The following is a 138,643-nucleotide window of genomic DNA, read 5'->3' on the forward strand; positions in this document are numbered from 1 at the left end:
TTTAAAGCCGATGAGCAGCGTCTCTATTACCTCTGTGAAGCCAATCTTATGACTACGTTTGCGTGGAGATTGAGCGTCGCAACCCACGAAATGGATTCGATTCTTCATGGAGATGAACAGAGACAGTTACCTTCGCTTTTTGAAGTGACAAACCAGACACAGATGATCGTGGATACCGTGTTGAATAAAGAAGATATCGTTCGAGACATCACCAATTCGATTGTGGATTCAATCGTGTCGGATGTGGTGCGTCAAGTCGAAGAAACGAAATCGATCGTGGATCAAACTGTCGCGACCATGATCGATATTTTCTTGGATAAGACGCAGGAGAACAACGATCACTCTCTAGAGGATGAGATTTTAGTGAATGAAGTGGTGGATGAAATGATCGATGGAATCGTGAATGTGGTTTGTCAGCCTCCTCCCAAGCCGATTTCGATCGACCCTTCCATGGTAGATCGATTGAAGGACGCTGCGCAGGTAAGCGAACTGCTGATTCTCGCGATCGCAATCCTCATAACGGTGAGTTTACTCTGTGGAATTGACGGATAGAAAGGACAACAACTGATGAACGCCCAGATTCTGAAATCCAACAAATATCTCAACCAGCTAATCTCCTTCCCTGACATTTCTTTCATTCTGGAGAATCTCATCGTCCCGACTTCTGTCGTGTTTACCTGGAACCGCATATCGCTGTTGCTGAAAGGCATGGCGTATGAATCGTTCGATTGGCAGAATGTTTCGGGATGCGACGTGGACGGTGAGTTCTTCGTGCAGAAAGAAGACATCAGCAATCTGATGCTATTGACCACAACCGATGGAGAGTTTTCGACTGCCAATCTGATCCATGGCTATTCGTTCAATCCTCTTCCAGAGAACAGCTATTTCTTGCTTTCTACGCTGAGTGAAGACTACGACAATTACGAAGCAGAGAAGAATCGAGAGGAATCGAAGCTGGATTTCTTGCTGAATAGCCATCAGAATTTTGCTGCAGCAGAAATCGGGATTTCGCGAAAGAACCGACCGATTCTTTCGCGAATTCGACAGCCTTCGGTTGTTCAATTAAATTCGGATGATGCGATAATCGAAGAAGAAGAAGAAGAAGAAGGAGAATCAGGAGGAGAAGGCAATGAATCATCCGATGACTATAGCGATGTCTCTAGTATTCCTCCGAATTCTCAAATGAGTACTGGGCATCATTTGAGAAACTTCTCGTCGGTGTCTTTAACTCGAGGGGAAAACGATGTAGATGTGTTTCCCAAGATGGATGTTAGAACTCCCAGCATTGTAGCTCGAGAACAGCGGGGAGAAACTGTGAGTACGCATCGAAGAACTCCAAGTATGGGGATTGTGAGTCGTCATGTGGATGATTATTCAAGTCTGGGAGTACGATCTTCAAAAGGAAGCAGAGTATCAAGTGAAAAATGAAAAGTGTTTGAAATGTTTGTGTGTGATAAATGTGTCAAAAGGGGAGGGAATATGGGAAGTTGGCATGCAAATTGAAGGCAGAGAATAGAATTCGAGGTAGGGAATAGAGTAAACAATTTAGTAGTACCAATGCCAAATCGAATGTGGGATGTGGAATCATCAAAGAATTACTATTGAAGAAGGAGAGTAACTCAGAACAAACTTATTCAATACAGCAGTATTTCAATGCTCATTATATGTTTTTGCCATTCAGTAATATCGATTACACACATATATATGTATATCGAATTACTCTAACAAGCATTATTCAAATTCATTATTCGATTGCCTAGTTCTTAACTGGAAAAAGGTGAATGAGCCTAAATTATTTATAGATCTTTTATATTGAATATCTAATAGATTTATCATTCTTGTGATGAATTAAAAATGAATGATGTTTATTCAGTAATAAGTATTATGACATGACATAATAAAGGGAATATCAAATATCCTAGCCTTCAAAACATCATATTTAGTTAATTAATAACATTACACATTGATTTATTATTGGTACACAACGCAACAACAACATCCTTAATTAATACTATTCATTTTCTCAAATCTACTCATAAAGGAATGATTCAAAAGTAGTTCGTACAACAAATGAGACGTTATTACTACTATTCTTTAGTGAAAACAATATTCCTCACATTATTATTGTCATTCAAATAGCATTCCCACATTTTATTGCTTTTTATAAAGTGGTGTTTAAGAAAACTGAATATAAGAATGTGATCATTTCCCCATAAGATCATATACAAAGAAATAAACAGTGATCTTTGATATTTTGCGGTTCTAAATGTATGATCGCATAGAATAAGCTATAATAAATACATTGCGATAGGAGGTGAAACATAATATACAAAAACTTCAGGTTATCATTATGGTTTATCAATTGACATTCTGATCGAGGAATAATAGACTCTTGTCAAAAGAGGGACAATCCCCTTTAAGTATTGATCTCAATAGTAACCACTTTATAGAGAATTGAAGCTTGAAATAACTACTCAATTCTTATTTCGGAAAATCTACTTTTCCTCATTTGTAGTATAATGTACATTTATCATTTTCCATTCCCTTTTCATAATTCAAGCGTGCTACTATAGTTCCATTTGGATCCTCAATAGTCGCATTCCCATTGAGAAGTCCATCTTTTACTGACGCTTTCAAAGTGTATCCAAGGTGAGGAGAACCAATTTCACACAAGGCTTGCCTTTCAATTATGGTTTTATTCACAATTGGAAATTCACTACAAATACAATTATTCCATATGCTTAAATCTTCTTTATTTCTTTCTACACCTAAACTAGTCACTAAAATAGTATCTACTTCCATAACAATTATTGGGGCAGGTTGAACTTTTCTCTGATCATTCATTTCTTGATAAATATGATATCTTTGATGAACCGAACACAATAATAAAGAGATATAGAAATGTATTTTTGCAATTCCACATATTCGACTTATTTTGATGATTGGATTTGAAATTCTTTAATAGCAGTACAATCATTTACGTTAAATGAAATGATTAATAGTGAATCAAAAATAGTAAAATTGATTAGGGTAAAAACACAAATTGGTAGCGAATAATCGACAATCTATGCTTGTCAAATTTCTAAATTCTATATGGAGTGTGTGGTATGTAGTGTAAGAATTCGTTTATCAGAATTGTTTGAAATACAACTTTAGATCGATATTTCTCTCCAAACTCACGTCTTAATCAATTTATATATTCACTACATGTGAATTCACCCATTGAAGTATCATCATAATCATTCTAACCTTTTTTTAGCAATTCTGTGAATATCAATTGTTAGGAAACTTTAAAAAAGGTTTCGCATGCTTGTACAATAATATGCATAGAATTAATGTGAACAACAAACAAGAATACCAATATCATTGTTAAGAAATACCAACGAATCGTTTATACTCTTGGATTGTAGTATTTGTAATCACTTGTATGAAATTTGTCTCTGTTGTAACTTCAGCACTATCTACAATTTCTGAACCTAGGGCTGATTGCATTCTATTCATTGTTAGTCTAATCTGAGCAGGATAAATGGGCATGAACATTATGCGCACATTTTTAAACAGTAGAATATCCTCATAGATTCTGTACCATACAGTGAAAATGCTTTCTCCATTGATATATTCTCTCACTTTACAACCTGGTGTATCTCCATGATATGCATAGTCTCCAACGACAAGAATCAAATGGTTGTAATTATCAAAAGGTGGTTGTTTCATTTGTTCTAACGCTCGAATCAATCCTCCTTGAATATCTCCACATCCATCTCCGCCACCACTTGTTCTAAATGAATCAAGTTTGTGTTTCAACCATTCAAAATCACTAGTAATACACTCTGCTTGCTCTCCATGTAAACGGTCATGAAAATTCTTATACTGTACTACTTGACCCACAATTCCTCCTTCAGGAAGATGATAATCTTTCTCGATCTTCTTTAACTGATTCAATATTTGTACAATGTTATCTCTAGTTGCATTGATATACGGTCTCATTGATCCTGTTGTATCCATCACAATACTCAAGCAGAAATTCACCTGTTTTTTGCTTGCTACCTTTCGTTTTTGCATCAGCTTCTTATCAGGTAATATAACTCCATCCATCTTGATTCCAGAAGTGAGGCTAGGATCCAAGAATCGTTCTTCTTCAAACTCTTCTGTGTTACACAACCAAACTGCAGCATTGCTGATCCATCGCGCGGTTCCATCTTCTGTGAACTCCAAAAACAGTTTCGATGCAGCTGTATCAATTATCATCCTGCCTTCATCACTTCCTTGGTTCTTCTCCCTCACCATAATCGAAGCATGCCCTTCACTTTCTCTGGCAAATACACGGAATCCAATTTCTTCAAATTGATATTCACTCAGTGTACAAAGTGTTCTTCCCTCAAAAATACTTACTATCCCAAAATCCAGACGAGACAAGTTAGAATAGTTCAATGCATCTCCTCCAATTGTGATGAAATGGCCTGCTTCGGGTGCTTCGTTTTTCACTCGTTTCATCACTTTACCTCCTTCTATGGTTTTTTCTTTGTCTCCCACTGCTTCAAATCCATAGAATTTCTTAAAGTACAAATCAGCTTCATAAGTGAATGGGTAGTTCTCCAAAAACCAGAATACACCGCCTCCTCTCCTATTGAATTCGTGGACACAGCTCACAAAGGCATCTGCATAATGATCTACACTATTATCACATTCTTTTGCCATGATTCCATCTCCAGGAGAACATGTTATGAACGTCATTCGATATTTGCCGCTCATCAACTCATTAATTGCAGATATGTAATCAAATGCATAACGGATGTTAAACCCTTTCCCTATGGGCTTTCCATTAATATTCCTGTCTCCGAGTTTCAATATGGGAGAGAACCTTTCACTCTCCACAACTTTTCCATTTCTCAAGACTTCCTCTGTGATAAACTCATCAATCACGTTTCCTTTCTCATCTTTCTCTCCTCGACACAAATAAAGAATAATGAACAAAATCGAATAGTGACCAAACGCTCCATCCACTCCCAAGTCATATCTGCTGTCGTTAATATCATTAATCTTTTTCATTGCATCTTTTCCATCCGTCTCATCATTGAATCGAACACTACTCAATGTAGTCTCATAAATACTGGGGATATTGCAGATCGTCTTTGTCAATTCTCCATAAGTCTTGTCAAATGTTCCATTCCAAATCATTCCATCTATTTTCTTCTCTGGAACTGCATTCGTATTGGTATTGACTGATGGAGTTGTCAGATTCATCAAGGTTTCGGACAATCGAGCAGGATTTGAATTCCAAATCATTGTGGGGAACAAATCTTCAAATCCACACAAATACAAGCCAATTCCAATTCCAAGATAGGTCATTTCGATTCCACTCACAATCGATTTGATTTCTTCTCTGGATTCATTACATAACACACCATTTGTTAACACCATCATTACAGATTGGAATGATCGAGTGTTACAAGTACTACAAGCATAACGAATACAATCAGGCAAGCAAGTATTTTGACAAGGAGACAGTAATGCATGATACAACGCAGCCACAATATTGCTTTCCCACAAATCCATAGATGATATGCCTGTTGCTACACGAATGATTCTAGATGAAGCCACCCACAAATCAATGCAAGGCAGTTGCATATTACTTAGATTTCGAAGCATTGTGAAGATCGTGATCAATGAATGAACTCGGTTTGTTTCACTGAATGCGATTGAAGAGCAATCAATCACAATACTTGCATTGTAACTTCGAATCTTTTCACTTCCAAGCTTTTTGAAAAACTTGCCATCTCCCGTTTTGCTAACCACATATTTGATGTAGTTTGCCATATGAATCGAAGTTCCTGAAGTGGATGCAACAAAGGCTGTTGATTTATTGGGAACGAACAGAGACATGTTCATTGCATCAAATAGATTTTCACCTTGAATCACTCCATTCAACTTTGTCAATCCAGAGGAATATCGCATCGATTTTGGACAAAATGACAACTCTCCTTCTAACAGATCCACAATGGTTGCTGCCTTGGGACTTGCTATTGTATTCAATAGGATAACAGATTTATTCACTTTAAATACGAATTTAGTTGTGATATCTATTGCAGAACTGAAGTTTATAGCATTATCTACCCTTTTACATTTATTAGGCTTCATCAAATTTTCGTCAAAGAAGATACTGCACAAAGGAGCACAAAATAAATCATGAACTCTAGAAAAATGAATAATAGAAGTAAAATTCAATTTTAGAGCCTTTAATTGCTTTCGTTTATTGCTTTCATTAATGGATTCCTTATTTCTTCCAATTATCCAAATTAAGTGCAATTTTTTGTACTTATTAAAAATAGTTTTGACATCATCGTCCTGAGACATCAGTTGTTCACTGAATCCATCACTCACAATCACGATAGGATCGTTCTCGTCAAATTGATCTTTCACTGTCAATAGATCCAGAGGAGTCGAGGGCATTTTTACAACTTCTTCCATGTCAAATAAGAAGGAGATAATTTCACGAATCGATCGATCTTTCATAGAAACATGCACACCTTTATATCTCCCACAGAACACATACAGATTGAATGAAATGCCAAGTTCCTTCAAGATTGTAATCAGTATGGATGTTATGATTGACCTCATTCTTAATTTTCCTTTTCTCAAGCTGCAATTTGTATCAATAATGATATTTATAGTAGAGTACATACGATGATTTACCATTTTTTTCATAATATAACTGATTAACTGAGAAGACACAGACAACACTGCCTCGAGAACTGAGAAAGGAATTTTAACGTTTTCATTTGTCAAAGTCACTGTTTGGAGACTATTTTTGTTACTTAACGGCTTCACATACTTGGAAGTAAGTCTTCTCTTATATACCAAACTAAACAAGGCGTCCATTTTATAGGAGTTTACCACTTTCAAATATGATTTGTAATCTATCGATTTATACCTTAGATCGATTTCAGTTTTCGGTGTTTCTTCTTTCTGCATGTCTTCAGAATCTACTGCAATAAAAAAGTCTTCTTTATGAAGTATGGCTTGAGCTCGTTGTGATATCAATTCAACCACTTCATTTTTCAAGGTTCCCTTTTTCCAGATTCTTTCAACTTCTTGATCTGTATTCCTTTTTACCTCAATTAATTCCACAGTTACCTCACTTGAAGCACACTTTTCTTCTACCAACTCGGTTCTGTGATTGTCAAAATGGGAGGTTATATCCCATTTTATGTTAAAAGACTGGTGATCTAAGACTTCTAATGCTGCCTTCCTAGGGCGACTGAGTGGAATACATTCGTTAATTACCGGTGAATCGATAATACTCGTTTGGCAAATGATTGATTTCCTAGCAAATAGGGGATTTTGCCAAAACTGTCCACGAAATCAGATATACAATGACTTTTGAGTTTATTAATATATGATTCTACATCCTCGTTACTGATATCACAATTTAGAGTATTACTTGGCTCAGATTCAACAAAGTACTTGAGACAACCATTTCTATCATATTCAAACCAGTTGTAACCGTTAACAATTCTTTTTCTATTAATCTCAATTCCGTTATCCAATTTGCCCCATATTTTAACTTTCTTTCTTCTTCGACTATCTACAAAATACAGGGTCAACGAATCGGCGTCACAGTACAATACTTTCTTGTCTGAATCATCGATTTCGCATGCTTGCTCAGTTTCAATCAGTGATGGTGTTTCAATATGCTGAAATGCGAAATTACAAACCTTATGAGCTTCTTTTGAACCAGATTTAACTGAAATATTAATTGATATCTTGATTTGACCGTTTTCACTATATTCGAAAACATTATCGCTCATAGTCAAACTAATGAACTGATCAGTCACTTGTAAATCGCAACTATCACTAGAAAACGATACTTTCTCATCGCCAAATACAATGTATGGTATTCGAATACAATTTGAATGTCTTCCCTTATAATGCATTGGAAGCTTAAATAAGTCATTCTCTGGAAGTATAATCTTCCAACCATTTCTTGTATCAATTACAATAGTATTCTTTATACCACAATATTCATTTACATTTCTTTTCGACTTTTCTACTGTTTTAGGAAAGAAGTAACATATCACAGAATTTAGTTCATTTTCTATCTGTTGTATTTTAACTTGCAATTTTTGTTCATTCTCTTTGCTCAGAGCCTTTTTAGAATCGAGGTATTTCGTATGTAGCTCATTATAGTTCTGTACATCTTCTTTCGATTCCTCATCTACAGATGCCATTACTTCATCTCCCGTAATGAAATCATTTAGTGTCCATTCTTCCTTTATTACTTTAGTATTGACTTCATTGATTGGTAGGATATCATTTCCTGAAGTAATTTCAGAACACTCGAAAAATTTAGTTGATCCCTTCATTATAAAAGAGATTTGCTTGCTATAAACCGTTAAACATGATGATGATGGTTTTGAAATGCTATGGTTACTAGCATATTCCAGAATATCGTGATCCCTAATATATTTGGCTTCATACTTTAAATCTAGACTCTTCATTAGTGCTATCATACAGGTAAAGCAGCATCTTGTGTTAGCATTTTCAATGATTGCTTTATCTTTATCTTTTATATTTAGCTTTCTCTTACTAAATTCCAAAAAAAACGACTTTATCTTAACGGAATCATCTTTAACAGTTATATTCCATTTATAGGGAGCTAGGGGCAATACAATTCCAATTCTATTTTCCATAGTTATTATATAGGATGTATCATTAACATTGATTTTTAAGGTGGATTTGTTCAAATAGCAATCAATACCATGAGGTGGTGATAATTCGATAGTCACAGGTTCCTCCGTTTTACAGTTTTCAAAGCATAATATCTGAAAAGAGAATATTTTGTATTCATCGGCAGCTTCAGAAAATAAAGTATCATTCTTCATATCGTGTTTAGGGTATAATTCTTTCATGATCATATTAACCGCACTAAAACAACACAACATTTGTATTGTTTTCTTATTTCTCGTTTCATATTCTTGACTCTTACAACATTGCTTAGTTTTTTCCTCAGCTAAGCGTGTATATTTTTCTATAATGGTTTTCTTCATAGTTTCAAGCTCTTCACACATTTTTCTGCATTCTTTTTCTTTTGCATCGTATTTTTGTTTTTCTGCATTTAACTTATCTTCCAATTCTTGTTTCCTCCTTTTCAATTTTTCACTTTTCGTCTTCAGTACTTCATCTACCAACTGATTGATAGACCTGGAATACTTCAAACATTCAATTGCATATTCTCTTAGTTCTTTATTTAATAGCATATCTTGTACAACCTCACCAATCAAATTTCTTTTTCTCGGGCAAAGGATACATAGTTTTTCCTCTTTACTCAATTGACACTCATGCTTTAATACAATATCATCTGGGTCGTCCTTTGCTTTCAGAGAAACAATATCTCTTTCACATTTCAAAATGGATTGACTGATGACAACGCCTTCAGGTACTACTTCAGGAAGATCACAAATCCAAGAATGCTGAACAGCCTTTATCTGGCTTACCGAAAATCGCTCGATATCGCCATTTTCATCAACTGCTCGAAGTAATAAGGGCAAGCATATCGTTATACTTTTTACTGGAGTAAGTATTATGAATTGTTCAGAAAGTGCTGTTTTCAAATAACACAACACATTAGGGTTTTCACCATGCTTTTTTTTGTAAGTTCTATACCAATCTCTTTCAAACAACATTTCAATGGCTGCTTCAAAGTCTTCTTTAGTCACTTCAACAGGAGTTATGAATGGATATTCGCTGTAATCCTCTAACAATTTATTCCAATCCAAGTTTTCCATTTCCTTTTTCAGCAAAACATTCAACATTTTCAATAAGTGGGGAAGGAGAATTGATGAACTACTGAATTCTTTTAGAATATCAGTCACATTCAATTCCAATCGATTCAATACATCTGCATATTCACTCAATATGAATGGATAGTTCTTAAATGTTTTCAGTTTATAAATCAAATGAGATGTTTTTACAATGAATTGATTTGCTGTTGATTTATATTCATACTTGGTATACTTTGACTCACTGACATTGAAATTCAAGGATTTGTATGTTTTGCTATCAATCATCTTATCCTCAAATGCCTGTTCCAAGTAATTCTTTAATTCTTGATTCTTACTACAACTGTATTCTGCTTCTGTAAATCTGAACTTCATTCCTTGCTCATCATCATCATTCTTGTTACAATTTATAACACACATTTTAGCAGCAGATTCGATTGTTTCAAGAGTGCTAATTATTTCCTTCACACAATTTGATTCTTTTATTTCAGATGGGAAGCACTCAATGGATCGATTCACTGACTGAATTGAATTCTGAAGATTCATACAGTCGGTATACTTTGCCTTATTTCTATAATAATTGTCTTTCTTAAGTACATCCAAATAGATTTCTCGAATATTGATGATTGCCTTCATCATTGGTTCTGCCATGACTCTCCATTCACTGTTATCCATAATCGCAAATACTTCAAGTGCCAAATCAATTAATACAGTTTCCTTCATATAATCACATAATTCATTTCTTCTATCACAAATAAACAGCAATTCCAAATATATATATTGTTCGGTTGTAGGAATGTCAAATAACTGCTTGATTGTGATTCCTTGGTCAAACATGCAATCTGACATTTTGTACTTGCTATTCATTTTCGGATCAATCGAGGAAATCAAATACCAACGACGAAGAACACCTGCATTTCCTCCTCTTTGCCTCTTCATCATACAATTCTGATGATTATCCATTTCGAGTACTTTGATGGCACAATCCATTACATAGTAAATGAAATGGTTTTCAAAACACTTTATACAGCTTTGTAGTAGTTCGATAGTGTCGTCGATCACAAATCCACTCTTTGTGCTTGTACAAATCTTCTCCATTATAGCAATCATTCGAGTCATTTTTTCAGTTTCTGACAAACTATTTACACTGTTCAAATAGTCAAATAATTCGTATTCAATAGATTTGGGGATTTCAATCTTTGAAACCAAAGCATTTCTCTTCGGTGTATATCCAAATTCAAACAAGAATGCATCTCTTTCTTTACTGTTTATTACTCGAATACATCGTCGGAAGGTCTCCGATTCTTTAATTCCAAAATTACAAGGATCGCATCTCGATTCATTGATTTGGCAGATTTCTTGAACATTTGCTTGAGTCGATATTGGATCACAATACACAATCACACAACGACTCAAGAATGGTCCAGTGAAGTGTTTCAATGTATTGTCCGATATTGTAAAGAAGATTCGGAATGCTTCGTGAATCCTTCTCTCACCCCTTTTCGGTCGCATTGAATACGTTATTTCTTCATTTCCTGCTAATACCTTCAATGTTGGGTTTTCTTCACACAGAGAATTCAGCGATTCCATCACATCATTGTTTGCCAAATGAATATCTTCGATCACAATCCAATCCCCACTCTCCATTGCTTTCAACAGCGGACCTTCTCGGAATTTGATACATTCATTCCCATTTTCATCAATTCCAAGAGTACTTCGACCAATGAACACATCTGGAGAGCTTTCGTGATTCAAAAACACCGAAGTGCATTGTTTATCCCACATCAATGCCAGATTCGAAATACAATACGATTTGCCAGAGGGAGAAGATCCATAAACCAAAATAGCTCGTTTGGATTGTAAAGCAAGACTCAACTTGAATATCGTCACTTTCTCTGTTGAAGTGAAACAATACTCTTTGAAAGATCCTGAATACATTTGTTGTGTTTCAATGTCCCAATAACCACGAACAACACATTGGTCGTCTTGTTTGATAATATCAACTTTCAATGTATCTTCCAGCTTCAATATCTTCTCGATTTCTTTTCTCTCCGATTCTTCATAACGACAAGCAAACACCAACCATAAAGCAGTTTCCAATGATAGGTTATTTCCATTGTTCACAATCTGATCCACTTTCAATACATCTCGAAGTGAGAATGGAATCGATGTCTTTTGATAGGAGTTGTAGGAATATTCAAACAAATCAAGAATCTGATTCTCTGTTGATTCATCTTCCGATTCCATTACATTACTCAAGATTTGACGAGCTGTGAGGAACAATTCATTCAATGTGTATTTCAAATCACGATGATAAATACAATACTTGTAGAATTGACGAGGCAATGTGCTGCGATTTGCTGACATGGATGCTGGATTCATACAGCAAATGATCAGCATGTTCGATGGAATTTTGATCAAATCGCCTCCTGGAACTTGGAATGGATCGTGATTCACATAACAACGAATCAGAGTGAGTAATACTTCAAGCACATCTGATGGAGCCAAATTCACTTCATCTAATAACAATGCGATTCGTTGATCTGAATGATCTCCTCTTTTCAATAGTTCTGTAATACTTCCATCTCTAAATTGTAATGATCCATTCACAATCGTATAACATCCAAACAAACTGTCAATCGTTATGGTATTCGAAAAATTGATTCGCTTATAGTCAAGATTCTCCTTTACGAAATAATTCTCAGCAGAAACAGTTTTGCCTACTCCAGGATCTCCTTCAAGAATCAGAGGAAGATGACTTCGATCTGCCAATACAATGGATGCCAATAGCTGAATCGTGGTCTTTGTAGGAAGTAATGGATGCTTGGAATGAAGGCTGGATTCTATATCATCAATAACATCATTTGTAAATAGGAATGATAGAGTTTGCTTCACGTTTTCTAGCATTGCATCATCCTTGTTGCTTGATTGAAGGAATTCACTCACTTCCTTCAAATCCTTATTCATCATTCCCATTTGAATCAGATTCTCTCGAGATGCCAAATCAGATTGAAGGAATCGAAAATAGAATGGAATCACTTTCTCAGCATTCACAAATTCATTCCTCAGCATATTTGACTTTCGTAGAATGTGCAAAGGATAGTCATCTCGACTTTCAAACTCATATTTCGCCCTTTCTAATTCAGAATAGGGTTGACAAAACACTTGAATGAATTGGTCTTTCTTTGCAACTCTTCCATAATCTGGATCTTCGCATGTTACAATCGCATTCACAGATTCACCAAGAATCTCTGTTTGAATTTGGGAATAATCTTCGAATAGACTAAACTCTTGCGAATCCAAACTAAACAACAATGAATATAATCGAGGAAGCAATCGGTCATTCAATAGATTGATATTGTTCAACACGATCGAATTGTTACTCATTATCGAACGGAGAATCGGACCAGGACGCATCATGAGCAATGATTCATAATCTGCCACGCTATACAATAACCTCTTCAGGTATTCTCGATATACCTCCATCGGAGTTCCATCAACATTTTGGATCGATGTTTGTCTCAGAATGTATTGAATGTCTTCTTTACGACAAACAGAAATCTCACCAAATGTGTGAGACATTTCCATTGAACGAGACATTTCCATATGAGCAGCATTGGGAAACAGCAAATGAGTGACTTCAGAAGCAATATCTGAATCACCAACCAATAACACAGGAAGGTGAGTTTGCTTGAAATTGGAAATGGAAATAGTAAACAATGCAGTCAATACAGAAGAATCCAAATCCTTGAGCTTTGAATATTCGATTGGCACTGTTGTTTCGAGAGGTCCACGTTGAAGCAATGACCTAGATTCATTCTTTGGGGATTTTCTTGCTGTTACTGTTGGAGTTGACAAAACCACACTTGCCATTTCCAATTCTTCTTTCACTTCCGTATCAGATGTCTTTTTCCATTCTTCTATCACTCTCTCAAGTAGTTCTTTGCGATCCATTCGATTTGCAAACAATGCTGCTACAATCCAAATTGGATGAGGAGAATTGAAGCAAATCTTATCCAGAGTGAATACTTCATTCAATGGAATCTCACCACTATCAATATGATCACATAATCGTTTGCAGATTTCACTATTCATCAACTCTTTCGCTTCATCACTCTGGATTGGACTCATTTCACAAATATCGAAATAAGCAGGAAGAGAAGGCAACGAACTCACTCGACGTGTTGTGAATACGAACAAAGCTCGGAATGAAGGATGAATTGAATGATTGATAGAAGCTGGATAAGTGAACTCATCAGTGAAAGGATCACAAACAGTATCAAGCATTTCCAGTAATTCTGCTGACATGTTTTCAGCATTTTCGAATATCACTAATTCTCCATTTTCTACAGCTTGAATCAATCTTCCAGCTCGGAAATCGCCATTCATATCCACACTTCCCATCAGAGTGGAAAACTCGGTTTCTCCAGATACACTGAACACTTGATAGTTTCTGATAGAGAGCTTATTGATGATTTCGCGAATTGCATAGGACTTTCCACTGCCTCTAGGTCCACACAGTGCCACAGCCTTGTTCCTACAAATACAATAGAACAATCTCGAAGCTTCAGTCCAATGGCTTCGAAGGGATTGCAGTTCAGGAATTGGCTGTTGTCTAGCGAGCATTTCAATCAGAGATTCATCCAATTCATATCCAGCTAACTGAGTGGCAAAATAAGCCATTCGATGGAGTTCTTGCTGCTTGAACCAGTCGATTGTTTGAGAATAATCATGAATCAAATCATCAATCTCATCTTTATCCTCACTATTCTCAAGCTTGGGAGAGTTTTCAAATCGCTTTGCATCTTCATGACTCACAAATACTTCCAAAAATCGATTTCTCAAGGCAGGAGAAAATGCCAGCAATCCCTTCTCAGACGTTGTTGCGATTACACGGAATTCGGGACTCATTTCGAATTCCGGTCTTTCTCGACGTTCATCAAATCGAACTACATGATGATGGCCATCTGCAGGTGATAATTCCAACACAGAGTTCAATCGCTCGATCACATTCGATTTCATCAAATGCATCGACTGAAGAACACAAATACCTCCATTTTCAATCGCTTTAAGCAATGGAGAAGGACAGAAACGAGGAACTGGTTTGCCTTCATCATCATCTTTCTCGAGCGAATAGCTTCCAATCACACTTTCTGTTGAAGAAGTCGAACTGCAATGAATCACTTCACAGGATGTTCCTTCATTCTGCATTATCTCCATTATTGCTCGACAATACTTTCGAGATACATATTCTGTTTCTCCAATCAATAGAACATGACATCCAGATTCCAATCCTAGTCGAACTCGATCATACACATCCTTCCAGCATTCCTTGTCTAATGCAGCTTTGCTGAAAGTAATATCCGCTTTGAATACTGGATTTGTTTTCAAATCTTCATTATATGCGATTTGTAAAGCTCGATTCAATGCTTTGCTTTCACCGATTCTCTCTTTATCCATCAGTGTCTCCATCATCCATTTTGTTCTACTACAATCTCGAAGTGTGTAATCCTTCCCTTTATCAATCTCTCTTCCAGACACATTCTTTCGATTATCAGCTCGATCATGAACATTACACACTCTTTCTCCAATTCTTGTATCTCCTCCAAACATCGCCGTTATGATGTCCAATCTTTCCTCTCTGTCAATCATTGGGAAGTATTTCTGTTTCGTTGAATCGTGAGTGACAAAACGGAAACAATCGCGAATTGCAGAAGACAGATTGTTTCGCTTGTAAGAACTTCCAGCAGGATTCTGAGTGGCAATAATGCGGAAATCTCGATGCATTACACGCTCTTCACTTCCATCCTTGCCTTCATGAAGAATCTTCTTGCCAAACAAATACGATAACACACTCTGAACCACAGAAGGAGGAGCCAGAGACATTTCATCCATCAATAGCAGTTTGCCATGAATGAATGCATCCGTGAAAGCTCCATCCTGGAATTTGATCTTTTCAGTATCATCGTTCGTAATTACCATATCTCCAAGCAATTCCTCAGTTGTGGACGAAGGACTGAAGTTGTATCTCACAAAGGGAACGAGAGAACGTCGACAGTATTGCTCCACCGTGAATGTTTTGCCTGACGAGGTCACTCCCTCAATCACCACTGGAATGTTGTATTGAATCACATCTTCCACGATTTGATTTCGAATTTTGGTTTGATTTGTTTCTCTGATAAACGGAGGATCTTCTTTCATTGTTTTTACATATCGATAGGCTTTCGATTCGATATACTTCCAATCCTCTCTGTCAGAGCGTATTGCCATGATTAATTGAACGTATTCCTCTGTGGAATGGAAAATGAGCACATTGGATCTGCATAATACAGTGATAACCTTATTCTCATCAAGAGGAGACAAAATGCCAATCGTAGCATTCTTCACTCCAGAAATGCAGTGGAAATAGATTGTTTCAGGAATGATATTATGAGTTTGAGCTTCATTAGAATTGATAAGTGGAAGAATGAATGTTGTTTCCTGTTTCTGCAAATGAGGTCTTCCACTGAAACTAATCGTATCTCCCATATGAGCATAATCACATCCATCAGTCAAAGCAGATTGAAGGGAATAATATTTTTCATATTCTTCTATGATCTTTTTCTCTTTTGTTTTCTTTGTTCTAAATGATCCACTTGTTTCATTATAGACAAATTTGGATCTCTTGTAGATTACATTGAGAGAATCAAACATCTCTGATACACCATTATTTGTTGTTGTTGTTGTTTCATACACTAAAATCGATTCATCATTTCCATAACTCCGATTATTGTTCTTCATTATTTCAAACTCATGATTTTCAAAATCAGTGAACTCTAATGTAAAAATAATATATCACAATAATCCTACTAATCTCTTGAATTTTGTGATTTGTAGCTAAGTCCTCATTTTGAATGTTAAGCTTGGATTGATTATTAATATGGTTTCCATTTATCTTCACATCGAATTCTCTTTTCCTATTACTAAAGACTTTAAATGATAACTGGATTGATGACAATCTCTTTCTGGATGAATTGGATTCTTATGATAACGAATTAATGAATATTATTACTTAGAATTATGTTTATTGTACCTTTAAACTTCTGTTTAGTAAGGAGATCACACAAATCGTTACACTGTTTGTCTGACAATAAAGTTACTAATAAGTAAATAAAAACAAAATGACCATACATGGTAGGATAAATTCTGTTAAAAGAAAGCTTGTATAATGTTCGTATATACCAGAAACTTCACTCTCTTGGTCTGTATATCACTGATTTAAAAAAGCATACCGCTAATAGTGATTGTCTTTATGGTACGTAGTCCCCTTGCTATTAACAGCCTCGACAAGCCAATGAAACTGAATTTTGTCGTTTTCCCTGTATTGAGATTATAATGTTAACCCTACAATAAACATAATAACAAAGTGTTGAGTTATCGCAATTAGTAATTATAGTTGGTTCCCAGTTATTAATTTGGAAAATCTCTTTCTAATTATCATTCTTAACATCGAATTGAACCTTATAAATTGTAATGCTGACTGGACTATCTGTTCGTTTAGCCAGATCGTCTACAGATTGAATCCTTTTTTTACCATCTATAAAGAACAACTGACAACAATTGCATTTTGTAAAATTCTATATCTTAACTTGATGATATAGTATCTTACGGCGATTTCTTTGTCTATTTCTTCAGTTCTTTCCTTAACCTCAGGATTCGAGATATCTATTTCTTTCTTGTCCTTGTCAAATTCAAGTAGAATTTTGATTGCCGTAAGCGTGGTCTTCTCAACCGGTTTATGTCCTTCATTATCGGCTTTTAATCCCCCCATTGCATTTGTCTCTTGTTTATTATGTTCAGCATGTGTATCTATCTCGGTCTTTTCCTCCTTATTTTTCTTTTTTATTTCACAACGACCTGCCTTGTTTCCGTTCCTCTTTGTTTTGCTGCTTTCATCTTTACACTCGTTGCTTAACTGAGTATCCTTATTTTTCATTTCATTTCTTTCCTTTTTCTCTGTGGCAAGACTATTTGTTTTGCTATTTCCTTTGTTTATCTGTATCCTTTCCAATTCTTTTCTCTTATATACTATTGATGAATACAATTTGCAAAAGATAATACCATCAAACTCCTGAGAATCTATGTCTTTCATTATTGTAGAATTTTCAATTATGTCAAACTGTTTATGAATTGTAAGGACAGTTTGTTTGAGAATTGTCTTTATTGCCTTCACTTTTTTCAGCTACAGTTCATTCCTTTCCTCAGAAATACAGCCAAATAGCTTTCTATAATATCGGAAACTGTTTTTTCGGGTTCATATTGTAGAGCAATCAGTTTGTCACCTTCATACAAGTGTATTTCCTTTTTAATTTCTGTATCCTTATCTACAAAATAGTAGTAAGCTAGAACGATATACACTCTAATTCCATTTTATTCTCAACTCCTTGTTTCACAAGTGGTACATCTGATTTGAGAGGTTTTTCTACACCTTTAATATATAGCTGACCTGTTGAGGGATAATCTGTTTCACTCAGAATGTCACGTAGCGTTAACTTTTCGGTTAACACAAACTGAATAATGTCGTGGGCGTATTGCACTGTAATAATATTCGTCTCATCTGCGATATACACTATGAATTAGTTACAAAAGTTGCTAGTAGACATATCATATTTTCTCCTGAGAGTCTTTCTGTTTGCAAAAGAATGCGATTATAGCCCTTTTTTACAACAACATACTCATCCAATTCCGTATCATTGCCGCATACATCCTATTGATGAGCATAGCAATATACTTATACCATAATCAATTGCGCAATTGTGTCAGTCTTTTCCATTGTTAATGGAATTTCCTCACTCTCAGCAAAGACACTAAATGATAGCATTGATTGGTTGGACTCCTCTGAATTTTGGACCAAAGAGCTGGTGGAATGCTGTTCTATGAGAGAATCGAATTCTGCATTCCCATTATGGTCCTGTACTCTCTTTTTGTTGTCTTCCTTATGTTTTTTGTTGAGAGATCCAGTATTATCTTCATCACTCTCTTGAATGGCTGCTTTTTGCTTATGGTTTTCGTATTTCGGTCTTTTGCCTGCTTCTGCCTTTGGGACATTAGTCGTAGAATCCAAATGATTTGAAGAAAGAGTACTCGGATGCAGACCTATCATACGTAATTTCTCGTTTGCTGTCTCTTCGTAGTCCAGAGAAGAGTATGATAATTCGGAAGAAATACTTTGTTGTGAGTCGTCTGACTCTGAATTGGAATTACTACTACCATCTGATAACTCGGGTAACTCCATAAAATCAACTGCTTGCCTTGGCTTTTCCTTTACAGAATCTCTCCTTCTTTTCAAAGCAGTTTTGATCACTGTGTATGAAAAGAAATGATTCTGCTTACATGATACCGTATCCGTATTGCGTAAGTTCAACTCTTGTATTGTTACGTAGTCCTCGACACTGCGATTATTCACTACTAAAGTGTATAGGAAATAATCTGTTTTGCATATTTTCTCATACTGAATATTCAAATTGAATTCCTACTTTCACTAAATCTCTCACAGTTGCAAACGGATTCACTTTTACGGACAGTAGAATCTTGTCCTTATTAACCGATATTTCAACGCTCTCCACACAGACCAAACTCAAAGTCATTGAAATTCCACAAAAAGGAAGAGTGGAAGATGATTCTAGCATTCTACCATTTGCAGTTTTCAGAATGTACATCGAAATAGGTTTATTCGAGAGTTTAAATTGAGTTACGCACTCTTGAACAAGCCGGGAAACTCGTATATTTGTATATGAACGAATTCTTTTGACTTTTTCTTTCCACTGAATTGTATATGTATATTTCATTAGTATGCATACAGTCTTTTTGTCTGATATCCAGTCCATTATTGGTTTTGAGGTTTGCACTCTTTTATTATCATGTGTAAATGCTATATCCGCTTTTTCGCACTGTACTCTTGTCTAGGGATGAGGAAAAGTAATATGTCAAACCGTGATTTCCTCTAGATACATCGACAAGCTATCTGATGGTTGAACATAGAGCTTGAACTGCTCAGTTCCTGTATCGAAAGTAATATTCATCAGAATTTTTATGTGTCATTGAAGGAAAGATGTTTCTTTATTTGTGGGTTTTGTATTTTTATACTTTTTGTCTTATTTTGCATAAATTCATTAGGAAATAGACCTCTACGTCTTCTTTATTAAGAAAACGATGAATTCACATCACCCTCTGTAGTCGCTATCTTCAAATTGGGACGCGTCTCGTTCGAGACATTCTTATTGTTTCCCGCAATAAAGATCGAAAATAGAATTCTATCAAGTGAAACACATTTTTTAGTTTGTACAATGTCCTCTTTTGTTTTTAAAGGGAAAATGGTGATTGTTGGTGATATAGCTGTCGGGAAAACGTCACTAGCATCTCGTTTCGTGGAAGATAAGTTCCCAAAGAATCATATAGCCAGTGTGGGAGGTAGTGAATGCAATCTTCGTGTGTTGTATAGTTGCATACTTTACAAAAACTCTTGTTGTGGATGAACACCTTACTGTGAAGTTCGATATTTGGGATACAGCCGGACAGGGTTTAAAGATTTGCCGAGAGGAATAATTGCGTAGAACGATATCGTAGTATTAATAAGCTATATTATCGCGGTGCTGCTGCTGCGGTTATTGTTTTTGATTTAACGCAAAAAGCATTTTTCTCAGCATTGAAATGACTTGTAGTCGACGTTTGATGCTGTAAAATCCGAATGGTTGACGAACATCCGTTCGTGTGCAGACGATAATATAAGTATCATTGGTGTTGTTTTCCGAGATGCTTAGTCATTGTCCTTGCAGGAAACAAGAGTGATATGAAGGAGAATTGTGTTGTTTCTCACGAAGTCGAAATTTGATTTGCGGATGATGGTTAGGAAATAGAGGATTTCTGTTCTAAGGAAAATCTGTTATATGTTGAAACGAGTGCTTTGACGGGAGAAGGTGTGTCAGATCTCTTCGTCAAGATTGCGCTGCGTGTCCAAGAAAGCATGACCTCGGACGTGAAAACTGGATTTCAGCTGCTGGAGATGAAAGCAGAGAACTCGGATCAAGTGTAGAAGGTTTTTGCGGGGACTCATCTTTGTAGAAAGCTGAGCGCTGCTGCCGCTGCTTCCTCTCCGAAAAAAGGATGTTGTAGCAAATAATCTTGTTTAACAAACACACAAGAATACATAGAACAGAACAGTTAGTGTTTGAAGTTTGAAGTTTGAAGTTTTCAGGTTTCAAGTTTTCAAGTTTCAGTTTGAAGTTAGAATACAAGCATTCATTGTTCTTCATAAGCAGAACAGACAACATTCACTGGAGAATCGGATGAAGCCGCTTTCAGTTGGTCGCGGCTGATCGTGTAAGCACGATCCTCATCTTCCAGCAGATTAGAAAAGCAAAGCCCATCTACAGCTCGTTCTCTCCCTCGAACTCTACAGCAATTCGGACAAATACCACTGTCCGCGTGGTGACAGAGCTCAAAAAAGTACATGGCATAATCACTCTGTGAAACGTACAGAGAAAAGCAAATGGCATGTAAAAACTCTGACTCAAGGAGATTGATTTCACGCGTCTGTAATCCTCCGATCTTGGCAAAATAGCTATTCACACAGCAAACGTCTTCAAGATATTTCGTGGCAATTACCAGACTACAAAAGTCAGGTCGAGTGGAGAAGAGATTACCTTGTGACAAGAATACGATGGATAGAAAGCGAATTAACAGCAACAGATTGACTTTGTATTAGGCGATCGATGTAAATTAGAGAAAAAATAAGTGGCTCGCTTCCGCAATGCGAGTAGGTACATAGTCTACGTAAAAGCGGCGATCGGATAGCTACCTCTGCAAGTAGTCATATATCGATATCCCAGGTTTGTGTTGAGAAGTAAAACAAGAAATGGTGGCAAAAGCAATGTTCTACAACTCAGCCAACAGGATTGATTCCACCTTGTCCTGTTCTTCCACAACGTGCTGCAGAATACAGCTAATCACAGATAGCAGATTGTGCGCCTTTGTTTCCATCATACAGAACACAAGCTAACAGGCAGTAAAGAAGGAGGAAAAGATATCAAAAGAATCAAAAGGACTTCTAGATCAGTTAATCTGCAACACAGTCCATACTCGAGAAAACTCAAAAAACAGATATTTGGTACAGTATAGAACAGTCAAAAAAGCTTAGACTGGTTTAATATTACTACAAGAGTACAAGATAGAGTTTTTTTGTTTTGTGGGAGAAGGGTAGTGTGCTTATAGGAATCATAGGGATCACTTTACGTTTGTGAAATAGCGATGAAAGCGAACTGTACTCTTATTTCTCTGGCACCATTTTGTTGTAATGTAAGTAGTATATAATTTTACATGAGAGGAAGAAGTACCTTTGACTTGGCAGATAATAGTTGAGGCTCTTGTGCGCTATTGTAGTACAAATTGTGTTTTACCGGTTCGTTTTTCGCTGAAACGTACTTCACTCTTTTTCTTCGAAATGGCATCTGTACTCCCCTTCCCTGAATTCACTTATTATTAGTGGAATGTAGTCTTGTCTAACACGCGAATAATCGAAAATCGCCTTCAAGTGGGTTCTGCCTACACACTTGTTTCTTTTAGTCAAAACTCCAGCTCTATAGTTCTGCTATTCGGAACTTTGATATTTCCTGCCCAAATATTGGTATTTGAGAGATTATGGGGGTTTTCTGTAGAGAAGCAGTCAGAAGATATTGAGAATATGTGTGAAAGCATACAGACAATGATTCGGAATGTAGTTTATCGTCGATTGTATTCCTTGTAGTATGTGACGAGTCTGGACGAACTAGTGAAGATAGCAGACTATCAAGCCGATCCCAAATATAACTCTATCATTGAAGTATGGGTTCGGTGCCTGTTCTTTTTTTTTAGCGGCAAAAAGCGGTTCTCGTCGACTTTCGTAAAGACTTCAATCGTATTAATGTAACTTTTTTTTATTTCTATAATGGATAGGATATTTTATCGCTGAAACGAGAACGGCAGCAACTACTTCACCCTCAACATGTTCATTCGTTTTCCATCGATTGTTTTTTATTCCTAATTTCTAGCATGTCTTCAGAGGACTCCGATGTAAAAGCTCTTTTGAAGGAGCGAGGCGCTGTTCACGCATCGCTCCAAATGGCAGATTCGTATCTGGAGTAGTTTGCGTGTCTGTTCTCTCACGCATAGTCGCGCTGCCGAATCGCACAGTCTTTTAGTGAATCAGAGAAAGCGTTTGGAGTCCAGCCGTTCCAAAGTTCTCTCTGTCTTTACGCGACTTCCCATGGTGAATGAGCTGATGCGGAAGATCGGCGATAAGAAAACGCGCGATAACTTGATTGTGGCTGTTGTGATGGCTTGCTGTATCTTTTTCTGTATTTGGTATATCTTGCATTCGCTTCTTTTTTACACAAACATGAGGCAAATAGCGTATTACACATCACAAGAACAGATAAACGACGTAGCCTTCCACAGGCTGGACCAGCTTCCCGATTCCCTCCGCAATCACTTCGTACGGTTGGTCCACTTCGGACCGATCGTAGATCAAACAGGGCAAATGGATCTCCACTCCCCTCAATCGCTGAAGGTCCTCTCCTCTCACCGAGACCAGAGGGGAAATCTCCACAACTCGCGACTCGCCCTCGATCAGAGCTTGGTTGTGTTGGAGATATGTCAGATGAGTCGCTTCCATGCTTCGCACCGCTGTCTCGGGACACGCAACATGGCTTCCTAGACATGACCATCGCGACACATTCGCTACCGGGAGGATTTCGAATGGGGTTGTATTCCGCTCGCGGGATCATAATCACATCCAGCTTTCGAACCAGCTGCAGAATATCCGTGAGATAGAACTGCATCTTGTAGGCGTTCGGCGTGACTGGCTTGATCGTTCGACCCAAAATCGAATCATAGTAAGGAGTCGCCTTCTTCACGATATGACAACTACACGTCAGCCAAAAAAGTGAACAGGAAACGAGTCGGGAAGAGCAGACTCCACGCACTTTTCTGAGAGAAACGAAACCGTCATGATGGTATCGAAAACGAACCCGATCCGATACACCATTTCTCCGAACTGATTGCGTTTGCAGATCTTTCGATAGCCCATTTCAGAATCAATCGCCATAAAGGGACGATGCTTGTACTGCACGAGGACCGAGAGTTGCTCTTCAGGACACGACTTCTCCACGCACTTCATGCAAACTTCGCTTCCACACTCATGGCAGTAGCCCAAAAAGAACGGATCCGCAGGCTACACATCAGAACGACTCGATCCATCCATCTACCAGCTCCATCGCGTTGTCCACTCCAAACACATGGATGTACTCGATGCCTTTCTCCTTCCACTGACTCGGAAGATGATGGCGGTGCATTGCAAAATAGAAACCACCGCTTCCATCGGGAGAGAGAGCGATCTAGATGAAAAGCAAAACCTGAACCAACCTGATTCTTCTTCTGCATGATGAAAAGTCCTTCCTGGTCCACACAGGGAAGGGAGCCTTGCGAGAAGAGAACAAACTGACTCTCGGAGAGATTATAGTAGTTGTGCTTCTTGAGAAGAGCGGAGATCGAGTCGTTGTTGAACTCCGAGGTCATGATGTAGATAGGGATGTTCACTTGAATGTGGAAACGTTGCTCCACGATGTTTTGGATCTTTCGAACCGACAGGAAAATCCGTTCGAAAAGCGTTTTATCTACAATAAAAAGGCAAGGAGAGAACGAACGAGAAGGAAAGCCAAAATCACAATCCCCCTTCGGAACTGTCGGATTAAAATGGGTTGACTAAAAGCTAAGGACTGTCAAAAGACCCAAACCTGGCCACCCGATAACAAAACTAGAGCTACCTTTCCGTCAGCTATCAGTTTGCAGCCTGCCGTCTTGTACTTCTCTCTATCTTCCGGATCCACGTCTTCCGAATATATGTAATTCTGAAATAAACAGGACAGATCGAATCGTACCTCTGGATATTCGGATATTTTTTCATACAAACTATTCAATTTTCCGCTTTGGCTTATTGATTTCGAATATAAGTTGCGGGAACGGATTAGGTCAAAACTCCGACACTTTAGTGTGAAGCAATAATAAGGAGTCGTACTTGACGTACAAGCGATGCAATATCCTCCTCAGTGTAATCATCTTCTTCAAAAAAACTCAAGACATGCGTTTGATCAGCCCGATAGATTTCATCCAATACATCCTTCGGTATTTTGCTGCGGATAGATTCCATAACTACCAATTTTGTGTTGAGGGTTAAGGGGAGTTTCATTTTGAGTCGATTCTTTTCAGCAACTGACTCTTGCAACTGTAGTTTTTTTTTCCAAATTTGAATGAAAGCAACAGACACTTGCAAATTACACACGAAATTGAGGTTTTAGCAAATCAATTGTCGACTCGCCGTCTCTTTGGTAGGCCCTTATAACCATTCCTTTCTGTCCACAATTGGGCTTCGAACAAGTCCCGCATTGCATTATTTCGCTCGCGATGAAACGCCTTTTCTCCTTTATTAGTTCGATTTGTCGCAACTTTTCATGAGTTCGGAAATAGCATCCATTCCAAAACTGCGCGAAGTACTTGCTGCACGCTTCGTTTTATGAAATAGTTCCTAGAGAATGAGGAAAACGTTTTGACCATTGCCAATACTCTCCTCAGCGGAAGAGGTCCGTCAAAGTATGATGTTACGGAGATCTTTCAGACTGAAGAGAGTACTTTGAGGTGATTTGGTCATTGATGCAATAGATGAATATAGAAAGCACTCCAGATGCACGAAGGGGAAGCATATCGACGAATGGTTCCGAGATGAGGCGCATCGCAGAGAAGCAAAGCTTCCGCAGGTTGCTGAGGAGGATGTGACAATGCTGATCAAGCTTGTGATGGAAGCGCTTCTTGACAGAAAGCTTTTGCATACCGCGCAGAAACCCGATAATCTCCGTCGCATCATTCGCGTAAACGGCGACATGTGGGATAAGAAATATGTTTATTCTTGGGATTACGACGGTCCTGCTGTGCGTCTAGCTTGGTTTCGTAAAGTGTAGGGAATGCGATACTTGAAGACGGCATTCACCCTTCTCGCCATTGTCGCTGTGTTCACCTACAGAATTTGGCCCCGCCCGCTCCAGAATATCGTCTTTTATCTGTTGCTCTTCCTGACCCTGGGTTTGATTGGCCTCGAAGTGATTCGTTTTGCCATCTTCCTCGTCTGCTACCTCTTCGGCTACCGAATCTGGATCTTCCCAGACCTGGATCGTGACGATAAGGGCATTTTCGGTGTGTTCACTCCGCTCATTTCGGTGGAAGTAGGAAGAAATGGAGCTGGCATTTGATTATTTCAGAAAATCGAGGATGGACACACCACAGCTCGGATTGTCGTTCTGGGCATTTTGGGAGCGACTCTCGCGATGTACTTGGCGAATCCTCGTGGATTCACGCGCGGATGCATGACTGTGTACAACACGGGCGTGCAGACAGGTGCGAGTTGTAGTGCCTTCTCCTATGTGTAGTGCAGTGGACGCGAGGTGAATGGCTGTCGTTCAAGATCGCGGTGGCGGAGCGAATGAAGGGACTCGTCAAGACGCAACCAGGAGCGCAAGCGAAGCCCAGTGCAGAGAATGTGAAGCCGCGAGTCCCTGTGTACAACCCAGACGAGGATGCATTGTATGACTTTACGGAGGAGGAGGCGGTGAACGAGGACGATTTGTACGATCTGGACGAATTAGATGCGATTGAGTTGGATATTGAGGCCTAAGTGGCGATTGAGTTGGATATCGAGGCCTAAGTGGCGATTGAGTTGTGGCGTGTTTGAGTGAACAAACAAGGGAGTGAAGAGCATGCAATTCTTGGAGAAAATAGGGCGTTTCCTCGTTGTTGTTGTTGTTGTTGGGAAGAACTGCATTATTTAAAACGTCCTACGTGGAGAAAGAAGGACCAACAGCGTACAAGAGCATTTAAAAGAGACACAAGTATGATACAAACGACGAGCGTACATCGCCAATAAGAAGAAATTAGTATGAGAATCAGGGGTTCGCAGAGGAGCAGCAAACAACTGTAGAGAATGAGCTGGCGTCTACAGGGGAGTGGGAATTGATACTGCAACAATACTCTTGCTTATATACAAACTGAAGTCCAACCAAGGCTGCGACATTGAGCAAAAACACCAGTGTGCTGAATGAAAGAGGAAGCAAAGAACGAAATAAAGTGAACTATTAGTAAATGTGGAGCAAAAAGAAGCATACAGAGTTCCCGAAAGCCATGTACGTACACAGTCCATAGAATCCCGAAAAGTGAATATCGCGAGCATCACTAGTATTGGAGCCTTCATGAAGAGATTACCTGTTAGAGTCTAATACATACATTATGCAAAGGTACACGACATTCACCAAGTAACCAAAGAATAGGACATCGACAAACGATGTCTGGAACGAACTGTTTTCTTGACAGTCTATAGGATTTAGGCAACAGCAATCAAATTTGTACAATCATTGCAAAAGAAAGCAGCAATGTCGCAAAGAAGCTGCTCAACCGAACGGTGCTCAAAGAGAGAAACCATAACGAGATATATCCTTCTCTCTTTAATCACCTACATCAAAATCGCAGCGAAAGACGACTTTATTATAAGAGAAGCCAATCTGGTCCTTATCGAGATTGCGCTGATAATAAAACAACTATCATTCGAATAGTTCAGCTATTCGTACCACCGTTGAAGAGACTGCATAGACAATTAAAAAAAGAGAAATCATCACTGCAATAGGTAATTGTTTGAAAGAACTGGAATACAATGGAGGGAAAGGCCTATTTCTGGAATTCCCGAAATTGACAGCACATCCGTTTAAAAACCATGTTTCTCTCCTGAGATCTCTAATGGATGATTTTGTTTGGTATGAATGCATCTATCCTGGAAATAGCTCCAGTTTTTACACCAATATTAAAACTGGAGCTGTCGTAAAGAATGTTCCGCAAGATGATCCGGATGTTGCTAGAATCAGGAATTTTAGTTGTGATGATAACTTTTCGAAAGATTGCTACCGATATATATCCTATTTTATGGAATTGTTATAAATCTTAATTATCACATTAGTACAGCCCGCGAATCGTTTGCGAAGGAGAGACCGGAGGAGGTTAGCGTTGAAAAGGGATCCATGGTGTTCTGCTTTAGTGAAGAGATCGACGGATGGGTGTATGTGCGAACGATGAAAGGGGAAAGCGGTTATGCCCCTGCCAGTTATCTGAATCCATTAGTTTTGAAATTCCTCGAACGAGATACTATTCACAGCAGATCGAGTGACATCATTAGCTCAAACACAATGGGCCATGACATTCACGGAGTTGTCGTGGCAAGTTTACGTCCAACGAGAAATGGTACTTATTCAACGTCTTTTTCTGTGAATTCAACTGATTTTTAGGTATGATCTAGATCGCTCTTCCAAAAGAGTCATGAGCAACGCCACCCAAATCAGTCAGCGCAGGTCGATTCAACGAACAAAAACCGAAATCATTTGTACATCTTTCCTCTCTTTTCCAACATACAGCGAACCATTTGCTATGTTCTATGCTTCCCTTCTTCATTCGGACCGTTTTTTCTCATCCCTTTGTTATTCCGTATGACATCGTAGTGCTTTGTGCTGCGAGTAATCTTTTTAGTGGATCATCGAGACGTTAAAATCGAGGTTGAACTTGCAACCAGCACAATTCAACGAGATTCTGACCAAGTGCAACGTTTCCGTGGATATCTACAACTCCTACACTTCTCTCATGTGTGTGAGCACGATGTCTCCCGATTTTATCCTATTCCGAGGATTGTTTGGCAGCTACAGCAGTCCGTACTCCTCGAACCAGTCGTTCAGTCGGTCTCGACCTATGCAGCGCAGCAGTTATTCTTCCCACAGTAGTGCGTCTGACCTACCTGCAGAGAGTACTGGCGGTGCGCTTCCGAAGGAGAGCAAGAGCGACAAGAAGAAGCCTTCGAGAAAGTCGCTGCCGAGCGCGCTGGAGGCACGGAGAATCACGGAGTTGGAGGAGGTCAACACGGAAGTGATGAGCACATCCTCGAAGGTGTCCATCCCGCAGTCGGCAGCCAGCTCGATCAACGAGTCTGCGGACAAGCCGGTCTCTCAAAAAGTGGAGAAGGCGGCTGCTGCCGCTGTGGGCAAGTCAGACGGCGACGTTTTGAAAGAGGGAACGGCCAAACCCGACGAAGTGGTGTCTGACAGTCAAGCAAAGAGCTCTTCACAGCCACTTCCTACTCCTCCAGAAGCAGCGGAAGCGACAGAACTGGTCGAAGCGACAGAGAAGACAGTAGTGCCAGGCGCTGCAGAAGCAATAGAGAAGACAGTAGTGCCAGGCGCTGCAGAACCAGCAGAAGCGCCGAAAGAGACCGTAGTACCAGAAGTTCCGAAGGAGACAAAAGTTCCAGAAGCGACGAAAACACCAGCGGCGAATGAAAAGATAGAACAGTCCGTAAAGGGAGGCTATCGAACCATCGTTGTCCCCCCGATTTGCACCGATTCCGCCGCCTTCAAGACGAGCGAGGTAGGACTTTTTCGCTCTCGTTCATCAAGCAGATAAGCGGGGAGACTCCGAAACAAGAGCAAGAGGCTACGCCAACCCAATCGGTTCCAGCGTATCCCTGCACACAACCTCGCAATACATCTCCTGCCACGACTTCAGCCCCGTCCGCTCCGATTCTTTATTCGGATCTGAACGAATACGACTTCATGCACTACGCATCGATCTATTTCCAGCGAAAGAAGCCCCGCCTATTCCACTCGTTCTCGCTGGAGGAGCTCATATCGTACACCACGGAAGTGCCTCTGCGTCCGCTGCACTTCATTCATCAGCTGATCACGTCGACGGTTCTGGAGATCGAGCGGGACATCATGATCTTCATGGACATCACGGTTGGATATATGTCCTCCGAGTCCACTTCCACCGTGAACAAGAAGCTGCTGGATAACATTGTCTACCAGAGCTTCTGGAGTCAAAGCATCTTTGACGAAGTGGTGTGCTTCACGATGAAAGAGATCAACAACAACCCGCAAGAGACGAGTTGCTATCTGGGATTCAAGCTGCTCTATATCTTGCTGATGATGCGTCGTCCGTCTCTGCCTCTTTTGAAGTATGTGCTCTCCTTCGTGTATCGGCAGATTGTCGATTCGAACGTGGGAGGCTTTGCCCGCGAGATCATGAAGGAATACTTGGAGAATCCCAGCCCAGCGATCGGCAACTTCGACATGAATTGGTTCGCGAAGATCTGCGACCTGGCCGACCAAGGCTTCAAGCCCTTCCCTCTGTCCCTGGCGCATCTTTCCTTGAAGGAGATCATTGAGACGGAGAACTTCGCGGGCATGCTGCTGAGCCACGGCATCATGCCGCCAAAGAACTTCTCCTATGCGTGGTACCCCCTTTCATGTAGTTCCGCATCGCTGACTCCACTGGTAGGCACTTCGATCTGTCGCGACCCCTACGTGCACCAAATGTTTTCCTCGTTCCTCCAAGGAGTGATTCTGTACATCCGAATCACGCACGACCGCGAGTTCAAAGAGCGGCTCGTCATTCTGGACGAGTCCCTTCTGAAGATCCGCTGGATGTCGCTCCACTCCACCAAGCCGAAGCTGCGCGAGTTCCACGTGAAGGACTTCGAGGTGAGTGTGGCCGTTGGTGCCGATTCGTAGAGCGTGAGTTGGATCAAGGGTTCCATTGAGGGACTGAACCACCAGGAACTTTTCGCGATCAAGCTGACGCTCTACAACACCGACGAGACCATCAACATTGCAGTGTCCTCCCATATCGAGCGCGACCGCGTCTTGCGGTTCCTGAACCAGTGGATCAACTGGTATCAGCTCTACGCGCAGGATCTTGACTCGATGGACCCGAATACCCTGACCCAGGAGAAGAAATCGCTCTCGGAAGAAGACACGCCAGGGAAGAAGTATCGCCGCTCCCTCGAGCAGTATTTGGACACGGTGGAGCCGTTCGCTGCCTCTCTGACCAACCCGTACAATAGTCTTTCCGACTCGTGCAGCACTCCGCACTCCACCACAATATCGCCCAGCAACTCCATGTCGGGTTCGTTCCCTCAAACCAAGTCGGGCAAGCGCGGATTTGACTTCAGTGCGGTGAACGCGGACGCGGTCGACCAGCTCAAACGCAACCAAGTGCTGTCGAAATCGACCGCCACGCCGCCCAATTCGCTCACTCCGGTTTTGAACTACTCGACTCCCCAGGACAACATCATCCAGCTACAGTCGCTGATTCCCTATCCCTATCACGACCACATTCCGAAGATTTTGCAGGTGCTGGTGTACTACCTGTACAAGCTGGACGCCTACTCCAGCGAGGGTATTTTCCGCATTTCCTCGCTGGAAAGCACCACGCAGCAGCTGAAGAACGACCTCACCGACGGCTGCTATGCGGCGATCCTGGACGTCAATTCGGGATTTCTGATCGCAAGTGGGAGCATGCAGAATGTATGAGCTGTAGACATGATCAAGACGGTTCTCCGAGGGCTGCGACCCATGCTGATCGTCGATTCTGTCGAAGCGAAGATCCTTCAGCTCGGAAAGCAAAAGGTCATTCCTCCGGAAGAGGCGTGGCGCATAATCCAAGAACTGCCGCCAGAGAACTATAAGACGTTCATGTATATTATGACGATGATTCTGTACACGTCACGCGTGGAGGTGAATCGAATGAAGGTTAATGCGCTTCTCCTAGTTTTTATTATGAACTTTATGCGTTGTGGGTAGGAGGTGATGGAGGTGTGTGACCTGCAGATCCGATGATGATGATGAAATGTGCTTTAATGCGATGAATATGGTGAATTGGGCGTTACACTTTTTCGAGGTCATAGCTGACACGTTAGAACAACACTTTGATATATCAGAATTTGATGATGATTTCCCCAAAATTAATTGAGCTGTTTGTTCGAAAAGGGCAGATAAGGAAATTAACACGACGATTGCACGCAGACTAAGAACAATCCAGTATAATAGAATTTTATTCGCAACCATTGAACTCTCAAGGTTAGAAATTCCACAATTTTCTTTAGTTCGTCCGTGTGGAGTGGTAAGTGGCATTGAGCAATGTGTGGCCAAAGAATTGATGAAAAACTTCGCCCCTATCAGAAGCATTCATGTTGATAGGAATTGATCGTTTCTGATCTTAGTTTTCTGGAGTTGTATTCAGGTTCTGGATAGGACCATTTCTATCTGGCTTGCAAATCCAGAATAGGAATAATGCACTCGCTAGTGTTTTAGTCTGCTTGTGATTATTTACATTAGTAGTGTTATTAACATTTCTGTAGATTGTAAGTCGTGTTTTATTTTTTGAGTTTGGTCGGGAATGTTTGGATCCGGCGGCGACGATGTGTGACTCGGACCTTCGGGTCCAGGCATACGTGACTCCCGCTCTTGCACGCCATGGAAGGTAGTCCGACTACCGCTCAGTGAAGTCTCAGGCAGCAAGCAGATCCTAGATTTATGGACGGTTGAGCTTGCGCAAGCTTGCTCCTGCCCTGCCACTATATTCCTGATCCGGATGAGTTGCTCTGCAGCCTTGATCTATTTGGAAAAACCATAGTGGACACAGGTCTAATCTCTTTTAGATCCAACAGAACATTTTGTTTTTGGTATTGCGCTCGTGTTCAGGTAAGTGTGTGTTTTGTGTGTGCTGGTGAACTGTCGTTTTAAGGTACCCGCAAGTCTTTTTCTAGACTCGTGGGACTAACCGACGACAAAATGGATAGTCGTTTGACTCTGAGTGCGATCATGGATGCTTTCTGTGAGAGCAAAGTTGGGTGTCTAACATGGTTTAGAGTTGGTAGTCACGTTCACAGCGGTTTTCGCGTTGATTTAGGTATGTAGTGTGTTTTGAATTGAGTATATGATCGTGCACAATGAATGCGAAATTTGAATGCTTTCTTGATTTTGATTGTTGAGTTGAGTTGAGTTGAGTTGAGGAAACACGGCATTGCGATGAAGATGGAAATAGATGACGAGTCTGACAATCCATTCTCATGATGTCATTTGAGGCATTTGTCTGAGCGTGACTGTGTGATGGCAACTTCACTAATTCATATGGACTGATCCAAATGAGTTCGTTCCCGTTGCCCAAATTGATTTCCGGGGACGCAAGCCCCATTGTTCGCATTCGAGTGCCGATCGTTTTGTGATTGTTGCTGACGTGGACAAAAACATCTAACGTTTTGTAGGTGAGGTAGGTAGGTAGTGCGAGAGTGAAGCGAGTGGGATGATTACAATTTCTTTCCCCATATGATCGACTCTGATTCTATGGAAAGATCCATGTCATTGCACATTAAGCCAGGATGCAGTGATGCATGACCACTTTTTTGTTTGTGTGCGAGCTTTTCTAACTGTAATATAGTATTCGTGTTTTTTGTTTATTTCTACAAAGCAATTCTGAACGATGGAGAGTGGTAACGGTCGATTGGCGAATCCTTACCAATAGGAACATCTCGCTTGGAGAAATTACTGGAATCGATCCAAAATGGCGATGACGAATCGGAAGAACTGCAAATCCCACAAGGACTTCGAAATCGTCTGTACGTGCTTTTTCTTCGTTTTCTGATTCAGGTATCCGCACCAACTTAGTGGGGTGCAATGGTTATGGAAAATGCACAACAGTCCCTACAAGGGTGCCCTTTTGGCGGATGATATGGGTCTTGGCAAGACGGTCCAAGTGTGCGCCTATCTGCAGTCCATTGCAGACCGCGGGCTTCTCGACTCTTGCCTAATCGTCGTTCCCAACAGTGTTGTTCCCGTTTGGCAGAATGCATTTCGCGAGTGGACAAGTATGACAATATTCGGTTGTTGTTTTGCAGGGTTGCCCGTCATTCTCTTCCATTCAGTGAGTCCCAAGGGCAAGAAAGACATTCAAGACAAAGTACACAACGCGTTCTCGGTAGTCCTCACCACCTACGGCACTCTGGATCGGAACGTCGAGTATTTCTCCGCTTTCTGGACAGACACAGACCAAGCGTCGTGGGACTATGTAGTGCTAGACGAGGGCCACAAGGTAATCCCCTGCTCCTCCTGGACTGAATCGCAGATCAAAAACAGCAAGTCCGAAAACTCGCAATGCTTGAAAGACATCCCATCCAAGCATCGAATCATGCTGACGGGCACTCCGCTCCAAAACAATCTCCTCGAGATGTGGAACATCATGGACTGGCTCTGCAACCACCAGCTGCTCGGCGAGCGATCGGCATTTGATCATGTCTTCCGAAAGCCCATCGAACGCGGCAACGACAAGCGAGCGACGCAGGATATCCGCGATTACGGAGACATGATGGCGAAGCAGCTGCACGACGAGATTTTTAAGGTGACTTTGCGGCGCGAGAAAAGCGCGGTTTTTCGAGATTCGTCGATCCCCGCGATTAGCAAAAAGACGGAAATCGTGTTGTGGTGGTAGGAGCAAGGCGATGCGTCAAGAAAAGCCGCATGAACGCGCGGCAAATCGCGATGTACGAGTGCTTCCTGCAGTCCAACCGCGTGAAAACCGCGCTGAAAACCGCGAAACAGGCGCTGCCGAGCTTGATCGTGCTGCAGAAAATGCGAGGAATGGAGGGCGGATTGACGCGTAGAACGAACCACGTGATGCTGCTGAATCAGAAGGAGCGACGCACGGTGAACGAGGTCGCGGTGAGGGAGGCGGGCGTGTCGCAGGGCGTTTTGTTTGATGGGATTTTTGGCGATGGAGCGTCGGATTTGGATTCCACCGAAGCGACCGAAGACGAAGAAGAAACAGACGAAGAAAAAACAGAAGAAGAAGAAACAGAAGAAGAAGAAGAAGAAAACGAGGAAACAGACATAACCAAAAAAGATGAAGCGAATCTTTCGGCGATGGAATACGCTTTACTGATTCAAAAGCAGCGACAAGCCAAACTCGAAGCGTCCAAACCCGATCCCAAGCCCGACCCAGCGAGCAGCGCGGCCCCGAAAGAGCCGAAAGGCCTGTCGATCCGCAAGCTGCAGTCGCTGCTTCGCCAGCTCTCCGAGGAGGCTTTGTACGCGTACGGGAACAAGCTGAGCGTCGTGGTTCCGCTGGTGGCGCGTCTCCGAAGCGAAGGAAACCGCGTGATCGTCTTCGCGCGGTATTTGAAGATGCTGCTGATCCTGGACGAGTGTTTCCAGCGCCGAGGCATCCGCACGATCCATTACAACGGCATGCTGGGGCTGGAGCAGCGCGCTGCGGCGCTGGCTGCGTTCAAACAGAGCGGATCGGGCGTGCTGCTGATCACGGTGGGCGCTGGAGGCGAAGGAATCACGGTGACGGAGGCGGACCGGATCGTGCTGCTCGATCCGAACTGGAACCCGACGGTGGACGAGCAGGCGATCGACCGAGCGTAGGGATGAACGGACGGAGCGAGGAGTAGCTATCGGATCGGGCAGACGAAGAACGTGATCGTGTATCGCTGCGTGACGTGCGGGACGATCGAAGAGAAGATGTACGCGCGACAAGTGTGGAAGCAGTGTCTCAATAAGAAGGTGATCGAGAACAAGCACACGCTGCGGCATTTCTCCAAAGACGAACTCAAGGATCTCTTCCAGCTGAACGACCCTCAGCACTCCGCCATGCGCGCCAATATCGCGGTAGGCCGTGGAGAAGAGCGATCGCTGACGTCAAGGAGCTCCGATTGCAGGTCGATCTCCCGGAAAATCCCAGTCACATGCGCTTTCTCCAGTCGCTCGACATCGACGGAATCAGCGAGCACTCCCAGCTCTTCACGCTCGACCACGAGCAAATCCGAAAGATCGTCCAGAGCTCCCTGCAGAACCAGATCCAGAGCAGCGATCTCCGCAAACTCCTCCAGGGAAACTTCGCTCAGCACCCCGTTTCCCCGCGGAAACCCGCCAACCCGCGGAAAATCCTCTCGAAAAACCTCAATAAGGGGCAGTACTACTTCTCCTCCTCCGATTTCCCGCGGTTCGAAGAGCCCGCGCGATCGGGGTTTGATCGTCATCGCGAAGCGAGTCGTCGCTCGCAGTACAGCCGGCCGTTTCACTCGCGTCCGCACGCGGAGAACACGGTGAGTCCGGATTGGATGTTCGCGAAGAAGCGACGCGCGGCGCTGACGGCGAATTCGCGGTCGAATCAGGCGGAGAACGAAGCGGGGAGGGGAAACGGGGAAACGGGAGAAACGCAGAGCGTGCAGAGAAGGAAACGGTTTGTTCCGGATCGAACGAAGGCGTCGAAACGAATCCAATTGAATGAATTGAATGGATCGAATGGATTGAATGGAGGAATGGAAGCGAGGAGGAGCGAAGAAGGAAAGAATGCGTCGAGGGAAGCGTTGATTGGGAGTCAAAACCCGATCAATGAGCGGAGAGATGAGATTTTGGAGTTGGGAAGCAGCTCGGATAGCGATGTGGAAGTTGTGTCGGTGCGACGTCCGAGGAAGAGAGTGGTGGTGGATTTGGCGAATGGATCGGAAAGTGACGGGGAGAATGCGTTGTGAATGAATGAATGAAGTCGGGGAGCTTCGGTTCGTTCTCTGTCTCATGGATCGATTGAGGAGTGATTGACTGTGTTTTAATCGTTTTTTTTTTCTAAACTCTTTTTGTTTCATTGGTTTCGTCAAATGGATTCATTCAAAGGGAAAGTTGGGTAGAACACAATGTTTGTTGCATCAAATCCATCCAAACCAAAACGACATCAAACTCAGTTACTTCCCACCTCGATTTCCACCTCGGTTTCCACCGTTTCCTCGGTTTCCACCGCGTCCACGTCCTCTAAATCCTCCTCTTCCGCGGTTTTCGCTGCCTCCACGTCCTCGACCACCTCTAAAACCACCCCGGTTTCCCCGGTTTCCCCGGTTTCCCTGTCCTCGTTCGCTTCTTTCGCTTTGCCTTTCTTTCTTTTCACCGCGGTTTTCACCTCGGCCTCGTCCTCGTCCTCGTCCACCTCGGTTTCCACCTCTGTTTCCACCGCGGTTTCCACCTCTGTTTCCCCTTTTTCTCTCTTTTATTTCCTCCTCCTCTTCATCATCGTCATCATCATCATCATCTTCATCTTCATCTTTTTCTTTTTCTTTTTCTTTTTCTTTTCGCTTCTTTTCGTTTCTCTCGTTTCGCTTTTTCTCTCGAACTCCCTCCAAAAACTTCTCTCGCTTCAGTTTTCGCTTCGCTGTTCGATCCAACTCCTCTGCGTTCTCCAACACCGAGATCGTCGTTTCACGGCCCAAGTACTCCACTTTCCCAGCGGCGATCGCTTTTTTGGCGGCTTCTGCGTCTTCGAATTCGACGGCTCTGCGATTCATTCGATTTTCTTTCGGCTACCCATAGCCTTGAAGACGACCGCGAGGGGAGCGTACCATGAAGACCGTTTGGATCGCTCCAAAGGCTTCAAAGACTTTGCGGAAGGAGGATTCTTCGAAATCGAAAGAGACGCTGCGAACCAGACTAATGAGAAAGGAGTGAACGAACATACACAGTTCTAGAGAGGTCCAAGGCGTTAATAATCTTCAGATCTTGCTCGTGAACCATCTCCGATTGCTTTTTGGCGTCTGATGGAGAAGGAGTGTTCTTAATTGAAAAAAGGAAATGCCACTTACCTTCTTTCCCTTTGGCTTGGCCATTTCTTTCTTTGTCTTATTCTTTTCTTTCAGTTCATCGAGATCAGCCTCTTCTTCCATTTCTTCGTCATCATCATCATCACTATCATCCTCTTCATCACTGTCATCGTTTTCACTGTCTTCCTCTTCCTCTGAGCTGCTTTCGTCACTGTCACTTTGTTCTACCTCGTTTTCCTCTTCTATAGCATCAACAATTCGGTTATTCTGCTACCACTACTTTCTTCCTCTATTAGTCACATCCCATCCCAAACATCGCACGCTGACTCGTTTCCTCCTCTTCTTCCATCTCGCTAGTGATATCCTCCTTCTTTTCAATCTCTTCGCTCGACATTCCCCACAACTCAGCGATCAAATCTGCTGCTTTTCCTTCTTTCTTTCCACAAACACGTCAAACAAATCAATTCTTCTGCTCCTCCTCCTTGGTTCCCACCACCTCCTCCACGATTCTCCTCAACATCGCGAACGACTCGATCATCTCGGTCGTCATCATCACCAGCTTCTCCCCTTCCACCATCGTCCTCAGCAGCCTCATCGCCGCCACCTCCATATACGTCAATCCTCCGACCACCACCACCACATCCACGCCGCCCGCTCGCTCCCTTCCCTTTCCTTCTTCTCGGAAATACTCAAATCCCACGGCTTTTCCCACGTCCTCCATCCGCGCCGTGCTCTGCAGCAGCGCCTGCACGATCCGAGCCAGCAGCGGCGCGTACCCCGACGTCACATAGCTAGAGAGAAGGATGGAGACGAGGCGACTTGAGATCGGAGCGCTGCGAGCCGTCGACGTCGTCGCGGATCAGCCGCATTTTCGAGCGCACCGACGCGAAGTTCGAGGAAGAACCGCGGGGAGAGAGAAGCCCGCAGCGGTCCAAGAGGGTGAGCAGAGGGAGCGTTTCGAGGCCGAAGTTCTGTGCGTCAGAAAAGGGGAAACGGGGAAACCAGGATGAACTCGCGACGAATGGAATCGAGCTCTTTGGGCTTGAGACCTCGGTTCACCGCGGAGAAGAGAAGAAGGTAGTGCAGGACTTCTTCAATGGGGTGCTACGATCGAGGAGTGATCGGGTTTTGACCTCACGGTTGAGCAGACCCGTAATGAAGTCCGATGCGTTGCCACCCTCCAGAATTTCTCGCTCGCGCTGCCATCGCTCGCCGAAGGAGGGAGCATTCGTCCGGGCCGTGATTTGACTGGCGATCTGAAGAAAATGAGTTTGGAGGGAAAAAAACGAACTTCCAAATGAATCTGCAAACTTTCTTTTAATTCCGAAATCGTGCCGACCTTCCCGGCGTATGCTGCGATTTCACTGACACTGCTGTCGCTGCTGATGGGGCGATTTTTGCTGAACGCTGGATGGTAATGATGATGATGGAAGAAGATGTACCTTCGATCTCTCTGCATTTCTCTTTCAGCAACTGAGGAACGGTGCTGATGTTCGAATCTGCGATTTCGGAGAAGAGAGCGTCGTTCGTGTTCAACGAAATCGACACGACATTCTCCTTCTTTCCAATTCGACTCCCCTCCAATGAAACGCCTCCACAATCCATTCCCAGAACCTACGAAGTGAGCTGAGCCGAGATCGCAAGGCACTTCATGGATAAGTGACTCGTAAGTTAATGATGTCGTAAACGGGCTGACCCAGTCCACAGAGCGATCTATCAGAATCAAACGATTTAACGAAGAAGGAATGGACTATGTAACAACCGAACTCCACATCAACGGAGAGAGAGTCGTCGTCTGGCTGCAGCTCTTTCATCAAGTTCAAGACAGATCGAGACAACGGACCGATCGCATGGAAGGATCGGAAGGCTCCGAAGAGAACTTCGAGTTTGAGCACGGCTCGTGCGATATCCTTCAATGGAGTGTAGTCGTGCTTCAGATAGATCGAGGAAAGCGAGTTCGTGATCTCCATGCTGATGAGGTCGTTATCGGTGGGGATTAGGTTGATTTCGAGATCGTACAGCGTAACAAACTCATAGAGCTTGCTATCACGAAGGAACTGAACAGCGAATTGGGTTCGGTGGGGAACCAGCAAAATATAGAACGAATAGGAGACCTACATAACACACACGCCACACCCAACCACATTTTCCTCGCGAAGCTGATTAATCACACTCACCACCAACTTCATGGATTTTGCATTGCTCTTGCAGATGAACACAATGTTGAGCGCTTCTGTGAACACCTTTTCGCCTGTGAGTCTAGAAAACGTGATAACATTGTTTTCCTATCGTTTATATTGGATATGGAACCAAAACTTTAAAGATTGACGCTCCCTCGAGGGCAATGTTGATGCTTTTACTTAGGTCCATATCTAGAACGACACATTTGGGTCCTTCGATCTAGATAAGTCAAATGCAGTACGGAAAATACATTGCCAAAAATGTCGCAAAGATCACTTTTGTTAATAGTTCGAATAAGTTTAAAATCGATCGATTCTCCATTAACAAAAGAAGGTTTAGACATTGGATCTCCACTATGCTACAAAATAGAGTGTTTCCAGAACGGGAGTTTCATTTTGGAAAAGATAAGAACATGCCGAATTATATGTGTCACCAACTACTCAAAACAATCTATGTGACATAAAGAATCGACTGGTAATTTTTGAACTTGCTTTAACGGACAATGGATAAGTGGGGGTTTCAAAATGTAGAAACCACGAACTCCATTTCCACTTTCAAACTTATTTACACTAATTTCTATTTACTCCATTTGGAGTTTTAGATACAATGTCTCTTGCTATTAGTTCTGCTTTAGCTCGATTTAAGCCCACTCTCAAAACTCTGTTCACTGTTGGAACGTATATGGGGTGTGGTGACCTTCTCACTCAGAAGATCGCGCTGAAGAGAGAGAAGCTGTAAGAAATTTATAATCTGACTGATTCGTAGGGAAGCTCGCCGTGCTTTCGCTTTCTTTACAGCTGGTTTCACTTTCTCCGGGTTAGGCAATCATCTTGCCAATACTGCTGCTGGAAAGCTTTTCCCAACGACCCGTTTCAATGACGTTCTTCGTCGTACTTTGGTTCTCAACCTGCTGTTCCCTATCACCCAGTCCATCACCTTCCTGTCTGTGATGTTCTGGCGCGATGGAACTATCCGAAAGAATTGGAAGACCAAGGTCGTGAAGGATCTTCCTCAGGCCTATATGATCTCTCTCTTCTGTCTGACCCCTCTGTCTTTCCTTCAGGGTCGTTATGTAGCCGGTAACTATCGTAAGTGGACTGCTTGGATTCAGGGAAGTACGTTTTTTTCTGCTGGGACTAATCGATAGCTTATTGGAATATGTGGCTGTCCGGACTCAATCTGCCCAACCGCGAGTACCGCACGTTCGATGATTACTTCCGCTCTGGCATGGCTCAGCTGTCTGGTTCCTATGCTTACTTCTTCCTGTCGGACAAGAAGAAGAAGAAGAGCCGTAAGGAAAAGGGTTCGAAGAAGAGCGATAAGGAGGAGGAATAAGAGGAATGAATTGTTATATGCTAGTTGGCTTTGAAGTTTTATTATTGCTTGTGGTACCGCAACAGTCCTTTCCGTTGTTTGTTTCACACACTTTTGGCTGTGAAGTTGTGGTGCGGCTGGTGAGACCTCGACTGGTCTGGTCTTGCTTTGTTTGCTCCTCACTTTTTTCACCACGAATGCTCGACGCGTACCATATCGGATTCATTGGAGGAGGAGTTATGGCAACCAGTGGGAATGGTGCTGGGTCGTGATGTCTAGCCATGATCTCGGGGTTTCTGCAAACGGAGACCTTCGCGAAAGACCACATCCACGTGTTTGATATTAGTGAGGACAGAACCAATTACTTCAAGTCCGTTGGGATTATCGTGAATGACGGTATTACCCCGCTGGTCGATGCGTGCGACATTATTGTCTTCGCAGTGAAAGTTGGTCCGTGTCACTTTCCTAAGCTTTAGCCCGATGTTTTGCTCACTCTCCTCCATAGTCCGTTGAGCATGGGAGAATACTATGACCGCAAGAAGCTCTTTATTTCTATTGCTTGCGGAATTAAAATCGCTCAGATCCGAGATAGAGTACTTTCGAAGAATGTTCTTTCCGATAGATCCATCCCAAAACGTGTGGAATCGTGCGTCTCTTGCCGAACACCCCGTGCGGTGTTCTCAAGGGAATCTGCTGTTACACGCTGGGTCCCAACACAGACGAGGAAACCGACAAACTGATGAAGAACATGTTCGGAAAGCTCGGCGAAACGCTCAAAATCCCCGAGTGCTACATGGATGGTGAGCCCCTTCGCGATTCATGACCAATAGCTGTCGTGGCACTTGCAGGAAGCGGTCCTGCGATTATTTACATGCTTATCGAGGCACTCGCCGATGGCGGAGTGAAATCGGGTCTTCCGCGTGACTTAGCGATGAATCTGGCTGCGTATACCGTACGAGGCGCAGCAGAGATGGTGATTCAGACGAATCGGCATCCAGGTAGGGGAGAAGGCGGGGAATGAAGGGCAGCGGAGTTGAAGGATCAGGTCTGCTCGCCTGGAGGAACGTCGATCGCTGGAGTTGAGTATTTAGAGAAGAAGGGATTCAGAGGAAACGTTTTGGGAGCGGTGTATGCAGCCTTTTGCCGCGGGAAGGACATTGGAAACACGGAGTAAAAGAGGATGCGTAGAGTGGTTGTGTGTTTGTTGGAAAAAAGAATTGAAGGGTGTGGTGTGTTTTTTTGATGGAGATTGGAATAGGATAGAGAGATTCTGTGTTGGTGCTGTTCCCTGATGAGATAGAATAGGTTGCATAACAAGAATATCAAAAAAGCGGGCAAAAAAGAAGCATTCTTTGAAGCAAAGGACTATGAAATAGAGTCACTGATTCTTTGCGACAGACTGGTTCTGGGTTCTAGAACAAAAAAGAGTCCACGAAAAGCAAGATAAAACACAGAGTTTGACAGTATGACTTTTGACCAATCAGTTAGCGATTCTATTTTCCCGTAATCTATTGCTTGTAAATAAAAATAATGTTGTTTTTTATTGCTGGGTTTGTTCTTGCTGCATGCTCCGGTTTAGTGTTTGTAGATAGGAACAATACTCATCAGTTGTTTGAGTACACATTTTCGCAGACTGAGTGTGAAAATGGGTATTTCATTCCGCATACATTTAATAATGGCTCATCATTTGGAAATCTACAAAAGATGGCATCTGCAGAGTGTCTTGAACGAAGTGGATATCGCAATATTCGTGCAAAGAACGGTATTGCAGCAAAAAGCGCGGGTACTTTTGAAAGAATCTTGGAGAGGATCAATGAAACGAAAGAGTTAACTGTGGAAATGTGGATAAACTATCTTGCTCCTTCTAGAAATCCTGAGAATATGTTTTTGATAACCGGAGGAAATGAAATGGATGAAAACCATTATGAGGATATATCTTTCTCCTTGCTGATTGGTGGTACATATTTGTTATTGCACATTATTGATAATCAATATGCTTCGTTTATAACAAGTCATAACAATGACGCACAGTTGCTTCATATTGTATATACTGTTCAACTATCTGAGAATGCAACCTATGCCACAGCCTACATTAACGGAACTACGATCGGATTGAATCCACAAAATCCTATTGACTTAAACAATTGGAATGCAAGTGCTCGTCTGATATTGTCTCGAACAGATGCTGGCTCAGAATCAATTATGTACTACAATGAAGTTTACTATTTCGGATTCTATGATCACGCTCTCACCTATGACCAAGTAATCTACAATTACAATTGCTTTCTCCCTCCATCTCTTGCTTCAATCAAACAGCGAGAAGTGCATGGGACAATGAACAGCGTGTTTCCCGTTGAACTTTTAATCCAAGACTATAATTTGGATACGAATACAAATCTTGTAGATAACTACACGGTTCAGATAATTCTTCGCTCCATTCCTCCTATAGGGCAACTCTTTTATGCAACCATGCAACCCATTAATTCGTGTCCTCCTGAAGGAATCGTTTTGAACTCCACAACACTCTTTTATCAACCCGAATACAACGAATATAGCGCTACTGAGTATTCCAACTTCACTGTACAAGTTGAGAATCCTTATGGCATTTCGAATCCGATTCCAATTTCGATTTTTGTGGCCTGGGTCAACCAGCCTCCAATCACTTGGGATTGTTGGTTCAATATCACGACCGATACTTCCTCTATAGTGGATATTGAAATGATAGATAGTGATGGGGACGCTGCTTATACTCGTTTTTTGTCTATTTCGCCGATTTGCTCTATTTCTGATTTATCAAATGATATGATATTGAATAACACGCGGTTTGAAGTGTGGTTCATCGGAAACTCACTCCAGTCAGACAATTGTAGCATTCAATTTGTAGTTGGAGACATACATGGCTTAGAATCCAACATCACAACGTATTGGTTTACTGGTGTCAATACTTTATCTCCCCAACTTTCAATGATGTCGGTCAATCAATACGAGAAAACAAATTTGTCTCTACCGATTGTCTCAACGAATGGAACTGATTTGACTTCCGAAGTGGAGTTGCAAATCGTGGCAATGCCTCGCTATGGAACCATTGAGAACGTAAATAATAAAATCCTGCAATATTGTAGCCACGAATTCTATTTTTCGTCTCCATCCCAAACTATTTATGGGAAAGATATTGGGAACTCAATGGATTCGATAGAGTATGTCATTATCCACAAGGGAGTTTCTTCTCCGTCCTACACACTTCTTATTGATATTGTTCATAACAACACGATCCCTATTCTCAAAGTACCTTCTGAACTCTATTTCAAAGTTTATGATTCTGTTCCAGTTCAAAATATCACTTTAATCGATTACGATAATGATACACAACTCTGTGAACTGAAAATCTCGACTGTTTCAGGTCTCTTCTATATCAATTCCACCACGAACGATCCAATGAACCCGCTCAAATGGGTCTCAGGAAACTATGGAGAAGGGAGAGATAACAGTAAAGTGACCGTGGAAGGAAGTCTAAGCGCGATCAGCTTCGCTCTGGGATCCTTATCGTACAAAGCAATGTATCGATTGAACGATTCACTTCAGCTGCAACTCACAGATGGCGCATTTGTGGTAACAGGCGATGTGAAAATGGTTTATGTGCCTGAGCAAACCACGGTGATTACGCCAAAGTTTACGATTATCGTGATATTGGTAGTAGGAGTGATGGTGCTGTGGGCACTTTCGCTCTGCTGTAAGATTTGCCCTCATAAGAAAAAGAAGAAGCTGCCAGTGATAATCAAGGAGAAAGAACCAAAATTAGAACAAGAGAAAAAACACGAAAAGGAAAACGAACAGGAAAACGAACAGGAAGAACAAGTACAAGAACAAAAGAGAAAATCAAACAAGAAAAAGAAAACTCCGCCACCACCTCCCTCAACTCTTCCTCCGGTAAAAAGAACCGTTATGAATTCGGATGAAGTAAACATCAATTATAAAAAATCAAGCAAACCGCCAAGTGTAGTATAGTGAAAACAAACAAAACTTGTTTCAGAGTATACATTGACTTAAATTGCTTCGTACTGATTCTCTATTTCGTTAGACACACAAACAAACACGAACCATTCTTGATAGGCAATTTGAAAACAACTCGGTACCCACAGTATACGCAAAAGATCGGGTCACTTGCGCTGAGCTTCACGATCTTCCCACATTCTAAAAAGAACAAAAATGGAAAACCACTCACCTCCGCAACGATATTCCACTCCAGGTTCTTGTTGACCAACAGCTATACATAAACATGAGCAAAACAATCAAAACAATTCATGGAAGAACAAAAAAGTGAAATATGGGTTGGCTCCACTCCACCTATTGCACCAACTCCGTAACCAATTATTTCCTCATTTTCAACGTATATCGAACAAACATGTATCTAAACTACAAGTCTTATGTCTAGTTTGCCTCATACTGAATGCCTAAATGTAAAGAGGTAGGAAACATATGGCTACATCTCTGCGTTCGCGATTTGTAGACAATACGATAGGAGCATTCTTTGCAACGAATAGGCTCATGAGGGTTGAACACTACGACCTTTCCGCAACCTACAAGTCAAAACGACAAGTAAATGGCTTACCACCGCAACGATACTCCACAGTGTTATTGGAATCACTAGGAACTACTTATCATACCCAATCAACCATAAAAAACCTGGCATCAAGTCAAACTAAAGAAAAAGTAAGCATGTCTTTCACAAACATTCATATTGTACAAAACCAACTAGTATTTAAATGAGTTATCGTACAGATGCGAGATTTCTGATACATCTGGATTCACAGCAGATCGATTCCCGGTCATGAACCCCATTCCATTGTTAATGATGACATCTATTCGTTATCGTTTGCAATCGCATACAAATCGCATAAGCCATCAAAATCAACATAACGACTACCACCACGACACCTCCTTCCCCATTCTCCTGATTCTCTTCATCCAACACGATTTCCACGATGTTCTCTTCCACGTTTCCACTTTCTACCACTTCAATGTTCTCCGATTTCCACGATTTCTCCTTTTCTTGGGGTTCCTCGAAGACATCGAACTGGATGGGGAGTGGATCGGGTTTTTGCTCGAAAGAATCGATAATGACCCAGTCGTCGTTTTGTTTTATTAATTTGGGCACCGATTGTGGTACATTGGAAATGGAATCGAAATTGGGCGAGGAAGTGGATTCTTCAGGTTCGGATTGGCTTGGCTACGATAAAGAAAGAGAAAAGAGGAAAGAACGCGGAAGAGAAGGAAAAGCGAGGTAAAGAAGCAAATCACACAAATGGAGCAAAGAACGAAAAAGCAACGAAACGAAAAAAGAGAAAAGGAAGAAGAAGAAGAAGAAGAAGAAGAGGAAGGGTCGGATTGAAATGTAAAGTCAAATGTGGAAGATGGCATCGCCTGTCTATGGAGAGTGCGATGGAGTCTGAAGGTTACGAAATAAAAGGAAATCGGACATGTCGTTCAGTTGCTGAATTGCTTTGTGGTTGTCACCGGTAGTTCGCTGCGCGAGTTCGTTGATGAGTTGCTGGAGGGAGTTTTGGATGATGCGAAGACTGTCTGGCTCGTAGCTGCAAATAAAGTGGAGATATTCGATGAAGCAGGGGATTAAAGGACTGGAAGCTTTGAGCGTGCGCGTCACGCGTAACAACTCGGTAATCAAGCGTGGGCTACAGTTGCACTTGAAAATGCACAACTTTAGAAACCGATGAACAGTTTGGAGGGAAAAACAAGAAGGGTCATTTAAATAATCCAGCAAGTAGGAATAGAGGTTGTTTGCAATTCCACCAAAATCCTTGCCTGTTTGTTGAAGCAAAACCTCCAAGAACTCGAACACAATGGGGATAAGGTCGTTTTGATGATTGATAATAACTCGAATACACTCCCCCTAACCATTATTGCATACAAAAATGAATACAATGACTTCTCGAAAGTCCTTCTGCAATGGGATGATTCCGGTTGGTAGTTGGCCATTCTGGACAAAAGTAATCAGACTTTGGATCGAAGATTTACGATCCGATATCGGTTTCATCTCGTTCAAGAAATCCTCTCCAATACTGCGAATCTACTCATGATATCAGTTCAGAATTTAAACATTGCGTGATCGAAATGACATTCAGCTCAACAAGATGATTTTGAATCTGTCTTGTGATCGTATTGGCATGTGTTCTTATTATTAATCAGTGCAGACCAATCATTTCTGTATGAATCAAACAATTGTTCCAGGTAAATCGATAAAAAGCAGGGCAGTTATGTAGAGAAAAATACACATCTTTCTCTATTCTTGAATCCAGAATTGGTACTGGCATCGCTCAAGTGAATGATTTCGGTATCACAAAGGGGATTCCGTAGATCGCTCCATTGTTGGGCGACAGTGATTCCAGGTTTGAAAAGATCATTTTTGTTGGGACATAGGTCTGGAGTCGTTACTGCAATATGAGTTGGAGAAACTAAAGGTCTGTAACCGTTCGACCTGTGTATATCGTGATTATAGTGGAGGAGTGGAATTGCAATGTAGGTAAACGAATAGTGGAATCATCATTAGTGGAGAAAGAGCAGTTTTGGCGCATGATGTGCTGTTCTCGAATCATAGGTAGACATTTGCGATGGCTTTAACTTGTAGAGAGTGTCCGAATGCGCATTAGCACATTTATCGTCTCCAATCCCCGTGAAATCGAAAACGGTATATCCGAGATTCCCTGGGAGAAATACATTACGAAAAACGACAACGTAACCCTTCGAACTGTAGAACCACGGCACACATTCCACTCCTAGACCATCATTCGTAATAACATGTTCTTCCCACGAGACATCAATTCCATCATTCTAGAACGTTCTCCCCTCCCTCAACTCGCCAAATCCGTATCCACCACACGCCAGCCCAATTCCAAAAACCTCTTTTTCCTCGTTTCCACCTTTCGTTTCCACTCATTTCGCAGATTCGAGGCGACAAAATCACAATTAGCGTCGATTGCGGCTTCCAATCCACGCGTGGCTATCGCCAACACCTCGCTGAAACGCCTCTCAAAGAGACGATCGCTGCGGCTCGTACAGGTTCCGCGGTTATTCTGTTTAGTTTGCTATGATTCGGTTCGGAAGGGATTATTGCGCCGAAACAACATGTTGATGTTCGATTTCTTCTGTGGGTCGGGCGTGCTCGCGGCCGAAATGCACAGTTTGCTTCAGCGAGACTATCCCTATCTGCAGAGAAAGCGGCTGCTCAAAGAGTTTCGACATGGGTAGGCATGGACATGATGTGGCGAACAGGTTCGAATTCTGGCCGTGTCACGATCGATCGGGTTTTGAGAGGTTGGTGGAGAACGTGGAAACGGAGAAATCGGCAAAGGGACCGTTGATGCGTGGGAGATGAAAAGAAAACGCTGATCTGCAGGCGATTATGCGATTTTAAGCTCGGATATCGCGGATCGAGCGATTTTCTGCTCGGATCAGAACATTCGAAATGTACTTCGACGCGATGCCAACCAGAAAGTGGAAGAAGTGGTAATTCCGAAAGTAGAAATGGGGAACCCGCGATTCTTGGTAGAATTTGACGTTTACACAGGGGGATTTTGAACATCGCGCCGAGCTGCTTGTCGAAGCGATTAAAATGAACAAGGAGGCTTATCACGACAATATCGTGATCCTAGCGAACGTAAAATCGTGAGAACGCTGCGATGTAGCCACCAATCTACATGAAGCAATACAAGAGCTTCCGGGAGCTGGATCAACTTTACCATTCTCTGTTTGAGCTGGTGTACAGTCTAAAGAAGACGGATTTGCTGCGAAGCGCGAGCATCTTAATCCCCCATTCCACGCAGTTTCAACTGCCAGAGCCGCTCCAAGAAATCGCAGCTTTGCGTCCGTTGAAGTTAGGAGACCACACACTGTGCCTTTTGTCTGTTTAGGGAATGGTTTTTAAGTTTTTTTGTTGCTTGTTTGTTTGTTTTCATACTTGGGAGTTTCATTTTTGCTGCCTTGGCTAGAAATCGCTTGATAGAGCAGACTCGTGGTATCTATGTCAAGAAGAGATCGTAGAAGCCGAAGTTCGAGCCGGAGACGAGATTCCAGTCGCAGACGGAGTCGCAGTCGTTCTGAGTAAATTCTGTTATAGAATTGAATGTAGGAGTCGCCGATCGTATCATCGATCGAGCCGTTCCAGAAGAGAACGAGATTCTCATCGTAGTTCTCGCAGAAGAAGCCGATCACCATCCTATAGCAGTTACAGCAGTTCGCGATCCCGTTCGCCGAGCCGTTCATCCAGCTACTCCTATTCTTACAGTTCTCGTTCCCCAAGCCGATCCCGCTCTCCCGAGCATTCCCGATCGCGTGCTACCCCAAAAGAGAAACAAGATTTCAAATCCAAATTCAAAGTGGAGGAATCGAATGGCGAGATCTCCATGTCCGTCGAGGAAACCAACAAGCTGCGTGCCAGTCTGGGCCTTCCCCCATTAGAAGTGGATAGCCCCGCTCCGAAGCCCTCTCAGCAAGGCGACGAGATCTCCTTATCGGTGGAAGAGACCAACAAATTGCGCGCGAAACTCGGTTTGCCGCCACTCGAAGAAACCGCCGCGCCTGCAGACTCCCAAGCCACAGCCGAAGGGACCGTCGACGCGGAGGGCTACGTGGTCATCGACATGGAGAAACGCCGTCGCGAAGAAGAAATCCGCGCCAAATTGGAGCAGAGCCGACAACGTCGCGAGCGTGAATCGCTGGCCCATTTGCAAGGGAAAGGGTTAGGGGACATATTATCGAAAGAGTACCAAAACATGTCCCTAAATGATTGGGTACCCTTTATAAAACAAGAGAAAATTGACCGTGTAGTTGGCGCAGAGCGAGGCGAAGCAGGACGAAGCGATGGAGGCGCTGGACCACGAAGCGGAGGACGCGGAGGCGAAGAAATTGGCGGCAACGAAGGAGGTGGAAAGAGCGTTGGCGGGAATGAAAGTCGGTCACGCGAAGACGGATTTCGCGGAGGGAGATACGGTTCTGACGCTGCGAGTAGGGGGAAACGGGGAAACTCGAGGGTAGGATGCGCCGCTGTTCGACGCACAGGGCAATCCCGCGGAAGTGGAGGACGTGCTGGAGAGCGTGGAGCTGGTAACCGCGGAAAAACAGAAGGAACTGAACCGGCTGCGCGAGCGAGCGAAACTCCCGATGTAGGGAAACCGGGGAACTGGGACGTAGATACACGGGCTACGACGACGACGAGTTCGATCCCGGCTTCACGCCCGACGACCGAATCCTTCCGCAGTACGACGAGGTCAGAACCGCGGTTTTCTTCCATGTAGAAACCCAAGAGCGAAGTTTTCTTCCGACTCGCCCCCAATTCCGACCCGATAACCGCGAAACACGAGCAGACGGGAGCAAAAACCGCGGGAACGGGCGAGGCCGCGTCGACGGCGTCGATCCCCGCGGAAGCGAAATCGGGGTCATCCCCGCGGAAGGATCTGTCGGCGCTGCTGCAGAGCTTGGATTCGTCGAAACGCGTGGCGTCGGATTATTATTCCACCGAGGAAATGGCCCAGTTCAAAAAGAAACGCAAGCGAGTCCGACGCGTGCGACAAGCCCAGCCGGAAAAGCCCGACCAACCGGGCAATGCCGAGTCATCGGGAAATGCTGAGAAACTGGGAAATGCCGAGTCATCGGGAAAATTCAAGCTGGGCAATTCTGAGTCACTGGGCAATTCTGAGTCATCGGGAAATGCCGAGAAACAAGGCAAATCCAAGTTGGTCAATTCTGAGTCTTTGAGCAAATCCCACTTATCCTCCTTCTCCTCAAACCCCGATCACTCCTTATCTTCAAACCCCGATCACTCCTCCTCCTCCCCTTCTTCTCTGCACCCTGTGAGCCCTGTGAACGCTGTGAGCCCTGTGAACGCTGTGAACCCTGTAAGCCCTGTGAGCGCTCTGCACGCCCTGGAGGAGCTGGATGCTTTGGAGGACGGCGATCGGGCCTCGCGGTCTGCGCGGTCGCTCGCCGCGCGCGGACTCATCGACGCCGAGGAGGCCGCCGAGCGACAGCGGGGCTTCGCCAAGGCGCGCGCCAAGGAGGAGGCCAAGAACCGCGAGTTGCGAGGCGAGTCCCGCGGGGAGGAACCCGTCGAGGACGGCGTGCTCTCTGATTGGCTGCTGCGCGCTCGCCGCGTTGTGCTGGGGAAACGGAGAAACTCGCCCGAGGAAATGGCGAAACGCATCGCCATGGAGCGGGAAACTGAAAAAGGGGAAACGGGGAAGGAGGAGAGCGATGTGGATCGTGTGAATGAGTTCTGCAAGCGATTCAAATCCGTCATGGCCGAGCAGGAGCGCGAGAAACAAATCAGGGAAACGGAGAAACAAATCGGGGAAACGGAGAAACCGCAAGAAACCGAACCAAACGACCAACAAACGCAACAAACGCATCAAACGCAAACCACTGGAGAAACCGGGGAAACCGGGGAAACTGTGGAACCCCCCAATGCAGCCGAATCGAAAACGGCTCTCTCCGATCAGCCAATCATTTCGCAGGTCCAAAAATCGGCGGAAAAAAGCGAATCGGAGTCGGAGGAAATGGAGGACTTCTTCGAGCAGCCACGGCTGGGCCGAGGCCTGGGAGACGCGCTGAAGTATCTGCGCGCGCAGAAGGTGGAAGACGTGGAGGAAGAAGCCTACGGACGGCGGAATGACACGGTGATCAGATCATCGAATGAGGAAAGTAGGGATGGGGTTTTGCAGAGAAATAGGCGGATTTACGCTGGAACACCGCGATAAGAACGGGCGTCTGCTCACCACGAAGGAGGCATTCCGACAATTCTCGTATCAGTTCCACGGGAAAATGCCTGGACGGCGGAACAAGGATCGTAAGAATAAAAATTTCGCGAGAGGCATGGCGAGCAAAGGTGTGCATTGCGTTGTTTGTTTGGAAACGGGAATTTGGAGGTTTTGAGGAAGGCGGATTTGGGTCGAGAAAGCGCCAAATACAGCTAGGAGCGCTTCCATAAAATGAATTTAAAGACTTTTCTGCTTGATATTACCTGTCAGCAGGAGGAGAGAGTGAATGGAGGTGGGGGGAGCGAGTTTCGTAGTGACTGGTAGGACTCCGTACGCTTATTAGCGATTGCAATCGACTGCGTCAGAAGGGAGTTTCTATCGAGTCCGAATCGTGCCTTCTGACCGAGTACATGAAATCGTCTCCAAAGTTCCAGGAGCTGTTTGATATTTGGGACAATTTGCACGGAGTACGCTGTTTTCGATAGTAAAGTGAAATTCTAGGATTATCAGCGACCTTGCTTGCTTTCCGTTTTTGAGGCGGTTGCGGAGGTGATTCGATATGCAGACGAACAAACAAAAAGGGATTTGTGCATTTCCATTCTCAAGAACCGAAATGACGATCTCCAAGGAGCTCTTCTCTCCAAAAACATCGATTCCATCAACAGCGTATGCATCCTCCTTCGTTCCATCGCCTTCGTTGGCGCGGCAGCCGTCCAACTCACAAATCGCAAGATTCCGCTGGAATCGATCGCCGACCTTCCGGTCATGATCCAATCGCAGCGAACTCGCTACCGCGTGAGTCTCTGGATCGCCACGGTGATCCACGAAGACCCTCAGCAGACGGGGAAGCAGCTTCTTCTTCGCCAAGACGTCATTTCCGCGCTTCTTTCCCGCCTTTCCTCCGACCGTGGCCATCTCCTCCACGAGGTTTCCCCTTTTCCTCGTTTCTCTCTAGCTCCTCTCTCTCTTCCGGAGCCACGTGCTCAGCAGCTCGCTTCTCTCCCTCCGCATGAAGCGCGAATTCTTCTCCTGGGACGTGCTCAGCTCGCTTCTCTCCGCCTGCCAGTCGCTTCCTCCCGACGCCGAGCTCGCGGTCTTCGTGCGCAGCCTCTTCGCCAAGAGCCCGTGCTGCCTCTACGACGCGCTCTCCACGTTCTCCTTCGCCTCGCACGTGCCCACGATGATCTTCCGCGTGCTCTCCGTGCTGAATCCTTTCCGATTTGCCTTCGACCGCTCGCTTTACCTCGCCATTCTTCGCGTTCACCCCGAGGTTCTCTTCCTTCTCTTCGCCGATTCCCAACCCGCCAACGCCTCCTCTACCGCCAGCAACCGGGGAAACGGGGAACCCGCCATGGTCGTCGAGCGGAGCCAGTCTCGCGCGCTGATCCACTGGATTTTGGACCCGCGGGACTCGGAGGTCTGGTTCCACACCATCGATTTCCTCATCGAAGTCTTGCGATTGCCGCTCGCGCTGCCTTCTGACGCCTACACCGCCAGCCAAACCGGCATCGGGGACGCTTTCTTCGAGCAGCTGCACACCTGGCTCATGCCCGAATCGATTTCCCGCGCTGTAGAGTCCAGAAATCGGGCCGATTTGTTGTAGATGTTGGCGAAGGGATTGAGCTCCACGACCCCCAATGTGATGCTAAAAACCGCGGAACTGATCCAGGAGCTGATGAAACGGCTGCGATGGGTGGGGTGGGAGCTGTACGGATCGATGGAGAAGGCTCAGCCGTTCTTGAAGCATTACATGGCGTTGCTGCCGTCTCTGGACAGCGAGCTGAGTCTTTTCAAAAAAGTCACGATTTTTGCCATTGAGAAAAAGCCGCTGGAGGGCGAGGTGAAGAAGGAAACGCCCACGACGGAGACGATGAACCTGCAGATTGGCGGGATGGAGGTGGAGGACGCCGAGGGCGGCGAGGAGGGCGAAGAAAAAGCGGCGGGAAGTCCGGTTCCCACTCTTCTCACGATGTTGCAGCGCATCACGACGTTGTTGGTGCATCAAATCAGCCTGTTCCACATCGATATCACGCACTACCACCCGGATATCCTGCCTCTCTTCACGCCCATCAACGACACGGTCTTTCTCTTCTCCGTTCCCGAGTCGCTCTCCCTCTCTCTGCTTTCCTTTCTCATCCAATTGGCGCCGTCGCTCGGACACACGCTTCTCGTTGGAAAGCCCCCCATTCGCCCGCTTTTCGCTCTCTTAACCGCGGTTCTGCCCGAACGAAACAACCACAAGACGATGGTGAGTCGCATCGAGTCGCTTCTGCTGACGATTCTGCGGGAATTGGGATTACTCGCGGGGATTCCGTTCGCTGAGGCGTTCCTTCATTTCGTGCTTCGCACGCTGACTCCCGGAATGATTCCTTATTTCGCGGATAGTGTGCAGGATTTGATGCGGCAGCGTCTTGTGTTCCTCACGCGGAACCATGCGTTCCACGAAGAAACCCCGCTCTTTTACCACGCCTTTTTGTGGTCTCTCTTCAAGCCCAAAACTGTGGGATCCCCCTTCCAGCTGCTGTGGCTCACGCAGCTTTTGCTGCTGTCGAATCCGTCGGTGGTGCCCTCCGTTCTCTCGCTCACGCAGCGATACATTCGCGAGGCCATGGGCGAAGAAGAAAAAGAAAAAGAAAAAGAAAAAGAAAAAGAAAAAGAAAAAGAAAAAGCGAATGGAATGAATGAATCAAATGAATCAAACAAATCCACTGGAACCACGGGAACCAAGCTTCTGGGCTACAAGCTGAGCGACGAAGTGCTGCAGACGCTCCAGCGCATCGTTTCGTTCTGGTCCGACCCCCAGTCCTTCTCCCAATCCGTCTCTTCTTCTTCCTCCCTCTCTGTCTATCAAATCGATATCCAGTCCACCGTCGCCTCCTTACAAGCTTCCTGGGACGCCGCCGCCGCTTCTCTCTTCGCTTCCGTCCAACACCACGCTCTTCTCCGCGAGCAGATCGAGCCCTTGGTTCCCTCTCAACCTCTCCTCAGTCTCGTCTTCGCCTTCGCCGGCTCTCCGCTCCACTCCGAATCTCTCCTCTCCACGCTTCGATTCCTCGCCGAACGCACCGCCAACGTCGAGAACGAGCTCCTTCTCATGCTCCTCGCCATCCTCCACGACACCGACTGGCTCGCCTCGCGCAATCCACGCTTTCTCTCCCCCGCCGCCGCTCAGTCGCTCCTCTTTTCGAGTCTTTTCTGCGACGCCTCGCTCGCCTCGCTCTGGCAGTCGCGCGTTTCCGACGCCGATTTCGCGTCTCTGCTCGCACTGTCGCTGCAGCCCGCGTATTCTTCGCTCTGGCTCGCGCCCCGCACCGCGGCCCCCGCGCTTCTGACGCATCTCTTCGAGCTCCCTGCGAAGGCAGCCGCGCATCAGTTCGATCGCTCCCTCGCCGAACTGCTTCTCCATCATCTGGAAAGCCCCGTCGCCGTTCTCGCGCTCACCTTGCTGCAGCCCGTGCTCTTCGCCGAGGAGAAAATCGCCGTCGTGTCGTTCATTCTGGAGCGTGCCGACGACCCGGCCATTCTCGCGCAGCTCGGCAAGGCCCAGCAGCCGTGGACCCTTCCGCTCGATTCGACGCTGCTCTCCTCGCTGCTGGACGCGTTGCCGCGCGTGCCGCTCGCGGCGAAGCTGCTCTTCGACGCGCTGCATCCGCTGGTTGATTCGTACAGCGCGGACGTCGTCGCTCTGCTGCCTTCCAGTCTCTTGGACGCCTGTTTCTCCCATTTCGACGACGCTCTCTACCGCAATCTGCTTCGTCTGGTTCTCCAGCTGCAGCCCGCGTTCCACTCCTCGTTCCTCTCCTCTCTAACCGCCTTCTCGCAGTCTCCCTTCTACGCCTCCTTCTTCGCCGAGCTCGCAGCTCTCGTGGAGATCTGCCTCGCTCGCTCGTCCTCTCTGGCTGCCTCCCTGTCCGCTCTCCAATCCTCTCCCTTCCTCCAGGACCTTCTCCACTCCCTCGCCCTCTCCGACGTCTCTCCTTCCCAGTTCCGCCTCCTTCATCGCCTCACGCAGCTCCCTGCCCTTCACTCCGTCTTCGCCCAGCTCGACATTCCCTCGCTCTGCAAGCAGGCGCTCCACGCCTCCGTCCTCCAAACCGACCGCCTCCGCGCTCTCCTCGCCGCCGCCTCCCTCGCCTCCGACGCGGACCGCGCCATCGCCATCGTCTTGCTCCGCTCTCTCCAAGCCATCGGAAAAACCGCCGCGCAGGCCGCGGCCGACGAGCCAATCGCCTCTCCCCAATGCGTTCTGCTGGTTTTGGAGGCGTGCGACGCGCACAAATCCGCGCTGGAGCAGGTGCTCCGCAAGCAGCCCGAGCTCTACGCGCGGTTGGTTCGCACGCTGCTTCGCAACCGACTCGGCGATGCCGCGGCCATCGCGCTGCTGACGCGGCTGGTCGAAACGGCGGTGCGAGCGGAGCTGGCGATCCCCGAAGCCTCCGCGGGGCATTTGCTGACGCTGCTGACGACGCACTCGCAGTTCGACGCGATGATTCGACGCGCCGCGGAGGAAATGACCGCTCATTCCGACGCGGAGTACCGCAAACGCTGGCTGGAATTCGATGGAATCGCCGAGACGCGCTCCTTCTCCTATCGATTCATCTCTCTTCTGACGCAACTCATCAATCTCTCGCCGCAGGATTGCTCGGCTGCGCTCTTCACGCGGCTGCTTTCGATGTACGGCTGCTCGCTGTCTCCGCAGGACCGATTGCTTCGCGCCACCTTCCGAGCGCTGGACCTCGCCGGCGTGTTCGCGTTGGAGGACGTCGGCTATCTGTTTGGAAGCTTCGCGCCGATGAATTCGAATGGAACGGTGCAGAGAGCGAGCACGTGGATGCTGGAAGCGGTGAGCGGACTGCGGCTGCGGAAGAGTGTGGAGCATTTCCCGCGGGAATGGAGAGAAGAGGAGAAAATGGAGATCGAGGATGGAGGAAACGGAGAAAAAGGAGGAAACGGAGAAAAAGGAGAAAAAGGAGAAACGGAGAATGAGGAGAATGGCGAGAATGAAGGAATTGAATGGAAAGACAACGAGGATGAGGAGGAAAAAGAGGAGCGAAATCGGCTCGAAATGCAGGAGGAGAAACGTCGAAACAGCGTGGATTTAACAGACTCGAAACAGGGCAAGGCGCAGTTCGATCCTTCGATCGACTGCCTCGACGCGCTTCTCCACACTCCCTTTTCGTTTTCGTTGGATTCGCGCGACTGCGTGATGGTGGTGGATCCTTCGTTCTATCTGCCGCTTCTCCACTATTATCTCTACCAAGACCACGTGAACGTGCAGGCTTATCTGGCTCATGGCGTTGCTGGCTATTTAATCGCGTGTCTGACTTCAGAGAATCAAATCATTCGACAGACAGCGAGTTGTTTGCTTCAACGATTCGTCGATCTCGTCATCGACGCTTCCTTCTTCGAGCAGAAACAAATCCTCATGCTTTTCTTGAAGCTCCAGAACTCCATCATCAATCCTGCACTTCGCCTTCCCTCCCTCATCGCTTCCTTCGTCAACGAATCCATCTACATTCTCCAACGCCCCGAAAACCCTCTCTATTCCGTCATTAGTCGCTTCTGGCTCTCTCACCCCGTCTTTTATCTCTTCGATACGCCTCTCTTCGAGAAGCTTCTCGCCACCGAAAGCCTCGATTACCGCCAACTTCGCGGCTGGTGCATGCGATACATCCTTCGAGGCGTTCAAACCAAGCGCGATTTCCACATTCTCGCGCGTCGCCACGTCTTCCCCGAGCTCCAATCGCTCGCTCTTTCTTCTCGCACCGACGCTTACATCCAGAAAGTCGTCATTGCGATTCTTCAACGGCTCGTCGCCATTCCCGCGGTGACTCGCAAATTGGTGGCGGAAGCGGGGATTCTCCCGTGGTTAACGCTGATGGTGCGGCAGGCGAAGCAGCGCGTGCTTCTCTACGCGATCGCCGCGATTCTGGAGGAGGTGGAAAAGGCGAACGAGCCGCACGCGTTGCTGAATGAGTTGAATTTGCTGCAGCGATTGCTGCTGAGTTTGTCGGAAGGAACGGAAGCCGAGTACCAAGCGGATGTGAATCGGCTGCTGCTTCCCTGTCTGCGTGTGCTGCAGTCGCGAATCGAGCGATTGGGACAGGCGGTGCCTCGAGAAATCAATCAATTGGTGGTGAGATTGTGGCGATCGTGCGTGGAAGCAGTGTGGAAGTTGATGGAGGCGCGGAGGAAACCGAGTCAGGAAGCGATTTTGGAGAATTGCGAGCTGTCGAGTGATGATTTTTATTTGTTGTGTGCGCCGCGGTTACGCGATTTGAACGCTTGCTTTGAGGATTGCTGCGAGTGTTTGAGGCGGATCAAAACGGTGCTTCCGTTCTCTGTGGAGAAGGAAAGTCAATGCGAAGGAATGGTGGAACGATTGTTATTTTGAAGTGTTTGATGGATAAACAAATTGACAAACAAACAAACAAGCAAACAACTAAGCAGGCAGAATTCGATTAATAAGTTACAAGATGACTAGTTTTTTCTTGATTCTCTACTGGGTTCGCTTTGGTTTTGAGGATTGTGCGTCAATGCCAGGAATCGGCCTTACTTTCTCCACTTTCATTTTCGAAGCGTTGGAAGCGTTCGAAACGTTCGAAGCGATGGAATGAGAAAGGACTGGGCGGTTTGGACGCAAATCAAACAATGAAAGACCTTTCTTTTCATTCTTCTCTTCTTTCTCCGGTGGAATCTTCTGGACTATTTCTGGAATTCCATTATCTGAGGGAGGATGGGTAGGTGATTTGATTGACGGATGCATGTCCGTTAGAATCTTGGGCGATGGGCGCGTGATATCCACACTTTTGGATGATGAATTCGAATCATTCATTTGTTTTGCTGGCAAAATCGATTCCTTTTCGGGTTGTTGAATCTCTTCCACGTCAGAACTATCAGATGATTCCACCGAAAACTCGTCGGCGCCTGTCGTCTTCGTGAGTTTTTGAATGGTTTGAACAATGCGACTTCGGAGTGTTCGAATCGAATTCCTCGGCAGTTTCAACCACGAGAACAACTGATTCGCATTCTCTTTAACCAATTGCGCATTGCCGACAAGATTTACTTCAGTCATGTTGTTTAAAATCGCTTGCACAAACCCGAGCACATAACAACCGCAATCCACGTAGTTTCGTTGTTGTGAAACCGCGGGACAAATCTGAGGAAGTTGAATATCGGTAAGAACACAAGGAACGTGGAGGAATTCTTGAAGAGAAATGGAGAGAAATGATCGAATCACATCGGCTTCACTGGAGCAAGACGATTCAAGCGAGTCCAAAATCAAGATGCAGGGCTAGATTCATAAGGAAAGAAACATAAGATAAAACAAGTTTGTCGTTTGTGGAATTGTTCTGTGTGGGTTCGATGGACCCTTTGAAATAATCAACACCGTTCACGATTCGCTTGTCACGAATGTATTCCGCAAGTTTATTTGGATAGCAGAGAAGAGCAAGGGAAAAGTGATGTCTATGGATAAATCTAAAAGAGAAGGGTTGACAATTCGTAAAGAGGAATCAAAACAAAATCGTGAGCGAAAAGATTGTTTTGGCCCTCCCACTTTCGAATTTTGTTGAGCGATTTTTCGTCGTGTGATTTGTAAAACTGGTTCAAAACAGGATAGAAAAAGGTGGAGAAAACGGAAAATTGATTTACAATGTTCGAAATGAATACAGGCGTGTTATTCTTTTGTTTGTATTGTCCTTCTACAAACATGGAGTTTACTTCTTGTTCGGAAAAACCTTGGATGAGCAGCTGATCGTAGATATAGCGCGTGACTAGATAATTCATATAAAAGTTGATCACACTATCGTTCAACTTTCGTCTTTTCACAACACGATTCTATATGATAAGCAGTGTCAATCCAAACTTTGTCCTCTTCTGTAATATCCACAATACTCTTGATGAATACCGATTTGTAGCTAAACAGTACTCTGTGAGAGATCAGTTCGCACTCTTCTTCTTCTTCTTCTTCTTTCTCTGATCCTGAATAGGGAGAATCCAATTTTGATTTCCTTTTGCCATGACAACAAGGAACAGAACTTTGAACACTTGTCACAGTCTCTTTCCCATTCGGAGTGATCGGGAGAGTGTTATGCTTAATAGAAGATAAAACAGTCGAGAGATCTCCAGCCTCGTTCAGTTTCAACGATTGTGCATCTTCCTTTTGAAACCCAATGGAATCAGCAAGAGTGCTTCCACTATCTGGACTTGATAGGGAATTCAGCTGAACCTTCTTTTCCTTCAAACTATTCAATCGGTTTTGCATCTCTAGTTCATTGCTGGAACAGGTGTCAATTGAAGAAGAACTCTTCGAATTATTGATTTCTTTCAATTCCTTCCAGTTGCGTTTCATCAATCCAAAAAACCGCAACAAAGGCAAGTCAATCTAAATAGAATTAGAATTGATTTAGCAAAATAGCAAAATTCAACAAATTCCATAAATTCAAGACAAATGGAGGGAAAAGAGAGCATTACCTACCCAAAGAGTCAAATAGAAGATAGATAATTTATAAATTCACAACAAACAGCAGTTGCTCAAATAAAAAACAAATTAAGTAAAAAGTTGACTGAACTTACTAAGCCAGGAAACAAGATCTTCCTTTTCCACTCTTCGATCTTCAGGCAAAGATAGAAGTTGAGTATATATATCGCGTCTGGATTGGACAATACACAACGCTCCTAAAGTCCAAAGAACCAATTGCTTTTGTCGCAGCTTGACAAACAGATCCAAAAATTCACTCAATCGTTTCCCTCCATCCACCACACCACTTCCAGACTCGATTGACATCAATACGTAGACCAATTCACAAACCCCGTTCCACAAAGCAAACTTATTTTTATCACATATAAGCCGTGCTCGTTGTAAGCAATCCAATCCTTTGACTTTGTTTGCAAGTCGGAACCAACAAACACTCTCCAAAAGAATTCCTTTCACTCTTTCAATCTCAGAATCAATCTGAGTCATAGACAGGCTTTCCAGTTCAATTCTCCATAATCCTAAACAGCCAAGCGCTTCCATTACCCGGTTTTCTTTCAGAAAAGTGCACATCCGATAGAAATAGCTCCGATTCTCGAGAATCGGGATTTTGAAATGACAATACTTCTTTCTCAAATCCTCCACTCGTTGAAACGCATCTGACCGAGAGAGTTCAACAAACAACCGATCTTCTGAAGAGAGAAAGGGTATTATTTCATCGTGTGTTTCAATATATGAGGACAAACAATCTCCAAAACAACCCTTTTCGGATTCTGCCCAATCAAGTACTTCTTGACACTCTACCCCAATCGTTTCATCTCCCAAAACAGAATGAATTTCGTTTTGCAGAGTGGAAGGCAGGGAATCAAGAATATGTGGTTGCGCTATGCTCATTTTCAACAACGTAAACAATGCATAGGAATGAGAATCAGAACCAGAACCAGAACCAGAACCAGAACCAGAACCAAAAGTAGAGCTAAGTGAAGTGTTGAATAGAAACTGTGGATTGAATGAACATTCAAATTGGAGAATCGACAGCCACTCATCCAATTCTCGGCGTTTGGATGAGTGGATCAATATAGAAAGCTGTTGAAGCAGGCGCGTTGCGGCGATCGTTTGTCCTCGGGATAGAAAATAGTGTGTAAGAGAAAAAAGAGTGGAAATAGGGGGTGAAGACTGAGAGAGTAGTGATAGAGCTTGTGAATAATCCTGCTTCAGAATGAGAATAGAAGCGAGTAGTTGAAGTGGCTGGGGAACGATGGACTGCAGATATTTTTGGGTAGAATCGATATCAAATTCTCCCAAATGTTGAAATAACGATTCTTGTGCATGTTGAGTCCAGAAATCTCGTTGTTCTTGAGTAAAGTCAATACTATATGGAGGAAACCACTGAGGAGGTTTGGGATGACTGTTGAAATAGATTTGAAGGCGATTAAAAATCGAATCACACTGAATCAGTGAAAAATGGGAAAAAGCATGCAGAATAGTAGAAACAAAATAGAGCAGATCTCGAAATTCCTCTGGTTCGCTGTCTTCGTCATAATTACTTTTCCAATGTTCAACTTGAGAAAACCAGGTAATGAGTGTGTGAGTATCATGAATGCGTTGACACCATTCCTCAGCTGCCTGTCCGCATATTGGAAAGGACGAGAAGAATGACAAACTCTCAGAAAAGGAAGGTTCCCATCCTTTTCCCAATTTTAACAAATATTCTGTTTCTACCCTCTTTAGATGACTTGTTTCTTCTTGGTTCATACTAGAAACGAACTGCTGACAAAGATCGCTTCTTCCCTCACTACAAAACCCATAAGAACAGTATATGATTTGGCAAAGAAAGAGTTTTGCAGGAGAACAATCTTGTTGCATATTCATTCACAAAAGATGTAGCACAGGCGTCCAACTATTTAAATATTAGTAATCATGGCATATCCCCATCTATACTTACTATTTCACAATTTGCTAAAGCGAAAAATGAGTTGACGTGGAAGATCCATAATCGTGCGAATAGCGTCTATGTTTATTTGCAATATCTTCAAATAAAAGGGAGAGAAGAGGATTGTTGTGTGGATTGACTTGACTTTCTAAATGGATAATTGTATGATGTTGAGACAAAAATAGAGGCTACTCTAATATGGAGAGCAAGAAAGAGTAATCGTGATAATGATGTGATAGAATAATATCTCTCTCTCTCTCTATATATATATATATTCACTTTGAGATGTTGTTTTTTGAGTATTGTAATGTATTGAGCAATAAGGTCGATTCAAAATACGCACAACTATGCAATTTGAATGGGTATTATGATTTTATAAGTTGATACAAGCCTTTTCAAGAAAAAAGACAGTTTTGAAGAAAATAGCAAATGGAATATAGAAGTAAGAAGATTCACATTCGCTTTGGATACCAGTATCATAGAAACAACACTAAGGGATTGAAAAACAAAAGTTTACGATTCATAGGCAATTGCTATGTGAACTAATGTAGGAATTATTTGATTCATCATATAATATAAGAATAGAACAAGAGATAGCACATAGAGAATTACTATAACAAACAAGAATCGTTGTTATATACTTGTTAGTCTAAATGGTTTTATATAATGATAGGGTAATAGTGGAAGTACCATAGAAAACAATAGTAGTACTAAATATAATTAACTCACAGTTGGAAATAGAGATTGTATATTTCTATATTACAGGTAAGAAACATAACAACAAGTATCGCACACTTATACAGCCAGTACAATAAAAAGAAATAGCAATAACAACAGGGTGACATAGTGAATGAATATATGGATTGGACATTAAGGATTAATAAGTGAAATCTATCCTAATTATTATTGTTAAATAGTATTTTCCTATAACAAGGTTTAATAAGGTGTTTGTTACACAAAGCAACTATATCGCTTGCATACTGCTTTATTTCTTCTATCCATTGTGTTACTGATTATACTATTATAATACATCAGCAATTTGTTTCAATTCTCATAATAGTGACAGATCCATTAGATACGATTATTCCATGTGCATGTCTTCATACAATACACACAAATCAAATCGAAACAACAAGTTCCATTCACACTCAATTCCAGTCTCTGAGTGTTTGTGAGAAATAACTATTTTATGAGACTATCCAGTACGATCCAGTAAATTCACTTGATCGTCTCAATTCAATCGTTCAGAATAGAGAGAGATGCCCAGTATAATGCACTTCTATTCTGAACATTATAATATACTCGATTGTCTCAGTTTTGCTCTTTCGTTTTTCATAAATTCCTTATTTTCATTCTTAACATCGTTACACGAAGGATTGGAACATGCTAGCTAAACCAATCTGGGTTGTGATGATGGAAAAGAGTCAATCGATGATTGGATCCTAAATCAATGACCAAAGAGTGACGGTAAGGGGTTTTGGAACAAACAAGGTAAGCATTGAATATACAATGATCATTGGGTGGAATGGAATGGAATGGAGTGATTTGTGTAGATCCAATGCTGGAATTACTGCTTGATTTGGACAAGATCAGCGAGTCTCCAATGAACATCTATGAATCAAATCAAATCAATCAAACTATACTCGAAATTGATTTCGATCGAACTTTCTGGAATGATTTTGGAAGGTTGACATTTCGAAGATTTGGAATATCTAAATACTATCAATATTCAATATTCAGAAATACTTGCCAATGTCACTACACGAGGTTCACGGAAACTAATTCCCACAGAAGTTATTGATGTTAGATTTGGAAGATCTACAAAACAAATCATAACCAATCAATTCATTATTACTTCGCATTGTCAATGAACAAGAATCATCCCAATGTCTTCCAGCAAGTGCCCATTCACCGAGTTGAATGGATTGTAATGATGGAAGATCTATATCAATCATTTCATTCGAATTCATTCAATACTTTCAATTATTGTTGATAAGGAATCATCGAATGCATCATCACCTAATGTAATGGATTTTAGATTTGGAAGATCTATGCATCATTCAAATATTCTATATCATATCAATACCTCGAATCACAAATGAACTATCTTGGAAATTCCATGAACTACTTCCAATTGTACCAATTTGAATGGATTGTAATTTGGGTAGATTCTTCAATTCAAAGTCTCCAGCATAATCACTAAAACTATATTTACCAATTTGAATGGATTCCAATGATTCACAATTCAATATGTGAAATGATTTCGATTCATCATTACCATAATCGTTCTTTCTCTGAGTGAATAAATTGTTTCCGATTTTGATCGTTTTCAATCGATTCAATCCATCGATTTTGAATGTTTTCACTGATTCAAAACAATTATAGCCGATTTCAATTGTCTCTAATGAATTGAGATTGTGCAGACAGTATTCTCTACTATTTCCAAACGCAGAGTCACCTAAAATAATGGATCGTAGATTTGGAAAATCTATGCATCATTCAAATATTCATTATCATATCAATACCTCGAATCACAAATGAACTCCAAAAGAAATTGTATGAATCACTTCCAATTGTCCCAATTTGAATGGATTGTAGTTGTGGCAGATTCTTCAATTCAAAGTCGCCAGCAAAATCACTGAAACTATATTCACCAATTTGAATGGATTCCAATGATTCACAATTCAATATGTGGAATGATTTCGATTTATCATTCCCATATTGATATATTTGCTGAGTAAATGAATTGCTTCCGATTTTGATAGTTTTCAGTCGATTCAATCCATCGATTTTGAATGTTTTCACTGATCCAAAACATTGATTGCCGATTTCAATTATTTCTAAAGAATTGAGATTGTGCAGACAGTATTCAGTACTATTTCCAAACGCAGAGTCACCTAGGGTGATAGATTGTAGATTTGGAAGATCTATGCATCATTCAAATATTCAATATCATATCAATACCTCGAATCACAAATGAACTCCAAAAGAAATTGCTTGAATCACTTTCAGTTGAACCAATTTGAATGGATTGTAATTGTGGTAGATTCTTCAATTCAAAGTCGCCAGCAAAATCACTGAAGCTGTATTGACCAATTTGAATGGATTCCAATGATTCACAATTCAATATGTGGAATGATTTCGATTTGTTGTCCGCCTTCTCGTAGTCCCAGTTAGATTGCTTCAGTTGGGTAAATGAATTGCTTCCGATTTTGATCGTTTTCAATCGATTCAATCCATCGATTTGGAATGTTTGCACTGATCCAAAACATTCATTGCCGATTTCGATTGATTTCAAAGAATTCAAATTTGATAGTTGTATTGTGATTACACTAGTAAATGAATTGCTTCCGATTTTGATAGTTTGTAGACTTCTTAACCCATCGATTACAAATGTAGTCGCCTTTCCGAAACTATCATCTTTTATCTCAATTTCTTCAAGTGAATTGAGATTGTGCAGACAGTATTCAGTACTATTTCCAAACGCAGAGTCACCTAGGGTGATAGATTGTAGATTTGGAAGATCTATGCATCATTCAAATATTCAATATCATATCAATACCTCGAATCACAAATGAACTATGATAGAAATTACGTGATACACTTCCAATTGTACCAATTTGAATGGATTGTAATTGTGGTAGATTCTTCAATTCAAAGTCGCCAGCAAAATCACTGAAGCTGTATTGACCAATTTGAATGGATTCCAATGATTCACAATTCAATATGTGGAATGACTTCGATTTGTTGTCCGCCTTTTTGTAATCCCACTTGTCAGTACTTTTCAGTTGAGTAAATGAATTGCTTCCGATTTTGATCGTTTTCAATCGATTCAATCCATCGATTTGGAATGTTTGCACTGATTCAAAACATTCATTGCCGATTTCGATTGATTTCAAAGAATTCAAATTTGATAGTTGTATTGTGATTACACTAGTAAATGAATTCCTTCCGATTTTGATAGTTTGTAGACTTCTTAACCCATCGATTTCGAATGTAGTCGCCTCTCCGAAACAATCATCTCCTATCTCGATTGTTTTTAGATTTGGATAATTCGATATTTTAAATCGTTTAAATTGGTTTCCATATCCATTTCCAACAATGTATGATTCTTGGTTACTTTTTATTCCATGTGGTCCTCCATAGTAGTAATCTATTATACTGTAGATAATGAAAATGATAATTACAATAACCAAAATAACAATCATACACAAATAACAATTTTCTAGTATATTCCTCATAACTTTCTTGTATTTTGATTTACACGTTTTGCTTCTTTTATCAACTGTTAAAAATCGCTCGATAAAACTATTAATCGAATCATCAAAATCAAAGAATATACAAACTCGTTCACTAAGCCATTCCTGACATTTCCAGAGAGACACGAAATACAATAATAGCACGCCCAATAGAATAAAACCAATTACTACTTGAACATTAAAACTAATTATAATAAAAACTATTACTAAAATCATCATTATTGATTGAATAATCCATATTTCTTCCATACTATGACCCATTATCCATTCTCTCTCTTTTTTAGCTACACCATTATCATATTCTATTCCTTTCCCATGACGTTTACCATTCTTATAATTGCCTTGGAATATCATTGATTCTCCATCTTTGTCATATTCTTCACCTTTTCCATTTCTTGGATAGCACATTCGTATTTCATTCAAGAATTCTCCTTCATATATCTTGTGGCCATTTTTATATTCCGTCATTATATTGGAACTAAATTGTTTCAATAGAGCCACTTCTTTACCTTCTTTCCATAGACTAATACGACTTATCTTATCAGCACTATAAGAATAACACATACCATCATTGTTTCCCTCTTTATCTTTTTGACAAATTCGAATCAATTTACCATTTTCATCACACTCTTTCCAATAGCCTTCTTTCCCCATTTCTTTTAATGGTTCTATATTTAGTTTCTCACCCTTCGAATAAAATCCATCAGAAACAAGTTGCCCATTTCTGTCATATTCTTTTCCTCGACCTTCGCGATATCCACTTTCAAAATTGCCTTCAAACCATACTTTATGAGATGCATCATATAATTTGAATAATCCACTGTATAAACTTTCAGATCCATTTTTAAAATGAACTAATCTATCTAGATTCTTTCCTTCATTATCGTAATAATAACAATATCCTTCATTGTTTCCGAAATCATCTTTTTGACAAATTCGAATCAATTTACCATTTTCATCACACTCTTTCCAATATTCTTCTTTTCCCATTTCTGATAATGGTTCTATATTCAGTTTCTCACCTTTCGAATAAAATCCATCAGATATCAAATTCCCATTTCTGTCATATTCTTTTCCTCGACCTTCCCGACGTCCATTCTTAAAATAACCTCGAAAGTATACCAAGCCATTCTTATAGATTGTGCAAGGTCCACAAGCTGTTCCTTCCACAAAAGTCAAACTTGCCATCAATATGTTCTTCTTGGAATAGATACTTGATTCACCATCCATTTTTGAGTTTTTAAGAGTTGTTCTTATCGTACAGCCTTCGTGAGGCTTATCTACTTCAATACGTGCTTTTCCATTTTCTTCCTTCACGGACTTTATAGGAAACTGTTCAGAGACATTATATTCCCACCAATTATCAGCGTCGCCGTTTCCACCACCTTCGACTTTAATTGAAGCTAATTCTATGTTAGAAGCAAGTTTTCCGCCTTTTGTCAAATTACTCATTTAAATTATTGTGTTTTGTGTAGTTATATATTGTTATAACGATTTCTTGATAATCAATAATTATTGTACAAGAGCATCGATTCGATTTTTCTATTGAGCTTTGTGAGTGCCTGTAGTTTTAAGAATTATATTATATGGATGACCTATCGTTAGGTAAATAGAAAGGTTTACTCACACAGTAGTAGTAGGCAAATGACGCAATAAGCGCGAACCCATTTTCGGCCCTTTTTCGGCCAAAGTTGCCCTTCAGACCCCGACTTTCATGGCTCACCATGGCTAGTTTTATGAACCTCACTTTTTTGGCTTTCATAAGAAACAAGGGTCGAAAAAATTACCTTAGCCTGCTCGGCTGTCTCGAGTATCATGGCGCATAAAGCGCGAACCCATTTTCGGCCCATTTTCTTCCATTTTTCTTCCTGGCCTCCTTTTTTCTACCTGGCTGCCTATTTCTACCTGGCTGCCTATTTCTACCTGGTCACCATTGCTACCCATTGCCCACCTCAGAGACCACGACGCAAAAAGCGCGAACCCATTTTTCTACCATTTCCTACCTGGCTGCCTTTTAGACCATTGCTACCCATTGCCTACCTCGAGTACCATGGCGCAAAAAGCGCGAAAACCTTTTCGGCCTTTTTTCTACCAATGTGGTTATTGTCTGCCCTTTATATAATAGTAAAGAGAGAAAGACCATGCACTACTCCATGCTTATTCAAGGCTCACCTACCAACGGCTCATTTACATGGGTTAATCCGTACAAGTACAAGAATCCCTATATCACTTCCATGACTGTGTTGTTTCATCCTAATGGTTCAATGTTTAATAACGTAGACACGACCAATGTGGTTACTAACAGCAATGACGAGAAGGTAACGATCCCTGCTGGTTATTACACGATCAGTGAGATCATTGCCTTGCTCAATATGATGACCGATACCACATTCTCGATATCCACGAATGCCTCGTCGTTCGGCTGTATCTGGATTCAGTCTCCACATACGATTGACTTCACGGATGCACCTGACATTCGTGAGATCCTCGGCTTCGATGGACGAACGGTCATTCTACCTGCTTCGTTCAGTGGATCGAACGTGATTGATATCACGCGAAATCGCCAAGTGATCCAGGTCTACTCGACGATCGTGCGATCATCGGACCTGAAGATTGCCAACCAGAACAACAACCTGCTCACCACGATGATCATTGACGATCCAACGGTTGACTACGTGCGAACTGAGGAAGACGTGTGTATTCCAATGATCACTCGGTTTGATCAATTGATGTTCGTGTTCCGCGATATGGATGGCAAGACGATACGATTGAACGGCGAATTCGAACTCCAGTTGACGATTGAGGACGTGATGGAGGAAGTGCCTTCATCGATTGCCTCTGCGAACCAGTTCTCCATGATCGAAGTGTTCGGTAATACCACCAAGAAGGAAGTGAAGCTGGACAATCCTCTGTCGTTCGACCAGTGCTACACATCGTCTGTGTCGTTGTATACGGACTTCGTGTTGCACAACGTGCCGACTGATCAAATGGTGCTAATCAATGCTGGCAGTACGATTCAAGAGATCGCGATACCACGCGGTGCATATGACATCGAAACGATCATTGCAAAGCTGAATGCAAGTGATGCCCTGTTCGAATTGGTGTATAGCGGTGAGAATGCGTTCCACATCACGGTAGATCACTTCTACATGATCGATTTCACGAAGGCACCAGAGATCAGGTCGATCCTCGGATTCGAATCGGACATCTTGGTGAAAGGAGTGGATAACCCGAAGCGCTACTACCTGTCTTCCTCGTGTAATCACGTGGTTGTTACTGACAGCAGGGAATCGCACATGTTGACATTACCTGTCGGTTACTACACGTTCAGCGAGTTCATCGAGGCTGTCGGTGCTGAAATGGTGAAAGTGCTTCCACTCATATCCATGACGATCGAGGATGATCATGTTCGCTTCAATGTCCAAGCAGACGGATGGTATTTCGATCGATCCAGTGTTGACACGACGATCAATGGTTTTGGTTGGACTCCATGTCTCAAACTGGCATCAACGGTACGAAATCTGTGCATCGAACGACCTGTGGAAGCTTCGTTCAACCCTGAAAGCGATTCCCCTCCTGATATGACGAATGATCAAGGTATTGGTGGTCATGCGTACATAGGATCAAACACCTTTATTGCGTATGACTGGAAAATGCGTACGACTGATATTCGGTTCCTGCTAAAGCCTCTCGCGACATACACGATGCGTTTAGCTGATGGTTCAGTACTCGATAGTGGTGAATTCTACATAACGGACGATACGTCTACCCCGATCAAGATGAATACTCTTACAACCACATGTTTTAATGAGCTCAATGCTCGATATGCGAGTGCTATGGAACTACCTCCATCTCACCAGAATGCGATTGCATGGACGGTGAATGACAATAGAGAAAGCATGTCATGGACTGCGAAGGACTATGCACCAGAATTGGAATTGCATATTACATCGGAAAATACAGGTGACTTGGTGTCATCGAATGGTTCTTCGATCGGACCTTGGTATTCCAAGGATAGTAAATATCACACGAGAGTGTTTATCGATACGACGAATTTTATACTTGGAATACGTGGATATGGCGAAAGACCTCTCACAATCCAACGAGGTCATTATAGCGCTGTTGATATCGTGAATATGATCGCTAATGTGATCAATAAGATATATGCAGATGCATCTCTCGGAGGGTACTTGGTATATGTCATTGCAGATAATGGTGGTCGAGTACGAATGGGATGTCGAAATGGTACAGAACCACGATTCATATTGTTTTGTGATAATCCATGTTTCAAGATTATACCCGGACCATACGCTGAACCAGGTGGTGTGTATTTGTCTTGTTATTTCGAGTTTTATCGCAATTACTACATCAGGATGCCCGAGTTGACATCACCTTACGAGTTTGCGATGGCGAACATCGATGGTCTGAATGTGACGAATATGATCAAAGGTAGTACGTATTCCGATCGTGCTGTGTCGATCGAATTCATACAACCGACACGTGTTACGTATGTGAGGAATGATGAAGTTGTTGTTCCATCATTGGCTACCTTCGTTGACTGGGATCAATCTGAGTCGTACACGGCTAACACGACGATACGCTTCCCGTACGGAATGATGACACTGGACGATAGTGCTGCTGAGACTGATATCACGTACACGGATAACGTTCAGACATTCAAGTGGACCATACCATCACGATTGACACAGGCTGGCATGATATGGCACATGAACCAGTGTTTTGACTCGGCTGCACTGAACATACGATGGAAAGCTGAGTCAGATGGGTACTACATTCACGCAGACTACGTGTTCTCGTTGAGTGGCAACCTTGGCACGATCATTCCCGCTTCAGGATCGCAATCGCATACATGGCGTATCCCTTTCGACGATGGTGTTTACTATGCCAACTATGGTCCAATGGTTGCCGAGTATCCTGTCGATATCACGAACGGTCTATCGAACATACAGCTGTATTGTAACATCGTGAAAAGCAAGACGATACCACTGCTTGCGAATGTCCCGATGGATAGCCTGTACAAGAATTACTTCTACAAGAATCGCATGTTGGTACCATGTTCTGAATTGCTTGATCGCATCGTGTACGAGTTGAAGGACGAAAATGGTGACCCGCTATCGTTCATTGGGAACGTGTACCTGCTAATCGGATTCACCGTTTCAGGAGGAAATAATAAATGAATCTAGTGTTCAATATTGCTCGAACGTACGAACATGAATTCACGAGTAACAATCTCATCAAAAGCGACATGGTAATCGACAGAGTGACTATGAAGGGAGAATCGCCTGGCACCTGCCTTGTCCTTGATCGAGTGAACAACATGCAAGAACGACGACAGTCTCCGTTGGTTGTATTGAACGAGGAGTTTACGGAGAATGCACACATGAACGTCGTGGTACCCAGAAGTCGCAAATGGTCATTCTCGTTGACCGATAAGACTGGTGCGACGATCAGCTTACCAATGCCGATTACGGTGTGCATTCACATCCATGTTCTACACAATAAATGAGTCATAATCGTGCACTACCGGTGAGTGTGATTAACCACAATACAGTAATTCCGAAGAACAACGAACGATACCATGAAACGTTCAACACGGTGATCATGCCTCGTGACCTTGTGTACAAGATCACTTCGATTACATGCAAGATCGATACAACGTCTCTATGGAACATTCGTGCAATGAATGTGGTGAAGGTTCAAATGTTGTGAGGGTTTGAAATGGTGTACAACGTCGGTCCTGGTTACTACTCGATTACCGAGTTATGCCGTGCGATAGCCGATTCCATCCAGGTAGACGATGTTAACCGAGCATACTTGAACAGTGACGTGGCGACCGCTGTTGACCTTAGTGGCGCACCTGATTACACGAGTATCCTCAAGTTGGAAGGTGTCGTTGAGGCAGGTATGGTAGCGAGTGAACCCTACGACATCACGAATGGCATGAGTGTGATCTGAGTCTACAGTAGTATCAATGCTCAAACATTCGGTCTGAAGAGTCCGCTGATCGATAACCTGATTCACGTATCGATGGGACTGAACAACATGATCACCTGGGACAACCTATCGATCGATGTGATTGAACAATCGAACTTGGACTACATTGACTGGGTACTGACAGATGCTAATGACCGTCCGATCTCCTTGAATTCGAATGTGTACATCTCATTCATGATTTCGTGCTACACCAAAGTAAAGAATGGATGAACAAAGTACACAAGAACTCAAGTGGCGTGAAAGTGATTATGTTCCTATCATCCCAATCATTCGAAGCAAAAGATACAAAGTGAAATCGAGAAGAATAATGGACAGGATGTTGAATCGATATTTCGACAAAGTGGTTGAAGATGAATATAATCAACAACGAATGATGAGTGATCAATGGCTAGAAAAGCGGGCGATGTTTGATTCGTACATGAATCTCTCACCCGCTGATCGACGTCGTACTCCCATTTCGAACATGCGCGGTTATCAAATTCGACGAATTGACAAAGAGAACGTGCTGCTGTACTCATTCGAGGACAATGTGGTCTACAATGCTAAAATTGACAGACAATTCAACAAGATCGTTGTCCAGTCTGTGAATCACAAGTTACTCAATATGGAGAAACGAGCTGTGTTTGATAATCCATTTGGATATGAACCAGTATCGCCCTATTGTGTCATCTTCCCTACAGATCATGCAGGTGAGATACAAATCATGAATTTGCCTGGTGATTTTGGAGCTAGTATCGAAGAGATGAAGAATGCTGCGGACAACATATCGAATGCGGTTCAACGAATGGGAGAAAGCATCAACACATTTGCTCAACAGAGTACATCGTTTCATAATGACATTGATACCCTGCGAAGTGATCTGTCGGTAAATGGTTCACAACATGTGGATCTAAGTAGTGAGGTGGTACAAAAGATGAATGTGCTACCGAAGAGAGTGCCACCGATGATCGCGCCGCCACCGCCAGATCAAGTGAATGCGCCGCTACCAGCCGTGAAGTTGGATGTGGCGCCCCTTATCAACAAGTTGAACGAAGTGATAACTGTGATGAAGAGTTTCGATATCCAGGCGAACCTTGGCAATATTTACATAGCAATCGCTCTAGTAGCACAACGAATCAACTTCTTACAAGATGCGAGGCAGGGCTACTCTATGATGTTGAACTTATTGAAGGATGTTAATACCAAATTGGAAAATGCAAACGATGGAATCAGGTTGTTGAGCAATCGATATGCTGAAGTGGCAAGAAGCATTGCAATAGGAGACGACAAGTTGTTACAGAAAATTGGTGACTTGGTAAATCAACAGAAGGCTGTGATTGAGGAGAGTAATAGATATCTGCAAGGAGTCGAAGCTCGTCTGAAAAGAATTGAAAACAAACCTGATCCTCCTGCAATTGCTGATATCCAAGCATTGATTCCAAGACAAAGTGAAATGCAAATCGATGGATTGACAGAGATCATGAAGGCGCAGTACAATGATTTCTTGAAACAATGGCTAGAGCGAAACAGCTTCATTCAGCAATTTGTATCTGCTGAGTTGGCAAAAGCATATGATGAGATCAACAAACGGTTGGTTGAATCATTCAATCGATTCACACCTTTGATTCAAAACGTGTCCAATGAATTGCAGACTACGAATCAGAATCTGATAGCTCTTGGTAATGCGGTTGCAGAAGAGGGAAAGGCAACTAGGCAGCAATTATTCGATGACACGGACGCTCTGGGTAAGCAACTTGAAAACGGGCAGACTCAAACAACCAAGTTAATCAAAGATTCTACGGGTGCAATTGTTGATCAACTTGCTGACAATCAGACTCAAACTAACAACCTGTTGACAGATGTTGGTAATGCAGTTGTTGATGGACATGCTCAAACTGGTCAGCTGCTTACTACAATGAGTAATCAATTTGCTAATACTCAGCTGTCCCGGGATCAATTATATCAACAATTGTATCAGCAGAATATGAGAGGAATCCAGAACTTAATGGATGCCATTTGGCAATCATATGAATATTTCCGGAATCAGCCACAAATTCAACCTGTGATTGTACTGGACGGTCGTCAATCTGAAAGTGTAAATGCTAGTTTCACACCTCAAGCAATCGATCAAGTGAATCGAGCTGCAGCCTTGATTGACGCGTATGAAAGTAAAGATTCTAATTCCACCAAGGAAAGTTGGGAAAGCGATGATACTCGCTAAGATTTCATTGCTTTCTCAAGTTTGCTTGCTCGCAATTTCAACAATCCTGATTTTGCTCAATTCGCAAATGACCTTGGATTCTCACATCTCTTCAGGGCTTATCGTGATCGAAATGAAGACCCCGAACTGATGAGTTTCTTCATACGAGTAGCTAATAGTAAGGATCTAACTCCTGATTATTTGGACTACATGAAAAACAAGATCAAACGGTTTGCTGTCAATGTAGATCAACAATTCGAGCAATATCTGCAAAATACGTATAACACAATCAAGGATATGTCCATTACACAAGGTTTCAATGGCTAAATGAAGACGGACAATATTCTTTTCACTTTGACTTCATAAATGGCAATTCCATTCACTGTTGACATATCTGCTTTCTATGGCGAACCCGATTTCCGAGAACAGGATAGTGGAACGATCGTGGACCGACGCAAGACATTGAATCTTCACAAGGAACTCGAAACACCAGTAAACAACACACCAAAGAGAGGGAAGAAACGATCACCGAAGCGAGCTCCAGCAAAAAGTGCCGGTGCCATTGGTTTCAAGGAAGGCGGCGCATGTCAGACAGATCCTAAACCCGGAGGAGCCCTGGCATTCAATGAAGCGCAATTGATGAACGAGCTAACCGGACTCAAGAAAGGCGGGGCACTTGGTACTCTTGCTGCCACAATCATCCCGGCACTCATTCAGATGGCTCCACAGATCATTTCAAGCCTCAAAGAGCTAGTGAAGGGTAAGGAGGGTGGCGCGCTGAAATTCGGAGGAGCTTCTGCTGTGTTCCTCAATGGAATCAACCCTAGCGATTACGACGACGTGTTGAAGACCATGAAAGCCATTGAACGACAAAGTAAAAACACCGAAGTCCGAGGTGGAGCAATGTACGCTGGTTCTAGTCGTGTCGGCACGTTTTTCAAGAATGCCTGGAACAAGATCAAAGGATGGTACGACAACAATGCGGACAAGTTGAAACCCATCACCGATATCCTGGTAAATGCTGGCACGAATGCTGCGAATAACGCGATCAACAAGGGTGTGAACTATGTATCCCAGAAGACAGGATCGGACACTGTGAAACAGATCGCGAACGTGGTGGGTGATATGGCAAAGGGTACGGTGAGCGATGTGGCAAACCAGATTCAGGGAAAGGAAAGCAAAGCCGGCACTGGGTACGATATTTCCGACCTGGACAACGAGACACGAGCAATGGTAGTCCCGACGAAAAAAAAGAATCGCATCCTCACAGCCCTTCCACAGAACGGAAACAAGATACAGAAGTCAGTGATCCGAAGGAGAGTCTATTGAGCCTCTACACCCACGGCTACATGAATGTGGATGCTGAACTAATGACTTTCGATGAAGTCCGAAAACTGGCTAGACAATTACAAATACCCGACTTCGATGTGATGGAATTGGACAAGTACAAGTCCTTGGCAAAGGAGTACAAAGAACCAGCGAATTGCATCATCTGGATACCATTCGAGGAAAATTCCTCCATGGGTCACTATGTGTCATGTTTCTGTGAACCCGATGGCACGCTGAACTACCAGGACAGCTTTGGCAAGCTGAATGATTTTCCAAAAGCCCTCAAAGACACTCGCCGTGTATTCCGTGTGAACAAAGTGAAATACCAGTCGATCTTTGCGAACAACTGTGGCTACCTGGCACTCCTTCACTTGTACACGCACGACGCTGTTGACCCGGCTATCCAGAGGTTGTAGAAGTAAATGAATAATAAACCCATTTTCACTTTGGAGGCGACAATGTCGCCTCGGGAGAGAAACATAGTTTCGCCCCTCTTTGGTCATCACGCCTATGCTAGTCCGTATCTGGAACGCAATCCTTTGCCTTTCTTCTGCTTTGGGGGAACTCTATCACTCGGAGCCTCCCAGTTCTGCGTTCCATCCTTTGGTTTCTGTACGAACTGGAATTCTTTCGTGTTGATGACTTTACTGTAGTCCTGTGGTTTGATTTCAACGGCCTCTTTGATGTCCAAGAGATTGTAAGTGCGTGCCTTATTCACTTTGGAGGCAACGGTTTGCGTGGTCTGCTTCGCGCGTCCCAATTCCTGCTCGAGTTGCTGTACTTGTCGTTGTTTCTCTTCCACTTCCTTCCTCTTTCGTTCATCATTCAATGCCTTCGGTAACTTTGATCGCAGTTTGTTGATTGCCTGTTGTTTGCTACTCAGCTCGTATGGGACGTACTCGACCAACGAATCGTCGTCCAGGTAGTACCATCGTGTGTGCATGCCCATCTGGATATCACGAAGTACCTCGGACAGATTGGACGGCGGAGGTATTTTCATTTTGCGCCATAAATCCTCACGTCCAAGGATGTCATAGTACAAGAAGATTCGAGTGGCATTATCCAGAATCTTGTTGCTCAATCGAGAGAATCCTTGGAATGCAATGAAACAACTGGTCTTTCGATGTCGACTCATGCAAGCCATGGTGTCCATGAAGTTCACCACCCAATGATCGTTCGGTTTCGTGTACAGGTCGTCGAAGATGTAGATGGACGGATATGTGGTGTCGTTGTAGATCGCCACACTTGATCCATCCTCATTCAATTGTTTGTACGCGACGTCCTCGCTATCCGTGAATTCAGGGCGTACTTCTCTGTCAGTGTTGATCCATTGTGTCTTGATGCCTGCTTTGTTGGCGACATGTTTGAGCACTTGTGGACACTTGTTTTCATAGCTCACCTTTCCCATGAAGAAGCAGATCTTGTCGAACGAGTGAGGTATCTCGTAGCACAACTGATTGATGAGGAACGACTTGCCCGACTTGGAGGAGCAATGATGAGCGTGAATTGATTGAGGAATGTGTCCTGACAATCGAGTTCCCAATCGAACTTCATAATGCCCATGCTTTCCTTGTTCTGTCGAAGATCCTGCAATTGCTCATCAATGGTTTGCTCTGGTTGGATGTAGTCGGCTAGTTCTCGCAGTATTTTGGCATATTGCTTACTCTTCTCTTCATCAGTTTCATTCTCCATCCGTTGTTTGATGGTATCCTGCATTACTTCGGCTTGATTGAGCGTATTTTCTGTTCTTCTTGTCAATCGTTTGTTGTTATACGGACATCGATGATTGAATCGTCTTATTCGATTCTTAATAGCGAGCAACGTTGTATCAATGTTAGGAATGTATGGGGATTCTTCCATTTATTCATGGCAACCACGACAGTCACGGCAACCACGACAGCCAAAGTGAAAAAGGTAGTCACAGCAACCACGGTAGCCATTTACAGGAAATCGCAATCGAAGACACTATTCTTATCCTTGATTTTGATTTGCGTTGCTGTGAGAGTTGTGTACGAGAACTCGGTGATATTGCCGTCCTTATCTTCCTTCATGAACTCCTTGCTCTCCCCGGTTACCACAAGATCGATCGTTGCATCCTTGTATTCGCGAAGATCGGCACAGGGCACATTTCGCAGATCGATCTTAATGGGTTTCTTGTCGTTATTCACGATCTTCGTGTTCGGACTCAATTTCACTTTGAACTGGATCTCGCCATCGTATTCACTGTATGGGTGATTCTCTCTCTTCGTTTCATCGAGGATTCTTTTGAACTCTTCCGATTGCTCCTTGGGCAGTGTGATGGAGAAAGTGTTGAACAGTTTCTTCTTGTCTGTTTCGAACTTCGAGTTGTCACCAACGAAAACAATGGTAGCATCGGTGATCTTGCAGACATACTTAGCCGATTCGCCCTCTCTCTTGAATCCAGTGGAAGTGAGAGAAATGTTAGAAGTGTTGGAAAGATCGAAAACCTGAATCTTGTTGCTCATATCTATTTATATTTACTTATTGAAATCTTTAAGTGCCACTTAAGCACTCAGCGTTTTGGCACGGATCATGATGAGGTGCATCTGGGTCGTCGCTGCAACCTCGTCTTCCAACTCGATTTCGAATTGGATCTGATTCGCTGCTCGCATCGGGAACCACTCGGCTAACGGGAAGGCGAAGATTCGGAACTGATTCAACCACGTCTTGTACGTCAACAGCGTGTCGTACTCGTCGGAACGACTATTGCAAAGATAGTCCATCCATTCGAAGAACGTGTGATCAATTCCATCAGGTGTGTTCGTGTTGTCCACATTGATGATACGCTTCTGTTCACCAGCGATGTTCAATGAGATACGTTTGAATCGAATGTCCTTGAGAGTCGAGAAATCGCCATTGTCGTCCGTGAACATCATGAACATCATCTTGATGGGGAAGTTGACCAGCACACGATCATCGATGAAGTTCTGGCCAGTAGGAATACGGAACATCTTGGTCATGATCTGATTCTTCACCAACTGAGTGTCCTCAGGATCGAAGGTCGAATCATCGCTCGTCTTGTAACTGTGATACCAAAGCGTGCACGTGTCGAAGTACACACCGGTGAAAGCCGTGGCTGATGGAACAGCGTCCGGACTTATAGCGGTATTGATTTTGCCAGCATCGATGTAGAAGTATGCATCGTCGTTCGTGGGATAGATCTGAGCATCCATCTGCGTGAGATTGATGAATCGTTAGTAGTAGGGGAATGACGGGAAACACGCGGAAATCCATTTCCTACCAAATAACCGCGGCAACCCGTTTTTTGTTATTTTCGGCCATTTCCTGCCATTTCCTACCTGGTCACCTCGATGGCCATGACGGGAAACACGCGGAAATCCATTTCCTACCAAATAACCGCGGCAACCCATTTTCGACCATTTTCTGCCATTGCCTGCCTGGCTACCGTATTGTCCATAACAAGAAACGCGCGGAAACCCATGGCTGCCAATTTCGGCAAATTTCTGCAATGTTAACCTGACTTCCATTGTAGGCCATGGTATCCATGGATGTGATGGGGCAACTACGTTGCCCCGGGAGGAATCTTCGATTCCTCCCCATTGTCTTGTTGACTAAGGTAAAGAGAGAAAGACCATGCACTACTCCATGCTTATTCAAGGCTCACCTACCAACGGCTCATTTACATGGGTTAATCCGTACAAGTACAAGAATCCCTATATCACTTCCATGACTGTGTTGTTTCATCCTAATGGTTCAATGTTTAATAACGTAGACACGACCAATGTGGTTACTAACAGCAATGACGAGACTGTGACGATCCCTGCTGGTTATTACACGATCAGTGAGATCATTGCCTTGCTCAATACAATGTCTGACACGCTGTTCTCCATATCTACGAATGCCTCGTCGTTCGGCTGTATCTGGATTCAGTCTCCACACACCATTGATTTCACAGATGCACCTGACATTCGTGAGATCCTCGGCTTCGATGGACGAACGGTCATTCTACCTGCTTCGTTCAGTGGATCGAACGTGATTGATATCACGCGAAATCGCCAAGTGATCCAGGTCTACTCGACGATCGTGCGATCATCGGACCTGAAGATTGCCAACCAGAACAATAACCTGCTCACCACGATGATCATTGACGATCCAACGGCTGATTACGTGCGAACTGTGGAAGACGTGTGTATTCCAATGATCACTCGGTTTGATCAATTGATGTTCGTGTTCCGCGATATGGATGGCAAGATGATGCGATTGAACGGCGAATTCGAACTCCAGTTGACGATTGAGGACGTGTATGATGAAGTGCCTTCATCGATGGGGGAAGCTTCGCTTCCCCCGGGGGTGACGATGTCACCCCCAACGATTGTCTCTGCAAACCAGTTCAGTATGATCGAAGTGTTCGGTAATACCACCAAGAAGGAAGTGAAGCTGGACAATCCTCTGTCGTTCGACCAGTGCTACATCTCGTCTGTGTCGTTGTATACGGACTTCGTGTTGCACAACGTGCCGACTGACCAAGTGGTGCTAATCAATGCTGGCAGTACGATTCAAGAGATCGCGATACCACGCGGTGCATATGACATCGAAACGATCATTGCAAAGCTGAATGCAAGTGATGCCCTGTTCGAATTGGTGTATAGCGGTGAGAATGCGTTCCACATCACGGTAGATCACTTCTACATGATCGATTTCACGAATGCACCAGAGATCAGGTCGATCCTTGGATTCGAATCGGACACCTTGGTGAAAGGACTGGACAATCCGAAACGGTACTACCTGTCGTCCTCATGTAATCACGTGGTTGTTACTAACGGCACTGACTCGCACGTGTTGATACTGCCTACTGGATACTACACGTTCAGCGAGTTCATAGAGGCTGTGGGTGCTGAAATGGTGAAAGTGCTTCCACTCACATCCATGACGATCGAGGATGACCATGTACGCTTCAATGATCAAAGTGAATCGTGGTATTTCGATCGATCCAGCGTTGACACGACGATCGATGGTTTTGGTTGGACTCCATGGTTCAAACTGTCTCCATCAGTACAGAACCTGTGCATCGAGAGGCCTGTGGAGGTGCAATTCGATCCTGCGAATAGTGAAACCCCACCCGATGAGACGAATGATCAAGGACTTGGTGGGCATGCTTATATTGATGCGGGAACCTTTGTCGAGTATGACTGGCGATTGCGAGCGACTACATCCTTCTTCATACTGAAGCCGAAAGTGACGTACACGATGACGAATAGTGACGGATCATTGTTCAGTTCTGGTTCCTTCTACGTAACGGAAAACACGAATACACTGATGTCATTGCAAGCGTTAATGGGAACGTGCTTATCACAGTTGAATGCGGAGTACCAAGAGGCACGTGATATTACATCGTCGCACCAGGAAGCCATTGCATGGACTTCTGTCAGTGTAAACGATACAGTAACGTGGACTGCGAAGGATTATGCACCTGACCTCGAGTTTGACATGACAGCTGAGAACATGAACGTGCCTATGACGATTAACGCTGATAAGCGTGGTGGATCATTCGGACCGTTGTATTCCAAGGACAGTGTGTACAACGATAGTGTCTGGGTTGATACATCGCATATCGTTGTTGGTCTCGATGGTTATAGCGAAACAAAGACTGTGACAATCGAACGAGGATCATACAGCGCATTACAGATCGCGCAGATGATTGCTAATGGCTTCAATGCTATCGATGGATATCGGATATTTGATCGCACGGATAATAGAGGTCTGGTATACTTAGGTCCTCGTTCCAATGATCATCCTGATATGCTAGTCATATCCAATGACAATCCTTACTTGCCATTGACTCCAGGATTGACTCGCAGAATCGATTTCACCTTTCATCGCAATTACTACATCAGGATGCCCGAGTTGACAACGCCGTACGAGTTTGCGATGGCAAACATTGATGGACTAACGGCGTCGAACATGATTAATACGAGTGTGATTACGAATCGTGAAATGACTGTGTCGTTCAAACAGCCAACACGCGTTGCATATGTGGGATCTCCCTCATTCACGTCGGGTTCATTCATTGAATGGGAGCTTCCTCAAACGTACGAGACTGTTTCAGCGATGCGCTTCCCGTACGGCGTGATGAGTCTCGATGGAGAGAATGTTGAGACTGATATCACGTACACAGATGACGTTCAGACATTCACGTGGATCATACCATCACGATTGACTCAGAATGACTTGGTGTGGAAATTGAACCAGTGTTTTGACTCGGCTGCACTGGACATACGATGGAAAGCTGAGACAGATGGGTACTACATTCACGCAGACTACGTGTTCTCGTTGAGTGGTAACCTGGGAACCATAGTTCCCGCTTCAGGATCGCAATCGCATACATGGCGTATCCCTTTCGACGATGGTGTGTACTATGCCAACTATGGTCCAATGGTTGCCGAGTATCCTGTCGATATCACGAACGGTCTATCGAACATACAGCTGTATTGTAACATCGTGAAAAGCAAGACGATACCACTGCTTGTGAATGTCCCGATGGACAGCTTGTACAAGAATTACTTCTACAAGAATCGCATGTTGGTACCATGTTCTGAATTGCTTGATCGCATCGTGTACGAGTTGAAGGACGAAAATGGTGACCCGCTATCGTTCATTGGGAACGTGTACCTGCTAATCGGATTCACCGTTTCAGGAGGAAATAATAAATGAATCTAGTGTTCAACATTGCTCGAACGTACGAACATGAATTCACGAGTAACAATCTCATCAAAAGCGACATGGTAATCGATCGGATATCGATGAAAGGAGATTCGACTGGCACCTGCCTTGTCCTTGATCGAGTGAACAACATGCAAGAACGACGACAGTCTCCGTTGGTTGTATTGAACCAACGGTGTACGGAGAATGCACACATGAACGTCGTGGTACCCAAAAGTCGCAAATGGTCATTCTCGTTGACCGATAAGACCGGTGCAACGATTGCCCTGCCAATGCCGATTACGGTGTGCATTCACATCCATGTTCTACACAATAAATGAGTCATAATCGTGCACTACCGGTAAGTGTGATTAACCACAATACAGTAATTCCGAAGAACAACGAACGATACCATGAAACGTTCAACACAGTGATCATGCCTCGTGACCTTGTGTACAAGATCACTTCGATTACATGCAAGATCGATACAACGTCTCTATGGAACATTCGTGCAATGAATGTGGTGAAGGTTCAAATGCTGTCAGGGTTTGAAATGGTGTACAACGTCGGTCCTGGCTACTACTCGATTACCGAGTTATGCCGTGCGATAGCCGATTCCATCCAGGTAGACGATGTTAACCGAGCATACTTGAACAGTGATGTGGCGACCGCTGTTGACCTTAGTGGCGCACCTGATTACACGAGTATCCTCAAGTTGGAAGGTATCGTTGAGGCAGGTATGGTAGCGAGTGAACCCTACGACATCACGAATGGCATGAGTGTGATCCGAGTCTACAGTAGTATCAATGCTCAAACATTCGGTCTGAAGAGTCCGTTGATCGATAACCTGATTCATGTATCGATGGGACTGAACAACATGATCACCTGGGACAACCTATCAATTGATGTGATTGAACAATCGAACCTGGACTACATTGACTGGGTACTGACAGACGCGAATGACCGTCCGATCTCCTTGAATTCGAATGTGTACATCTCATTCACGATTTCGTGTTATTCGAAAGAGACAAAGTAAAGAAGGGGAGACGGCAAAGTCGCCCCATATTGTTCCTCCCATAGTAAATGGATGAATACGTTGCTACAATTCCAATCATTCGATACAAGCCACACAAAGTGAAGTCGAGAAACATGATGGACAAGATGTTGAATCGTTATTTCGATAAAGTCGTTGAAAGTGAATTCAATCAACAGCGAATGAGGAGCGAACAATGGCGACAGAAGCGAACCTTGTTTGATTCGTACATGAATCTCTCACCCGCTGAACGTCGCCGTGTATCCGTCTCTGACATGCGTGGATATCAAATGCAGCGAATTGATGATGAGAACGTACTGTTGTACTCATTCGAGGACAATGTGGTCTACAATGCTAAAATTGAGAGACAATTCAACAAGATCATTGTCCAATCTGTGAATCACAAGTTGTCTGACATGGAGAAACGAGCTATCTTTGATAATCCATTTGGATATGAACCTGTATCACCCTATCGTATCCGCTACCAGAGATCACAGATTCAGGTTGCGGTCTAATGGGTTGGCGATGCACAAATCGTGAATATAACTGGTGATCTTGGAACTAGCATCAACGAAATGAAGAATGCTGCTGATGCCATAACGGTTGCAGCTCAACAGATGGGAGATAGTATCAACACAGTTACTCAACAGAATGCAGCGATTATCAATGATTTTGCTGGCTTGCGAGACGATGTGACAGAACAAGGTGATCCAAATCGAGATGTCCTGCTGTGGAATGACGATAATACTACGGCATATAAAAGAGGTGTGACACACACTACGAAACGAGGTAGTACGAAATATAGAGATTTGGTAGCTGAAGGTCGCGTTGAACGTGATCGGTGGTTGATCAAACCTGAACAACAACCTCTGAATGTGACGAATCAGATCGTACAACAGATGGATGTGACGTCCATTATCAAGAAGTTGGATGCAAGTGATTGCTGTGATGAACAGCTTTGATATCCAGGTGAACCTTGGCAATATTTACATAGCAATAGCTTATGTAGCACAACGAATCAATTTCCTGGAAGATAAGGACAAGGGTTATCCTAAGATGTTAGAATTGTTGGAAGGTGTACAAACAAAATTGACAAATACGAACGATGGAATCAAGTCGTTGAGTGATAAGTATGCTGAAGTGGCAAAAAGCATTGCAACAGGAGATGACAATTTGATCCAGAAAATTGGTGACTTGGTAAATCAACAGAAGGCTGTGATTGAGGAGAGTAATAGATATCTGCAAGGAGTCGAAGCTCGTCTCCAAGGAATTGAAAACAAACCTGATCCTCCTGCAATTGCTGATATCCAAGCATTGATTCCAACACAAAGTGAAATGCGAATCGATGGATTGACAGAGTTCATGAAGGCGCAGTACAATGATTTCTTGAAACAATGGCTAGAGCGAAACAGCTTCATTCAGCAATTTGTATCTGCTGAGTTGGCAAAAGCATATGATGAGATCAACAAACGGTTGGTTGAATCATTCAATCGATTCACACCTTTGATTCAAAACGTGTCCAATGAATTGCAGACTACGAATCAGAATCTGATAGCTCTTGGCAATGCGGTTGCAGAAGAGGGAAAGGCAACTAGGAAACAACTATTGGATGGTACGAATGCTCTGGGCAACCAATATGAACAAGGACAAGCTCAAACAACCAAGTTAATCAAAGATTCTACGGGTGCAATTGTTAATCAACTCACTGACAATCAGACTAAAACTGGTAACCTGTTGACAAATGGATTCAATTCCATGAGTAGCCAACTCACTGACAATCAGACTCAAACTAACAACCTGTTGACAGATGTTGGTAATGCAGTTGTTGATGGACATGCTCAAACTGGTCAGCTGCTTACTACAATGAGTAATCAATTTGCTAATACTCAGCTGTCCCGGGAACAATTATATCAACAATTGTATCAGCAGAATATGAGAGGAATCCAGAACTTAATGGATGCCATTTGGCAATCATATGAATATTTCCGGAATCAGCCACAAATTCAACCTGTGATTGTACTGGACGGTCGTCAATCTGAAAGTGTAAATGCTAGTTTCACACCTCAAGCAATCGATCAAGTGAATCGAGCTGCAGCCTTGATTGACGCGTATGAAAGTAAAGATTCTAATTCCACCAAGGAAAGTTGGGAAAGCGATGATACTCGCTAAGATTTCATTGCTTTCTCAAGTTTGCTTGCTCGCAATTTCAACAATCCTGTTTTCGCTCAATTCGCAAATGACCTTGGATTCTCACATCTCTTCAGGGCTTATCGTGATCGAAATGAAGACACCGAACTGATGAGTTTCTTCATACGAGTAGCTAATAGTAAGGACCTAACTCCTGATTATTTGGACTACATGAAAAACAAGATCAAACGGTTTGCTGTCAATGTAGATCAACAATTCGAGCAATATCTGCAAAATACGTACAACACGATCAAGGATATGTTCATTACACAGGGTTTCAATGGCTAAATGAAGACGGACAATTCGCTTTTCACTTTGACTTCATAAATGGCAATTCCATTCACTGTTGATATATCTGCCTTTTATGGCGAACCCGATTTCCGAGAACAGGATAGTGGAACGATTGTGGATCGACGCAAGACATTGAATCTTCACAAGGAACTCGAAACACCAGTAAACAACACACCAAAGAGAGCCAAGAAACGATCACCGAAGCGAGCTCCAGCGAAAAGTGCTGGTGCCATTGGCTTCAAGGACACCGGTGGTGCTATTGGCTTCAAGGAAGGTGGAGCAGCAGGGGGAAGCACAGCTTCCCCCTCGGCGGAACGAAGTTCCGCCGGTGCATGTAAATCTAATGCTTCTGGTGGTGCCATTGGCTTCTCTTCGGACACAGGTGGCGCACTGGCATTCAATGAAGCGCAATTGATGAACGAGCTGACCGGACTCAAGAAAGGTGGGGCACTTGGTACCATCGCTGCCACGATCATCCCAGCGCTCATTCAGATGGCTCCACAGATCATCTCGAGTCTCAAAGAGCTAGTGAAGGGTAAGGAGGGTGGCGCGCTGAAATTCGGTGGTGCTTCTGCTGTGTTCCTCAATGGAATCAACCCTAGCGATTACGACGACGTGTTGAAGACCATGAAAGCCATTGAACGACAAAGTAAAAACATCGAAGTCCGAGGTGGAGCCTTGTACGCCGGTTCAAGTCGTGTTGGCACGTTCTTCAAGAATGCCTGGAACAAGATCAAAGGTTGGTACGACAACAATGCGGACAAGTTAAAACCCATCACCGATATTCTGGTGAATGCTGGCACGAATGCTGCGAATAACGCGATCAACAAGGGTGTGAACTATGTGAGCAACAAGACAGGATCGGACACCGTGAAGCAGCTCGCGAATGTGATAGGTGACATGGCAAAGGGTACGGTGAGCGATGTGGCAAACCAGATTCAGGGAAAGGAAAGCAAAGCTGGCACTGGTTACGATATTTCTGACCTGGACAACGAGACACGAGCAATTGAAGTCCAGACGAAAAAAAAGAATCGCATTCTCACAGCCCTTCCACAGAACGAGAACAAGATAGAGAAGTCAGTGATCCGAAGGAGAGTGTACTGAGGGACAGCAAAGCTTCCTCCGTACTGAAGAAGCTCTACACCCACGGCTACATGAATGTGGATGCTGAACCAATGACTTTCGATGAAGTTCGAAAACTGGCCAAGCAACTCGAGATACCCGACTTCGATGTGATGGAATTGGACAAGTACAAGAGACTGGCCAAAGAGTACAAAGAACCGGCGAATTGCATCATCTGGATACCCTTTGAAGACGGTGGTAAGCTCGGTCACTTTGTTTCTTGCTTCCGTGAAGACGACGGAACACTGAACTACCAGGACAGCTTTGGTGAGATGAATGACTTCCCGTTGACAGGTACGAACCGTGTGTTCCGTGTGAACAAAGTGAAATACCAGTCGATCTTTGCCAACAACTGTGGCTACTTGGCACTCCTTCACTTGTACACGCACGACGCTGTTGACCCAGCTATCCAGAGGGTGTAAGGGGAAGGCGAAGCTTCCCCGGGGGCACGTATTGTCCCCTACTGTAACTATTGTACTTAAAAGAGTTCAATACATAAATACAAATAGAAATGAAATTCGAAGAGATTGACTTCTACGACTACAAGATTCGTATGTGCCTTGATAATGGTATTCGAATGTACCTTGTCTCTGATCTGTTGAGACAGTACAACGAGAAGCACGGTACAAACAAGCTATTCAAGAATTACCTACAAAACAAGCAGACCCAAGAACTGATCGAACATATGGCAAAAAGCGTAGGCTGGAATTCCAGCCTACGGTCTGAAGGTGAAAATAGTGCCAAAAACAGTCATTCTACAGTAGGTCGGAATTCCGACCTACCGTCAAATGGCACCCAAAACGACAAGTTTGACATTTGCGACGTGATTCAATACATCACGACATCATCGTCTGTCGGTACAAACAAGGGTTACATAGTATGCGAGGAACTGCTCCATGCTTGCCTTATGTGGGCAGATCCTGCATTTGCCTGCGATGTGCTTAGATTCCTAACACGTCTTCGACAGGAGGACAATGACTACCTTCGAAAGGCAAACGAAGAGCTGACCCATGAGAACAAGGAATTGAAGGATCGCCGTGTGCCAAATAAAGTAGGTCAACAATGGTACTTTTTCATAACGTACATCGTTGAAAATGATGATAATGTGCACATCTATTCACAACATGTTAAATCAGATAAATGGAAGAGTACATGTTCCAAAATGGATAGAGAGGGACGTGTATGTGTGTATAGAGTGAAAGACATACCGAATGGTTTCACGTTCAAAGACGAGATCGATAAAATCCTTTTAGACTTGTGTAAGAAGTATGGTGGGAAAAAGGTACGTAAGACTCATTATACGATTCCAATGGATGTATGGGAAAAAGAGAGATTTGACATTATTCCAGAAATAGAGAAAGAAGCAAAGCAGGCTCGTGTTGACCTTGGTTGGCGAAGTGACTTGGATGGTTAGCCCAAAGTAAACATGGTCGATCCTTTTTCACTTTGGCCATCACGGTTATGTCAAGTCGTACTTGGAACGCAGTCCCTTACCTCGGGACGACTTCGTCGTCCCGGCGGGACAAAGTCCCGCCATGCCTTTCTTCTGCTTGGTAGAAGTGTCGCTCGTGTAGTTCTGTGTTCCATCTCTCGGTTTCTGTACGAACTGGAATTCCTTGGTGTTGATGGCTTTGCTGTAGTCCTGTGGTTTGATTTCAACGGCTTCTTTGATGTCCAAGAGATTGTACGTGCGTCCCTTATTCACTTTGGAGGCAACGAAGTTGCCTCGGGAGGAAGCTTCGCTTCCTCCCTCTTTGGTCTTCTTATTGTCGGAAGTGCGTCCAAGTTCCTCTTCGAGTTGCTGCACTTGTCGTTGCTTCTCTTCCACTTCTTTGCGTTTTCGTTCATCACTCAATGCCTTCGGTAACTTCGATCGCATCTTGTTGATTGCTTGTTGTTTGCTACTCAGCTCGTATGGGACGTACTCGACCAGTGAATCATCGTCCAGGTAGTACCATCGTGTGTGCATGCCCATCTGGATATCACGAAGTACCTCGCTCAAATTGGACGGCGGTGGTATCTTCATTTTGCGCCACAAATCCTCTCGTCCAAGGATATCGTAGTACAAGAAGATTCGAGTGGCGTTGTCCAGAATCTTGTTGCTCAACTTGGTGAATCCTTGGAATGCAATGAAGCAACTCGTCTTCCGATGTCGACTCATGCAAGCCATGGTGTCCATGAAGTTCACCACCCAGTGATCGTTCGGCTTCGTATATTAATCGTCGAAGATGTAGATCGAGGGGTATGTGGTGTCATTGTAGATCGCCACACTTGATCCATCGTCATTCAATTGTTTGTACGCGACGTCCTCACTATCGGTAAAGTCAGGACGTACTTCGCTATCCGTGTTGATCCATTGCGTCTTGATGCCTGCTTTGTTGGCGACATGTTTGAGCACTTGTGGACACTTGTTTTCATAGCTCACCTTTCCCATGAAGAAGCAGATCTTGTCGAATGAGTGAGGTATCTCGTAGCACAACTGGTTGATGAGGAACGACTTACCCGACTTGGAAGGAGCAATGATGAGTGTGAATTGATTGAGGAATGTGTCCTGACAATCGAGTTCCCAATCGAACTTCATAATGCCCATGCTCTCCTTGTTTTGTCGAAGGTCTTGCAATTGCTCGTCAATGGTTTGCTCTGGCTGGATATAGTCGGCTAATTCTTTCAGTATTTTGGCATATTGCTTGCTCTTCTCCTCATCGGTTTCATTCTCCATCCGTTGTTTGATGGTATCCTGCATTACTTCGGCTTGATTGAGCGTATTTTCTGTTCTTCTCGTCAATCGTTTGTTGTTATACGGACATCGATGGTTAAATCGTCTTATTCGGTTCTTGATCGAGAGTAGTGTAGTGTCTATGTTGGGAATGTACGGACTATCTTCCATTTATTAGGGAGGAACTTCGTGGGAAGCCGAAGGCTTCCCGGGGCAACGCAGTTGCCCCTATTTACTTTGGTTATCACGACATCCGCGATGCCCAAAGTGAAAAAGGAATCTATCACACATACCTCTTACAAGAAATCGCAATCGAAGACACTATTCATACTCTTGATCTTGATTTGAGTTGCCGTGAGTGATATGTACGAAAACAGACGGGGGGAGGCTTTGCCTTCCCCCGGGGCAACTTCGTTGCCCCTCGTATCACCATTTTTGCCCTCGAATTCATTGCTCGTACCAGTTACTACGATATCGATCGTTGCGTCCTTGTATTCGCGAAGATCGGCACAGGGCACATTTCGCAGATCGATCTTGATAGGCTTCTTGTCGTTATTCACGATCTTCGTGTTCGGACTCAATTTCACTTTGAACTGGATCTCACCTTCGTATTCACTGTACGATCGACTATCTCTCTTCGTCTCATCAAGAATTCTTTTGAACTCTTCCGATTGCTCCTTGGGCAGTGTGATGGAGAAAGTGTTGAACAGTTTCTTCTTGTCTGTTTCGAACTTCGAGTTGTCACCCACGAAAACAATGGTAGCATCGGTGATCTTGCAAACATACTTCGCCGATTCGCCTTCTTTCTTGAATCCATTCGAAGTGAGAGACACATTGGAAGCATTGGAAAGATCGAAAACCTGAATCTTGTTGCTCATATCTATTTATATTTATTTATTGAAATCTTTAAGTGATATTAGTTATGGAGGCATCTGCGATGCCTCCCGAGGCGACTTCGTCGCCTCAAAGTTACCATACAAACCTGCGGCTCCCCTTACGCTCCCACCGTGTTGGCACGGATCATGATGAGGTGCATCTGGAAAGGATCTGTATGTTTTTCCTCAAAATCGATTTCGAACTGGATCTGATTCGATGCTCGCATCGGGAACCACTCGGCCAACGGGAAGGCGAAGATGCGGAACTGATTCAACCACGTCTTGTATGTCAACAGCGTGTCGTACTCGTCGGACCGACTATTGCAGAGGTAGTCCATCCATTCGAAGAACGTGTGATCAATACCATCAGGTGTGTTCGTGTTGTCCACATTGATGATGCGCTTCTGTTCACCAGCGATATTCAATGAGATCCGACTAACCCGAATATTTTTGAGTGATGAGAAATCACCATTTTTATCCGTGAACATCATGAACATCATCTTGACGGGGAAGTTGACCAACACACGATCATCGATGAAAGTTTTACTATCGTTACCGCCAGGAGTAATATTGAACGTTTTGGTCATGATCTGGTTCTTCACCAACTGCGTGTCCTCAGGATCGAAGGTGGAATCATCGCTCGTCTTGTAACTGTGATACCACAGCGTACATGTATCGAAATACACACCGGCGAAAGCCGTGTCGTTCTCTGCACCATCCGGGGTATCCGCGGTCTTGATATTGGTTCCATTGATGTAGAAGTAAGAATCGTCGTTCGTTGGATAGATCTGAGCATCCATCTGTGTGAGATTGATGAATCGTTCCTGAGAACATCCTTCGAAGATATCCGCAAAGTTCACATTGATCGTCGTGGTTGCATAAGTCTGACCAGCTGGTTGTACGAACTTGAGCCTGTTGTAGAACAACTTGCCACTATAAGGTCGATTCATGATAGCCGCAGCTCTCACGGTTTTATCGGTTGTATCGTAGTCCAATGCATCGTAGTAGATGTAGGACAGCTCCTTCAGACCTTCGTTTACCGTATGGGTGTTCTTGTTGTCTGTGAGTGCATTCAACAGAGACCGAATCTGACCGATGTTTTCATTGTCTGCGCTCAGAGGCAAGGACGCCAAGTTCTCACCATTCCAGTAGGTGTACGTGACCTTCGTGTTGTTCACGATACCCGACATATTCTTCTTCACCGGAACATAGATATCCTTGGGTGAACTGCTAGCATTATTTGCCAACCCGGTGATCTTGAGCTTGAACGTCATTCGAGACTTGTACAGATTGAAGTACACGTCATCACCGGATGGTGCGATCGTCCAATTGATCACATCGGTCGACTTGATGTTATTGTACTGATTGCTGAACACAATCTGCGATTCGTAGTTATGCACAGGAGGAATTGTAGTTGCCATTTACTATAGGGAGAAAAATCGTTCTCGCTATATTATAAATGTCAAGCACAGCAGAGAAACTTGTATATCTCCAGAATGGAGTGTTCAAACGCAAGGAGATGACGAATGGTCTCCAGTACTACCATAATGGAGCATTCAAGACCTTCGCATTACCGAGCGGGAATGGCACCTTCGTGCTCAGCAATTACAACAACGACTTCACCTGGGTTGATGCGAGTAGCCTAGAGTCTGAAGACTTCACCACGCTCGACAACTCGTACTTCAAAGACAGCAACAGTCAGGCAATCACCATTGCCACTCAAGGTACGATTCCATACTTTACCAGCAATAGCACCTTCGGTGAGCTCGATCTGCCTAGTAGCGGTAAGTAGGTGCTGAACATGGACGAAGATGGCAATCCTTCGTTCTTGTTATTCAGTGCGACTACGATCAACACGGCTATCGGTCTCGGTACCACATCGAACAAGTACGCGATTGCCAACTGGAACTCGACAACGAGCACTCGTAAAGATCTGTTCCTGCCAGATCAGTCCGGGACGTACATCCTGAAAGGAGTAGAGGCTGGGGCTTTCGGAATTCAGTACACATTCGAGACAATGAACGCCTCAACTCTATTCCACGATTGCCTCGGCGTGCAGTCGACGAACCTGTGTCTCATTGCTTACAAGGGCAATAGTGCATTCGGTGTGAACGTGCCTGCGATGAATAACTCTTCTGGCTACTTCGTCTTCAAGAACGAGACAAATACTGAAGTACCCACAACGAGCATCCTTGACTCCAATGTAATCTATAAAGATATTCTTGGATGTACGAATGAAGAACAATGTATCGTGATCAATTATGGAACGGGTGTGAGCAAATTGACCATCCCGTCCAACTCAGGATCGTACTTGCTGAACGTGACTAGCAGTGGAATATCCTTCGAGCCACAGCCTACCAAGTTGTCTACGACATACACGTACTCTTGGTCTGGTAGTGGTCACACCGTCGTATCCGAGATACTCGGATCAGACAATTCGAACTTGACGGAAGAACTCATGTTATCTTCGAACAGCAAGTATCTGGTCACGATTAATTTGAGTCTCAAGTGTGGTAACTACGAACAGGCATTCGTAGGCTTTACAGACACGCCGACCTTGGTAATCACTACGTCTCAAGCAACGTTGCTGAAGACAACACTTGACAACCCAACCCCAACAATGAACGTCTCTGGCACATCTATATTCTCACCGTTAAAAGAGGGTGGATTACAACTCGTTGTGACACGCGGTGGTGATACAACTATCTCGCACTTATACTCGAACTTCCAAGTCACGATTGTAGAACTTTAAGGGACAAAGTGAAATAAGGGCGACTTGGAAACCATAGCTTCCAGTCTTTTACTTTGGCGGTAATCGTTTACCCGATACACATTCGAGTTGATCAAATGCAACACCATCGATATCAATGATAATTATATCACCACCTAATGTCATCACACGATGACCTTCGATATCATAGATATTCTCATTGAAAGCACGGAGTTCAGCAATGTTTCGGGGAAGGTTCGCTTCCCCGGCGGGACTTTGTGGGAAGCCTTCGGCTTCCCGGGGCGACTTTGTCGCCCCACTTTGTCCCCCATACTTCACTATGTATTTATCATCATAACATGATTTCACAAGAAGATGTTGAAGATCAGGTGAATTTATCATCATATAAGGAGGATTATACTCATTATGATAATTTGTACCTTTTGGGTCCTCAACAAATGAATTAATCATATCATGCACATATTTACGTGTGATATCAAGACGTTCATCATTCATCCAACAGTTCATTTGTATTTCTATTTATGTTTACATTATTTAAATCTATTTAGGCATCCCTCATTTCACTTTAATCTCTGTCGGACTGATCGATATGTCACTTCCACTGTCGTCATCGGATCCATTCTTCTCATTGTACACGCACAAGCAGTGACATCTGTCCTTGCATTTCGAGTCCACCACCAGTTTGTGGTTCTTTCTTCCACTCATCCATTTCCATGCACTTTTCAGCCATTGAATAAAGCGGTTCATTTATGAATGAAATCAAGGAACTAAGGAAACCAGCCAAGCGAAAAGGTGCAACTCGAGTGATCATCAGTGGCTTCAAGAGAAACATATACTTCATCGATCTCATCGATTTCTCTTCCAAACAAGACAAATGGATTCAGGAAGTATTGGGAAGACAAAAGTCCACAGGATTCCACAAGAATCGTGGATACAAGTACGTCCTTGTGTGTATTGATGGATATTCGAAATACCTGATGGCTCGGCGACTGAAAAGCAAGAGTGCCACAGAAGTCACGCATGCGATGAAGGATATCATTCAGACATACGGACCACCAAAGCATATTTGCTCTGATCAAGGCACCGAGTTCACCAATGCCATCTTTCGTACCAACATCTTGGACAAGTATGACATCACCATGTATCACATGGATTCAGCGAATAAAGCAGTACTAGCTGAACGAGCAATTCGAGATATCAAGGAACACATCATGGTTCCATTCAATCAATCGAAAGGTGTGTGGTTCGACTTGATCGATGGTGCCGTTCGTAGACACAATGCAAGGAAGAACAGAGACACCGGATATGCACCCACTGACATTTGGAACAACAACATCTTGTACACGGAGAAGACAGAACCATCCAACATGACAGCGAAGGACACAACGCCTCAATTCGATGTTGGTGATTATGTTCGAGTGACACGAAGACCTCGCGTTCTGGAAAAGCGATCATTAACAAGCAAATGGTCTCAGGACTTGTATGAAGTTGTTGACATTGACGATCGATTCATGCCATTGATGTACGAAGTGAAGAATATGGAAAGCGGTAGCAAGCAGAAGTGCTATCATTGGGAACTCCTGGCAAGCAAATGCAAACCACAGCCAGCACCACCAGTCACGCGATCCAAGAGTCGAAAGGAACCCAATGCATTGCGAGATGCAGCAAGGTCACATCGACCCATTACGAGGAGTCAGAATGGGACGACTTCGTCGTCCCGGCGGAACTTTGTTCCGCCACAGAAACAACGTCGCCTAAATGTTCGAAAACGATCGTGATGCTCTTCACACCACCTAGAAGCATGAGAGGAAGATTCGAATACGTACGAAGGACAGGAGAGTTGTAGGGGGAAGCAACGCTTCCCCCGGGGGCACTACGTGCCCCCTCGTTGCCTCCAATATTCACAACAGCATAACCAGTATGAGATGCAAGACTATTCAATGTATCGATGTACGGTCTGTCTAGGATAGGCGTATTGTCAAACGTGACTAGCACTCGATAACCCTTTTCAACCACCGATTCGATTGACGTGCAATCGTTGAACATGTCTTCAGGAAGGTACGTTATGACAGTCGTGGTTATCAGGTACGATCCGGACGGCATAGGCGGCATACCATCACCACCCCATTCGCTATTGAATGATTCGGTAGCTTCTGGTGTGTATTCGAAGACAAATGCTTCGTTCGCTTTCACGATGTAGGAAGGAGTACTACCCCACGAGTATTGAGGAACACCATCCACTGTCTCTCGAATTAGCACATGATGACCGTCCTTCTCTGGCATGTTGATGAGCATGTTGTCGAGCTTCTTGAACGTGTAGTTGTTTCCATTGCTACTGAAAATGTACGACATTTACTTTTTTATTTACTTTGTCTTTGATATGCACGAACGTACACACCCTTCAAACACGCACCATCATCGATGAACAGATCGGACAACTCGGGAGGCACTTCATCATCCACCACCTTGAAGACCACGCGAACATAGTAGTTGGAGAAGAAGTAAACAGCACGATTCTCAGTCATTACACCGATGATGTGAGGAGGCAGTGAGTTGCCCCTCCAAAACACGTTCAGAGGCACACCGAGCAAACCGTTGGATTTCAATTGAGGCAATAGATACTCCCATTCATCCTCGGTAAACAAAGGTGGACGAGTTTCATCCAATGTCATCTCGATGCAATCATAGTCGTGCAAGATCAAACCACAGTTCACATTTGCTTGCGGTAGTGCAAACACTGAAGCCGAATAGACGCTCGGAATTGATCGGATACTTGGTGTGAATGATAATGTCGGCGAGTTCGATATTCTCGTCCTCACAAGTGCGTACCAGGGAAGACCATGTGTTGTTCTCTGTTTTCTTGTACTTCATTTAGGGAAGCATCTAGGGTTAAAAGAGAAAATATAAATATATAAATATATAAATGAATAGACCTACTCACACATCGGCGGGACAAAGTCCCGCTGGGTTGCCAAAGGCAACCCATACTTTGAACCCCAACACAGGACGAGAAATTCAAATCAACGGAGTTCGCTTCTGGAACCTTCTCAAGCGTGGATACAAGTACGACGAGAAATTGAATCGCTTGTACGATACACCTTTACCACCAGATACGACGAAATATGTTCCCAAGTCGAGAATACTTTCTCCCAGCAATCGCTCCATGATTATTGGTGGCACAGCATACTACGAGTTACTCCATGACAACTACAGACGCGTAAAAGGACAATGGGTGAAAATGAGCAAAGAAGAAGCTGAGGCATACGATAATGATCCAGACATTAGCATTGCATTCGCTGACCCCAATTCTAGTGATTCTGATTCATCGGAATCCGAGTTCTACGACATCGATGAATTCGAGTACGATGCGGATGGTCATGCCATTTTCCCATTCTAGGGATGCCGAAGGCATCCCGGGGCAACGTACGTTGCCCCTTATCTAGGGTACCAACATGGGGAAGCGTAGCTTCCCCGGGAGACGACTTCGTGACCCTTATATAAATGAGTTCACAACGCGTAGGATATACTATCAACCCTGAGACTGGAAAACAAATCAAAATCGGTGGACCGACCTGGAAGCGATTGGCCGCCAAGTACTACATAATCGGCGATACGTTCACCGATCAGACCATGCCTGACACGAGAGCCTATCTCTCGAGAAAGGTGTTTGGATTAAATATACCCGATGAATATATCGCCTTTTTCGCACCCTCAAAACGTGGGTTGCGTAAACGTGAAGTTGAGAAACACTATGATGACAGTGATAGTTTCCCTGAGCCTCCGAAACGTCCGTCACGCAAACGAGTGCGTGATCCTGCTGGAAAGCGCAAGTATCTCGTCGTGGGAAGCGAGGCGTGGAACGAGCGGTACCTCGAGTACGAGTGGGATGGGCACAAGTTCGGTGAGAAGCGACAACGTCACTTACCCGGTTACCTGAACACCGTGGAGAAGAGACGTGAAATGAGACGCAATAAGGCATATGAACGATTCGATCGCAAGGTCTCACAGGGACGATTGAGTGATGTGATCGACTCGTCACTCGGGTATGCACTCACGTATTATCACACCGTACAAGGAGACATGTACAAGGAGTGGGTGAAGGAGAAGCGCACCAAGAAGGACTTCCGTCTCAACAACGATTTTGACAACAGACTGTGGGTTCGACTACCGGGTGAGAAGAGCGATGAGGAAGTGGAACCGATCAATCTCATATTCGATGAGACAAATGAATTCAATGAAGTCTTGAAAAAGTTCATCATCAATGGTATGCGTGAATACAATCAATGTTTCATCACCATCATGGCATACAACCTCATGTGGACACATGATGGAGACTCCAAGATCCTCAACCTCACAGATGATCGATTGGGACACCTCCGCATCGTTCGTCGAGATCGCATCGATGAGTGGATCGAGGAGTACCTGAAGTGGTACCGAAATGCCGTAGAGGAACAGGAGACAGAGGGCAGTGGCTTCGTGTACGCTGGATGGATCGGCTTCCACATTGAGATGTTCCCACTACGTACATTCGTGGGGTACAAGCAGCACACACCGTACGTCATCGGACGCACAGCGCTCAACCCGGATTTCGATGACAACCGATGTCTACAACGGTGTCTCATTCTGGCCAGTGAAGGCGGACACAAGATCGTCGCGAATCGCAAGATTGGCGATGCAACCGTGTACAACAAGTGGTGGAAGCAACCCGACATGTACAAGGTATTCGGAGTGACCATTCACGAAGTGGAGGAGGCGATGGGCATTCGTGACAATACACCCTTCAACGCGAGTGAAGAGAAATTCGCCGCATTGGAGGCATTGTTGAAAGTATCGCTCAATGTATTCGAGGTCACACTCTTACCTGGGTACATCGATAAGTCGAAGGAACAATTCGATTTATTCACATGCGATGTGGTGTATAAGGGCAAGGAGAAATCACGTTCCCCTCTCTCCCTCTGCATCTTGAACGATCTGAATCTACCTGAGGGCACCCCAAAGCATTTCTTGTACATCAAGGACTTGAATGATTTCAAGCATCGTGTGACACGACGAAGTGATGCGAAGAATGAAAACCTTTCGAGAAACGTGAAGTGCAGGTTCTGTGACGACTTCTTCGGATCTCGCAAAGCCGTTCATGATCACGAAGTACAAGTACATCGTGAACTCGTCAATGAGAGCGATCAGTACGACTTGTCAACCAATGAGACTCGGTTACGTTTCACAAACCAGCGATACGAAATGCCAGCACCGGTTGTCGTGTACGCTGACTTCGAGTCAGCAATTGACGACAAGAACAAACACAAGCCCATCATGTTATCATGTCTAGCCGTGTCTCGCATTCCAGCCATTGACAGCCAACTGCGAGTCTTCCATGCACCACATGAGAGCGAAGAAGATCTTCGCCCTTTCATGGACTATCTCACACAATTGCAGAGCAGAGTGAAAGAGTATCTCTTCGATGAATTACCACTCGAGAACTCTCCGAGTATCGAGAGGGACTTTCGTGCAACAACCGTGTGTCCCTTCTGTCACAAGAAACTGGATAACGACAAAGTACGACATCATGCACATGTGACAGGTGAATACACCACAGGGAAGGGAGAGGTACGACACTTCGAAGCAGGGCAGTACATATGCACCTGTTGTACCAAGTGTAATCTCCAACTCTCGTTCAACAAGAAGAACTATCGTTTACCCGTATACTTCCACAATGGATCTCACTACGACTTCACATTCATCATGAAACTCATCGCAGCTCATTCAACCTCTAGTGACTCCTTGGAAGTCATTCCAACTACTGAGGACAAGGAGATGCAGATCGAATACAATGGCATACAATTCAAGGACTCGTTGAAGCTCATCAGCAGTCCTCTCAGATCCATTGTCGCACAGACACTCGGTGGGAACCTCGATTTGTACGTGCACACCAAACAACAACTACGCAAGTACTGCGAATCACGAGGAAAGCAATGGAGTGACGAATACATCGATCTGTTGACACGGAAAGAACCCATGTTCTACAGTCTCATCAAATCGTACGACACATTGAACAACACCGTCATTCCTTCTCGCGAACAATGCATTGATGACATGAAAGGTGAAATGATGCCACAAGACGAGTATGATCACATGGTGAAGCTGTGGAAGACCTTTGACATCAAGACATGGGGTGAATACTACGAATTGTACAATGTACTCGATGTGACTCTCATGGCCGATGCATTCGAACACTTCCGCGTTACCACATTGAAGGCATTCGGTGTTGATCCGATGCACTACATCACAGCACCACAAATGGCCTATTCGCTCTTCTTAAAGGTCACAATGGAGGGCGATCATAGCGAGAGTAGCCTCATGACCCTCGCAAGGAAATGGGCTCAGTACATCATGCGCATCAACGCGAATGAGGGACTTGAGGAGAAACAACTGGTGAAAGTGTTCTTGAACCGCATGGGTGAGTTCTATGAGAGCAAGGGCATTCGATTGATGGAGACAAATGATATCGATGACTTCATGCGATTGTTGAAGAACCTACGAGGAGGCATCACACAGATCGTGAAACGGCATGCCAAGGTTGACATTGACAACAAGGAGCAAGCAACGTCATCCCAAGGCATCTACTACTTGGACGCCAACAACCTGTATGGAGGAGCAATGCACAGAATGATGCCTTATGAAATAGTGGGTGTACCTGAGCGACGAGAAGTAATGGAAAGGATCAACCGTGATCCAAATGGGTGGGTGCAATCACTCAAGACGTTCGGTAAGTATGGATTCTTCGTCGAGTGTGATATCGAGGCACCAGTGGAACTCCATGATAAATTCAATGACTTACCATTCTTCCCCGTACAGAAGGCGGGCATGTACTCCGATGGAATCAAGAAGTACGCTGAGAAGAACGACATTGTGGACAAAGTGAAAGAGGTGAATACACCGAAGCTCATCTGCGATCTTGTGCCTCGGCGCAAATATCTCGTACACTACTCTCTGCTGCAACTGGGCATTCAACAGGGATATCGTGTCACTCACATTCACCACATCATTCGATTCAAGCAGGCACCGTTCATCTTCGAGTATGTGAACATGCTGAGTGAGAAACGAGCGAAGTCTAAGACCACCGTGGAGAAGAGCCTGTATAAGCTGTTGGCAAACTCAACCTATGGCAAATTCGTTGAGACTGGACTGAAGCGAATGAAGGTGAAGTTCGCCAACACGTGGAATGAACGCGAGGCTATCATCCAGAAGCACGGATACGACATGATTGCTGGAACAACCATGTATTCCGAGAATCTGATCGGCATCAAGCTGAACACACCGGTGCGCAGAGTGGAGAAGCCATTCTTCATCGGGTTCGCTATCCTCGACATGTCGAAGCACATCATCTACGATTTCTACTACAACGTGCTCAAGACGACATTCAACAGTGTGGAGTTGTTGGGACAGGACACGGACTCGCTCATCGTGCAGTTGAACGACCGTGGTAACATCGTCCACAAAATGTGCGATATGTACAAGTCGTTTGACTTTTCTGAGTTGGATAATACGAGCTACTTCTACGGAGAACTCGTAAAATACTACGAGCATGAAGTGGACAAGAGAAAGTTCCCTTCATTGGAATCATTCCTCAACTTCAACAAGAAGTTGCCGGGACCCATATTCAAGGACGAGCACAACGGGCATCGCATCACTGAATTCGTGGGACTTAGACCAAAGATGTACTGCTTGGTTGATGAGAAGCATGTGATACACAATGCAGCGAAGGGAGTTCCTCGCAACGTCGTGATCGATGGAGAGAGGATGAGTGTGAAGAACATCGAACTATACAAGCGTGTCCTCGAGGCAGAGAAGAAGGAAGATGCAGTGATCGAAGGCAGCTTCAAGCGAATCAACAACCAGGCCTTCAACATCAGCACGAAAGAACAAACCAAGACACTCATGACTTGCACGGACAACAAACGTTGGATCTTGGACGACAACGTACACACACTGGCGTTCGGTCATTATAGACTGAAGAGTATGTAAGGGAGAAGTTGCTTTTACTTTGTTTATTATCAAATAGTGTATAAAGGGCAGACAATGGGGGAAGCGAAGCTTCCCCGGGGGAGCTTTGCTCCCCCAATTACCACATTGGCAGACAATAGCCGAAAAGGTTTTCGCGCGTTTCACGTCGTGGTCATCGAGGTGACCAGGAAGACAATGATAAAAATGGCAGAAAATGGTAGAAAATGGCAGAAAATTGATTTCCGCGGTTATTTGGTAGGAAATGGATTTCCGCGCGTTTTACGTCATTCTCCTACTACTCACTTTATACAGATTTAACGATATTTCCTTGTCAACAATCTATCATTCATTCTTATGGTACAAAATATACATAATCACAGTATGCACTCAATTCAAATCGATGTTTGTAGGATTACTCATTCATTCATTCATTTGTTTGTTTGTTTTCATTTCAGTGTTGAATTGCTGAAATCGAATCGAATCCAACTCCAATATCACAACCAATCACATTTCCATTCATTTCGATTCTCTCTCATTCACTCTTCATTATCATAATCACGTATTACATTCATAATAAATAACTAATACATATCATTGAATGAATTAAGATCTTAAGCAATGAATACTATTTCTTCTATTCTTTTCTTCTATTCTCCTTTCATCCATTCATGATACAAACCATCTCCATGCTATGCAATCTTTGTACATCCAACTCATATTCATTCAATAGATTGTGACCAATTACACAAATCATTCCAATACTATTCTATTCACATATAGCATACAATCTGTGACAATATCTAGGAATCATTCAGTTCCAACCACTATATACCAATCATTGTGCATTCCAACTAACAATAACGGAATTTACTACAAACTCCAATCATTCATTCATCGATTGGTTATTCCAGTACTAAGTATCAACAGCATTGTTTCTGCTACTCAGAATTAGTTATTTTAAGAAAATGGATTTAACAGAATCAAACATTGTGTTAAACCAATGAAATGACAGAATCGTGTTTGTCTGGATTTTGTTTGTTTTGAAGCAAAACTATGCATGATCTATGTAATTCGTATCAGGATGTACTAAAACAGATCCCTGTGAAATATCATCATTTCAGCTATTGTTCGTCATAATTTGTGAAAATGACTTCATTTCCATTGCTACTTCATACATATGTTATTTTCTACTATTACATTACATTCTAGTATTGTTGTTTTCATTCATATTGGCCATTTCTGATTATTCCACACTTACCTATCTTATTTTGACAGTATTCTATTCCATAGAGTATACTAATAAGCCAAAATATACAATCAATCACAAATACACATTATTCTATCTTCCCATACAGAATAATAATGATGATGATTATGACAAAACATCAACTATTCACAATCAATCCTATTGAGAATAACTATTTGTGAAGATTCTTGTTTGTTAATACTGCTCATTCCTTCTCTCAGCTTATAACACGAACTAGCAACATTATTAGTTGTCACATTTAGAATGTGAATTCAATATGGGCTTTGATACAATTCATATCACACAATATGCACCAAAATGAAACAATACACATTTGTTGTTATCTATTGCAGATATTCATTTTTTAAGTATTGATTCAAAGTATCTCGAGACTATATTATACAGATTAGTCATATATCAAAGGAAATACAATAATACTTGTGGTAAATGAATGATTCATCCTTCCTATTTCTATTGATGAGTTCATCCATATTTGATACATGTCACATAACAAAATGATCCTATTTTCACTATAACAAAAACTCTTTCGATCAATAATAATATGATTTATCAACTTGTAGCCATCTTAAATCTCATTAATATGGAACAATAGTAGTAAGGGAATGGCACTTTTTCCGTGAAACCTGGTGGCAGTTTTTATATTAGTAGTTAGTAATAAACGCATCAAGCGCGATAATTTCCGGCCATTTTCGGCCTATGAAGGCCTTCAAACACTGTTATCTGAATGCCGACCGTTCAAAGTCACATCTCAAACTTTGATATCCATGGCTCAATATGGTGTTTTCGCCTGCTGCTATCACCTTCACTTTTTTGGCTTTCATAAGAAATAAGGGTTGAAAAGATAACCTTAGATAATAATCGACGACGTGATTTGCGCGAAAATCCTTTACCCTGCTGTCTATGGTCAAGAAAGACCATGCACTACTCCATGCTCATACAAGACTCACCCACCAAAGGCACATTCACCTGGATTAATCAGTGCAAGTATCGGAACCCCCACATCACTTCCATGACTGTTTTATTTCGACCGAACTCTGTCATTCTCAGCAACGTTGACACGAACAATGTTACGAATTCGAATAATGAGAGATTATTTATTTACGCTAATTACTACACGATCGACGTACTATTCAATACCATCGCTGGCTCAATTGCGATCAATGATAACAACCAAACATATATGGTCGCCGAGAATGCTCAATCAGTTGACCTGAGTGGCGCATCCGACATTGCGAACATCCGGAAGCTGGAAGGCTTCCTGATACCTACTACCGTCGCGAGTGAACCATACGACATCACAAACGGCATGAGTGTGATCCGAGTCTACAGTAGTATCAATGCTCAAACATTCGGTCTGAAGAGTCCGTTGATCGATAACCTGATTCATGTATCGATGGGACTGAACAACATGATCACCTGGGACAACCTATCGATCGATGTGATTGAACAATCGAACCTGGACTACATTGATTGGGTACTGACAGATGCAAATGACCGTCCGATCTCCTTGAATTCGAATGTGTACATCTCGTTTACGATTTCTTGTTACACCCCTTCAGTAAAGAATGGATGAATACGTTGCTACAATTTCAATCATTCGATTCAAACCACACAAAGTGAAATCGAGAAACATTATGGACAAAATGTTGAATCGATATTTCGATAAAGTGGTTGAAAGTGAATTCAATCAGCAACGCATGAGGAGCGAACAATGGTGACAGAAGCGAACCTTGTTTGATTCGTACATGAATCTCTCACCTGCTGAACGTCGTCGTATATCTGTCTCGGACATGCGTGGATATCAAATGCAGCGAATTGATAATGAGAATGTGCTGTTGTATTCATTCGAGGACAACGTGGTCTACAATGCTAAAATTGGCAAACAATTCAACAAGATCATTGTTCAGTCTGTGAATCACGAGTTGTCTGATATGGAGAAACGAGCTGTGTTTGATAATCCATTTGGATATGAGCCAGTATCACCCTATCGTATCCGCTACCAGAGATCACAGGTTGGCGATGCACAAATCGTGAATATATCTGGTGATGTTGGAGTCAGCATCAACGAAATGAAGAATGCTGCTGAAACCATATCGAATGCAGCTCAACGAATGGGAGATAGTATCAACACAGTTACTCAACAGAATGCAATGATTATCAATGATTTTGCTGGCTTGCGAGACGATGCGAGAGAACGAGGTGAACCATAAACAAAAACGCTAAAATATAATTGTGATGGTACTATGAGAGAAACCCTTTTAACACAACGTGTGAGACGAGGTAGTAAGAATTATAATATATTGTTGAGACGAGGTTTTGTAGAACGAGGAGACTGGCTAGTCATACCAGAACCAGAACCTCTGTATGTGACGAATCAGATCGTACAACAGATGGATGTGCCGTCCATTATCACCAAGTTGGATGAAGTGATTGAAGTGATGCAGAGTTTCGATATCCAGGTGAACCTTGGAAACATATTTGATGCAATATATGATGTAGCAGATCAATTCAGTTTCTTAGAAGATAAGGAGATGGGTTATCCTAAGATGATGAAGTTGTTGGAAGATGTACAAACAAAATTGAAAGATTCGAACGATGGAATCAAGTTGTTAAGTGACAAATATGCTAAACTGGCAACATGCATTGCTACAAGAGATGACAAGTTGTTCCAGAGTATTGGTGACTTGGTAAATCAGCAGAAAGCGGAGATTCAGGAGAGTAATAGATATTTGAAATGAGTCGAAACTCGTCTGAAAGGAATTGAAGACAAACCTAATCCTCTCCAAGGAATTGAAATCAAATCTGATCATCCTATAATTGCTGATATCCAACCATTGGTTCCAAAACAAAGTGAAATGCGAATCGATGAATTGATAGAGTTCATGAAGAAGCAATACAATCATTTATTGCTACAATGGCTTGAGCGAAACAGCTTCATCCAGCAATTCATATCTGCTGAGTTGGCAAAATTGTATGGATCAATTAACATACGGTTGGTTGAATCATTCAATCGATTCTCACCTTTGTTTAGAGGTATTTCTAATAGAATAGCGCTTATGAATATGAAATTGGTAACTCTTGGTAAAGTTGTTGAAGAAGAGGGAAATGCAACTTTGAAACAATCATTGGATGGTACGAATGCTCTGGGTAATACTACTGACCTGATAACAAATGGATTCAATACCATGAGTAGCCAACTTGCTGAAGGACAGACTCAAACTAACAACCTATTGACAAATGTTGGTAATGCAGTTGTTGATGGACATGCTCAAACTGGTCAGCTGCTTACTACAATGAGTAATCAACTTGCTAATACTCAGCTGTCCCGGGAACAATTATATCAACAATTGTATCAGCAGAATATGAGAGGAATCCAAAATTTCATGGATGCCATTTGGTAATCATATGAATATCTCGTGAATCAGCCGCACAATCAACAACATGTAATCTTATTGGATGATCGTCAAGCTGAAAGTGTAAATACCAGTTTCACACCTCAAGCAATCGATCAAGTGAATCGAGCTACAGCCTTGATTGACGCGTATGAAAGTAAAGATTCTAATTCCACCAAGGAAATTTGGGAAAGCGATGATACTCGCGAAGATTTCATTGCTTTCTCAAGTTTGCTTGCTCGCAATTCCAACAATCCTGTTTTCGCTCAATTCGCAAATGACCTTGGATTCTCACGTCTCTTCAGGGCTTATCGTGATCGAAATGACGACGCCGAACTGATGAGTTTCTTCATACGAGTAGCTAATAGTAAGGACCTGACTCCTGATTATTTGGACTACATGAAAAACAAGATCAAACGGTTTGCTGTCAATGTAGATCAACAATTCGAGCAATATCTGCAAAATACGTACAACACGATCAAGGATATGTTCGTTACACAGGGTTTCAATGGCTAAATGAAGACGGACAATATTCTTTTCACTTTGTATACATAAATGACAATTCCATTCACTGTTGATATATCTGCTTTCTATGGCGAACCCGATTTTCGAGAACAGGATAGTGGAACGATCGTGGATCGACGCAAGACATTGAATCTTCACAAGGAACTCGAAACACCAGTAAACAACACACCAAAGAGAGCCAAGAAACGAGGGGCGACGAAGCGAGCTCCAGCAAAAAGTGCTGGTGCCATTGGCTTCAAGGACACCGGTGGTGCTATTGGCTTCAAGAAAGGCGGTGCAACAGGGGGAAGTTGTAAACCCGGAGGAGCACTGGCATTCAATGAAGCGCAATTGATGAACGAGCTAACCGGACTCAAGAAAGGCGGGGCACTTGGTACTCTCGCTGCCACGATCATCCCAGCGCTCATTCAGATGGCTCCACAGATCATCTCGAGTCTCAAAGAGCTAGTGAAGGATAAGGAGGGTGGCGCGCTGAAATTCGGCGGTGCTTCTGCTGTGTTCCTCAATGGAATCAACCCTGGCGACTACGACGATGTGTTGAAGACCATGAAAGCCATTGAACGACAAAGTAAAAACATTGAAGTCCGAGGTGGAGCCTTGTACGCCGGTTCAAGTCGTGTTGGCACGTTCTTCAAGAATGCCTGGAACAAGATCAAAGGTTGGTACGACAACAATGCGGACAAGTTGAAACCCATCACCCATATCCTGGTGAATGCTGGCACGAATGCTGCGAATAACGCGATCAACAAGGGTGTGAACTATGTATCCCAGAAGACAGGATCGGACACCGTGAAACAGATCGCGAACGTGGTAGGTGACATGGCAAAGGGTACAGTGAGCGATGTGGTAAACCAGATTCAGGGAAAGGAAAGCAAAGCCGGCACTGGCTACGACATTTCGGACCTCTCGGACGAGGTGAACGCAATGGCAGTCCCGGCGAAAAAAAAGAATCGCATCCTCACAGCCCTTCCACAGAACGAGAACAAGATAGAGAAGTCAGTGATCCGAAGGAGAGTGTACTAAGGGGCAGCAAAGCTGCCCCGGGAGGAAGCAAAGCTTCCTCCGTACTGAAGAAGCTCTACACCCACGGCTACATGAATTTGGATGCTGAACCAATGCCTTTCGATGAAGTTCGAAAACTGGCCAAGCAACTCGAGATACTCGACTTCGATGTGATGGAATTGGACAAGTACAAGTCCTTGGCAAAGAAGTACAAAGAACCAGCGAATTGCATCATCTGGATACCCTTTGAAGACGGAGGAAGCCTCGGTCATTTCGTGTCATGTTTCCGCGAACCCGATGGCACGCTGAACTACCAGGACAGCTTTGGTGAGATGAATGACTTCCCGCTGGCAGGTACGAACCGTGTGTTCCGTGTGAACAAAGTGAAATACCGGTCGATCTTTGCCAACAACTGTGGCTACCTGGCACTCCTTCACTCTTACACGCACGACGCTGTTGACCCGGCAATTCAGAGGTTGTGAGAGAAGCATAGTTACAGTATTTTACTTTGGTTTACAAGTCATACTTGGAACGCAATCCTTTGCCTTTCTTCTGCTTGGTAGAATTGTCGCTAGTGTAGTTCTGTGTTCCATCCCTCGGTTTCTGTACGAACTGGAATTCTTACGTGTTGATGGATTTGCTATAGTCCTGTGGTTTGATTTGGACCGCCTCTTTGATATCCAAAAGATTGTACGTGCGGCTCTTGTCTCTCTTTTCCTCCCTTCTTGCTATACCTTTGCCGAGTTCATCGGGATAACTTCGTTGTCCCGGGACTCACTTCGTGCGTCCCAGTTCCTGCTCGAGTTGTTGTACTTGTCGTTGTTTCTCTTCCACTTCCTTCCTCTTTCGTTCATCACTCAATGCCTTCGGTAACTTCGATCGCATCTTGTTGATCGCTTGTTGTTTGCTACTCAGTTCGTATGGAACATACTCGGTCAACGAATCGTCGTCCAGGTAGTACCATTTTGTGTGCATGCCCATCTGGATATCACGAAGTACCTCGCCAAGATTGGATGGCGGTGGTATCTTCATTTTGCGCCATAGATCCTCACGTCCAAGGATGTCATAGTACAAGAAGATCCGAGTGGCATTATCCAGAATCTTGTTGCTCAATCGAGAGAATCCTTGGAATGCAATGAAACAACTGGTCTTTCGATGTCGACTCATGCAAGCCATGGTGTCCATGAAGTTCACCACCCAATGATCGTTCGGCTTCGTGTACAGGTCGTCGAAGATGTAGATGGACGGATATGTGGTGTCGTTGTAGATGGCCACACTTGATCCATCCTCATTCAATTGTTTGTACGCAATGTCCTCGCTATCCGTGAATTCAGGTCGTATTTCGCTGTCCGTGTTGATCCATTGTGTCTTGATGCCTGCTTTGTTGGCGACATGTTTGAGCACTTGTGGACACTTGTTTTCATAGCTCACCTTTCCCATGAAGAAACAGATCTTGTCGAACGAGTGCGGTATCTCGTAGCACAACTGATTGATGAAGAACGACTTACCCGACTTGGAAGGAGCAATGATGAGCGTGAATTGATTGAGGAATGTGTCCTGACAATCAAGTTCCCAGTCGAACTTCATAATGCCCATGCTTTCCTTGTTCTATCGAAGATCCTGCAATTGCTCGTCAATGGTTTGCTCTGGTTGGATGTAGTCGGCTAGTTCTCGCAGTATTTTGGCATATTGCTTGCTCTTCTCTTCATCGGTTTCATTCTCCATCCGTTGTTTGATGGTATCCTGCATTACTTCGGCTTGATTGAGCGTATTTTTTGTTCTTCTCGTCAATCGTTTGTTGTTATACGGACATCGATGGTTGAGTCGTCTTATTCGGTTCTTAATGGCGAGCAATGTTGTATCAATGTTAGGAATGTATGGGGAATCTTCCATGACTGTCTGTGGTTGCACTATTTACTATATCATCCATGGTGACCAAAGTGAAAAATGATTGTCAGGAGAGAAACTCTGTTTCCCTCCCTTTACAGGATGTCATAGTCACATTCATTGTCCTTATCGATAACTTTCATCTGAGTAGCCGTAAGATTTGCGAAAGAAATAACATCACCATCGTCAGTATCGAATTCCTTGCTTATCCCGGTCATCGCGATGTCAACCGTGGCTTCCTTGAAATCACGGAGAGCAATGCAAGGAACATCCTTTATATTGATTCTAATGGGCTTCTTGTCCTTATCCATGATTCTCATATCTGGTCTCATTTTCACTTTGAACAAGACTTCGTCATTATCATTCGAACGATAGGGAAGATTGTCCTTTTCAGTCGCATCAAGAAGAGCATGCAGATTCTCCGATTGTTCATTGGGAAGAATGGTCGTGATATCGTTGAACAGCTTCTTCTTGTCAGTGGTGAACTTTGAGTTGTCACATACGAAAACAATGGTAGCATCGGTAATCATGCAAAAATCTTGGCTGAGTCACCCTTCTCTCTGAAGCCGTCCTTGGTGAGAGAAATGTTAGAAGTGTTGGAAAGATCGAAAACCTGAATCTTGTTGCTCATATCTATTTATATTTACTTATTGAATTCTTTAAGTGATCATAGTTTCCACCTAAGCGTTCACAGTATTGGCACGGATCATGATGAGGTGCATCTGGGTCGTCGCTGTAACATCGTCTTCCAACTCGATTTCGAATTGGATCTGATTCGATGCTCGCATCGGGAACCACTCGGCTAACGGGAAGGCAAAGATTCGGAACTGATTCAACCACGTCTTGTACGTCAACAGCGTGTCGTACTCGTCGGAACGACTATTGCAAAGATAGTCCATCCATTCGAAGAACGTGTAATCAATTCCATCAGGTGTGTTCGTGTTGTCCACATTGATGATACGCTTCTGTTCACCAGCGATGTTCAATGAGATACGCTTGAATCGAATGTCCTTGAGTGTCGAGAAATCACCATTGTCGTCCGTGAACATCATGAACATCATCTTGACGGGGAAGTTGACCAGCACACGATCATCGATGAAGTTCTGGCCAGTAGGAATACGGAACGTCTTGGTCATGATCTGGTTCTTCACCAACTGAGTGTCCTCAGGATCGAAGGTCGAATCATCACTCGTCTTGTAACTGTGATACCAAAGCGTGCACGTGTCGAAATACACACCGGTGAAAGCCGTGGCTGATGGAATAGCGTCCGGACTTGTAGCGGTATTGATTTTGCCAGCATCGATGTAGAAGTATGCATCGTCGTTCGTGGGATAGATCTGAGCATCCATCTGCGTGAGAATGATGAATCGTTCCTGAGAACAACCTTCGAAGATGTCTGCAAAGTTCACATTGATCGTCGTGTACGCCGTGGTCGAATTGTTGGGCTGTACGAACTTGAGCATGTTGTAGAATAACTTCCCGCCATAAGGTCGACCCAGGATGGCCGCAGCTCTCTCGGTTTCATCGTCAGTATCGTAGTCACGGTCATCGTAGTAGATGTAGGACAGTTTCTTCAGTCCTTCGTTCACCACATTGTTGTGCTTGTTGTCCGTGAGTGCATTCAAGAGTGACCGAATCTGACCGATGTTTTCATTGTCTGCACTCAGAGGCAAAGATGCCAAGTTCTCACCATTCCAATAGGTGTACGTGACCTTCGTGTTGTTTACAATGCCCGACATGTTCTTCTTCACCGGAACATAGATATCCTTCGACGAACTGCTCGCATTATTTGCCAATCCGGTGATCTTGAGCTTGAAAGTTATTCGTGACTTGTAGAGATTGAAGTACACGTCATCACCGGATGGAGCGATCGTCCAATTGATCACATCGGTCGACTTGATGTTATTGGACTGATTGCTGAACACAATCTGCGATTCGTAGTTATGTACAGGAGGAATTGTAGTAGCCATTTATTGTAAAGGAAAAACTATTTTCTCTCCTCCATAGTAAATGGCAACACCAACACAACCTGAGAAACTTGTATATCTCCAGAACGGAGTGTTCAAGCGCAAGGAGATGACTGAGGGTATCCAGTACTACTCGGACAACTCTTTCGACACGTTCGCATTTCCGTCGACCAATGGCAACTACGTGCTTACCAAGACTGGCGATGAGCTCACATGGTCCGAAGAAAGAGCCGAACTTACTTCCATCGATAACACGTTTTTCAAAGGATCGGACGGACAGGCATTGATTGTCGGTACACAAGGAACCATTCCGTTCTTCAAGACTAATACAACCTTTGGAGGAATCGATTTGCCGTCCAGCGGAATCTATGTTCTCACAACGGATGACACTACGCCTTTATTAGAAGTCTTCGATGAGTCATTGATATTCGGAACAATGGGCTACGACAACACGTCCAACAGGTATGCGATTGCAAACTGGAATTCGACCGCGAGCAATCATAAGGACCTTGTATTGCCGAACAAGAGCGGATCATTCTTCCTTCATGCAGACTCGAGTAACAATTATGACTTCGCCACAATCAATGCCAAGAGTTTCTTCCATGACATCCTGGGAATTGAATCCGATGCACAGAAGATCGTGATATATTGGGATGATCAAGCATATGGATTATCACTTCCGACCACGACAGGTTATGCTACGTTCAAGATCGAGAATAGCAGTACGTCGCCAGTCATTACCAATCTAACTCCTTCGGTAATCTACAAAGACATCCTGGGTTGTACGAGCGAGGAACATTGCCTTGTGTACAATAATGGCGATGAAGTGAGCAAATTGGCGATCCTGACGAGCAGTGGCAAGTATATGTTGGCAGTGAATGGTGATGTGCCGTCCTTCGTTCCACAGGACACCAAGTTGAGTAAGACATTCGAATATACCTTGACGAGTGGTCATGAAATCGTATCCGAATCACTCACATCGGCTGGTACAAATCGAACAGAAGCAATCACGTTGAAAGCCGGTACATCCAACTTGATCACGATTGATACGGTGATTTGGTGTTCGAACTATGAGCAGGTGCTAATGGGATTCACAAGCATGCCGAACCTAGTAATCGGTGCAGACACGGCACGTATTATCAACATTCCATTGAATAATCCCGTGCCTACCACATTTGCGAGTGGTTCGTCCGTGATTACACTGACGAAGACGAATCCACTAACGATCGAAGTGGTTGGTAGTGGCGACATCACGATCACACATTACTCCCAACAATTGAAGGTGAGCGTGGTTGAACTGTAGGCGGTGGAATCAAAACCAAAGTGAAAGACAATCCCGCGAATTCACTTTGGTTGCAATCGCACATGTAATTTGTTGTTGGTCTTGACAGTCTTGTTTACCTTCTTATATCCTCTTATGAACTCGTCGATTTCGTACTGATCAAAGGCTACACCATCGATTCTGATTTCGATGTTTTCATTGAGCGCATCGACACAATGACCATCGATGATGTACTTGTCACCTCCCCAATAATTCAAGTCTGGATGCTTTACGCTGTAGCTATTCTGAAGACAGATATACCGAAGTATTTTCTGGATGTCGGGTGAATAGAACGAAACCATCTGAAGTGTCGTATCCAGATAACATACATTCCAGTCACTAGATCACCGATGAACGAGTTGATCATGTCACATATGTATCGCCGGACAATTTCACGTCTTTCTTTAGTCATCCAGGAATCCATTTCTATTTATGAATACATTATTTCACTTTAATTTATGTTGGACTGATTGTGATGTCACTTCCACTATCATCTTCGGATTCATTCTTTTCGTTGTAAACACATAGACAGCTACAGTGATCTTTGCATTTCGAGTCAACCACCAGTTTGTGATTCTTCCTCTTACTCATCCATTTCCATATCCCTTTCAACCATTGAATAAAGCGGTTCATTTATGAATGAGATCAAGGAACTACGCAAGCCAGCAAAACGAAGAGGTGCAACTCGAGTGATCATCATTGGGTTCAAACGGAACATATACTTCATCGATCTCATCGATTTCTATTCCAAACAACACAAATCCATACAGGAAGTATTAGGAAGACAAAAGAGTACTGGATTCTACAAGAATCGTGGATACAAGTATGTCCTTGTATGTATTGATGGATATTCGAAATACCTGATGACTCGGAAACTGAAAAGCAAAAGTGTTACAGAAGGCACTCATGCGATGAAGGACATCATTCAGACATATGGTGAATCACCAAAGCATATTTGCTCGGATCGAGGTACCGAGTTCACCAATACGATCTTTCGTACCAACATCTTGGACAAGTATGACATCACCATGTATCACATGGATTCAGCGAATAAGGCAGTACTAGCTGAACGAACAATTCGAGATATCAAGGAAGACATCATGGTTCCATTCAATCAATCAATCAATCAATGGAAAGGTGTATGGTTCGACTTGATCGATGGTGCAGTTCGTAGACACATTACACTCATTATTTCAAATTCAGTCATTTTTATTATTATTCATTCATAGCTATTATTATTATTGATTGCCATATTAGAAATTCGTAATTCTTTGCTTACATTGATTTAGTATCTTTCATATGCTTAGAATTCAGTTATTATTTTTGATAGCCTAAACTCAATGCATGAATAGTGAAAAGGACAGAAAGTTGCAACAGCAACAACAATAGTCATCGCTAGCAGTGGACCCATCGTTTTACCAAATGATACTGTCAACAATACTATATGCAATACACAATCATCAAATCAATCTATTGATGTGTAGTCACAGCACTCAATCCTATCATGCAAAGCGATGACCAAAATACTACTTTTTATTTTTGCGTCATTCTGAGTCAATTCAAATTGATTTTTCTTTTTAGTTATTTGGGATTGGCATATATTCTACGTATATACTTGTTGCTTTCCAACCATATTTAACCCTTTTTTGTCTTTCCAAAGAGCAATCTAGTTGTTAGAGTAACCAGAATCGTTCGATCTGTTGCTTTCATTCAACTATCAACAAAAGTAGTAGTCATGTTTCCACAATATGACTATTAAATAGATTTGCTTCTCTTGTATTACAAGCATGCTTTTCTTTACAACACGGGTTTCTGGAATTCTTCTTAACTGAGAGAATAAACTATTTGACAAACTTGGAAAACCTGTATATTCGTTATGGAGTATTAACTTTGTGATATCATTCATTATTAATGCATAGAAACGATTTATGTTTTCGGATGTTCCCACAAATGCAGATGCTTTTGCTTATTCTACCGTAATTGACATGGAGCGCAAATGCGAAGATTCGCTTGAAGGATTCCCTACTCTAAAGAAATGGAGAGCTGATTTTGAGAGTTTGGATGAAGTGAAGGCCTATTTGGCTTTATGATAGAAATGATTGATTTCTATGTTCTATAATATTACAAATGTGTTATAGTATTGTGTTGTTTATTGAAACCATTCTATTTATAGACAATATCATTTTGAATCTACAAATGAACAGCAATGGTTAGTTCCTCAAACAATCAGACAGACAATTCTTTATTCTCATTCCCCCTATTTTTTGTTTTCCTCATTTCTTTCACCCTCTTCATTCTGGTTTCCTTCCTCTCCGTCCTCTTCTTCACCCTCTTTAAACTGCTTCAACGATTCATTTAGCAAACTCATAAAAGCATAATCCTGCTTGTCCACAGGATATTCAATATCCTCCTCAAGCTGATGCCATCGGTTTCTCTCCACAGGATTCGTCTTATATTCTCGAATCAGCACGCTTTGACTCTTCGCTTCATCTGCATGCTCCGGTTCACCCGCCAGATCTCCAACGCCTTCATATTCCTCTTCCAACAGATCATGCAGCTTCTGCACATTCTCCAGCGTCACTTTCAGCTTTCCTTCCTTCGTCAGCACTTGGTCCTGGGCAATTCTCAGGTTTCCGTTCTTGTCTCGCATCGACTCCCAGTCCACCGAAGCGCCTCCCGTCGGGATTTCTTTCATCCACTCCTTCATTACAGGGACTTCGAACCAATTCAAATCCATGTAATCCTCTCGCAGCGAGTTCGGAATGCCCGCGTAGAACTCTGCGGCGCTCAGACTTTCGATTCCTCGCTTTGCTGGCTCTCCCACAGTGAACTGCGTAGCAGCCGGATCGGTGAACAAGCGATGGTTGTAGCCAAATCGGTCGAATCCATCGTTCACGTCACTATGCGTGTGGACATCGCGACCGAAGTAATCGGTGTCAGGAAGCAACTCCAGGTCTTCGTTGCGTCCGTAATACTCCAGATTGCTGTCGTCTGAGAGGTGATACAAGTCGTAGATCTGCTGGTTCGAGGCTTCTGAATCCATGATCGTCTCCAAGATGCTCTGGCGCAGCGAACGCGCTTCGTTCACGAATTCGCGATTGGGATCGATCAGAGGAAGCTGGCGGAAATAGAAAATGATCTGATCCCACTGCTCGTGGGGCTCGAAATACTCCTCGATCGCAGTTAAGACAACGTAGGGATCCGCACAGTCCAGCTCCAGCGCATTCTGGAACAGTTCCTCGGAATAGTTGAACTGTTTCTGCCTCGCTGCCAGCACGGCCTTGTCTACCAATAGACGAGGCATCATATGAGTCGCTGTTTCATACGGTTCGTCATCGTCATCTTCATCATCGCTGCTGTCGTCGCCTGCTTCTTCCTCGTCCACTTCTTCATCAGCGTCTTCTGCCCATTCCAATCGACCATCCACCACTTCCACTTCGTCTTGGTATTCATCTATCATTGGTTACGATCCATCCACCCATCTACCGATTAGAACGTCGAGTAACGTGCTCGCCTCTTCGTAGTCTCCACACTCAATACTCATCTACAGAATACAAAAGCAAGGCGAGAATACGCGAATCACCGACCGAGCGAGATCATCCGTCGGCGTAATCTCGTATGCGCGCCGGAACATTTCTTTGGAGAGCTCAAACTCGTTCATCTCCTCCAAAAACTCCGCATATTGCATGAACAGCATCGCGTTCGTGGGAATTCGCTTCACGCCCTCTGCATAAATGTAGTTCAACACACGAGGATCTGCGTGGCCTTCGCACGCAGACAGCAAATACTGGTAGGTGAGCACAGAATCGGGCTTCTTCGCGATCTGCTCCTGAATCGCAGCGAGAGCTTTGTTTCATCACAATTCCACACTCCTCACCTTTGTCGTATTCCTTGTTGCGAAGCAAGGATTCCACGAGATGAGCCGAAATCACGCGCTCTTCCGGGAACTACTCTCTCACCCAGTCTCCAAAATAAAACTTTCGCAGCGGCTTCCTGCGCGAGTTGCTGGTACAAATCGAGCAGCTGGTGGTCTCGCAGGTATTGCAAGTAATACTACGCTCAATGCACTCGTCGATCGCTACGTTCCACGTCTGCGAATCGCTGTTCGGCTGGTCGACGGCTGCTTGAAGCAGCTCCAACGCGGACGATTGGCTGTCGGTGAGTTCGGTGAGTTCGGCGAGCATCTTCACCGCTTGGGGCTGCGCCGAAGCGTCCTGCAAGGCCTGCTTCATCGCTGCAGCCGAGTTTGGGATGTCGTTGAGGAACTACGCCTCATCGAATTCGAAGAGAAGGGCACATAGTAGTACTTCGCGAGCTCGAGCTGGAGAAATCCGGTACCGGGGAGCGAACTGCGCGCCTGAATCGCATGCTGCAGACTAGAAATAGAGAAGGAAGCGAAGATGAGTACATCAGGATGGCCTTCTCGATATATCCATCGTCCAATTCGCGACGTGCCCAGCTCTATCGCTCGTCCGACCCATCCAATCGTACCAGAATCACGTCCAGTTTGTTCGGAGCGAGTTTGACCGCTTGGGAGAATTGGTCACGCATCACTGCTCGCTGTTCTCGCGGGTCCAAAAACAGCAACTCGTCGAATTGCACCGGAGCTTCTTCTGTCTGCTCCCTCTCATTCTCATCGTCTTCGTCTTCGTTATCGTTGTTGTCATCATCGCGTTCGTCGAATAGACGTGTGGGACGTGCATTAAAAGATGACGAAGGGGATTGTGGCTTCTTGCGCAGAGCGGATTTTCGATTGCGAATTCGCTGAAGAGCGCGCTGGTACTTCAGCATGGATTTGAAATCGCCCTAGAGCTCAAACCATCCAGGGAAAGCGCACTGCAGTCTTTTCCAACATGCAAAGATCGGCGAGAATCCCAGTGTGGAGAGGATTGGACTTGAACACTGCTCTCGATACAGAAAGCAAAACCTACGTTCTCGTAGGATCACACGCGCCTCGTCTATGCAGCCTGCTTCGAGCTCCAACATCGCACAGGCTCGCAAGTGGGGAATGTCGGCACTTTTCTAAATGACACTTTCATCCCACGCGTTACAGAGGTTCGAAGATACAAACGAGAAGAGCGCAAGCTGTCGTTGAATTCCTCCGTCATAATCTCCGCAACTCTAGAAACAAGGAAAAAGAAAGCTTCTTACTCATCATCATAATTGCCATCAGTTACAAGTTCTCTGCGTCGGAATGTTGCTTGCATAGAATACGGAGAACTACTCCGCACTCTAGAAGCAACTCCTTTCTCCAATCCCTTTGCTTCCTTTCCATTCCCATTGCTATTCAAACCATCGAAATAACGATTCGAAGTGCTTGAAAACAAGCGAGAGTTCATGGAGAAAGGGGATGACATGGGAAGAATTGGAGACACGTCTAGAACATTAGGAAATAATGAATTCGCCGTTTACTTATCGTTTGAGTGATGGCTCTGACAGATTGGATCAACAATCTCGATTTTTGTATCGTCCTAAGCATTGAACCTCAATGAAACACTAAATGACAACGAAATAAACGTAATGTAAGAGAAAAGCAGAAAGACACTACAGAATATGGAATGAGAAATATGCATGGAGAAATACTATAGATATTGTCTGAAGTGAAAACAAAGTGGTCAAAATCAATCGTTCTACTTATTATTATTGCTTGCTAATAGGGGTCAGAGGTAGAAGATGCAGGAAGTGAGTTGGAATTTGCTATTAGTGGTGTTTTGAGAATCTCGTGAGTAATTTAGGAAAAAAGTGTTGAATCGGGTATAGAACGATTGAAAAGAAGTGTTCTTTTATATGTCGTTTCTCAAGGTTGAGCCAGTTTGCTCATTTTTAGGGATCGATCATTATTTGAATGTAGGAATGAGTTTCAATCACTCTGGTAAAATATCAACACACTCTTTCTTGAAATAGCAACCACTTCACTTTCTGCTTTTCTTTGATGGAAAACGTCTCTCCTTACTCAATGCAATAAGGTAGGTTCACCACAAAGCGTAACTTCATCAATATCATTTCGTACCTTAGACTCGCGTATTCGTCATTTTCCTTACCTGTCATACAATCTATTGTATATAAAAATGAAACGTGAATTACCTTGTTCATGCAACGAACAACCTAGTTATTTATCGCTATCTTTTCAAATCACTACTGCAACTTTTTCCAATAGCAGCATAATGGTATCAGTAACCATAAACCATTGTGTAGTGTTTTGAAAGTGTACTTAGTCGTAAAAACAAGCAAGCAATAGGGATCCTATATCCTCCGGTCGTTCTTCTTGCGTACCAAACACAAATTGCTACAAATCTATTGGACTTGCTCTAGCTTCCAAATACAATATGTGCAGAGAGTGTACACTCTAAAAGCGCTCTTCCTTCGAATAAATTAAAGCTATTTCGCGAACTTCTTCAAATGGAAAAAGAAAGAGGGGATTGGTTGAGCCAATCATATTGCTGCCCATTGCTCTCAAATCCCCTTTCATTATATTGTTCTCTTTATGTTCGCTCGGACCTTTTCTCGTGCTGTTCGCAGTTTTTCTACCGTAGATGCATGTTCAAACCTTTATTGTAGGGTGCCAAAGTCGCAGTTCTTGGAGCTGCCGGAGGTATCGGACAGCCTCTTTCCTTGTTGATGAGCGTGTCCCCATACGTTCATGACCTTACCCTGTATGATCTTTTCAATACCCCTGGTGTTGCTACGGATCTTTCTCATATTAACAGTGTCTGCAATGTGGAAGGCTATACAGGACAAAGATCCTTGAAACAAGTCTTGACTGGTGCAGATGTTGTTCTCATTGCTGCTGGTCTTTCTCGTAAACCTGGAATGGTCCGAGATGATCTGCTGCTGGTGAACGCTGGTATCGCAATGGAACTTGCCAAGGCTTGTGCGACTTACTGTCCTCAGGCTTGTGCTCTTGTAATTACAAATCCTGTGAATTCAACGGTTCCTATATTCTCTGAAGTATATAAAAAGATGGGAGTTCATGATCCTCGCAAAATCTTGGGAGTTACCATCCTGGATACATTGCGAGCCTCCACTTTTATCGGCCGTGAGCTCCACACAAAGGAAAAGATCGAAGATATTCCTATCGTGGGAGGTCACGCCGGCAAGACGATTATTCCCCTTTTCAGTCAGCTTCCCAACAACCAGATGACGATGATTGATATTCCTGCGATTACTCATCGTATCCAGTTCGGAGGAGATGAAGTGGTCGTAGCGAAGGCCGGAATGGGTTCTGCCACTCTGTCCATGGCGTACGCTGGAGCCATCTTCGCTGAGTCTGTGTTGAAGGGACTGAAGGGAGAGGAAGGCATTGTTGAGCCTGCGTATGTGGAGCATGAGGTGTATGGATGCCCGTTCTTCGCTAGCCAAGTGGAACTTGGAAAGGACGGAGTGAAGAACTGTCTGCCGATTCCCAAGACGATTACAAATGAGGAGGAAACGAAGATTAAGGAAGCTATTCCGATTATTCAGAAACAGATCGCGAATGGTATCAAGTATGTTGATCAGAACTTCTAAGTGTGAATTGTTTGTTATCGAAAAGTAGTTGTTTTTCTTTATTTACTCTAAATGGTATGATGTGTATTGGTTTGGTGAGATGATTGATGCACTAGAATGTATTAGGAAGAATCGACTCACTTACTTGATTGCCTTGTATCCCAAACCTGATTACACCATTGCAATGAATCCATCTCTATCAAGGCGACTTGAACAAACAACATAACAGATCAACCTCTTAATTACACACAAAAAACCCTTAGGTCTTTAACACCAAATCGCCCTTGCAGCAATGAGAATGAAGAGCAGATCCCGTGTCAAAATGGCGCAGCGCAGGAACCATAAAGGCATCTTGTCCGAATGGGTTTCTATGTCCAAAACAGCCATTTCGCTTACATTTGGCTATGGCACATCATGCACGTCGCTGTCAGCAAGTCATGGTAGTTATTAATCCACTTCACCACTTCCAGCGCATCTTTCTTTCCCTGCTGAGCACAGTATTTTATAAACTATATCAAACAGCCACCTTACAACAAACACGCTTGCCTGCAAACGTCATTTGCTTGAATAGTTCAACAGAGGATATATGGGAGGAGGTGCCTACGATCGCACTCGAGAACTGGCTGGCAGTGCATTCCTGAATCGAAAAGAACTCAACATCCTTGATCTTGTACCAACTTCCCTTGGGCCGCACAGTTAGCTTGACAACGAATAAATCATGAAATTTGTAATAAATGATATTATATATCTTTCCAAACTCCTTCTCTTCGATGACTGGGAGAATCGCCACTTGAGAAAGAATTCTAATTTGTTTGAGAAAGGGAGTGATCGGATTCCTAAATAATAATACTATTAGAAAAAGTAACTACTTCGCATCAACGGTCTTTAGGGAACTTGCATTGCCCTCTCAACGTTAAAATCATTGAATTAATAAGTACTAATATAACTCAGATCATCGAGCACATCCAAAAAACTCGTGTCTATCCGTTTATAGAGTTCTGTCAAACGTTCTGGACGATAGTTGCCTCCATTATCTATGACACATGTGATTACATACGGAATGAACAACATCTCCTCTTTTAATCGTGCTATCTACAAACTCAACCACGTTGGCTAATTGCCACATCTTCGACGAGGTTTTGTGTTGTCCTCTTTCCCTTCTTTCCGGATATATCCAAACTATATGAGTTTTCCATCGACAAAAAGAAAAGTGGGCGATAAACGAAATAACTTCAACAAACACACAAAAATTCGTCAGCTTTATCTTCAAAATCACTAAAATGATGTGTTCGAGAGGCACGGTGCGGAGTGGCCGGAGCCGCCTGTTCTTTTCTATTGTTTAACAGCGCTATTACCATTGATACGAATGTGGAGCAGTAAATGACTTTTCTGGTGACCTTATCTCGTTAGTCGACTGAGCTAAATCACTCTCATCATACTTGAAAGGGCTGTAACGTTCAGGTCTTCTCATAGAGCTGGGATATCTCATATCTTGGCTAAATAAATAGTATAGAAATCGGAATTACGTACGATTCATCCATTGAGGGTTGACCCATTTGAAGCCTACCAAAGAAATCAAACAAAGACATCATATCCATCATTTGCTGCTCAAAGAATTCGTCAATACCCATACCATTACTCTGTGGCCATGATTCTTCCCATTCTTCAGGATATCCAGCCCCTGAGGGTTCCATCGATGGCATCGATTCCTCTTCGGGATAACCAAACCCTGAGGATTCCATCGCTTCCATCGGTTCCATCACTTCTTCTTCAGGATATAAGCCACCGTCGTTAGAGACGTTTTTGGAGAATATTTCAACCTAGAAACATGAATGTACGAAATGATGTACAGGTCGTTTCCTCGGGCAAACGCGAAAAATACGCTGTATCTCTTCACACTTCATTTTTCCATTGACTGACCTGCACTACCCTTGAGATGGGGAGTACGCAACATACTTCTTTCGAGAACTGCTGCGAATAGCCACAGGAGGGATGCTGTTTCTTATCCTCTTCAATGACTTTTTCAATATCGCTCATAAAAACAAAATTCAATACTGCACATAGAATTTCGTGTTTCCACAAATACCACCAAATTTGAAGAAATTCTCCAACCCGTTTTTGTGTCAGATAACCATTAAGGGTCGCTTTTTGGTGCACTCCCTTGTTGTTTGTTGGTTTAGTGAGTTTGATAACGCAGTTTTACCGAGTTATGTCCGCTGTAACGGTATGTGGCGCGAGAGGCAGCCGTTATCGTCTAGACATCTACAGAAACAACTTCGAATCAAACGGAGAACACCGCTCCTCAGACACGCGAAGAAATGTTGGCCGCTCTGAAGAAACAGGTATGCGCTTCTTTTCCGCCTCCTTGACGCAAAGATTGAATATTACTTCTCTAAAGAAAATCTATCGAAAGACTCTTATCTCCTTTCCCTCATGGATGATTCTGGCTATGTTCCTTTAAAGACAATTTCGCGTTTTCACAAGGTCCTTTCTCTTAGCAGCAATATTGACGATATTATGGAAGCCCTAAAGAGCTCTGAGAACGTCGTGGTGGACGAAGTTAGCAAACAAATCAAGCCTGCGATTACTTTTGAACGTAAAACAGTCATTCTGCGTGACGTCCCGGCCGAGGTTACCGAGGAAGAGGTCCGCGCCTTGTTCGACGGAATGGGCGTTGTCGAAAGTGCCACTAAAGAGTTTGAAGGCACGTGGTTCGTCGTGATGGAGTCGGAGGCGGCCGCCGTCGCGGCGCTGGAGCTGCTTCGCCAGCGTTCTCTCCACGACCAGCCCGTGAAAGCTCGTCTGAAGAACGAGTCGTACCTGAAGAACCTCGTGAAGATGCTGACGACCTCCGAGGACGGCATTCCCGCCGAATATCTCCCGGTGGACCAGTCGTACTTCATGAACTTCGGCGGCCAGCCCCTTCTGGACTTCCAGCAGAGCCAAATGTTCGGCCAGAACTTCGCCGTCCAGGCGCCGGCGACCGGCGTGCCCGCCGAGAAGTAGAAGAGACGGAGGGAGAGTGAAGCGTAGGCGCGGCCGGAAGGGCCGGAAGGAGTTCAAGCATCGCGAGCGTCGTCCGCGAGCCGTTTCGAAGCCGAAAGTGGTGCCTGCGCTGCAGAGCGCGGAGATTTTCCCGCCGCTGGTGCCGACGACCGCTCCGGTGGTGGGGTCGATCGACGTGAAGTACTCGTACAAGGAGATCTGCGACATCGTGAAGGGCGTGAAGGATCTGTCGTGCCCGCCGATCGCGTCGGCAGGCGTGGAGTCGGCGCTGGTGGAGACGGCCAACCAGGAGTTGGTGCAGAAGGGACGAACGTTCAGTATCGACCAGGCGCTGCAGCGAGGTGAGAGCGAGGGGCGCGCGTGAGGGGTAGGATGTCCGCGAACGATGTCGGTGGACAGCATCGACTACACGTCCATGCTGCAGGGAGAGATGGACGAGGCGGTCGCGGAGTCGGCTCGCAAGGCGCGGCGCGAGAAGAAGCGCGCGATGAAGATGGGCGAGCGAGGCGAGGCGCATGCTCGCAGCTACCGCAACATTCTCAAGAATTCCCCGCCCGTGGGTGAGGCGGTCGCTCCTTCGACGAAGCCTGCCGCTGTGCAGACAGTGAGTGGAGCCAATGCGGCTAATGCGGCTAATGCGGCTAATGTGGCTAATGCGACTAATGCTGCCAGCACTACCACTGGTGCCAATGCTGTGAGTCCTGTAAGTGGCACGAACGGAGCGGAGGGAAAGAAGGAAGGGAAGCAGCATACAAAGAAGTCGCAGAAAAAGGCGGCAGAAAAGAAGGCAGCGGAGAAGAAAGCAGCGGAGAAGGTGAAGAATGAGGAGGACGGATGGAAGACGATTACGGAGAAGAAGCATTAGAGACACTCATTGTTTATTCTTTTAATGTGTGGAAGAGTTTGATTGTTTGTTGGTCAAACCCAGATTCTGCCGAGAATCCGAGTATTCGATCCTATAGTAATTTTCCACGATGGAATCGGAGTGGTTTCATTATCAGACCATTCATTTTCCTCACTTTTTTCCTAATCAAACAGCATGTCTCACCGTAAATACGAATGTAGGTCTGTGTTGGAGTACTGTGGAGCGATTGTAACGCGTGTGTAGGTCCTCGTCATGGACACATGGGTTTCCTTCCTCGTAAGCGATGCACTCACAACCGCGGTCATGTGCGCAGCTTCCCCAAGGACAAGGCTGACCAGAAGCCTCATCTTACCGCTTTCATGGGATACAAGGCCGGTATGACTCACATCGTGCGTGTCTTGGACCGTCCCGGAAGCAAGGCCCACAAGCAGGAGATCGTGGAGGCTGTGACCATTCTGGAAACTCCTCCCATGGTCGTCGTGGGTATTGTGGGATATGTGGAGACTCCTCGCGGTCTGCGCACCCTGACCACCGTGTTCGCTGAGCACTTGGATGACTCTTGCAAGCGCCGCTTCTACAAGAACTGGTACAACAGCAAGAAGAAGGCCTTCACGAAGTACGCTGCCCGCATGGCTACGGACGAGGGCAAGGAGGCCATGGAGCAGAAGCTGAAGAAGATCGTGGACTACTGCCAGGTGGTGCGTGTGCTGGCCCACACCCAGATCCAGAAGCTGAAGATCGGTCAGAAGAAGGCCCATCTGATGGAGATTCAGGTGAACGGTGGCAACATGGAGGAGAAGGTGGCGTTCGCGAAGAGCCTTCTGGAGAAGGAGGTGAAGGTGAGCGACGTGTTCGAGCCGAGCGAGATGATCGACACGATCGGTGTGACGAAGGGTAAGGGCTTCGAGGGTGTGACCACCCGTTGGGGCACCACTCGTCTTCCTCGCAAGACGCATCGTGGTCTGCGTAAGGTGGCTTGTATCGGTGCCTGGCATCCTTCGCGTGTGCACTTCACCGTGCCTCGTGCGGGTCAGAACGGATACCATCACCGCACCGATGTGAACAAGAAGATCTACCGCATTGGAGCTGCGGGCGACGCCAAGTCCGCTTCCACGGAGGCCGATCTGACGGAGAAGAGCATCACTCCCATGGGAGGCTTCCCTCACTACGGAGAGGTCAACAACGACTGGATCATGGTGAAGGGAGGTGTGATGGGATCCAAGAAGAGAGTCATCACGCTCCGCAAGTCCCTCCGCACGCACACTCGCAGATCCGACCAGGAGAACATTGTCCTGTCCTTCATCGATACCTCCTCCAAGATGGGTCACGGAAGATTCCAGACCACCGCCGAGAAGGCCAAGTTCTATGGAACCCTCAAGAACTAAGAGAGTCGAACGATCGATTGGGAAATAATTGTTTGTTTGAAATGGAGAGAGTTGTTTAGTTTTGTGATGGAGAGGAGAGGGGGTGGTTCTAGCTTTGGTGTTTATCACTGATGAAGGAGAGAAGCACAGAACATCGTGCAACAATCGATTGTTGGGTAAATCGTAATGGATTCCAAGTGTCAAGTGCTAACGTAGTATAATCCAGTGTGATAATTAACAACGTATAAACACTTGAAACGGGCAGTAGAAGTGGCTAATATAGTACAAGTAGATCGTTTTCGTTGTACTATCGACTTCTCAAAAAACACTGTACCTGGACTATTTTGGTACATGCTCATTTTATTAAACTACACAACAAAATTCAAAATAGTTCAAAGACACAAATCTTTCATTCAACATCCACAAAACAATATTCATGCAAAATACTCCAAAATGCCTACCAATTATAATTTGGTCAGATCAGCGATTGCAGATTATCTTCAAGATACATTTATCATTCAAACTGTTCAAGGACGTTTAGATGAAGAAATGAAAGTTGATGGCTGGATTTCACTCATTCTGAGGAACAGAGAATGTATAGTATTGAAATTTTGTAACGGAATATTTATGAATGAGGTATATATGCTAAATGATGATAAAGTCTTGAAAGCGTTTCGTAACGACAGTTTCAGTGATAGTTATTGCTGTGTAAAGCGTTTAGAAGACGGTATTATAGACTTAGATCATGGTACAAGATTTGAAGGAAAAGTTTTGTATGGAATTCCATTTGGATATGGTGAAATGTATGATGATGATGGATTCTTGGTGTACAAGGGCATAATGATCAATTGGAAACGATTTGGCTATGGAACGAGTTATCATAATAATGGAGCGATTGAATATGAAGGATATTGGTGTGATGATAATCGATTTGGAATTGGAAAAGTGTATGATCGTAAAGAAAGGCTTATTATTGAATGCGAATGGTATAATGGAATTGAATGCGATATTGATGAATATGTAGGAAATGGCTCAGAACCAATGAATATCGGAATGAAACATTTGAAACTGTTTGACAATTGTGTATTGGATGATTGGGATGTTTCATTGTTGTATAATTTGGAATCAATCGAAATCGGGAATGAATGTTTTGGATCAGTGCAAACATTCAAAATCGATGGATTGAATCGATTGAAAACAATCAAAATCGGAAACTATTCATTTACGCAGAAAAAGAAATATTATGGAAACGATGAATCGAAATCATTCCACATATTGAATTGTGAATCATTGGAATCCATTCAAATTGGTCGATATAGTTTCAGTGATTTTGCTGGCGACTTTGAATTGAAGAATCTACCACAATTACAATCCATTCAAATTGGTACAATTGGAAGTGATTCATACAATTTCTACCATAGTTCATTTGTGATTCGAGGTATTGATTTGATATTGAATATTTGAATGATGCATAGATCTTCCAAATCTACAATTCATTACATTAGGTGATTGTACATTCCAAAAACCCTTCTCAACAATAATTGAAAGTATTGAATGAATTGGAATGAAATGATTGATGTAGATCTTCCATCATTACAATCCATTCGACTAGGTCAATGGACACTTATTGGGGAAAATGATAACGAATCGTGTTCATTAATAATGCGAAGTAATTTTGAAATTATTCGAAATGATTTGGTTTATAGATCTTCCAAATCTGACATCTATTATCAATTGTGATAGATGGTCTTTCTTGTTTTCGCGTTTAGTGATTTTGGAAAGTTATTTTTGTAATGAAAATAATAGTACTTAGATATTCCAAATCTTAATAATGTCAATATACTCATATATTTTGGTTTTCTTGTTACACCTATCGTTTGTAGTAGGATGTCAAGTAAATGCTACCTATGCAGATATTACTCCAGTATTTTTTCCTTATAAAGTCTTTAATTATTCTTATATTCAATCAATTAATATAAGTGCTACTTCCATTACTATTCCAAATTGGACCTGTAATGAAGAAAATTACAAAGTATTTGATTTCTCACGTTTTTCTTGTGTTGAATCAATTGAGATTGGAAATAACTGTTTTGGATCAGTGCAAACATTCAAAATCGATGGATTGAATCGATTGAAAACTTTAAAAATCGGAAACAATTCGTTCACTCAGAAAAAGAACTGGTATGGAAGTGATAAATCGAAATCAGTCCACATATTGAATTGTGAATTGTTGAAGACAATCAAGATTGGTCGATATAGTTTCAGTGATTTTGCTGGAGACTTTGATTTGAAGAATCTACCACAATTACAATTTGTTCACATTGGTACAATCGGAAGTAGATCATTTAATTTCTACCATAGTTCATTTGTGATTCGAGGTATTGATATGATATTGAATATTTGAATGATTAGATCTTCCAAATCTACAGAAAATTGTTTTAGGGAGTAATGCATTCCGTGAATACTTTTCAACAATAGCAGCAAGTATTGATTACAATTGAAATGATTTGTATAGATTATCCAAATCTAGCATCCATTATACAGTATTAAATTTTAAACGATGTTGGTATACTCAGAATAATGGCCTATTGATAATAAAGGTAGTTTCTTTTAGATGATTGCGTCACAAGACTTGATTGATCAAGCGTCATTGATTGATTTTTCCTTTTTTGATAATTGTACATATAGTCGTTAGAAGTCTATTTTATTTTACTATATATATCAATATATAACAAAAGAAAAGTATTTTTTACTCTTCTAGGTTTTCACTTGTACTATATGATTGTTGGATAATAGTAAAAGAAAATACCTACATTTTCTTTTCTATATTTTTCGTATGAAAGATTAAGAAATTTCGATTTATGTTGACATCAAGCCTTAGCTCGAATTGGCCACTGTATATTTTGATACTTTTATGTAGCGAAGTGATGGAACATCAGCGGTCTTCTATTATCTATGATTTTGGTAATCCTTTTTTTGAAGGTGTAAAATTTGTATGTTGGAATAATATTATTGACCAAAAGAGAACGATAGAGACAATAATTATACCGAATTTAATGGGCTTTTCTGGTTATTTCAGTACAAGAGGATAAAAAGTGAATATCAATATAATAAAGAGAGGAGTATTATAATTCAACCCGATTTTGTAATAACTAGAGAAAAAAAGAATTGTTCCAACAAACAACATTCCATTCTTATTGAATCGATTTCACTCAAATGGTTATTCAACCATTCATTACACAGCCAAATAGGCCTTCACTTCTTCCACATTCTCAAAATCAGTCTTCCACTTCTTGAGAGCAGGGAAATCATCAAGAATCGTTTCCTTTCCCTTTTCAACATTGATAAGTACAGAATAAGCGAAGGCATCAGCAACCGTAGGAGCATCCGAAACCATGAAGCGCTTCTATATATTAACAACGTCACAAGCTATATACTCCATAGCGAAGGTACAGATTCTCGAGCTTCTTCAACTCTTCCTTGCATTTGCCTTCCATGAACTCGGGTAAATGCTCCTTCTCATGGAAGGCATAGCGGTAGTAGAGGTTGAGCATATCGCCCCATCCATCCAGCATGATATCAAGATGAACATTGGTAACCTCATCCATATCCTTCGAAAGATACCTAAAAAAATCAAAACTCCGATCAATCTCAGTACTTGCGAGAAATATATCTCAGAATGGCCAAAGACTGGACGATATCCATGCCATCAATATGCAACATAGGTACCTGACCAAAGGGCAGAGTTCCATTCTTCAGTCCCTCTTCCTTCTCAAAAGCCCAATTCTCGACAGCCTTGAAGGTGTAGGGGACATGCGCCAAACCGAGCGCGATCTTGATACTTTCGGCACGAGCCTTAATAGGGAAGTAATACAAAACAGTTTCAGCCATAATTAAAAAATAATAAAATGTTGAAGATTGTCAAAGCTGTTCAGCCAATCATTTGCATCAGTTGACTAATCTTTCTTAGTTTCTAGAAGCGTCCTTGTATTCTTGATGGATTTGCGTAGCGTACGCGCGCTATAACTAAATTGATAGAAGAATGAGGATTGTTACCTGGAATGTGAATGGTCTACGTTCTTTGATTCGTTCTAAGGGAAATATTGAAAGGGTTTTTTCGATTTTGGATGCTGATATCGTTTGCTTCCAAGTTGGTTTGCCTCTATTATTGTGATGTTAGGAAAGCCGTTTAGGGATGAGCGACATCAGTGCAGACTGTATTCCAGAAGGCTATGATGCATTTTCTTCCCATTGTGCACACAATGGCGGATATTCGGGAGTTATAACGTATGTCCGTAAGGAAATGCTGCCATCTCGCGTTTATTACTCATTTGAAAAGTTGCTTTGCATCTTCCCTGTGATTTAGTTTTCTTGGTTCGTTCTCTCAACATCCCAAGTCTACTATTTATCAGCGATACGACAGTGATTTTGTAAAGTCAGCTGACATGGAAGGACGAGTTTGCTTTACCTTTTTTGATAATTGTGCGATCTTGAACGTTTACTTTCCTTGTGGCTCTGAGTATTACTGTTCTAAGCTTATGATTATCTGCTAGAGAAGATTCAGCTCGTTGTTCTTTTCGCGAGCGTTTTTATGAGCTTATAATGGATCTTGTAAAGATCATCAAAGTCGATTACCCAAACTGCATTTTACTTGGCGATTTCAACACAGCTATTGGTATTATGGATTCTGCCTATGCAGAAAATGACCTTGACATCACCGGTTATTTATCCGTTTTTCGCAGCATGTCGGATTGGCTGGAGACTCTGTTATCATCCGAAGAGTTCTTCCTTTTATTTGGCCTTCATGATTAGAGACGGAGGATGTGGGATGATCGATTGCTTCCGTGCGCTGTATCCCTCAGAACGAAATGCGTACAGCTGCTTCAATACGAAGCTGAAAGGCCGCATAAACAACTTCGGAACGCGGATCGATTACATCGTGTGCACGCGTCCGCTGCGAAACTGTTTGGTGGAGTGTGCGATTCGATCGGATGTGACGGGGAGCGATCATCTGCCTGTCGTGGCAGGTCTGGTTGGGTGGGAAAAGTGACGAGTAGAGTTCGATTTTTCGGTGAAGAGCGAAAGTTCGGTGGTGGGATTGCGGTCGAAGGTGGGCGAGCAGCCGAAGATTCTGTCGTTCTTTCGAGTGAATCGGGTTGGAAAGAGGGGAGCCGAGGCGAAAAACTCGCAGGAAGGGAAGGAAAGAAGGGAGTGTGCGGAGTGTAGCGAATGTAAACAAGGGGCAGAATTGAAAGAAGCAAACTTCTCTGGGAATGAATCATTGGATTCTAAATCTTCAATTGGAGCATTGGATTCAAAGTCATCAAAGAATTCTTTGGATTCAAGGTCGTCAAAAGAATCCGAGGATTCAAAGTCATCAAAAGAATCCGAGGATTCTAAACTTTCGCACACACACTCTCCTTCAATTCATCCTCTTGATTCAAAGGAGCAGCATAGCAACACTCAAACCAAGGAAGAGGCTTCCACGGAGTGGTCGTGCGATCGCTGCACCTTCCGAAATCAATCAAATGAGAAGCTTTGCAAGATTTGCGGGTTTTCGCGAGCTCGCTATTCTCAAAATGAATCGATGATCGACGCGCTGTTTAAGGGAAAGAAACCACGGACGATCCCTCGCTGCACAGTCCACGGACTGCCCTGTGTACGCCATCAGGTGCAGAAGGAGGGGAAGAATAAAGGGCGTTTTTTCTATGTTTGTTCGCTGCCCATTGGGTTTCGAAATGATCCCAAAGCAAAGTGTAACTATTTTCAGTGGGAGGATTCGTACATTGTTTGTTCATGACAAGTGATTCACTGTATGATGAATGTGTTACTTTGTTGAATTACTGACTTGTAGCGATTGTGGACATTTTGTGCGAATTCTTTGAAGTAGTTATTCACAACTTCTTTTACTATTCATCCTATTATGACCATGGTTAGCAGTTTCCTGACTTCTTCAATTCTAGTGTTTTTCGAAAGGAGAACCAAATATGATTGTGTCGTTTATATGTGTCGCGTTCCAGACGTTGTTCTCTACGTACGCAATCTTGTTCAGAGTATTCGTCCCTGGATTCAACGAGTTTGCATTGAATTGTATTTCTACTTGTAGAAACAACTCCACTCCATCAATCTAGAACTCTCTACCCTCGAGGGAACACAACTGGAATCCATGTACATTAAAGCAAGCGAGAATACTTTATCCTCCTCCGATTCCATCAACTTTTCGTATGTAGGACTACGTGTGGATTTGCCTCATCAACTAGTTAGAAGCTTCTCTCGGTTATACTCTTCGCTCATTCTCACAGATCCCTTTTCTCGAGAGACTTCCAAGTGAGCTTGAAATAGGTACATCAAGACTTATGCATAGTAAACGCTCAATTTTCGGTGCATATCGATGTAAAAGAAGAAGCTGAAACAAAACCAAAAGCGAATTGGCAGTTGGAGTGCGCTGTATTGATATTCTGGTAAACCCACTCCTTTGTAGTCGGATCAGCCGATTTCCACCACGTCGCGTCGATCCCGAAGCGCAGTATCCACTGTATTTGCCGGACCTTTCACTTTTCAATTTTCGTTTTCCCATTTTCCTGTTTGTGTAGCAAAACAAAAGTAAAGGAGATTATTTGTTACAATAGAAACCAGTTCATCTACAACTTCGTCAGACATCCGTTCAGGACATTCTTCAATAACCTAATACTCACTAAAGAGCGCCGATCGTACAGTGTGTATATCGACAGCTTGAACAGGAACGATATTTATCATTTGCATCTTTTCGTTCGGAGTCAGGTGAACTCCGTGTCTTGTTTCAAAACTTTCCAGTTCGCGTAAAAAATTCTGTATCCTACAATTCAAACAAACAAGCATATCCACTTTTCGTCAGAGAGGTGGCATGCAGGCGTCATTTCGAGATATCGCATTACGGCTGATTTTGTCCATGGAAATTCTCCACTTCCAGAGAGCGTTTTATCTCCCTTCCAATCTTTCAGCGCTTGGTAGACTTCCACGTTGGTAATCAGCTTTATTTCCTTCGCGCTACACGGTCAGCAAGCCCAAGAAGATTACACACATCTCCATGAAAAATCTCTCTAACAAACACTCCAAAACATTTGTTTTCATCTCTTCTCCATATTCGTAAACATTCTCTTTCCAAAATAGTCGGCCGTTACTCCCAGTCCATCCTTCTCCTTCTCCATCTACACATCACGCTCGCTCCTCTCTTCTCCTACCGCTTCCAAGTACTCCTCTTCCGTCGGAGCCGGCTGCAGCACCAAGTAGGGCCTACGTGCCAGGTCGCTCCCACCCCTACTTGAACTTGTACGCGCATCGACTGCATCCCGGCGAATCGGAGGAAAGACATCCGGAATGATAACTATGACCGCACACGAAGCGCACGATCGGCAGCTCCAGCGGGAGATTGCAGTGGGCGCACTTGTTGGTCTGGTAGAGCCTGGCGTCGTTCATAATCGCGGAGATTTCCTGCTTTAAATGCTGATTGGTGGTCATGATGTCGCTGATTTTCTCGCGATCCTACATGCGAATCGAGGCCGAGTCGGTACGGTCTGCACAGCTCCGCGTCGGCGCCGCACGTGTCGAATAATGAACTGCTTGACCATCCCCAGCTGGATGTTGTCGTTCTGCGAAACGATCTGCAGCGCGGTGAGCAGCGGAACCACGTTCGTCTTCTCGATATAGTCCAAAATCTCGCGGATCAGCGCGAGGTTCAGCTCGCTCTGCTGCGCCAGCATCGTCAGCAGCTGGAGCCAGAGGTCATTGCTCTGCTCGCCGAAGGTCTTGCAGACCGCGATGCAGTTCCGCGGGTCGTTGTGCTGCAAGTAGTGCTGCAGCAGCAGCGAGTACATGCCCAGCTTCTTGTACAGATAGACCTGCCCCTCCGCGGAGTTGTACGTCTGCACGAGGATCAGCGCTTCCTCTTCGTCGTACGCTGCGCGCGGGTCGGTGAGGATGCTCATCACGCTGCTTCGCCGCTGCACCACCACTTCCGATGCGGTTTGGCTCTCGGGTTGGCTCGGCTCCGCCTCTTTGCGAAGCGCCAGCTCCAGCAGCGCGTTCCACGTCGAGGCGTCGCACGGCTGCGGGCGCTTCACGACGTCGGAGAGGAAAATGTCGAGGAGATCGCTGTGCGACGCGAAGAGATGGATGTAGCTCGACGGGTTGCCGAACTTGGGGTCCAGCGCCGAGCCGCTCAGCGACGCCAGCAGCGCGGGCGCAGCGGTCGCCAGCGTGGATTTGGTGGCGCGTTTGGAGTTGAAGGAGCGCTGGAGACTGCGGCGAAGCGACTGGAGCGGGGAGAGCGCCAGTTCCTGCTCGGGCTCCGGGGAGTAGAACCGCGAGACGGAGGTTTGTTGATAGTCGGTGCAGAGCTCAATGCAGAGCTGCGTGGTGGGCTGCGGGACCTCGTCGAGGAGAACGCGCCCGAATTCCTGGATCATGGCCTCGGCGTCGTGGAACACGAGCGAGTGGATGTAGTCCACCGCGGTCTGGAAGTCGCGCTCGTATTCGATGAGCAGGCGGAGATAGTCGTGGTGGTACGCGTATTTCCGACTCAGATGCAGCGCCTCCTTCTCCCATCCGCAGTCGGTCAGCACGCGAATCGCAGTCGCGACGTCAAATCGCTTTTCTAGACGTCACAGGAGACGAGACGATCGAAACCGCGACTGTCGGTGTAGATGAACTCCTTGAGCTTGTCGCGCTGATGCATCTTGCAGTAGCAGTTGATCAGGAGCGTGGTGTGCTGCGTGTTCGCCAAGCCCTGGTTGTGCAACGCCTCCAAGTACGTCGTCAAGCAGGGCAGACGCTGCGCGTCCAGAAACCTGCGGATCACGTAGGACGGCTCGAAAACGCCGATGGTTTTGATGTACTCCGCGATGGCCTCCTCGTAGTTCTCTTGCGAGTAGAGATAATCGCCGTATCTACATGGAACGCCTCCCTCGATCGCACAGTTTGTGGATCTCCACGATGCTGCTGTAGGAGAGATTGTTGCTATGCGCCAGCGACAGCGCCATCGGGAACAGCTTCTCTTTGTACAGCACCGCCAGCTTGCTCTGCAGGTCCAGCTTGTGGAGACAGAAGATCGAGTGGTTCTCCGTCTTGATGAACACATCGCCCCATTCGCTGAACACGCACTCCACCCAGTCCGGTTCTCCGTTTCTCCGCGTTACCCCGTTTCTCCTCCCCTACCTCTCCAGCCGGCCCTGGAACTCCACAAAATGGGCCTGCGGGTTGTAGATCGTCACGCGCTGCGCGCCGGAATCCGTCCGCGAGCCCACCAGCAGGCAGTCTTTGAAGCTCGCCACGCACTGCTTCTCCCCCTCCAGCGCGTAGCACCCCACGCTATCCAGGCCTCGGAAGCGAAACAGCCCGTCGCGCCGGCCCACGATCAGCTCGCCCGTGTCGGTGAGGCACGCGCAGCCCCGCCTGCAGCCGTTCGAGTCCAGCGAAGTGTACCGGCTGCCGCGCTTCGCGCTCGGCTGCAGCGAAAAAACGCCCGTTTCGCTCGCACTCGTCGCGTAGAGGAGGAGGAGGAGAGGCGAGGAATCGCTCTTCTGCGAGGACGAAGAGGCGTCGGAGCGGGCGAAGTGCAGACTGGTCACGGCGGAATCGAAGTGGAATTCGAAGGCGCTGGGCTGCACCCATTTGGAACGAACCAAATCGCCCTGGGAGAGAGAGAAAAGCACGGCAAGGATACCTTGATGGAATAGATCATGCCGCTCTGGCAGCCGATGCAGAGCGTGTCGTTTTCATCGCTCACCGCCAAGGCGGTGATTACCTCGACCGAGGTGGAAGGGGTAAGTTGGAGTGTGCGCGCGCAAATAGGGTTTCCGGAAGCGTCGGTAGTGCCCATTTTCCATAATTTAACCTCGTTCTCGACCTGAGAGGGAGAAACGGTCACTTCCGATAGTAGCCCCAGATCTTCGATCACCGTCTTGTATTTGGAATTCAGAAGCAGTGAACTGCGATACATATTCGCTACCGACTTAGATTTCTCGGCAGCACTTGGTTCACGAATATCTGTCGACGAGGCAAGTGTCAGCAAGATATTTGATGATTTATACTAAGCGTTACGTACAAAATAGGCAACGGTACGAGATAAGCAAAGTTAATACATCCTTTGTGCGCTTGAAATCGCCGCAGCGAATAATTCTGGTTGCAAATCGTGACACCACCCTCAGAATCCGAAAAAATGAGTTGACCATTTCCTCCTGTGACGGAGGTGATATCTAATGCCTAGGATCGTGAGAATGGATTCCGTTGAGGACATACCTGTGTTGCATAGAGTGGACTCGATGGACTCTCCGATTGCAACAACTCAGAGACAAAGAAATCGAATTTCCTCCACATTTGTCAGAGCTATCTAATCTAAATAAATATCTAGACTCAAATTGAGAAGTCTAAATCGATAAGTATTCAAAGTATCGCGAATTAGAACCGCGGAAGTGAGCCATTATTGAAAACACCAAAATTCTAAACCAGCTTAAATAGGAGTTGAATCTGAAATAGAGCAGATGTATGTCGGTAGGGTATTAGGAACCGTTGAAGAGTATAAAAGGAAAATGGTTTCGATGGTGTTGGATAGGCACATATACTACTCTATATTCGAGAAATGCATAAACAGGAAGGATTTATGACTCTTGGCTATTGGTGTCTACACAATAGAAGGATTTGTACAGCAAGCTTGTGTTCTTTCATTTCTGATGTTCGTAGAATCGTACTGATATGTTGAAAATACTAGTGATAGGTCACACTTTTGACAACCTTTGACATGCAAAGGATGGATATGCATGAATAATATCATTTAAAAATACAAATAAGTAATGATTATGAATCGTAAACCACCCGTTCGGCAGATATACCCACTTTTGTCAATTACGACACTTCGCACATTCTTCAGTTTTCTCAGTACGATTTCTAAATTAACTTTTGTTTTCTGATCAATTACAGTGGGAGGGAAAGTGTTGATATCTCACAAAAAAGTTAGCGGCATGGCCTTCGCAACAAAGGAGTTTAAGAATAGATTTGGTGAAGATATTGAATTGTCGAAAGCGGCTGGTGTCTATGGACTTGTTGACCAAACCATGTCTTTGGATGGGTGGGTACTCATTCTATTTGATGATGAAAATATTATTTCTGCGTGTTACAATAATGGAAGATTCAACGGCGAAGGCTATCTGCTTAGAAAGGAGAAAGTGTTGAAAACTTGTGAAAGGGGCATTAACCTTGAAAAAGTGACAAAATGCCAAGCGAATTCTGAGTCTGGAGAACGCTTCGAAGGACAACAGATCAATGGGGTTCCATATGGCGAAGGAATACTTTATGATAAAAATGGCACTGCTGTCTATTCCGGAATTGTGATTAACTGGAAAAGGGAGGGATATGGGGTGAGTTACTATACAAACGGGGCATTGGAATATGTGGGAACTTGGTGCAACAATACGAAGCAAGGCTGTGGAAATCTCTATTCCACGACTGGACAGCTGGTCCGTTCCGGTGAATGGGTGGACGGAAAGGAAGTGAATGGAGAGTACAAGGGGGACGGAAGCAATTTACACACTCGGGTGAAGACATTATCTCTCTCGAATAAGTGCAAGTTCACAAGGTTTAGTGTGGAGCACCTTCCTCTTCTTAAAGAAATTCAAATTGGAGAGAAGACGTTTTCCGATGCCCCTAACTTTAAGATAAGCAACATGAAGCACTTGCGTAGTATTCGAGTTTGTGAGCAAGCGTTTACGAGCGAGGGCGTGGAAACCAGTCCTAGTCGTTCGTTCTCAATCACAAATTGTCCTGTGTTGAGTGTAATAGACATTGCTCCAAACTGTTTTGGCGATTTTGGGGGTGATTTCGAACTGCAAAACCTGCCCCAACTAGAAAAGCTTCTGATCGGAAGAATTGGAAGTACTTCGATCAGTTTTTTAAGCTGCTCTTTTGTCCTGCGAGGTCGCTCTGCGCTTCCCATCTAACCCAAATAGACCTTCCCAACCTCCAAGAGATCGTTCTGGGAAAGCGCACTTTCCAGCACAGCATGAACACCATTTTAGAGAGTGGATTCCCCTTGGGTCTGTGAACTAGATTTGCCCAACCTCACCTCCATGAAGCTCGATCGCTACGCGCTCGAAGGCGAGTTCGACCCTCTCAGCTCTCTCGAAATGCGCGGTAGGAGCGTGGGAGAACGCCTTCCATGGAGACCTTCCCTGTCTCAGCCAGCTCACATCCAAGGGAGAAAGTTTCCAGTTTCCTCGTTTTGTGACGCTGTCGAGTATCCTCCAGCTCATTGCTCAGCGATAGACAGACCTTCCGAACTGCTTCAACGTGCAGCTCCCCAAGTCGTTTCGCGAAGTGATGTTCGCCTCCGTCAGCGGTACGCGATCCAACATATCTCTCTCATCAGACGTTCACTTCGCTCTCTCCTCCCAAGTGCCCCCGACCTGCTCCTCCGTGTTCATCGACGCGCTCGACTCGCGAACGACTCGCCTCAACCTGCTGGAACGAACCTGCAACCAAGTGGACTACACCGTTTTTGACTTTTCGCGGTTTACCCAACTCGAGGAGCTCTGCATCGCGAACAACAGCTTCCTGTTCGTCGACCAGTTCCGGCTCGAAGGCTTCCCCGCGCTGCGCGCAGTCTGCATCGGCAGCAACTGCTTCACCAAGGAGAAGTACCGATACACCAAGAACCTCGCGCGGTCGTTCTGCGTGCAGAAGTGTCCGCGGCTCGAAGCCATTCGGATTTATGAGCGAAGCTTCATCGATTATTCGGGCGAGTTCGTCGTGGCGCAGCTCCCCGCGCTGCGCGTGCTCACGATCGGAGACCTCAATCGGGACTCTTACAACTTTTTTTATTGCTCTACGTTTACTTTAAAGAGTAGCTCGCGCTGTTCGAGGGAGGACTCACACGCAGATCTTCCACAGTTACAAAGCGTCAGTTTAGGCAAATTTTGCTTCCAGAACTCAGTTCATACCATCTTTCAAAGTCGGAAGCAGGGGAAGCGTGGCATGTAGATCTTCCTCAACTCCAAAGCATTATGCTCGGTGAATGGGCGCTCTTCGGGTTTTGGAGCATGCACTGCTCTCTCAAAATGCAGAGTAAGTAGCGGTTGCACACATGAGAGACAGATCTCCCCTCTCTCGCAACTGTGGTATCCAATGGGTTTAGTTTTAAATACCCGCGCTCTGT

The 138,643-nt window shown here is 43.9% G+C and overlaps 29 protein-coding genes; 18 read left to right on the forward strand and 11 right to left on the reverse strand.

Annotated features, from left to right (window-relative positions):
* Window positions 1-798: 798 nt before the first annotated feature.
* On the forward strand, window positions 799-1,428 carry GSBLH_T00003439001 (uncharacterized protein; the record flags this gene model as incomplete). Its single annotated transcript, XM_013042193.1, has 1 exon — window positions 799-1,428. One exon carries the CDS (start codon window positions 799-801, stop codon window positions 1,426-1,428), a length of 630 nt encoding a protein of 209 aa, XP_012897647.1.
* A 2,868-nt stretch (window positions 1,429-4,296) lies between these two features.
* GSBLH_T00003440001 (uncharacterized protein) lies at window positions 4,297-5,226 on the forward strand (the record flags this gene model as incomplete). The annotated part of the gene is made up of 1 exon (XM_013042194.1): window positions 4,297-5,226. The coding sequence occupies one exon, from the start codon at window positions 4,297-4,299 to the stop codon at window positions 5,224-5,226; it is 930 nt and encodes a 309-aa protein (XP_012897648.1).
* Window positions 5,227-17,328: 12,102 nt separating this feature from the next.
* On the reverse strand, window positions 17,329-19,840 carry GSBLH_T00006653001 (uncharacterized protein; the record flags this gene model as incomplete). The annotated part of the gene is given in 11 exon segments (XM_013042195.1): window positions 17,329-17,355; window positions 17,428-17,846; window positions 17,880-18,000; window positions 18,030-18,142; window positions 18,175-18,387; window positions 18,403-18,434; window positions 18,494-18,525; window positions 18,556-19,121; window positions 19,152-19,269; window positions 19,295-19,720; window positions 19,751-19,840. The coding sequence occupies 11 exon segments, from the start codon at window positions 19,838-19,840 to the stop codon at window positions 17,329-17,331; spliced, it is 2,157 nt and encodes a 718-aa protein (XP_012897649.1).
* A 264-nt stretch (window positions 19,841-20,104) lies between these two features.
* Window positions 20,105-20,472, forward strand: GSBLH_T00003441001 (uncharacterized protein; the record flags this gene model as incomplete). The annotated part of the gene is made up of 3 exons (XM_013042196.1): window positions 20,105-20,228; window positions 20,260-20,337; window positions 20,372-20,472. 3 exons carry the CDS (start codon window positions 20,105-20,107, stop codon window positions 20,470-20,472), a joined length of 303 nt encoding a protein of 100 aa, XP_012897650.1.
* Window positions 20,473-21,056: 584 nt separating this feature from the next.
* On the reverse strand, window positions 21,057-21,970 carry GSBLH_T00003442001 (uncharacterized protein; the record flags this gene model as incomplete). XM_013042197.1 has 5 exons in its annotated part: window positions 21,897-21,970; window positions 21,723-21,864; window positions 21,616-21,692; window positions 21,461-21,586; window positions 21,057-21,426 (listed from the first exon to the last, which is right to left on the reverse strand). The coding sequence occupies exons 2-5, from the start codon at window positions 21,798-21,800 to the stop codon at window positions 21,057-21,059; spliced, it is 651 nt and encodes a 216-aa protein (XP_012897651.1). The 5' UTR covers window positions 21,801-21,864; window positions 21,897-21,970.
* Window positions 21,971-22,257: 287 nt separating this feature from the next.
* GSBLH_T00003443001 (uncharacterized protein) lies at window positions 22,258-23,508 on the forward strand (the record flags this gene model as incomplete). The annotated part of the gene is made up of 8 exons (XM_013042198.1): window positions 22,258-22,266; window positions 22,300-22,347; window positions 22,380-22,440; window positions 22,472-22,530; window positions 22,561-22,635; window positions 22,668-22,718; window positions 22,749-22,933; window positions 22,965-23,508. The coding sequence occupies 8 exons, from the start codon at window positions 22,258-22,260 to the stop codon at window positions 23,506-23,508; spliced, it is 1,032 nt and encodes a 343-aa protein (XP_012897652.1).
* A 523-nt stretch (window positions 23,509-24,031) lies between these two features.
* On the reverse strand, window positions 24,032-25,038 carry GSBLH_T00003444001 (uncharacterized protein; the record flags this gene model as incomplete). The annotated part of the gene is made up of 6 exons (XM_013042199.1): window positions 24,032-24,187; window positions 24,216-24,466; window positions 24,497-24,554; window positions 24,587-24,700; window positions 24,731-24,835; window positions 24,868-25,038. The coding sequence occupies 6 exons, from the start codon at window positions 25,036-25,038 to the stop codon at window positions 24,032-24,034; spliced, it is 855 nt and encodes a 284-aa protein (XP_012897653.1).
* Window positions 25,039-25,300: 262 nt separating this feature from the next.
* Window positions 25,301-26,269, forward strand: GSBLH_T00006654001 (uncharacterized protein; the record flags this gene model as incomplete). Its single annotated transcript, XM_013042200.1, has 5 exons — window positions 25,301-25,304; window positions 25,379-25,439; window positions 25,519-25,774; window positions 25,805-26,065; window positions 26,102-26,269. The coding sequence occupies 5 exons, from the start codon at window positions 25,301-25,303 to the stop codon at window positions 26,267-26,269; spliced, it is 750 nt and encodes a 249-aa protein (XP_012897654.1).
* A 3,210-nt stretch (window positions 26,270-29,479) lies between these two features.
* Window positions 29,480-31,543, forward strand: GSBLH_T00007136001 (uncharacterized protein; the record flags this gene model as incomplete). The annotated part of the gene is given in 4 exon segments (XM_013042201.1): window positions 29,480-30,418; window positions 30,437-31,214; window positions 31,245-31,456; window positions 31,508-31,543. The coding sequence occupies 4 exon segments, from the start codon at window positions 29,480-29,482 to the stop codon at window positions 31,541-31,543; spliced, it is 1,965 nt and encodes a 654-aa protein (XP_012897655.1).
* Window positions 31,544-33,185: 1,642 nt separating this feature from the next.
* GSBLH_T00003447001 (uncharacterized protein) lies at window positions 33,186-36,237 on the forward strand (the record flags this gene model as incomplete). Its single annotated transcript, XM_013042202.1, has 8 exons — window positions 33,186-33,195; window positions 33,228-33,321; window positions 33,353-33,570; window positions 33,601-33,794; window positions 33,828-34,186; window positions 34,216-35,124; window positions 35,155-35,371; window positions 35,407-36,237. 8 exons carry the CDS (start codon window positions 33,186-33,188, stop codon window positions 36,235-36,237), a joined length of 2,832 nt encoding a protein of 943 aa, XP_012897656.1.
* Window positions 36,238-36,419: 182 nt separating this feature from the next.
* Window positions 36,420-37,306, reverse strand: GSBLH_T00003448001 (uncharacterized protein). XM_013042203.1 has 3 exons: window positions 37,209-37,306; window positions 37,058-37,180; window positions 36,420-37,027 (listed from the first exon to the last, which is right to left on the reverse strand). The coding sequence occupies exons 1-3, from the start codon at window positions 37,262-37,264 to the stop codon at window positions 36,445-36,447; spliced, it is 762 nt and encodes a 253-aa protein (XP_012897657.1). The 5' UTR covers window positions 37,265-37,306; the 3' UTR covers window positions 36,420-36,444.
* Window positions 37,307-37,743: 437 nt separating this feature from the next.
* On the reverse strand, window positions 37,744-39,260 carry GSBLH_T00003449001 (uncharacterized protein; the record flags this gene model as incomplete). XM_013042204.1 has 2 exons in its annotated part: window positions 37,744-39,040; window positions 39,063-39,260. 2 exons carry the CDS (start codon window positions 39,258-39,260, stop codon window positions 38,384-38,386), a joined length of 855 nt encoding a protein of 284 aa, XP_012897658.1. The 3' UTR covers window positions 37,744-38,383.
* A 779-nt stretch (window positions 39,261-40,039) lies between these two features.
* On the forward strand, window positions 40,040-40,877 carry GSBLH_T00003450001 (uncharacterized protein). XM_013042205.1 has 3 exons: window positions 40,040-40,205; window positions 40,237-40,586; window positions 40,619-40,877. The coding sequence occupies exons 1-3, from the start codon at window positions 40,153-40,155 to the stop codon at window positions 40,804-40,806; spliced, it is 591 nt and encodes a 196-aa protein (XP_012897659.1). The 5' UTR covers window positions 40,040-40,152; the 3' UTR covers window positions 40,807-40,877.
* Window positions 40,878-40,982: 105 nt separating this feature from the next.
* GSBLH_T00003451001 (uncharacterized protein) lies at window positions 40,983-41,979 on the forward strand (the record flags this gene model as incomplete). XM_013042206.1 has 6 exons in its annotated part: window positions 40,983-41,034; window positions 41,065-41,231; window positions 41,262-41,378; window positions 41,408-41,585; window positions 41,616-41,783; window positions 41,814-41,979. 6 exons carry the CDS (start codon window positions 40,983-40,985, stop codon window positions 41,957-41,959), a joined length of 828 nt encoding a protein of 275 aa, XP_012897660.1. The 3' UTR covers window positions 41,960-41,979.
* A 3,188-nt stretch (window positions 41,980-45,167) lies between these two features.
* Window positions 45,168-45,438, reverse strand: GSBLH_T00003452001 (uncharacterized protein; the record flags this gene model as incomplete). XM_013042207.1 has 3 exons in its annotated part: window positions 45,395-45,438; window positions 45,270-45,362; window positions 45,168-45,236 (listed from the first exon to the last, which is right to left on the reverse strand). Exons 2-3 carry the CDS (start codon window positions 45,330-45,332, stop codon window positions 45,168-45,170), a joined length of 132 nt encoding a protein of 43 aa, XP_012897661.1. The 5' UTR covers window positions 45,333-45,362; window positions 45,395-45,438.
* Window positions 45,439-47,125: 1,687 nt separating this feature from the next.
* Window positions 47,126-48,710, forward strand: GSBLH_T00006655001 (uncharacterized protein; the record flags this gene model as incomplete). The annotated part of the gene is made up of 9 exons (XM_013042208.1): window positions 47,126-47,153; window positions 47,221-47,319; window positions 47,351-47,398; window positions 47,429-47,535; window positions 47,581-48,044; window positions 48,073-48,164; window positions 48,197-48,318; window positions 48,350-48,457; window positions 48,486-48,710. The coding sequence occupies 9 exons, from the start codon at window positions 47,126-47,128 to the stop codon at window positions 48,708-48,710; spliced, it is 1,293 nt and encodes a 430-aa protein (XP_012897662.1).
* An 86-nt stretch (window positions 48,711-48,796) lies between these two features.
* Window positions 48,797-50,093, forward strand: GSBLH_T00003453001 (uncharacterized protein; the record flags this gene model as incomplete). XM_013042209.1 has 2 exons in its annotated part: window positions 48,797-48,900; window positions 48,929-50,093. Exons 1-2 carry the CDS (start codon window positions 48,821-48,823, stop codon window positions 50,091-50,093), a joined length of 1,245 nt encoding a protein of 414 aa, XP_012897663.1. The 5' UTR covers window positions 48,797-48,820.
* A 1,257-nt stretch (window positions 50,094-51,350) lies between these two features.
* On the forward strand, window positions 51,351-51,726 carry GSBLH_T00006656001 (uncharacterized protein; the record flags this gene model as incomplete). The annotated part of the gene is made up of 2 exons (XM_013042210.1): window positions 51,351-51,495; window positions 51,524-51,726. The coding sequence occupies 2 exons, from the start codon at window positions 51,351-51,353 to the stop codon at window positions 51,724-51,726; spliced, it is 348 nt and encodes a 115-aa protein (XP_012897664.1).
* Window positions 51,727-53,520: 1,794 nt separating this feature from the next.
* GSBLH_T00003454001 (uncharacterized protein) lies at window positions 53,521-57,945 on the forward strand (the record flags this gene model as incomplete). The annotated part of the gene is made up of 1 exon (XM_013042211.1): window positions 53,521-57,945. One exon carries the CDS (start codon window positions 53,521-53,523, stop codon window positions 57,943-57,945), a length of 4,425 nt encoding a protein of 1,474 aa, XP_012897665.1.
* A 31,260-nt stretch (window positions 57,946-89,205) lies between these two features.
* On the forward strand, window positions 89,206-89,835 carry GSBLH_T00003456001 (uncharacterized protein; the record flags this gene model as incomplete). XM_013042212.1 has 3 exons in its annotated part: window positions 89,206-89,286; window positions 89,318-89,444; window positions 89,477-89,835. The coding sequence occupies 3 exons, from the start codon at window positions 89,206-89,208 to the stop codon at window positions 89,512-89,514; spliced, it is 246 nt and encodes an 81-aa protein (XP_012897666.1). The 3' UTR covers window positions 89,515-89,835.
* Window positions 89,836-114,997: 25,162 nt separating this feature from the next.
* GSBLH_T00003458001 (uncharacterized protein) lies at window positions 114,998-116,200 on the reverse strand (the record flags this gene model as incomplete). Its single annotated transcript, XM_013042213.1, has 1 exon — window positions 114,998-116,200. One exon carries the CDS (start codon window positions 116,198-116,200, stop codon window positions 114,998-115,000), a length of 1,203 nt encoding a protein of 400 aa, XP_012897667.1.
* A 3-nt stretch (window positions 116,201-116,203) lies between these two features.
* On the reverse strand, window positions 116,204-117,947 carry GSBLH_T00006657001 (uncharacterized protein; the record flags this gene model as incomplete). Its single annotated transcript, XM_013042214.1, has 12 exons — window positions 116,204-116,284; window positions 116,315-116,586; window positions 116,618-116,687; window positions 116,719-116,793; window positions 116,823-117,005; window positions 117,038-117,116; window positions 117,149-117,201; window positions 117,232-117,546; window positions 117,578-117,642; window positions 117,672-117,762; window positions 117,792-117,861; window positions 117,892-117,947. The coding sequence occupies 12 exons, from the start codon at window positions 117,945-117,947 to the stop codon at window positions 116,204-116,206; spliced, it is 1,410 nt and encodes a 469-aa protein (XP_012897668.1).
* A 1,277-nt stretch (window positions 117,948-119,224) lies between these two features.
* On the forward strand, window positions 119,225-120,250 carry GSBLH_T00003459001 (Malate Dehydrogenase (MDH); the record flags this gene model as incomplete). XM_013042215.1 has 2 exons in its annotated part: window positions 119,225-119,269; window positions 119,299-120,250. The coding sequence occupies 2 exons, from the start codon at window positions 119,225-119,227 to the stop codon at window positions 120,244-120,246; spliced, it is 993 nt and encodes a 330-aa protein (XP_012897669.1). The 3' UTR covers window positions 120,247-120,250.
* A 2,262-nt stretch (window positions 120,251-122,512) lies between these two features.
* On the forward strand, window positions 122,513-124,135 carry GSBLH_T00003460001 (uncharacterized protein). XM_013042216.1 has 4 exons: window positions 122,513-122,567; window positions 122,602-123,227; window positions 123,259-123,572; window positions 123,603-124,135. Exons 1-4 carry the CDS (start codon window positions 122,544-122,546, stop codon window positions 124,094-124,096), a joined length of 1,458 nt encoding a protein of 485 aa, XP_012897670.1. The 5' UTR covers window positions 122,513-122,543; the 3' UTR covers window positions 124,097-124,135.
* A 68-nt stretch (window positions 124,136-124,203) lies between these two features.
* GSBLH_T00003461001 (uncharacterized protein) lies at window positions 124,204-125,509 on the forward strand. XM_013042217.1 has 2 exons: window positions 124,204-124,292; window positions 124,340-125,509. The coding sequence occupies exons 1-2, from the start codon at window positions 124,271-124,273 to the stop codon at window positions 125,479-125,481; spliced, it is 1,164 nt and encodes a 387-aa protein (XP_012897671.1). The 5' UTR covers window positions 124,204-124,270; the 3' UTR covers window positions 125,482-125,509.
* Window positions 125,510-128,646: 3,137 nt separating this feature from the next.
* GSBLH_T00003462001 (uncharacterized protein) lies at window positions 128,647-129,351 on the reverse strand (the record flags this gene model as incomplete). XM_013042218.1 has 3 exons in its annotated part: window positions 128,647-128,866; window positions 128,898-129,084; window positions 129,119-129,351. 3 exons carry the CDS (start codon window positions 129,349-129,351, stop codon window positions 128,696-128,698), a joined length of 591 nt encoding a protein of 196 aa, XP_012897672.1. The 3' UTR covers window positions 128,647-128,695.
* A 304-nt stretch (window positions 129,352-129,655) lies between these two features.
* GSBLH_T00006658001 (uncharacterized protein) lies at window positions 129,656-130,695 on the forward strand (the record flags this gene model as incomplete). The annotated part of the gene is made up of 6 exons (XM_013042219.1): window positions 129,656-129,747; window positions 129,827-129,979; window positions 130,014-130,135; window positions 130,203-130,487; window positions 130,518-130,615; window positions 130,687-130,695. 6 exons carry the CDS (start codon window positions 129,656-129,658, stop codon window positions 130,693-130,695), a joined length of 759 nt encoding a protein of 252 aa, XP_012897673.1.
* Window positions 130,696-132,080: 1,385 nt separating this feature from the next.
* On the reverse strand, window positions 132,081-132,528 carry GSBLH_T00006659001 (uncharacterized protein; the record flags this gene model as incomplete). Its single annotated transcript, XM_013042220.1, has 4 exons — window positions 132,081-132,101; window positions 132,175-132,295; window positions 132,325-132,486; window positions 132,521-132,528. The coding sequence occupies 4 exons, from the start codon at window positions 132,526-132,528 to the stop codon at window positions 132,081-132,083; spliced, it is 312 nt and encodes a 103-aa protein (XP_012897674.1).
* A 25-nt stretch (window positions 132,529-132,553) lies between these two features.
* GSBLH_T00003463001 (uncharacterized protein) lies at window positions 132,554-134,477 on the reverse strand (the record flags this gene model as incomplete). XM_013042221.1 has 6 exons in its annotated part: window positions 132,554-132,647; window positions 132,681-132,732; window positions 132,761-132,981; window positions 133,011-134,092; window positions 134,125-134,384; window positions 134,413-134,477. The coding sequence occupies 6 exons, from the start codon at window positions 134,475-134,477 to the stop codon at window positions 132,567-132,569; spliced, it is 1,761 nt and encodes a 586-aa protein (XP_012897675.1). The 3' UTR covers window positions 132,554-132,566.
* Window positions 134,478-138,643: the final 4,166 nt, after the last annotated feature.

This window comes from Blastocystis hominis, assembly GCF_000151665.1.
Source record: "Blastocystis hominis, Singapore isolate B (sub-type 7) whole genome shotgun sequence assembly, scaffold_3".
Classification (NCBI taxonomy): domain Eukaryota; class Bigyra; order Opalinata; family Blastocystidae; genus Blastocystis; species Blastocystis hominis.

Excerpts from the sequence above, each read along its gene's own strand:
- GSBLH_T00003448001 (XM_013042203.1), bottom strand. The coding sequence starts at position 37,264 with ATGGTTCACGAGCAAGATCTGAAGATTATTAACGCCTTGGACCTCTCT. Across the intron at positions 37,181-37,208 it reads TTGGACCTCTCTAGAACTGT|TCTGGTTCGCAGCGTCTCTT; the intron begins GTATGTTCGTTC and ends CTTTCTCATTAG. Across the intron at positions 37,028-37,057 it reads GGTCGTCTTCAAGGCTATGG|AGCCGTCGAATTCGAAGACG; the intron begins GTAGCCGAAAGA and ends AATGAATCGCAG.
- GSBLH_T00003450001 (XM_013042205.1), top strand. The coding sequence starts at position 40,153 with ATGGGGTGTGGTGACCTTCTCACTCAGAAGATCGCGCTGAAGAGAGAG. Across the intron at positions 40,206-40,236 it reads GCGCTGAAGAGAGAGAAGCT|GGAAGCTCGCCGTGCTTTCG; the intron begins GTAAGAAATTTA and ends ACTGATTCGTAG. Across the intron at positions 40,587-40,618 it reads GACTGCTTGGATTCAGGGAA|CTTATTGGAATATGTGGCTG; the intron begins GTACGTTTTTTT and ends ACTAATCGATAG.
- GSBLH_T00003460001 (XM_013042216.1), top strand. The coding sequence starts at position 122,544 with ATGTTGGCCGCTCTGAAGAAACAG. Across the intron at positions 122,568-122,601 it reads TGGCCGCTCTGAAGAAACAG|ATTGAATATTACTTCTCTAA; the intron begins GTATGCGCTTCT and ends CTTGACGCAAAG. Across the intron at positions 123,228-123,258 it reads ACCGGCGTGCCCGCCGAGAA|GCGCGGCCGGAAGGGCCGGA; the intron begins GTAGAAGAGACG and ends AGTGAAGCGTAG.
- GSBLH_T00003461001 (XM_013042217.1), top strand. The coding sequence starts at position 124,271 with ATGTCTCACCGTAAATACGAAT. Across the intron at positions 124,293-124,339 it reads GTCTCACCGTAAATACGAAT|GTCCTCGTCATGGACACATG; the intron begins GTAGGTCTGTGT and ends ACGCGTGTGTAG.